This window comes from Anopheles stephensi, chromosome X (assembly GCF_013141755.1).
Source record: "Anopheles stephensi strain Indian chromosome X, UCI_ANSTEP_V1.0, whole genome shotgun sequence".
NCBI lineage: Eukaryota > Metazoa > Arthropoda > Insecta > Diptera > Culicidae > Anopheles > Anopheles stephensi.
This window is the reverse complement of record NC_050201.1, coordinates 17,959,413-18,103,591: the sequence shown is the minus strand read 5'-3', so window position 1 is coordinate 18,103,591 and position 144,179 is coordinate 17,959,413. Positions and strand designations below refer to the sequence as shown.

The 144,179-nt window shown below is 40.6% G+C and overlaps 1 protein-coding gene across 5 annotated transcripts; it reads left to right on the top strand.

The window, feature by feature from the left end:
• Positions 1-38,553: 38,553 nt before the first annotated feature.
• On the top strand, positions 38,554-114,998 carry LOC118512623 (homeobox protein B-H1-like). 5 transcript variants are annotated; one of them, XM_036057327.1, is made up of 4 exons: positions 38,554-38,654; positions 39,693-40,677; positions 82,282-82,513; positions 111,127-114,998. In XM_036057327.1, the coding sequence occupies exons 2-4, from the start codon at positions 40,056-40,058 to the stop codon at positions 111,716-111,718; spliced, it is 1,446 nt and encodes a 481-aa protein (XP_035913220.1). In that variant the 5' UTR covers positions 38,554-38,654; positions 39,693-40,055; the 3' UTR covers positions 111,719-114,998. The 5 variants fall into 5 exon arrangements, with proteins under 5 accessions (XP_035913220.1, XP_035913212.1, XP_035913248.1 ...); XM_036057319.1 differs by having other exon boundaries at positions 38,559-38,654; positions 39,809-40,677; XM_036057355.1 differs by lacking the exon at positions 111,127-114,998 and adding an exon at positions 96,534-97,410 and having other exon boundaries at positions 38,559-38,654; positions 39,809-40,677.
• Positions 114,999-144,179: the final 29,181 nt, after the last annotated feature.

Below are 144,179 nucleotides of genomic sequence, written 5' to 3'. Positions count from 1 at the left end.
CTCGAGTCGCCGAGCTCCAGAAACACACCCGCACCCACCGCGTAGTCAGCCTCAGCGTTTCCAGCCCCACCGATTCCCACCAGCGCAACCCGAACGACGACAGTCGATCGGCACCGGTCGAGTCCATCCTGCTTATTGCAACGCGACGGTTCTGCAAGAGGAGTTTTCTGGTGAACCAGCTTCGTCGATCGCAGCGTCCTTCCTTCTGTGCGGCGCGAACTGTCCTTCGCTTGCCCAGTGTGAGCGGTTCCGAGGAACAACGGTTGCTGCCAGGAGAGCCTTTGTGAACGAACGCAGGATATGTCGAAAGTGCCTCGGGTACCATGGGGGCAGATGCGGCGTAAAGGCGCCGTGTGGGGTAAATGGATGCGGCGTGCAACATCATGAGCTGCTTCACGTAGATAACCGGACACACGCCGACCTTGACCAGCGCGATCTGCTCGGCGTCTCAGGTAAAACAGTTGACGCTGATGTAGCTAACGTTCTTACTCATTCAGGACTGAAGGAGAACACGCTCCTTAAAAACGTACCCGTTACGCTGCATGGACCTGGTGGGCGCGATGACACGTTTGCCTTCCTAGACGACGGCTCTACGTCCACGTTTGTGGAGCACGGACTGATACAGGAGCTCGGACTTACTGGAACCCCGCACCCGCTGTGCCTACAATGGACGGGAGATGTGACCAGAAAAGAGAAGGAATCAGTGAGGTTGTCTGTACGCATATCGGGTCGAAGCAAGCCGGAAACGATCTACGAGCTATCAGAGGTGCACACCGTCAAGGAGCATGCTCTTCCAGCACAGTCCGTCAACGTGGCTCAACTATCGAAAAATTACACTTATCTGAGAGGTCTTCCCGTCACATCCTACGCCCGAGCCGTACCTCGCGTCCTCATAGGCATCGATAACTGTAATGTGACTCGCGAAACGTTCGTTCCACATATGTTCGTGCAGCACCGACTCGGATGATCTTCTTAATACCGCTGTGAAGCAGTATTTCAGTTTGGAGTCCATCGGCATCGATAAATCCGTTAGACCACTACAGTCGAAGGACAACGAAAGGGCGCTTGCCATACTGGAGCGGGAGACTAAGTTCGATGGGCAGCGATACGAAACCGGACTTCTGTGGCGGTACGACGACATCAAATTGCCTTGCAACAGAAGCTCAGCGTTGAAGCGGTATGTATGTCTGAAACAAAAGATGACAAAAGATTCCGTTTTAGCTGACGCCGTGAATGCGAAAATGGAAGAATACAAGGCGAAAGGGTACATAAGGCGCTTAAGCAATGCAGAAGCTAACGAGAAGCACACGAACGACTGGTATCTCCCCATCTTCCCGGTGACCAACCCGAATAAACCCGGAAAGATTCGAATGGTGTTTGATGCGGCGGCCAAAGTTAAGGGAGTCTCCCTAAATTCGTTCCTTCTCGCCGCACCGGATATGCTAGCAGGATTACTTGCAGTTCTATTGAAGTTTAGAGAGTTCCGTTTCGGCGTAGTCGGTGATATTCGCGAGTTGTTCCATCGTGTAGGCATAAAGAAGGACGACCAACGCAGCCAAATGATATTCTGGGATGGCGACGACCTTCGAGGCGAACCTGCTGTTTACGTGGTTACCGTTATGATGTTTGGTGCAGCATGCTCGCCCACCAGCGCACAGTTCGTTAAAAACCGAAATGCATCACGTTTCCGGCAGGATTTCCCGCGAGCGGTGGAATGCATCGAAGAGGAACATTATGTCGATGACATGCTTGTCAGCGTGGAAACGGAAGAGGAAGCTGCTGAGCTAGCTTAAACGGTTCGCTATATTCACGCGAAAGGGGGCTTCGAGATACGGAATTGGGCGTCCAATTCACGCAAGGTGGTTGATTCAATGCAGGAATCACCATCCACAGAGAAGGACATGAAGATGGGCAACGATCCTCCAACAGAAAAGGTGTTGGGAATGTGGTGGAATACCGCATCGGACACGTTCACGTTTCGCCTGTCACCAAAATACGACGAAGACCTGCTAGCTGGACGGAAGCCTGCCACGAAACGCGAGATTTTGAGGACTCAGATGAGTTTATACGACCCGTTAGGGCTCTTAGGCCACTTTATAATGTACCTTAAAGTCTTACTACAAGAGGTCTGGCGTGGCGGATTCGGTTGGGATGCAGAATTGGATGGGGAAATCGCGAACAAATGGGTCACATGGCTACGAGTGCTTCCCGCAGTTCAGAACGTGACGGTACCCCGATGCTACAGACACCTTTGCTCGACGACGGCAAAAAGGGAACTCCACATTTTTTGCGACGCTTGCGAGAACGGAATGGCTGCAGTAGCGTATCTTCGCTTCGAAGAGAATAAGAATATAGAATGCGCCCTGGTAGGATCAAAAACACGCGTGGCCCCTCTAAAGTTCTTATCTATTCCCAGGCTGGAATTACAAGCCGCAGTCATAGGGGCTCGTTTGGCGGATACAGTTCGAAGCAGTCACCGACTGGGAGTTACTCGCACCGTCTTCTGGACCGACTCGCGAAACGTACTCAGCTGGCTACATTCGGACCACAGACGATATAATCAGTTCGTGGCGTTTCGCGTAGGTGAGCTGCTCGAAAGCACTGATCCTAGTCAATGGCGCTGGATACCTACGAAGACGAACGTGGCTGACGATGGGACGAAATGGGCTAAGATACCGGACCTATCGGCACAAGGGCGATGGTTTAGGGGACCGCCGTTTCTCTGGGAACCGGAAAATGCGTGGCCTGCTCGCGTCGACCCCGAGAAAGATACGTCGGAAGAACTTCGAAAGAACGTCCATCACCACCAAATTACAGAACCGCTCATCGTTCTCGACCGGTTCTCGAAGTGGAAACGGGTGCTTCGTACCGTAGCGTTTGTGATTCGCTTCGCGCAGAATATCCGTCGACGCGTCACGCAGAAGGCCACAGTGATTGGGCCACTGACCCAAGATGAGCTAGCGGAAGCCAAACGGGTGATAATCCGGGGCATACAACGAAAGGCCTACAACAGCGAAATCGTCAGCTTGCGCAAACAGACCCCGCAAAAGCATCCGTGGAAAAGGGGGGTCGAGAAGAAAAGCAGCATCTATAAGCTCTCGCCTATTCTGGACGACCACGGGATCCTGAGAGTGGGGGGACGTTTGACGGAATGCGTAGGCATTAACGATTCCTCACGGAACCCGATCATCCTTCCTCGGCGAGATTACGGAACCGATCTCATTATTCGGGAGCAACACGAAAGGTACAAACACGGCAACCACAACACGGTTTTGAGCGAATTAAGGATGCGGTACCACATCCCTAAACTGCTGGGGGAATATCGACGCGTCTGGAGAGTTTGTCAGTGGTGCAAAGTGAACAACGCGCGACCGGAGTCACCGCTAATGGGTAATTTACCACAACAAAGAACCGCATTTGATCAACGTGCCTTTTCCTTCACAGGGATCGACTACTTCGGCCCGTTTGTAGTAGCTGTCGGTCGCAGAGTAGAGAAGCGGTGGGGGGTTATATTTACCTGCCTCACGTCGAGAGCTGTACATCTCGAGATAGCGGCGTCCCTCACCACAGCGTCATGCATACTGGCGTTTCGCAGATTCATCGCTAGACGTGGAACGCCCCTAGAAGTGATCAGCGACAGAGGTACCAACTTCGTCGGTGCCTCTCGTGAGTTGAAGGAAGCTTTGGAAGAGGTTGATCACGACGTTCTGATGACCGAGTTTGGCGGACCGCGGATGAAGTGGACATTTAACCCGCCTGGGGCGCCTCACTTTGATGGCTGCTGGGAGCGTTTGGTACGTTCCGTGAAGAAGGTACTGAATCAGTTCGTGTTCCCCAAGCGCCCTACGGATGAAGTAATGCTGTCAACGTTAACGGAGATCGAACTCATCCTTAATTCGAGGCCACTTACCTACGTGACCCTGGACGAAGAACTGGCTGACCCTATAACACCTAATCACCTGCTCCTTGGGAGCTCTGATGGAAGCAAACCGCCGGCAGTATTCTGTGATAGCCCTGCTACAATCTGGTCGTCGTGGCGAATGGCGCAGCATTCAGCAGATTTATTCTGGAAGAAATGGTTAGCAGAATAATTACCCACACTTACCCGACGAACCAAGTGGTTCGAACCAGTGCGACCGATCGAAGTAGGTGATCTAGTTGTGATAGCGGATAACAATCTTCCAAGAAATTGTTGGCCGAAAGGACGAATTGTCTCAATAATACCTGGAAAGGACGGTCAAGTTAGGCAAGCCACGGTACAAACGAGTAGTGGAACTTACGTTAGACCCGCGCACAAATTAGCAGTCTTAGATGTATCAGCTTAGCAGAAAACCGCATGGCAAGAGTCGAATACAGGATGTAGCGAAAGTGACAAACAGCAAACAAACAAACACACACACACACACACGAGACAACTGACAGAAGATGGGAAGTGAAGCCACGGTTTGTAAAGTCGCTAAAGAGAGGTTGCGTCATCACGAAGAGCGATTTAGCATTGCGGTGTTTATTATCGCATAAAAAACATATTTAACCGTGGCGCACTTGGGGGACAATGTTGGAAACTTTATAGGGCTCCCAACGGTCTGTCAGTTGGAAAGGAACAGAAGAAAGAAGAAGAAAGAGCGGAAAAAGGGAGCTCGCGGCTACCCGAGGGGAATGAGCAAGATCAGTCTGGAAACGAAGTTGAAATGAACAAGTACTAATTTTTTTATTTCTCTCAACATTAAAGATTTCTAAAAAATTCAACCGCGTTTCAACATGACCATTGTTGAAACTCATAGCTTTCTCCGACAAAAGGTTGAACAGAAAGTTATTCAACTTTGGACCCTGCCCCACATTTTCTAATTTTTGACTCAGCTTGTATGGTGATACTGAGTCAAATGCCCCCTGTATATCCAGGAAAATAGATCCCATGTTCTGCTTGCGTGCACGAGCAAGCTCTATTTCTGTTACCAGAAGGGCTAAGCAGTCATTAGTACCCCTGGCTTTACGAAAACCAAACTGGGTATTCGAGAGAAGGTTGTTCGATTCCAACCATTCTTCTAACCGGAAACGAATCATCCTTTCAAGGAGTTTCCTCAGACACGACAGTAACGATATTGGCCGATACGAATCGTGTCTTGATGGCGGTATGCCAGGCTTCAAGATAGTGACAACTTTCACTTCTCTCCACTCTTGCGGGACGCTGTTGACCTCCAACATATTGTTGAAGATGCTTAACAGACGTTTCCTCCCTATGTCGGGCAGATTTTGAAGCAATTTGCTACCAATCTGATCCAGACCTGGAGAGGAATGATACCATTGCTTGATAGCTCTACCATTGTGAACGGTGAATCCATCCTAGGGTCACTACCAGGCGCATGTTGTGTAAAGCTTTGCGCAGGAACGAAATCGGGACAAAGCTTGTGGGCAAATTCATACAGCCACTCGCCAGAAAAGCTTTCGCTCTCATTGATGTTGTTGCTGTTTCGCATCCTTCTAGCCATTCTCCAAAGCGAATGAAGTGAAGTGGCGGGGTCTAGATTATTGACGTATCTACGCCAATAACCCTTTTTCTTCGCCTTCAACAGGGTTTTGCACGTTCTCTCCAGTCCTTTATATTTTTCATATAAGGACCTCGAGCCCGTGTCCCGGAAGGCTTTAAATGCCTCACGCTTCTTGGTAAACGCCGCTTGGCAATCCTTGTCCCTCCAAAGAGTGGGAGGTTTTTAAATGTTCTTGTTTGGTGGGAGCGCCTTGTTTGGGCCTCAAGGGCGCACTTGTTTATCACTGAAACAAGTTTTTCGTACTCGTTGACAGGAGACAAATCTTCCAATTCAAATGAAAGCGAAGCGGCTATTAATTCGCCGTATCTCGTCCAGTCGATGTTCCTCGTTAAGTCACATTTAACGGGTGTTCCATCTACTGGGCATCCTCCCTTGATGTAGGAAATTTCTATCGGCAAGTGGTCACTGCCGATAGGGTCCTGGATCACCTTCCAACTAATATCCAGGGCCATTGCTGATGGACATAGAGACAGGTCCAGTGCACTCGCCTTACTTAGAGGTGTCTGCATCCTAGTTGCCTCTCCTGAGTTTAAGATTGAAAAACCAAATCTGTCGCAGATATCTCGGATGATAGGAGTGCGAATGTCATCCTTATCGCACCCCCAGTCGATTTCATGGGAGTTAAAGTCTCCCAGGATCAAAAGCGGTCCAGACAAGACCACTGCTAAATTTCCAAGATCCTCTTTGAACTTTTCAATTTTTTCTTTTTCATTGTTGGTCATCGGGGGGATATAAATGGATGCAATTGTCATGTGAAGAACGCCCAGTTTTGCCTTAACTGCGACAGTTTCTATCATTTCTTTGTCTAGGGGTGGGTATTCTGATGAAAGTGTGACTCTTTCGAACACCAATCAGTACCCCCCCACCCCTAGTAACGCGATCTTCACGGATTATATTATATCCCGGGGAGGTTAGTTTAATTTCATCCGATAGCCAAGTTTCACAGAGGGCAAACACATCGCAGTTGTGTTCGCCCACTAATGCTTTAAAGGAGTTTAGCTTGCCAAGCAAACTCCTACAATTCCCCTGTATGATAGTAGCCGTTGGTGCCATTAATCATCCAAACGGACCATCATACTTAAGCATGAGCCATTGAGCCAGCCAAGCCCTTGGACTCAGTCGGAAAAGCTAGGTTTTCTAAAGGAACTTCGGCCCAAGGGCTTCCTGGAAATTTATAGAGCGGGAATGGGAATATCAGCGTCACGCGTGGGGACTGGAGGAGAAACTTTTACTTTATTGTGATGCAGTGGTGCCAAAGATTTAGTTTGTTTCTTCAGAAACTTCCGTTGTATCTTTTTGTAAGATACTCTCGTGGCCTTAATAGTCCTCTGTTGGATTCCGGGTAATTCCGGAATCGACGGAAACGAGAAATCCGACCGTCTTGCCAACGAAGGTCGTCTCCATCCGGCAGAACCGCACAGCTTTCCTTCACGCCGTGACGCCATCCGCTTCACTAACGCAATAGTCGCTCAACACTGGAACACCACCTGGCACAACCTAGACCTCTCCACAAAACTCCGCTCCATCAAGCACAACACCGCACCCTGGAACGATCCCGATCCAGCCACATCCAACGAGTCCTTTCCCGGCTTCGCATTGGTCACACCCGCCAGACCCACTCCTACCTGCTCAAAAGATCCAGTCCTCCTCTTTTCAGCTTCTGTGGCGTCGACATTACCGTCCGCCATATCCTTACCAATTGCCATGGATACACTACACACCACACCACCTGCCAACTAGATACCGACCTAGCCATCATACTATCTCCCGACAAGCAACAGCAGAACCGCCTCATCCGATTTTTACACATCAGCAACCTGTACCGCGAACTATAAATTTATAGCATAATAGTTTCCATATTACAAAAAGAAAAATAATTAAGCAATAGTTAAGCCATAGTTTTTACCACACATATGTAACAATAGACAGGAAAGAGGCGAATGAAGTCTCAAAGACCCAAAGCCTCTATAAATAAACGAAAAAAAAAAAACTCTCGTGGCCTTTGCTCGACTCAAAGTCACCTGCTCAATCGCAGCCGGGTTGGGCTCGCCACTTGCAGCTATGTTTCCCAACACTGCAAAGGGGTTCGATGCGTTAGCTCACTTGAGAGCATCGCTGTACGAGCCGCGTGCCCGCTCGGATACCGTTTTGGTCTGCTCCTTCTGGAGTTTCCGATACACAGGGCACAATGCAACCTCATACCACTCCTCCCGACAATGCGAGCATTTTTGGGACGGGGCTTTGCACTCCTCAGTAGTATACGCCCCTCTGCATTTACCGCACCAAATCTAGCAAGTGCAAAACGGATCGGCATGTCCAATCCGGCTGCACTTAGAAGAGGTGGCCACCCTTGACACGTATGGCCGGTCGATGGGTATCCGGAGGCCTTCTAAAATGAGGGCCTGCGGAAGTACCGTTCCCTCAAACGTGATCCGGAGGGAGGTGGTCGGGATATATTTTTTTTCATCTTTCGATGAGGCATCAAGCTTAAAAAGCTTTTTGGCCTCAAGGACTTTTACTTTCGGCGTGTCTGGTGCATGAAATGCACCTACACCGAATTTAACCACCTCCTCCTCCGGATAATCGAAGTCTTCGATCACGCCGGTAACTTCCACCAGACTACCGGGAATATAAACCCGGTAGTGCTCCGTAAAATCTGGATCAGCCGCAATGACATTGGCTTGAGCCCGGTCCTTTGCGGTGACCCTGATCTTGTTCGGGCGCATCCGAAACACATCAGCAACGCCCGGGTATTTTTTAAACAAAACAGCCGCGATCGTCCTTACATCGAGCTGCTTGGTACGTGGCATAAAATAAACTAACGGCTTACCCTCCCACGACACCGGGTAAGCACGAGCTCGATGTTCAGATGGCTGATCATTACTTTTTGTCAGCGGGGCACAAAAACTATTTGCCGGTTGGGCACTCGACGCCTTCGAGGAAGACGGTCTCTCTTCCAATGCCACCTTTTAAGTGGCAGGAGCGGGCTTAGGGCGACCAGGCTTACGCTTCACATTCGGCTCTATCTCTCTCTGTGTAGAGATTTTACTGGTTGTGATATCGTGATTGTAGAGCGATAGATGTAATACGTCTGGTTTCTTTGCGAGTGTGAATTCAATTGTCCTTTATTCTTATGCATTAATTAGAGTTCATTACAAATTCATCATGATTCATTTCTACCCTATAAACATTTTCGTAATTCGAACATTCCGGCCACCAAGAATGAAATTCTTTAGAGTAATTAATAAACAAACGTGTTCGAATTATTATTCAGGTGAGGTAGTAGGTAACAATGCTAGTCGTGCTGTCGGTCGCACGATGTACTTGTCAGGTGCCGTTCGTAAAGTGACGACACGGATGACGTCGTCCTTGCCGGGATGGAGTTTAACAATGCGCCCCTTTGGCCACTCGGTGGGATGAGCATTATCTTCTCGTATAAGGACTAACTGATTTTCTTTAAGCTCAACTACTGACCTGCTACCGAACGACGATCGTGCTTGTAATTGTTGTGTATATTCCCTTTGCCATCGTTGCCAAATAGATCGTACATAGCGTTGCACTAACTGATACTCGTTTAAACGATTAGACGCAATGTTAGTGTAATCAATATCGGGAACAGATTGCATGTTACCTCCGATGAGGAAATGGCCTGGTGTGAGCACTTCAAGATCACACGGATCTTCTGACATTGGAACTAAGGGTCGCGAGTTTAAACAGGATTCGATCTGTGTTAACAATGTAAGCATATTTTCGTAGGTTATACTTGTTGTCCCTATGGTTCGCAGTAAATGATGTTTCGCTGACTTGACCGCTGCTTCCCAGAGCCCGCCGAAGTGGGGAGCTCGCGGTGGTATGAAACGCCATATCATGCCGTTCTCCGCACACCAATTGAAGATGGATTTACGATCTTCCTCATTCTGCTTCAGCATTTTGTAGATACGATGTAGTTCATTTGCTGCTCCTTTAAACGTTGTAGCGTTATCTGAGTGCAGCTCCTTCACCATTCCTCTGCGTGCTACGAAGCGACGAAGTGCTGATAGAAATGCGGTTGTTGTCAAATCGCTCACCAATTCAATATGTACAGCTCTGGTTGAGAAACAGACGAAAATTGCAATATACGCCTTGCTTGGACCGCGATTCCGAACATTTGATTTGATGAATAATGGCCCACAGTAGTCAACGCCGCAAACGGAGAATGCTCTGGTTGGGGTCACTCTTGACTCCGGTAGATCTGCAACACTTTGTTGGATTAATGTTGGTTTGGCCTTGAAGCATTGAAGACAGCGATGGTAGATTGATTTCACTAGACTTCTTCTTCCTATCACCCAAAATCGTTGTCGGAGCGTTGCTAGCAAAAGTTGCGGTCCGGCATGTAATAACCGGAGGTGATATGCTGTTGCTAAGAGAACTGCCATAGGATGGGCGGCAGTTAGCACGATGGGATGTTTAACCGAATGCGATGCTGTCATGTTGCCTAGCCGGCCACCAACCCGAAGCACTCCTGTTTCGTCCAAATATGGTCTCAGCCACTTCAGTCTTGATGCTCGGGATACCTGTCTTCCTGTTGTTAAGGCGTGGATTTCGTCGTCGAACGTATCTTGTTGGGCGAGTTTACATAGGGCGATTTCGGCTTGATGAAGATCTTCAGTTGTGATGGTTGCTTGGACGATATCTGTATCAGCTACATCTCGTTTGTTTTCGGCACGACACCCCTTTGGATGTTGTGAAGAATATGCCTTGGTTCTCAGGCACCGCACGTATTTGAATATGTATGCTACCACACGGCGAAGTTTGTGGTAACTTGAATACCTAGCGAAGAGTGTGTTGGAGAAGGCTCGTGCGATAGTGGTGCAAGTGATGGGTTGAGCAGCCTTCCGCTCTTCATCTGCTAATTCACCTTCATCGTTAGACGGAATAAACGTTGGCCAATTGCTTTCATTTTGTGCCAACCAATGTGGCCCGTTCCACCACCGGTGTCGATTGATCAGATCCTCAGCTTTTACACCACGTGAGATATCGTCTGCAGGATTGTCCCTTCCAGGGACGTGCTTCCAGCTCATACCGTCGGTGTCCCGTTGAATCTGTGCAACACGATTAGCCACGAACGGTTTCCAGCGACTCGGCAGTGATTGCAACCAGTATAGTACCGTGGTGGAATCAGTCCAGAAATACACCTTGATGTTGAATCTCGTTGCGTTGATGATCTTCTTGTAGAGTTGTGTGGCTAACCTTGCGGCACAAAGTTCCAATCTTGCTATTGAATGCGTATTTGTCAACGATACGACTTTAGATTTTGCCGTTATTAGTTGTACTGAAACATACTCCTTCGTTTCTGCACGAATGTACCCGCATGTTCCATAAGCTGACTGTGATGCGTCTGCAAACATGTGTAGTTGAACGCTACGTGCTTGCACCAGTGAGACGAATCGAGGTACTCGGACCTCTCGCAATCGGAATATTCCTTGATGGTATTGATTCCACTCCTCCTGAAGCTGTGGTGGCAGCTTGCTATCCCAATCTAACGCCGTTCCGTTCCTCTTCAGAGTCCATAGACGTTGCATAAACATTTTTGAAATGATTATGGTGGGCCCCAGTAGCCCGAGTGGATCGAAGATCTTCGCGATGAATGATAATGCTTGGCGCTTGGTTAACGACATTGGTGGAGGTGGTAAATCTACTTGAAACCGAAATGCGTCGTTTCTTGGTTCCCAAACCAAGCCTAATGTTGAGACGGAGTGATCTTCTAGCTCGTGAACGGATTGTATTGCTATATTTTCTGCAGGAATGCCTTCTAATGCTTCTGGACAGTTTGATACCCATTTTCTAAGCACCATTCCTGCTGAATTCAGCATTGCAGTTATCTGAGTTACTTTTTTTACCACATCTGCGATATTGCTTGCTCCAGATAGAAGATCATCGACATAGAAATCGTGCAGAACAGGATCGACCGCATCAGGAAAGCTCTGCTGATGATCACGTGCAATTTGTTGAAGTGTTCTGGTGGCTAAAAAGGGTGCTGATGCTGTACCATACGTTACTGTAGCCAGTTCATAAGTAGAGATTGGGTCTGTGGTGGATTTTCTGTATCGTATGCGTAGCAAACTTCGATCTTCGGGGTGATGTAGTATTTGGCGATACATTTTTTCGATATCAGCGGCTATAGCTATGGCATGTGTACGGAATCTCAGGATGATGGAAAACAGATCTTCTTGGACAATCGGGCCTACTAGTAATGTGTCATTGAGGGAGTAGCCGGACGAGGTCTTGCATGATGCATCAAACACTACCCTAACCTTGGTAGTGGTACTGGAATCTTTGACGACAGCGTGGTGCGGTATGTAACAATGTTCGATTGTATCATCTACAGGCTCGGGAAGCTTCTTCATGTGACCGAGGTTTTCGTATGCTTCCATGAATGCACTGTAAGCTTTCGCCATTTCAGGATTGGATCTCAATCGACGTTCTACGCTCAGCAAGCGCCGATCCGCAATTTCTCGTGAAGCACCCAGGGTTGCACCGTTAGTAACATTTCGGGGGAGTCTGACCACGTACCTGCCCGAAGGTTCTCGATTTACTGTTGATGTGTAGTATTCCTCACAGTAATTTTCCTGTACTGAGAATGCTGGTCCGTCATCAACAGTTTCTAGCTCCCAAAAACGTTGTATCATGGCTTCGAGTGGTTCTGATACGATGGCGGCACTCAATAACGCAGTCTTATTGGATGGTGTTTTCTTGTGCGTTGCATTTCCGGCAACCACCCAGCCAAACGGTGTTTCCATAAGCCATGGTTTGCCTGGACCAAGTGCTCGTTTGCGGCCTGTATGCAGTTCCCAGAAGGCCTCCCCACCAATTACCACATCGATCTGGCTTGGAGTGTGGTAATTTGGATCAGCCAGTGTAACGTCAGGAACCTGCCATGAAGAAACATCAATTGGAGCCGAAGGAATGTCTGATGTGGGTGCCCTTAAAATAAAGAATTCCATTTTAGTGCTGAATTCTTGATTTTGAGATTCAATAGTAGCCACGATAGAGTTTTTAACTTGCTGTACTGCTTGCCCAATGCCAGTGATGACGATGTTGACCCTTTTCTGCGGCGTTTGCAGACGTTTAGCCAATGACTCCGTGATGAAGTTTGAAGTAGATCCGGAGTCTAGCAGCGCTCGTGCTTTGATTTGCTGGCCATGGTCGTCTACAATGGTGATTATGGCGGTTTCTAGTAATACCATGTCGCCTTCCTGGACCTCATCTGATTGTGCTGACATGCTGATTTTTGCCGGAAAATTCGGTTGACCGAAAGGTGTGGTTGTTGGTGCTGGTGATGTAATATGCAGCAGTGTATGGTGACGCGCGTTGCAAAACCGACACGAATATTTTGAATTGCACTCAGGAACCTGATGATCCATTGACAGGCAGTTGAAACACAACTGCAGCTTTGCCACGATGTCCCGACGATCCTTCACCGACTTTCTATCGAATGCTGGGCACGTGCGCAGTGGGTGTCGGTCCGAGCAACCCAATGAACACGATGTTGGTTTCACTGCGACTGTCTTCTCACGCCCTGTGGTCACAGCATAGGATTGCGAACGACGATGTGATGGGGATGATGTAGTTCCTTTGACCACGGCACTCGACTTGTGTTTCACCCCGGCCACCGTGATCGCAACCAGCTCCTTGCTCCTTTCCAGGTTGAGTGTTGATCGTAGAATGCGAACTCTGTCCTGTAAAAAACTGATTAGTTCCGAATACTTATCTTGAGGCGACGTTGACGAGTGTCGTTCCCAAGCCCATAGTGATTCGGAGTCCAGTTTTAAGAACAAGATGTTTATCAGCGGCACGTCCCAAGAATCCACGGGTTGATCCAGTTTCCGAAGTCCATTCACGTTTCTCGTGAATTCGTCCACGAGTGAGGCCAGGTCATCCACGTTGGTTCCGTCCACCGATGGAAGGAAATGTAGTCTCCGGTAGTACTCGCGACACAACATGCGTTTGTTGTCGTATCGTTTCAGAAGCATCTTCCACGTTACGGCATAGTTGTCAGCCGTCAACGATGTGTGCTCGAACGGCCGAGCAGCATCACCTTTCAAGGTACCGAGCAAGTACTGCAGCTTCATGATCGGTGGGATTTCGGGCGAAGAATCGATCATAGCAACAAATCGATCTCTGAAAGTCAACCACTTTGTATCATCACCGTCGAAAGTCGGTAGCTCGACTTTGGGAAGACGAATGTTCACTGTGCTTGAGCTGTTTAGAGCTGCGGTGCTCGAAAGCAGCAATGAATTGTTCACTGTATGGTTCTCCATTGGTTTATGTTTGAGGAAGAAACCACGCAACTTTCTATAACGTTCGTCCATATCACACCTATCGTTGATGCACGCTTCAATAGTATCTTCTTTGTCATCTAGTTCCTCTAGTTTCCCGATCGCGTTTATGAAACTATTATGATGTGAGTCCAACTGTTCTAGGCATGTGGACAACTCATCGACTTGATTTTCATCGTACCTCGACATAAAATCCTCTAATCGCGCAATATATGCTTCGGATTGCCTTTTCTTCAACAGCACATTTTTAATTTTTTTATCCATAGTGAAATATGAAATATTTCGCACTCGATACGCACTGAAAGCTTTGTTGTATGCAAAATTGTACGCAAGTCCAAGTACGCGATTCACTTAGCACGGTTGCAGTAGTAACAACACCTTTACTTTACAAGATGGTGGTGAGATGACGCTATGAAATAGGCGCGCGATGGTGATGAGGTTGTCGACCGAAGCTTGGATAAAGCGACGCTTCCACTAACACAATTATCGAAATATAAAGCGGATGAGAAGGACGATTGTTCACGGAAGTCTGGGTTGACGGAACGCGGTTCACTTTCACACGCGAGCACGGATGACACAAAAACACACTAGTAATCGGCTGGCAGGAAGGTCCGTGATAATGATTGTTCACAATATTGTTCTATCACTGAGCACAGCACTAACGATGTACGAAAGTTACACTCACACGCATATACATACATGCACACTCCGTGGGAATGTTTCGATCTCTTGATGCAGAGTGACCACACACGGATGTTGAAACGAACAGACGCGATGATTCGAAAGGAATTCACGATGGATGGGTATCGTGAATTTTACAGTAGAGTAGGATACTCAATGTTCGTGCCCTTGATAGCGGGGCGATGATTGTACTACACCGTAAGCCTAGTACAACCGGAACTGGCTTGCACAAAACTGGATGAGAATTGGTAACACGTAGTGCCCTAATTCACTATTGTACAAGGATACAAGTCACGACACACGATCCGGTTCGAAGGACCAAAATGTATAGATTTTACTGGTTGTGATATCGTGATTGTAGAGCGATAGATGTAATACGTCTGGTTTCTTTGCGAGTGTGAATTCAATTGTCCTTTATTCTTATGCATTAATTAGAGTTCATTACAAATTCATCATGATTCATTTCTACCCTATAAACATTTTCGTAATTCGAACACTCTGCGAATCCGATAAGTCGGTCCCCATGACAGGAATGGAGACAACGGGGGAAGTAGGGGAAGACAAACTTACCGATATACACGATAAGCAAACACGCGCGCACGAGCACACACACTCACACACACACAAGACAGTTCACGATCGATGCGACGATGCAGCGTCGATACGCTTGCTTATCGCAACGATCGGCAGATACACACACTCACAACACTAAAAACACACGTTGATCGGGGCTAGGCGCTACTCGATCGATAAACACTAACTCCGAGCGAATGCCGGAGAAAGGCGGAGACACCGATTAGTGCGATACGAATAATCACGTTGATTCCGCAATCGCACACGAGAACAATGCCAACTATTTGCCGTATGCAATGATCTTCAGGACGCTTCGGAACGAAACACGTCTAATCGCTACGGAAGCTGGAGGTAGACTCCAAATCAAATTTTAATTAAGAGAAAATCTACGTTAAGTTCATTCAATTTAAACTTTTCTCTATTGTACCTAACATTCACTGCTCACTGTTTTCGCACCACGTATTCACAATTATAAAATTTAAATTATATTATAGTAAATTAAATTGACTCGTAATGACTCACAGTAACAATATGCAGACTTTGAAGCAATTGCAGCTCATCGTTGTCCACGTAGCGAAATCCACGAAGCGATGTCCACGTTGTGTCTCGAGTTGGAAGGTTGATGTAACGTTCCGGAATTGTGATGAAAGCTTGCGGGATGTTCTGGATGGTCCTTATGGATGATTAATCTACTACGGGTCCTCGGCGTCAATCGAGAGAGATGTCACGATGTGCAGGAACTTTCACTCTTATTTTAATATTACTTCACCTCACTTTTGTATCCCGAATGTCTTCCGGTTGGTTTTATAGCTAGTTTCACACGACAATTTTAAACTTTGTGTAGAGTTTTTGTACTGCTTCTCACTTATGTTTCGGTCGATGTAGAAACGAATTAGCTAGTGCCCCTATTCGTCGTTGTACAAGTTTCTTTTCAAAACACTTATCACCTTAATTTAGACGTAGAGGTCCCTATTCGGGCGCCAATTAAAACTATAGGATTTGGACACAGACGAAGGAAATCGAGACTTCCTTGTTCTGCGGTCAAAATCGGAATGAGTTTATTAAGTTTGATTTACATACAAGTTGATTATTAGGAATTGGATGAGGAAGGGAAAGGTATTGACGATTCTTGATGACTATTGCTGATTCGGCGATTGCATGTTTTTCAATCGGTAACTGGATCAGACGATCAACACGGTTTGCTGATCGACTCTGTTTGCTGATCGTGTGCAATGGGGCCGGTGGCGGTTGACAACACCAGGAAATGCTATGTTGACAACGCAGGTAGTTAACTCGTGCACGAGCAAGCTCTATTTCTGTAACCAGAAGGGCTAAGCAGTCATTAGTACCCCTGGCTTTACGCTAACCAAACTGGGTATTCGAGAGAAGGTTGTTCGATTCCAATCACTCTTCTAACCGGAAAAGAATCATCCTTTCAAGGAGTTTCCTCAGACACGACAGTAACGATATTGGCCGATACGAATCGTGTCTTGATGGCGGTTTGCCAGGCTTCAAGATAGTGACAACTTTCACTTCTCTCCACTCTTGCGGGACGCCGTTGACCTCCAACATATTGTTGAAAATACTTAACAGACGCTTCCTCCCTATGTCAGGAAGATTTTGAAGCAATTTGCTACCAATCTGATCCAGACCTGGGGAGGAATGTTTGCTTGATAGGAGAGCAAGTGACAGCTCTACCATTGTGAACGGTGAATCCATCCTAGGGTCACTACCAGGCGCATGTTGTGTAAAGCTTTGCGCAAGAACGAAATCGAGACAAAGCTTGTGGGCAAATTCTTACAGCCACTCGCCAGAAAAGCTTTCGCTCTCATTGATGTTGTTGCTGTTTCGCATCCTTCTAGCCATTCTCCAAAGCGAATGAAGTGAAGTGGAGGTGTCTAGATTATTGACGTATCTACGCCAATAACCTTTTTTCTTCGTCTTCAACAGGTTTTTGCACGTTCTTACCAGTCCTTTATATTTTTCATATAAGGACCTCGAGCTCGTGTCCCGGAAGGCTTTAAATGCCTCACGCTTTTTGGTAAAAGCCGCTTGGCAATCCTTGTCCCACCAAGGAGTGGGAGGTTTTTTAAATGTCCTTGCTTGGTGGAAGCGCCTTGTTTTGGCCTCAAGGGAGCTCTTGTAAAATATTAACATGCTGTTTCTTCCTCTTCTTCTTAGCTTAACAAATTCTTAGGTTATGTTAGCCATTATTTACTCACTTGACTTATTGATGCCCTTATTGATTGTGATTGATTGATTATTGATTGGTAGTTGGATTTCATGCCTCTATATTGGCTGGAATCCGAACTCTTTTCCAGCTGTTTAACAATCGGCACCGCTGTCACCTATACCACAAGGCTGCCCCCTTTACATGCAAACTTGTAAAAGCAATGTCTTGTTGTTCAAGAAATTTTGAATTTGTCTGAATCATTCAATGAAATTTTGGGATGTCTCGAAAAAAAAAATTCTGCTCAATCAAGTTTAATGTCGCGAAGGAAAATCATAAACCGTTTGGAAGCAGTCTCCGTAAAACGGGTACTAAGTCTGCGGAACGTTCCTCCGTAACATGACCTGACTATCCCGCTACGTTGTGTGTGTGTGTTTTTTTTTATTCATGAGGGACGGCCTGCCTGTATTGCTGAGCTAAGTGGTGTTAATAATGAAGCTATAATATGGCCAACATGTCCTTGGAGGACTTTAAGCCAAGAATTTGATAGTGTTTAATTAATTTAAACCAAAATGCATACAGCACTTATCAAAACGGTTAAAAGATTTGTTTATTTTTGAATAATTTTTTTGAATTCATCAGCATGTAACCACATTCCAGATTCAAGCTGGGCTGGAATAAATCAAGGAAGAGATTGAGGTGAAAAAAGTGTACAATTGACTGTACCACTGTAAACTGTATTCTACTGCTGTACCATTATGTAGCGATGGTAAACCAGATTCATTTTTATATGCGGAAGGATAATTATTGATCTGCTGATTAGTGACCGATGAATCTTAAACATTATGCATACGTACCTTTTTTAGCACCGGCAAACAGCTCATTTTCTTCATTTATAAGTTGCTCATAACAATGTTGAAACTCAACTCTTTAAATTCGGAATTGCATTTTGTTCAACACCTGTAGTTGATTGTTCTTTAATTCTGATATATAAAAAAATGCAAGCATTGAAATATAAGAACACAGTAACCAATTTCTGATAACAAGAAGCATCACCTGATATGTGATAAAACATGAATCTTTCGGATGTCTCAGTGAAAGACCACACGTGTTGACGGGTAAGCTTCTTCATACGTAGTGGGTGTATTATTCCGTTACCAGCATGGTATATGAATATAGGAGGTAGAGTTGTTTAAAGCAAATTGACATTTCTCTACCTGACATAACAGTTCCTTGGTCATCGAGGGGAAGGTTATGATGAATCGGATTGAGAAGAGTGATTAGGGATGGGCGCTCCGGTCCGGAATCACGATTCTGATCCGATCCAGCATATAAATGAGTCCGATCCGATTCGAAAGAATAATCCCGACCAGTTCCGGAATCGTTTTTGATTCCGGACTCGTTTTGAGTCCAGACACGTTTTGAGTCCGGACACGTTTTGATTCCGGACACTTTTTGATTCTGAACTCATTTTGATTCAGGAATCGTTTTGATTCCGGAATCGTTTTGATTCCGAACTCGTTTTGGTTCCGGACTCGTTTTGGTTCCGGACTCGTTTTTGATTCCGCGCTTCGGATTCCCGTTCTGCTGCAAATGTATGTCGTGCACACTGTTCTGCGTTATCTCCTCTCTTCTTTGTCCTTGCCATCCGGTTGCTTGGTGGTATAATTTTGGAGGCAACGGAGGATTCCTCTTCTTTTTTTATTTTCGTTTACTGTGTTTCTTTTTCCTTTAACAGCGGCTGCTGACTTAAATTTGGTAAATTTGTTTGGGTGTATAAACTCACACCTTCAAATGATTTTAAGTCCATGCCATTTTATTGCTCATGCATATGCTTTTTATTCCCTTGTTTAATATGTTTCCGACTCCTATTGATGACGCTCGATTCTCGATTCCGGAAAATTTTTTTTTGGGTTTAATAGACTTTATTCACTTTGACTCAAATTCCATATCATCATTCAAAGGATGATATAAATTTAATATCAACATGAATATGAATTTTACATTCATATCAGAAAACATTGCAAACGAGAAATAAAAGCTAAATTCTAACAGTTCGGTGCTAACGACGCTTGTTTTTTATTCATAAGGATCGGCCTGACTAACGACGATTTACAAAAAGAACAATTACAAAGCGGCACTTAAAAAAAGTGCAAAAGACTGGGAGAAAACTTCTCAAATCTCATTAACACGTTGACTGCCAAGCCGTTTTGAGTACGAACCGTTTCCGAGTAGAGGTCACTTCCTTCTATGTGTTAGTACAATGCGCCTCGCTCACTTCGTGTATCATACTCGATCGTGTTTTTGGTATGCATGCATGTAGGTAAACAATGTTAGGTTACTGATTAGTAGTGATTAGAGATTGTTCGAGCATACTCGCTTCTTGCTTCGTTTGCAATTCAATATCTTTGTAAAATTTTCACTGATTTTGACTGAACATGGATAAATCACCTGATAGTGAATCGATTAGCAGCTATGGCGAGATTGGTGGAAATGATATTCATAACTTCGATTCAGATAATAGTGATGAGGAAGAAGTCATACAGCCAAGCAAGAGAAAGCGTTATGTACTTGATTCATCAGATTCTGATTGTGAAGATGAACGTTGCAATCTTAGTGAAAGTGAAGGCGCTATTGAGGAAATTTTTGGTGAAAAAAGAAAAAAAAATAAATATCAACAGTATTCAAAGCACAGAAGTTGAACAAATTCAATGGCATGAATTCAGCGGTCGACAAAAATCATTTACCTTTTTAACATACAAATCCTTGCGATGTAAATCAGTAAAGTGCATTTTCGTTATTCGTCGACAACAGTATTATAAACGTGCTCGTCCAAGAAACAAACCGTTATGCGCAGCAAAAATTTAACAGATTGAAGCTATCACCAAGTGCTCGTATGCACCAATGGAAGCCAACTAATCTGCCAGAAATAAAACAATTTCTTGGATTGTTATTATGGATGGGGCTCGTAAATTTTAGCCCTATTGCCAATTATTGGTCAAAAAAGAATGTATATAACTTTAGCCTACCGAGCAGCATAATGTCTCGTAATAGGTTTGAATTATTATTGAGCAATATACATTTCGTCGATAATAATACGATTACTCCACAAGATAGAGTAGGAAAAATATTGCCATTTTTTAACCAACTTCAAGATAATTTCCAAAAAGATTATACTGCTGGTGAGGATATAGTGATAGACGAATCCTTGATGCCATGGCGTGGAAGATTAATCTTCAGACAATACATACCGAACAAGGCACAAAAATACGGTATCAAATTGTTCAAACTTTGTGCGAACGATGGTTATACCTGGGCAATGAAAATTTATTCAGGTAAATCAGCTGACGGAATCCGCGAAACTGGATTGGCGCAAAATGTTTGTGCACATCTTGCAGAAAAATTGTTCGACCAAGGGCGAACATTATATATAGACAACTTTTATACATGTTACGAATTGGCTAAATTATGTCTAGCTCGGAAGACTCATGTAGTAGGAACTCTTCGTCATAATAAAAAAAACTTCCCAACATATTTTTTAGATTACAAACTTAAAAAAGGAGAGATGGTAGCCAAGAAGGATGAAAATGGGATAGTTGTGTTGAAATGGAGAGATACCCGAGATGTGAGACTACTATGAACAAAACACGAACCTATTATGGTACAGACCAATAAAACCTTTGGTGGTCCTTCCTCAAGTACCTCGGTCACTAAACTAAAACGATTGGCTGTTCTGGAGTACAATAAGGGAAAGTGTGGAATGAACGTCTCCGATCAAATGGTGTCATATGCTACGACCATGAGAAGAGGTATAAAATAGTATCGCAAACTAGGCATACAGCTTTTGCTCGGAATTTCAGATGTAAACGCGTGTGTGGTTTACAAAAAAATAACAAATAAAAATATAAATATCCGTAACTTTCGGGAAATTATAGCGGAACAATTATTAGGATTGCCTGCCAATAATTTTACACGAAGTTTGGAGAAAAAAAAACCATTTCATTGACATACGCAAAAATAATGCAGGAAAACCCGTTAGGCGTGCATGTCAACGATGTTATGCCATGAAAAGAGACGAGATGGTACGGACAAAAGCACGTTCAAATGTAAAAAAAACTACAAAATATTGTCCAAGTTGTTCGAATCAGCCACAAATGTGTGAAGAATGCTATCGAATTACACATAATGGTGATAAAAATTAAAGGTCTTTGAAAATTAAATCTCGTTTTTTCAATTCAATAGCTTCGTACAAGGTGTTTTCGTTAATAATTCGTAATCACAACAGTGAGTGCAAATACACGCACAAAACCAGAATACGTTCATAGTATTCGTGCCCTCTGTAAACGGCACGTTGTGCCGATTTGCTGTCACCCAAAAAGCGGGTGACGCGGCCTGGTGAGAAGTATCGCCGTCACCCACTTTTTGGGTGACACGGCAGTCAAAGTGTTAAAGCAGATCGGCACAGGTTAAGAATTTTAAATCGAAAGTTTCATTATCAAAATAATTTAAAGGTTTAAGCACCCAAACAAATTTATCACGGCCAGACTATCCTGTAAAACAATCTGTCACGAATGTACTGCAAAGCGGTGTGCGCATGTCTGTGTTGGTGCGCTATTGCAAAACAGAAGAAAAATTTGTTTACCGAGCAAGAATAGAAAAAGAAGATGTGCAAAACCAACGACGAGTATGCAGCCGCTGCGAAATGCAAAAGAAACACATTAAACGAAAGTAAAAAAAGAAGAGGAAACCTCCGTCGCCTCCAAAATTCTACACGTAAATTATACCACCAAGCAACAGGATGGCAAGGACAAAGAAGAGAGGAGATAACGCAGAACAGTGTGCACGACATACATTTGCAACAGAACGGGAATCCGGAGCGCGGAATCAAAAACGAGTCCGGAACTAAAATGAGTCCGGAACCAAAACGAGTTCAGAACCAAAACGAGTCCAGAATCAAAACGATTCCGGAATCAAAAAGTGTCCGGAATCAAAACGATTCCGGAATCAAAAACGAATCCGGAGTTTGTTTTGAAACTGATTTTTTTCTTGATACTCAAATTGATATTTTATACATAAGTTTTTACAGATTTATTATAAAGAGGCGAAAACTAGGCTGATAATGATTTTTCGGCTTTGGTAATGCAAGTGTTACCTTGGGTAATGGTGCATTTTCGCCTACCTCACAGGTCATACGGCTCATACGGGTCATACGGGATCAGTATTTTTCCTGTCACAGGGTGCGGTGCCGGTCTTCATATGGCAAAATCTTCATATGGCTTTGCACATACAGCCTCAGCCAGCCATGCACCTACCCCCCCATATAAAAACCGGAGCGCGGAATCATGATCCGGACTCGACTCCGGCGGTGGAGCGCTCCGGGCAGATTCGATTCGGCAAATGGTCCATCCCTACTCCCTAGTTAAACCACTCGTACGGCTCTACCATGGAGGTAGAACCGAGCGATTGATCGGACACAGGCTTCACTACAGTGAAGCGCAAAAGTTCCGATCCAGGCGAATCAGCCAAAAAAAGACCGATTGTAGTTCCGGGGGTTTCATCTTCGCCTCCTACAGGGGATATGAACAAAAGGAGCAGGGCATATCATGCATCCTACAAAGGAAAGCATGATGTTTATTTCATGCCCAGGAATACACCCCTGATCGTTCACCTGTTAGAGCGTCGATCTATAAAAATTATCCAGGGGTCCTGAATGTTCTTCGACTGCGTCCGAATAAACTCCTCAGTTTATCCGCAAAAGACCGGCTACAAGCCAATGCTTTTGCGGCCGATCCGGCCTATACGGAGGATTACCGGGTATACATACCCGGTGGACTAGTGGAAGTCATCGGTGTTGTCGATGACTTCGAATACCCACTGGAGGAAATCCTAAAATACGGAGAGGGGGCCTGCACCAGTCAACTCCTCGTGCCAAGTTCCTTGAGGTGAAAAAGCTGTTCGCTTCAAGCATGGTCGACGGAAAGAAGGTGTTTCGCGAGACATCCTCGCTCCGAATCACCTTCGAAGGCACTGTTCTGCCGAATTCGCTCCTTTTCGAGGGACTTCGTGTGCCAATCTGTCGACCATTCGTGACGAAAGTCGCGAATTGTAAAAATTGTAGCAGAGTGCAACCGCTCCCATAACATGCATCCATTGCAAGAAGAAATGGCATGAGGTAACTTCCTGACCTGTCTACCGTAGGAGACAGGCGGAACACAAGCGGACCATCAACCAAAGTGCCAGGGGTTCGTACACCGATGTTTTGAAGACGACTCCAAACGTGAATCCGTTCGACTCGCTTTCTATATTTGCGGAAAACGAACCGTTGCCCAATCTGGCTCCACTCACGAGAGTAAAACGATCGACATTCCCTAGGCTGCCAATCAAAAAGACACCTAGAAAGAAATCATCTCTTCCCAAAAAGGAAACACGGTGTCACGTGGAAACAACACCAGTCCCTCCTCGGGACAATCCCACACGTGATGCTGGCTCCTCCACCAAGTCCCGTAAAAATCCGAGTCCCAAAAACCTGGCGTTCCCAAGTGAACCCAGATCCTTCTTCCAGATCCCCACTCTGTCAGAGATCGTTCAATTTCTGATCGAGTCTCTTAACCTCCCGCAACTATTTGCGGGAATGATCCCTTTGGTGTTTCTGTTCCTAAGAGGAATGGTCAAACAATGGCTGGAACAATGACCTTGCCTTAGTATGATGAATCATCGGTTTGGACGAATAATCAGTCCAATGGCCGCCATACTACAATGGTACTGCAGAAGTTTTATAGGAAAAATAGACTCCCTCAAAGTTTTATTAAGGGAACACAATTGCAATGTGTTTGCCCTAAGTAACACTTGGCTCTCACCCGAAAAACAAATAAACTTCCGGGGATAAAATATTATAAGTCAAGATCGATTTGACCAAGCTAGTGGTAGGCGTGGTGGGGGAGTTTTGATTGGTATTCGAAGTAGTCACAGCTTCAACAGAATACTCCTCCCTACACCCGAGGGCATTGAATACGTCGCCATCCAGGCAAAACTAGGAAATCTTGACCTTTCGATTGCGTCTATTTATATCCCACCGGGAGCCAATCTTGACTCTGAGAAGATCAAAAAGGATCTTGAAACGTTAGCTACGGTTCTTCCAAAGCCGTTTTTTTACCTAGGCGATTTTAACGCTCATGGACAAGATTGGGGTTGCTTGCACGATGATAGTCGAGCACCAATCATTAGGGATTTCTGGGACACCTTTATATTGACCATCTTAAACTCTAGTGAAGCAACTAGGGTGTCATCTCCTATGGCACGTAATAGCGCAATAGACCAATCTCTATGTACGTCATCCTTAGGGCTGGATTCAAAGTGGAAGGTGATTCAAGACCCCCTTGGCAGTGACCACTTGCCAATAGAGATCTCTATTATCAATGGGAATCGTACAGCCGATCCAGTCTTCGTCGAATGTGATTTGACGAAGAACATCGACTGGACGAAATACGGCGATCTAATGTTTGCTTGGCTGCGCCGTGTAGAACCCAGTTTCTTCCCTGACGAGAAATATAAAAATCTCGCTCAAGCAATAAACGAGTGCGCTTTTAGTGCCCAAACAAGACCGCCCCCCAAGTAAGGACTTTTTTGAGACCCCAAACTCCTTGGTGGGACGCGGACTGTCAAGCGGCATTCTCACACGCCTTTGCCCAGTATAGAGCTACTACCTCCACAGATCAATAAAAACAATATAGAGGACTGGAGCGCAAGTGCAAAAACTTACTTAAAGCAAAGAAAAGAAGCTACTGGAGGAGGTATGTAACCAACCTCTGTCCTTCCACTTCGCTCAGTTCGCTTCAGAGCATGGCGAGAAGGATGCGAAATAGCAGAGCGTCCAACGAAAGCGAAAGAGTTTCCGGGGCATGGCTAGAGCCATTTGCTCAGAAAGTCTGCCCAGATTTCGCTCAAGCACCTCCTTTTAAACAAAGTGCACCTGGTTGTGATTCCTCAATGGATTCACCCTTCACAATGGTCGAGCTTTCGCTTGCACTGTCTCTCTCTTCTTCTTCTGTGGCACTACAACCTCGAGAGGTCTCGGCCTGCCATTTCTGGCTTTCTGTGACTTAATTTTACCCGTAGAAAAGTAGTCAGCCTTTCGTACGGGGAGGCGGTCTGGATGGGATTTGAACCCCGGCCCTGCCGTGTGAGGACCACTGCTTGCACTGTACTCCAGTAATAATTCCTCGCCAGGAATGGATCGTATCAGGAACAAGTTGCTCCATAACCTCCCGGACCTGGCGAAGAAGCGGCTGTTGAGGCTTTTCAACATCATGTTGGAGCTTAACACCGTCCCGTTGGAATGGAGGGAGGTGAAGGTTATCGCCCTGTTGAATCCTGGCAAACCAGCATCAGAGTACGACTCGTATCGACCGATTTCGATGTTATCGAGTCTGCGAAAACTATTTGAGAAAATGATTCTTTTTTGATTGGACAATTGGCTCGAATCCAATGGCCTTTTGTCAAGTACCCAATTTGGATTTCGCAAAGGTAAGGGTACCATCGATTGCTTGGCGCTGCTTCTATCCGAAATAGAGCTGGCTCATTCTCTAAAGGAAATGATGGCCTCTCTATTTCTTGACATCAAGGGGGTTTTTGACTCAGTATCAGTACATGTGCTGTGTCAAAAGTTAGAAACCGCGGGCTTAAGCCCAAGATTAAATAACATCGTTTTTAACCTCCGTTCTGAAAAGACGATGAATTTCGACAACGGCCATCTGAAAATTCGGAGAGTCAGTTTCTACGGACTACCACAAGGGTCGTGCTTGAGCCCCTTGATGTACAATTTCTATGTTAACGACATTGATACCTGCCTGGCACCAGGATGCAGCTCACGTCAATTGGCGGGCGACGGTGTTGTATCAGTCGCCAGCAACAACATCGCCGATCTTCAATCTTAGGTTCTTTGTGGGCCAGAAACCTAAGAATTGAGTTTTCACCCGAGAAAACGGAAATGTTCATTTTCTCGTTTTTCTATGACACCGAGAGCAATAGACGCAAAAATTTGGTGAACCCTAATTTTGATATACACCTGTATAACAAAAAGATATCCATTGCCAGAACTTTCCGATACCTAGGCGTTTGGTTCGATAGCAAGAATGTGTGGAGGTCACATATTGACTACCTTGTCAAAAAATGCTCCAGAAGAATCAATTTTCTCAGAACGATTACCGGATTCTGGTGGGGTGCGCACCCATCAGACATCCTTAAGCTGTAGAAGACAACGATACTGTCCGTCTTGGAATATGGATGCATATGCTTCCATTGGGCAGCCAAGACGCATCTGATCCGTCTAGAACGCATCCAGTATCGTTGTCTGAGAATCGCATTGGGCTGTATGAAATCAACCCACACGATGTCGCTCGAAGTCATGTGTGGAGTGATGCCGCTAGCGCTCCGTTTTGAGCTACTCTCGCTTCGCCTTCTCATACGCTCTACTGTCTCAAACCCATCGATAATCGAGAACTTCAACACACTGCATGAGATAGGATCTAAATGCAAAATCATCAACACATATCATGATTTTGCATCTTTACAGGTACACCCTAGCAGTCCAGAAAATGTAAATCGTGCCAGCTTGCTAGGGTCGTGAAGTTTTCGTTTTATAGTAGATACCTCATTAAAAGAGGATACAAAGTCAATCTCCGATAGTCTTCGCAGGACGATAATTCCCAGCATTTTTATGGATAAGTATGGCCATTTGAACCGAAACCAATTTTATACAGATGGATCCTCCTCAGAGCAGGGTATCGGTTTTGGCTTATAAAACATCGATTCCGAGTATTGCTTATGAAAGAAATTTTAAATGTCTTAAATTCCTTGTTTGAAAAATCTTTTCGAGTATCTCTTGTTTGGTTGCCCGCGCAATTGGCCAAAAAGGGCGCTTTGGAAGGGTCTCTTTTTGATAGGCTAATTCTATCTCACGAGCACATGCGTGCCAGATGAGTTTGGGATGTTTTTATATTCGATCACTCCCCAAGTTAGCTAGATGCCTGGTTCCAAGGCATTTCAGGAGATCGTGCGTTCATTCGAATGATGTCTAGGCTTAGGTATAACTATTTCGCATTGGGTGCGTATCTCCAGCGTATAGGAGGGGCCGACTCCAAAACATGTGGCTGCGGCCTCGGATACCATGACATAGATCATATTCTATGGTCTTGTCTGGAGTACGAGGCAGCATAACCCTCCTTATTGGACGCAGTTCGGGACAACGGCAGAACGCCCAACGTTCCAATTCGAGATCCGCTGGGGGGCGGGGATGATGCCTACCTGAGGACTATTTTTGAGTTCTGCCGAGCAAATGGTTTTGTAGTTTAGTATCTTACCTTCTTTCCTTCCACTCCTACTGTTTGTCTGTTATATGTATTGTATCTCGCTTGTGTGTATGATGATGAGTGACTGATTGAATGAATGAATGTATGAACGAGTGCGATGATAGAGGGGCTTGGTATGGCATAGGCGGAATATCCTGTGATCCAGGACCAAAAGCTACACCGTTGCAATGGCGTGTTGCAACGGTCAAGGAAAGCAGACAAGCCAGAGGGATGGAAGAACGCTGGATCTCGACACGCTGAAAACTGACGATGACATTTCCCAAAACAAACGGGATGAGATGATCACTTACGATACCGACCCTCGCAACCAACACTACCACGACTACTGGATGACGGATATATTAATAACGGATCAACCGAGCTCACCCGGGTTGAGGTGCCCTTACACGGTTTGGAGAAGGAAATGTCTCCAAACCATCGTGAATTGTACTGATATTTGAAATTTAGCTTTAAGCAGTACGGCCAGGCCGTTCCTTATGTATAAAAAAAAGAAGACTTAAGTGTCCTGATTACAGCAGAATCATTGATATTCTTCAAGTACATGTACGTCAGACTTTTTTTGTATTGTCTCTTATACTTGAGAAATGCATTCAACCATGTCCATAAGCAATTATTTCTAAGCGTATATACAAATGTTTGTTATAATTACTTGGACGCAGAAAGGCATGGAATGGCTAAAACTACCATGCAATTACCTAAAACCCTCGAGTTCATTATTATTTCAGCATTCGGCCAGGATATTGTATCCATCTATAAATATATAAATCAGTCTGCCTCCAGCTTCCGTAGCGAGAGGATGCTTATCGCTTGGAAGCGTCGTTACGTCTGATGAAAGGCAGATAGTGGTTATTGCTCCCGAGTGCGATTCCGTAATCAACGTGATTACCCGTATCGCACTAATGGGTGTCTCCGTCTTTCTCCGGCATTCGCTCGAAATTTGTGCTATCGATCGAGCGGCGCTTAGCCCTGATCAACGTTCGTGTATAGTGTTGTGATTGTGTGTACCTGTGGATCGTTGCGATAAGCAAGCGTATCGACACTGCATCGTCGCGTCGATCGTGAACAGTACAGTTTTTTTTTCGTTTATTTATAGAGGCTTTGGGGCTTTGAGACTTCATTCGCCTCTGTGAACAGTACAGTGTGTGTATTTGTGTGTGTACCTGTGCGCGCGAGCTGTTTATCGTGTGTGACTGTAAGTCTTGTCGTACCCCACCTCCTCCGATGTCTTTGACCATATCATAGGGTCAGATTTGCTGACTCGGAAAAGGAGATTGAGCCGCATGTGAAGCGCAAACCTGGTCGCCCTAAGGCCGCTCCTGCCACTAAAAAGTGGCATTATAAGAGAGACCTTCTACCTCGAAGGCATCGAGTAGTGCCGCTCCAGCAAATAGTTTTTGTTCCCCGCTGGCAAAAAATAATGAACTGCCATCAGAGCATCGAGCTTGTGCTTACCCGGTGTCGTGGGAGGGTAAGCCGTTAGTGTTTTTTATGCCACGCATCAAACAGCTCGACGAGAGGACGATCGCGGCTGTTTTGTTTAAAAAAATACCCGTGTGTTGCCGATGTGTTTCGGATGCGCCCGAACAAGATCAGGGTAACCGCAAAGGACCGGGCTCAAGCCAACGTCATTGCGGCTGATCCAGATTTTACGGAGCACTACCGCGTTTATATTCCCGGTAGTCTGGTGAAAGTTACCGACGTGATCGAAGACTTCGATTATCCGGAGGAGGAGGTGGTTAAATTCGGTAAAGGTGCATTTCATGCACCAGACACGCCGAAGGTAAAAGTCCTTGAGGCGAAAAAGCTTTTGCCTCATCGAAAGATGAAAAAAATATATCCCGACCACCTCCCTCCGGATCACGTTTGACGGAAGGGTACTTCCGCAGGCCCTCATCCTAGAAGGCCTCCGGATACCCATCAACCGGCCATACGTGCCAAGGGTGGCCACCTGTTCTAAGTGCAGCCGGATTGGACATGCCGATCCGTTTTGCACTTGCTAGATTTGGTGCGGTAAATGCAGAGGGGCGTATACTACTGAGGAGTGCAAAGCCCCATCCCAAAAATGCTCGCATTGTCGGGAGGAGTGGTATGAGGTTGCATTGTGCCCTGTGTATCGGAAACTCCAGAAGGAGCAGACCAAAACGGTATCCGAGCGGGCACGCGGCTCGTACAGCGATGCTCTCAAGTGAGCTAACGCATCGAACCCCTTTGCAGTGTTGGGAAACATAGCTGCAAGTGGCGAGCCCAACCCGGCTGCGATTGAGCAGGTGACTTTGAGTCGAGCAAAGGCCACGAGAGTTTTTTTTTCGTTTATTTATAGAGGCTTTGGGTCTTTGAGACTTCATTCGCCTCTTTCCTGTCTATTGTTACATATGTGTGGTAAAAACTATGGCTTAACTATTGCTTAATTATTTTTCTTTTTGTAATATGGAAACTATTATGCTATAAATTTATAGTTCGCGGTACAGGTTGCTGATGTGTAAAAATCGGATGAGGCGGTTCTGCTGTTGCTTGTCGGGAGACAGTATGATGGCTAGGTCGGTATCTAGTTGGCAGGTGGTGTGGTGTGTAGTGTATCCATGGCAATTGGTAAGGATGTGGCGGACGGTAATGTCGACGCCACAGAAGCTGAAAAGAGGAGGACTGGATCTTTTGAGCAGGTAGGAGTGGGTCTGGCGGGTGTGACCAATGCGAAGCCGGGAAAGGACTCGTTGGATGTGGCTGGATCGGGATCGTTCCAGGGTGTGGTGTTGTGCTTGATGGAGCGGAGTTTTGTGGAGAGGTCTAGGTTGTGCCAGGTGGTGTTCCAGTGTTGAGCGACTATTGCGTTAGTGAAGCGGATGGCGTCACGGCGTGAAGGAAAGCTGTGCGGTTCTGCCGGATGGAGACGACCTTCGTTGGCAAGACGGTCGGATTTCTCGTTTCCGTCGATTCCGGAATTACCCGGAATCCAACAGAGGACTATTAAGGCCACGAGAGTATCTTACAAAAAGATACAACGGAAGTTTCTGAAGAAACAAACTAAATCTTTGGCACCACTGCATCACAATAAAGTAAAAGTTTCTCCTCCAGTCCCCACGCGTGACGCTGATATTCCCATTCCCGCTCTATAAATTTCCAGGAAGCCCTTGGGCCGAAGTTCCTTTAGAAAACCTAGCTTTTCCGACTGAGTCCAAGGGCTTGGCTGGCTCAATGGCTCATGCTTAAGTATGATGGTCCGTTTGGATGATTAATGGCACCAACGGCTACTATCATACAGGGGAATTGTAGGAGTTTGCTTGGCAAGCTAAACTCCTTTAAAGCATTAGTGGGCGAACACAACTGCGATGTGTTTGCCCTCTGTGAAACTTGGCTATCGGATGAAATTAAACTAACCTCCCCGGGATATAATATAATCCGTGAAGATCGCGTTACTAGGGGTGGGGGGGTACTGATTGGTGTTCGAAAGAGTCACACTTTCACAAGAATACCCACCCCTAGACAAAGAAATGATAGAAACTGTCGCAGTTAAGGCAAAACTGGGCGTTCTTCACATGACAATTGCATCCATTTATATCCCCCCGATGACCAACAATGAAAAAGAAAAAATTGAAAAGTTCAAAGAGGATCTTGGAAATTCAGCAGCGGACCGCTTTTGATCCTGGGAGACTTTAACTCCCATGGTACAGACTGGGAGTGCGATAAGGATGACATTCGCACTCCTATCATCCGAGATATCTGCGACAGATTTGGTTTTTCAATCCTTAACTCAAGAGAGGCAACTAGGATGCAGACACCTCAAAGTAGGGCGAGTGCATTGGACCTGTCTCTATGTCCATCAGCAATGGCCCTGGATATTAGTTGGAAGGTGATCCAGGGGAGGGGGGGTGGTAGGATATCCAGTAGATGGAACACCAGTTAAATGTGACTTAACAAGGAACATCGACTGGACGAGATACGGCGAATTAATAGCCGCTTCGCCTTCTCTTGACTTGGAAGATTTGTCTCCTGTCAAGGATCGAGAAATTAACGAAGATTTTGTTGCCCTACAAGTGCATCCTAGCGCTCCACAGGCATTAAACCGTGCTGCCCTTCCTGAGATCTACAGTTCCCTTTTAACAACACATTCCTTGTTCCGCGAGGAAATTAAGGTCATACTGAATAATCCTTAACTGAATGATCCTGAATGATCCTGAATGATGGTAGTTCTGCATTTTCAGGGATAAGTATGGCCGTTTAGACCTCTAAACGGATCATCCTCTAAGGAGGGCACCGGCTTCGGCGTTTCTAGTGAGTCCGCCGAAGCATTTTTCAAATTGCGGGAGCCGTGTAGTGTCTACACCGCAGAACTAGCCGCAATCTTGTACGCACTATTGATGATAGCAGCGAGACCTTCAGATCAATCTGGCAATTGCTTGCCATGAAAATCATAGAATTGCTTGGCTCAATGTTTGACAAGGCGTTCAGGATTTCGCTAATTTGGGTACCTTCTCATTGTGGTACCCGGCAACGAGAAGGCAGACTCACTGGTCAAAACAAGCGTCCAACAAGGCGCATTTTACGACCGTCCAATATCGGCCCGAGAGTTTCTTCGCCTGCCACAGCAACTTTTCCTGTCTCGCTGGCAGAGCATGTGGGAGGCGGATGATCTCGGGCGATTCCTTTTCTCGATCTCTCCGCAAGTGTCCCTGCGGCCTTGGTTCGGTGGGCTCTCTGTTGACCGGGCATTCATACGCATGATGTCTCGACTTATGTCGAATCATTTCGCGTTGAATGCTCATCTGCAGCGTATAACTCTGGCTCAGACGAAGGTGTGTGGCTGCGGTGACGGATTTCACGATGTGGATCACCTTCTGTGGTCCTGCGTGGAGTTTGAAACCGCAAGAACCTCCTTGTTGAGCGCAGAAATAAGGGAAGTGTTGGCGACTTGGTATCTCGCATACATGCAGCTCATCTTCCAATTTGCCAGAGACAACGGTCTTATCCTTTGATTCCGCATCCTCATTTTCCTTCCAACCCATATCTGTTCAATATCGTAATTAGCAGAGATCCTGCTGTCACGGGATGGAGCTTTCCGATAGCTTCTTAGTTCGGTGCTGGCCTGGTCCAGCTTTGGCTATCACTGCTTGGGCTACTGGGGTGCTTGAGGAACACTTTTCGCAGGCAAATGTTTATTATGTCTAGTTTACTGGTTGATTATTGTTTTAGCCCATATACGATAAACGGAAGGACGATGTCTTATTCCGATCTGCCCACACCAGAACCCCAAATCTAGCCGTCACATCAATAGAAACAGCAATAGAACCGGATCCAGATAACTTACATCTCCATCATCTACACCAACAACATGGATACACACCCCGTAACCACCTCCTCTCATAACTGAGCATGCCTGGGATAAGGCTAATAACAGGAAGGAAATGCCTTGTTAATTTTTATGGATTTATAATCGTCACCAATAATTTCTAATGGTGTTGACAATACGGCATAAAACCTTAATAATAAAAATATAAATAAATAGTCCTTTCGCTCTGGTTTTTACCGTGTGTTTACCGTTACCGTTACAAGAAGGTTTACAAGCAATTATTACAAATTATTTTGATAACCTGTGTCTATGTGACCAACATAACTTTTTTCTGGTTTTTACTACTCGATCATTTCTCAGTATCCACTAGTACTATGTAGTGTTTCGAGTAATGATTAAAGCTCCGTAGAATGTTTTTACCATGGAAATTTAATGTGTAAAATTCATGCTTCAGTTAATTTAAAGCTATGAATAGCGTCATTTACAAATTGCTAAACGAATTCTGGACCCTTGAATGATTCGTCATGGTTATGCAAGACTATTTCTAACATTATGATACCCTCCGATCCTATTCTCGATCAAATTCATAACAATGAAAACTTTTCTTGTTTTTTTTTTCGATAACAGAACCGGGGTTCAAATCCCATCCAGACCGCCTCTCCGTACGCAGGGCTGACTACCTTGCTACAGGTAAAATGTTTCAAGCGATTTCTGTTGAAAAAATATGCTTTATTAATGGTTTGTTAGAACCTTCTCCTTTCAACAGAACTTATGATATTAAGCTTCACATTTTTCTATAAAATATGATAGAAAAAAATTTCCTATGACTTTTGGTTTAAACTACACTTGCTTTAGGAACTGAGCACTGCCAAGAGAATAAAGAAACAAAAAAAAAGTAAAAAATAAAAAATTCATTGTTTGCTAGATTATGGTGTTTTAACGTCGCACCTGTTTTATGATTTTTTTTATTTTGAATACATTTATGAAATGTAAGCGAAGATTGTTAAAAACTATATACTATATGTTGGGCAGCCGGGGGTTGATGCAACAGCGGCGAAGGTCATCGTTCTTCCATAGTAAAGAGTGACTCTCCAATATATAGTTACGTGTATCAAGAGACACGAGTGTGCCCATTTAAACACACGTATCGGACGACATCCTGACCACGTAGAAACAGCGCACCGTCGACTGCGTCAAAGCTGACGCAGCAACCGATATCCGGCGACCGTATCGACGACGACCCAACTTGCTTGCTTACGCAGTGGTCAACATCCGGCTGTATCCAAATGGCAACCAGACCAACCAGACCAACGGTTAAGAGGATCGAACGGGTCAATCAATAGTTCAGTTCAAGTCTTTACAAATTCATCACTTCTAATCTTAAAAACATCCAAAACAGATATATATATATATATATATATATATATATATATATATATATATATATATATATATATATATATATATATATATATATATATATATATATATATATATATATATGTACAGAATCGGCTTATATATATTTTTTCCAAAGGACTGCTTTCGATATTTCTACAAGGTTAATCAAATCATACTCCAAATGACTTGGGCTGACTACCTTGCTACGGGTAAAATCTAGTCACAGAAAGCCAGCAATGGTAGGCCGAGACCTTTCGAGGTTGTCGTGGCACCGAATAAAATAAACCGATTAATAAAATAAATAAAATAAAACGTTGGCAAAAGCATCCTCAACAGCTTTAGTTTTGTTGTTATTTTTTTTTGCAGAACAGTTCACAAATCATTGAAAAAAAATACTAAAGTTTAGTTAAAAAAAATTAACCTAAGAAAATCTAACTTTTTTTGAGGGATAGAGCGAAAGAGTTCGATTTTTAAGTTTGATGAATAGGCTTATTTTTTGTATTATATGTTTTGGTCATACTTTCATTAGAGTAACAAAAAGATACTTAAAATAGATATCTCATTTGATCCAATGATATAAACGTTTTTTCAACATCTGAAACTAAATTTTGCAGAAAAAATTAAGTCGATGCGTTAAAAATTGACACCATTACCTAAGTTCTACGATTTTTAAACATCAAGTGGTCTTATTCTATTTTCCGATTCAACACACACACACACACATATATATATATAAATAAAAAAAATATATATATGCATATATATATATATATATATATATATATATATATATATATATATATATACATACATATATATATATATATATATATATATATATATATATATATATATATATATATATATATATACATACATATATATATATATATATATATATATATATATATATATATATATATATATATATATATATATATATATATATATATATATATATATATATATATATATATATATATATATATATATATATATATATATATATGTCTATATATTTATTTACTACTTTATTTTAAAAAATACCAAGGCATTTCCTCCCTGATACTTCGCCTTATACCGGGCGTGCTCACATATCCAATTAAGTCGGAATTTCGTGGGATAAACATTCCTGAGTACTCGTGAGTTAAAGGATTGAGAGCTGTCCAATTATTTGCTGGTTACATAAAAACGAAGGACTTTTAGTTTATAAGTTTAATGATGGATTACAAACCGTAGAACGACATTCAACCAATCAAAATCCATTTAATATGCCATTCATGCTTTAGTAAGTTTAGAACTGCGATGTCAATAGCTATAGCATGGCCGGGAGACTAATGGAAGCTTTCCTTCAAATGAATAAGCTCCACAAATTATCAGTTTTCTAATATCAATGTTCTAACACCTATCACAATCGCGTTATTAGCGCAGAGCCGACCAAAACTTTTGTCAATTATCTAAACCATTAAAGTATAACATCTCTTCAACCATTACGACCAAATATGTTCATTCGTCCGCCGAGTAAATATATTTTTTGGTGATATTAAACTAATTTGAGCTATGACGCTCAGTTTAGTTGGACTGACCGACTCTGAAGCTGCTAAAAGTATTCGTTGCTTGACAGAATATGCTGAATATGTGGTCATTTGACAACACAAATATACACGAATTAAGGATGCTGTTTTCTTCCGATATTGGAATTTACTACGTATACCCTCTTATGCCACTCCATAGTTAAGCTTTTCTTCCCGCCGATCAGTGTGTCTCCGTTATTGTTGATTTTTTTTTTCAATAAATGTACGTCTTTGGTTTATGATTAACCGACCGATTTCTTTTAAAGAAATAGTTACATCATGGTATTTGTTGCGAATACAACCTTTACGAATAATTTAAAAAATGGATTATAAACTAGAACACGGTTTTTTAAGTATCTCCTTAAACTCCACATATTATTTTCAAGTAGTTCTTAATCTCCAGTTCAGTGACAAGAGCATGAAAGCATGTCTCTTGCCTCTACTTATAATAGTACGACCAATGAAACCCGTACGGTTCTACCCATGCAGCATTAGCACTTACGAGCGTTATACAAGTTTGTAACAGTATTCTTTAACATTTGCTGTGCATCAGAATTTAAAGTACCTACTATCTTAGTACGTGGTACCAATAAGTCTAGCAAACCAGCCTGTATGTATAAAGCCTAAGTATGTATCAAATAGAACCCAACAAAATCTACCTTTTGTGAAATTAAAGCTAGATTATGTTAAGGTTAAAACAGGAAAAACGGTTGCCCAAAAGTATATAATATTTTGTTCGAACATGAATTTTATTGTCAACCGAGCATGCCCGGTATATGGCAAATAACTAGAAGGAAATGCCTAGATCATCTGTTTAATTTTTTTTTTTGTGAATTTAATTCACATTCACTACATGCGGTGATGACAATACGGCATCGGTCCGTTATCATTACACCGATATCTCGTTTCATTCAATGATTGAATATATATATATATATATATATATATATATATATATATATATATATATATATATATATATATATATACATATACATATATATATATCCAATAAGACCACTAAGACAATAAGACCACTTCTATATCCGATTTTCAAACGATTGCTTTCGATATTTCTACTAGGTAAAATCAAACAAAACTTTGGCAAAAGCATCCTCAGCGTCTTAAGTTTTTATTTCCACAATAGTTGTTTTTTACAATTATTCACAAATCTTTGAGAAAAAAACATAAATAAAGTAAAAACAATATTGACTCAAAGAAAATTATCTTCTAATCTATCTTAATTTTTTATAACATGCCTAGACTATGTGAAGGTTAAAAAATAGAAATAGTGAATGCTCAAAACTATAAATACATTATTGTTCGGTTTTTAAGTTTGATGAATAAGCTTATTTTATAGCTTATTTTATTTAATATGTTTTGGTCATACTATATGAGAGTGACAAAAAAAAATCAACCAATATCGATATCTTATTAATTCAATGATAGAAACGTATTGCCAATATCTGAAACTAAATTTCACAAAAAAAAATGTCGGTCCGTTAAAAATTTACACTATTACCTCAGTTTTTCGATTTTAAAATATTAAGTGGTCTATTGTGAGACACTGGAACACAATTAGGAAGCCAAAAAGAAGGCAACTTTTTTGAGAAGCCAAAGAAAAACAGATTAATGCCTCTCGAGATTTTAGTTTCAAAATAAGAAAAAAATAATAGCTACAATGATGTGATATGTGTTAATTCGTAACGTTTTTCCTTATCTCGAGCGCAGTGTTTAATATAAATACGCTTGTTACATAATCGGGTATACCCTGAATCAAATACGGGATAAGGGATACGGGATAGGATACAATTAAGTCAATGATGTCAGGAATGGCAGATCGAGACCTTTCTGGGTTGTAGTGCCAAGGGAGAAGAAGAATTCTTGAATATCATTCTGATTGTGTCTGTAATAATCGATTTTGCATCACTGCTGATTAAGGATGGACTAGGTTCTGCAGAGAATTAATGTTTGCTTCATTTATATTCATGTATATAATCACCCTGTTGACAAAATAGTAATGCTTTCTCTTTCTATCTAAATAACAAGTACACCTACCAAATCGAGAAAGAATGATGATTTTGTCAACGGGGCAGCTAATGGAGATGTTGTACTGGTAGTAGTACAAACTCAAGCAAAACAATAACTGAAAAAAATAAACAAATAAGTTCGTCTGTGTTACTCAGAGAAGCAAACATTCTTTTACCTTTTCATTTGTCCTCAATATAAAAACTTGCCATTATCCGAGACTCCGCCTATTTCGTAGTCTATCGTAAATCCCTCTTCAGCATTTCATAGAAGCGCAGAGTCGATTTAAAGTTCATGAAAGTCGCTAAATGACAAATAGAAGGCGTGGTTATCTCTTGAAACTTGTTTGCATGCGAGTTTATACAGAATAAAAGCAACCTGCGCAATTTTGAGCATTCATAGAGTTGAATGAGTCACTTATTCTCTTGTTTACTCCACAGCTAGGAGCAAGCGGCATATCAGTACTTTATGCGCTCTCTCATTTTTACAGTGCTCTCCGAAAGTATCTTTTTCCGCATTTTTATTTGGCTTTGTTATCCTCTCGTTCACACTTATGAAAGTTCAACGTTGTTCTTCAAATAGGCATCGGCGTTAGCTGAACAGCTTCATTGGCTTCAGTGTATATCTAACGTTTCATGCTAAAGCATGTGTAGATGAGTGAAAAAGGCGCGATCTTTTTCATTGACGTGTTTTGTCCGCAAAAAAGCGAAAGGTGCTGCTGATACAATCCATTACTTGCAAATTCGAATAGTTCATTGCTCTGTGCCAACTTAATACACGAATAGATAATTCTATAATAGTGTGTGTGCGTGCGCACCTGTTTAAGTGTGCATGCGTGTGTGTTATGAAAATTATTTGTGCGTATGTCTGAAGTAGTAGTAATGTGGCTAATAGTATGATGTTGGTTTATTTATGTGCACCTTTCTGAGTGTGCGCGAGTGAGAGTGCATAACTGCGTGTACTTCAGTATGTGTGTCAACGCAGTCAAATAAAAAAAGTGTCCTTAGAGTTTAAAGAAAAATAATTTTACGGCGATCAGAATTTACATATTTTAAGACAGTGGGTGATGAAGTGATTCAAACTGAGGAATACACGAATGTAAAATTAGATATCTAAGAGGTTGTCATTTTTATCAATAGTGCTGAGTGCAAATACCTATAAAATTAGTTAAAAAAACAATAATTATCAAAGTTTTATTGATGGTGCAATGATAAACGAATCAACTATCGATTTGCGTGACACATCGGATGAACAGATAATAAAGTACAATACAATCAATCAACATATCAATTCTTCTACCAAAAGATAATTCAAAATCAATCAATTGTTAAATGAACAACAATTAAAACCACTTTGGTGAAAGAATAAAGTGTGAACAAACCATGTTCTATAGCACATTAAAAAGTGTTGTACGTTAATAAGACCGCTATTATTATTATTTTTCGGAAAATAGTTATTTTGGAAAACTGAAAGCTTTCAAAGTTCAGTATGCAAAAATATTTGTGCAAATATTTGATATAATGTATTAGGAACACTGTGGATATGGATGAGGCCTTATAAAATATAAAGCTGAGTTCAATACATTTTTACTAGAATCAATTATAAAACTAGTTTACTACTCACTATTAATATTTACGCATTAGTTAAACTGAGTGAGTTATTAATTTGAATTCTATGATTCCAACAATAGAGCACTGATGTTTTGAAACCTAGATGATATTTAGTTATGTGATGAATAATTTATCTGTAGCTAAACAGCTTCATCCAAAGTGTATATCATAAAAAGGAGGCTTACAAAAAGACCAAAACACGAGCGAATCACTGTGAGAACCGTTTATCACAGATTATTATTTATTTGGTTTCTAGTGAAGTGATATTTTTTGCAGTTGTATAAAGTTAAAGAAAAAGTGGAAATTTGTTCTCGTGGTTTGCCTTGTTTGCGAAAGATATATTCTTTTCTCTACAAACGTTTTTGCAAACAGCCGTCAAAATCGTGCTCCAGTGGCATATTCCGGGCGAAAGCCCCTTTGAGCATACCAATATTACTGGTCTTGCGGACATCGGAGGACCAGGAAGAGGAGGAGACGAAACAGGTGGGGGAACAGGACCCGGAATGACAGTGCCAGTTCAACGCAACTCATTGGCGGTTTTACAGCCGCCTAGATCGAGATTCATGATTACTGACATCCTGGCCGGAAGTGGTCCTTCCCCTCCATCTAACACTGGTCCTTCTGAAGTTGGAGGTAGTATTGATACACTTACAAATGGCTTGAGTAGCCATTCTTCTATCAACCAGGGGAGTGTGGAGACCTTAACGAGCAGCATCAGTATTGGTGCGGCAGGTATCTCTCCCATTGCCGGAATCATTAACGGAAGTACAAACGGCAGCGAAGAACGCACGCCAAGTCCGCCAAATAGACCACGAGATCTTAGTCTCCCGCTTCCTGGCCATGGACCGACCGCAATTCTGCACACTGGAGCAGCCCCCCTTGCATTGCACGCAGCAGCAGCTGCTGCTGCCGCTGCCGCTGCTGCTGCTGCGGTAAACGTTGGTCATAGTGGCGAAGCGCAACACAATCAACTCAAAAATCCTCACCATCATCATCATCTCCATCACCACCATCACGGACTTGCCACTCAACGTCTTACCAGGCATGGGCTTATGGATGATCATGACCAAGAAAGTGACAGCGATGATAGTTGTCCGATGGATAACTCCAGTGTTTGCAGTAATGGTAAGAAAATAAAACATTTAGAAATTACTTTTTTATATGTGTATATATAAATGTATATATATATATATATATATATATATATATATATATATATATATATATATATATATATATATATATATATATGTGTATATTTATATACATATATATACAGTGTCTCACAACAGAATAAGACTTCTTGATGTTTGAAAATCGTAAAACTGAGGTTATGGTTTAAATTTCAGTTTCAGAAGTTGGCAAAACATTTATATCATTGGATCAAATGAAATATCGATTTGAAGTATCTTTTTGTTACTCTAATGAAAGTATGACCAAAACGTATTATACAAAATATAAGCCTATTCATCAAACTTAAAAATCCGAAAAAAAAAATTTATAGTTTGGGCATCCATTTATTATATTTTTTAAACTTCACATTGTCTGGATTGGTAGACTTTCTAAGGTAACAATTTTTTAACTTAATTAAAGTTTTTTTCAATGATTGTTGTAAAAAAAACTAAGATTGTAAAAAAAACTTAAGATGTTGAGCAAGCTTTTGCCAAAGTTTTGTTTGATTTTACTTAGTAGAAATATCGAAAGCAGTCGTTTGAAAATCGGGTTATTCTATTGTCCGTCTCTGTATATATTTATATATATGTATATATATATATATATATATATATATATATATATATATATATATATATATATATATTGTTTTCTTTTTTTACATATATTTATAAATAGACCATTGGGATTACAATTGTACTTTCACTTTATATAGCGTATACCCCATTTAATCCATTATCAGTCTCTACAACTGTTTCGCTGTTTTGACCTGCTCCAAAAATGCTCGATAATGCTCACGGCCCAGCGCCTCCGTCTGTCAATCGATTATCCCTGCCGTTCTGGTGGTCTCTTCCATGCCATAACTCCATTTCAGTTTGAACCTACCATCCCTTCTCTGTTCATGTGGACGGCCTAAAAGGACTTAACGGCTAGAGTTTTCCGGTGTCATTCCCATGACAACTAAGCTAGTCTAATTCGCTGCGCGATGATAAGATCATCGTGTAGCTCGTAGAGCTCGACTTAGTAGCGGCTCCTCCATTGCTCTTCCTCGCATACGAGGCTAAAAAAAAAAATTCTGAGCATCTTCCTTTTGAACGCCTAAAAAATGTTGATTTGTGTTTCATAATTCTCCAACCCGAGGTTGGCTGCTCGATCCTGAGGTAATTTTCTTCTACATAAGAGAGCCTCAAACCAATAATGTCCAATAGAGCCTCAAACCAAAAGTGTATATCAGGATCCGGATTGACTTGTAGAATATTATTCCCGAAATGTATATCTCCGAATCACGGATGGCCCTCACTAGTGCCAGATTTAACAAAAGACAGACAATTGTATCTCTGTGTCGCAGGCGCTTAGCATAGGCCTTGAGAGTTTTCCATCCGAAGGTGGAAGTTACTTCACTTGAATTGGTGGTGATGTTAGTCATTGTAAAGCCATTTACAAGCCTGGTAAATATGGTTGAGATTAAAATCAACACATTGTGTTGAATAGATTTACCCTGTCTATGCTCCGTCCTGTGACTGGATGGTCCTGACTTGAAGGGAGTAATTTGGGTGGGATTTGATTGCTGGTTCTGACTTGTTATAAGCGGGTAGGTAACAGTGACATTATCAGTGGCGGATTTAGCTCCACGATTGTGATGAGATAGGTCCTTCTTGTAACACGAGCCTCTTGCGAGTTTGGGTCAGCCGTTTGAATTTGATTCTGGTAAGACTCACTCCATGCTCAAAACCACCTCATCCGATTTTTACGCATCACCACCCTATGTCGAGAGATTTATATTCATATCACAAAAGTTTTACCATTAAATGATCCATTCATGTTACTGTTAGGCCATAGTCGCAAAAGTTGTGACATACATTTAACAGTAGACAGGAAAAAGGCGAATAAGGTCTCAGAGACCCGAAGCCTCTATAAATAAGCGATACTGAAACTGTCTCCATGCTTTTTTCTTTTTTTCGTTCTTATATAACGGCCTAACCGTGTTGCCTTTTTTCTTTTTGAGTGTTTCAGAGTTATCAAAACAAAAAGAAATCAAGGAAATTTTACTAATGATGATACAAAGGCTACGTGGCATGTTTAATGTTCTGTATATTCTTATTGTGCATCTGTTCTTAATTTGATGCTTTAAGGCGATAATTGGATAATCATAGCTTCCCCTCTGAGATTCTGTACATTTTTATTGTCCTTCATGCTTGATTTATTGTTCGTCTTTTGTATCGGCTACAGTTAATCTTCAGTTAAATCTTTTTCATTTTCTAAATTAATGATTAATAGATTTTCGTTTTAAGAATCGATCATGAGAAGGATCCTTTTATGCCGTAACACTGTCCTTTTGTTTATTCCAGAAGAATGTTTTAATATAAGAGTCTTGTAACTGGAACGCTGTATCGATGTATTATTTTGAAATAAAGTTTTTAAACTCTTTAATTTGTGATGATCTTTGATCCAAAATGCATACATCAAATATTGACATTGTTGATTGAATAAAATTAAACTCTCCTGGCTTGAAAAATCATTCTTTAGATTGATCTTAACTTTTGTTTGTCTTTCGGTTGAAATCTCTTAAAAGAAATAATTTGGTAATTTCTTTCCAATACTTTTGAGATGTTGCATTCGTCATGCTATATGAAGATAAGCGTGGAGTGGCACATTCCATTGCAGAACAATTCGCTTCACGAGTATCGGCAGGAATACAACATGAGCATGTTACATACATATCTTGTACATCCTACGTTGTCTTGACGTATTGTGTAATTGCTTGAATTGTGTAATTGCTTTCATGTTAGCTCTAGGTAGAATCAATAAAATAATTCTATTTTATTAATTACGTTAGATAACAATCAAATTTATAATATAAATGTATGTATTTGAACGACAAGACCGGGGTTAAAAACCCATCCAAAAAACCTCCGCCTCCGTGTACGCAATGTACGGATGAATGGATGGAATATATATATATATATATATATATATATATATATATATATATATATATATATATATATATATATATATATATATATATATATATATATATATATATATATATACTATTTCACACATAGTAAGTTGTTGACATGTAAAGTTGTTGTCTTTCTTCTCGTATATACAAAACTGGAAATTAAATGCCTTCTGGTGTCGTTTGATTAATGTTTTTTTGTTAGAATTTTCCTTTATTTTGGGGAAAGAATGTCCCGATTTCATTAACAAAACATATAATTTTCCTCAACATACTAACTTTACCAATCATACATGAAAGATTGTTCCATGTGCTATCTATTTTAATACAACTCAAACAAGACATGAGCACCAATATTATGAAATCCAGAAGTCACGAACACTGCAGTGAAAATTATTTATGGAAAAATTGTTGTTCCTTGACCACATCAGAATGACAGCTTTCCGTTTCTCAACCCAGATCGTAGGAGCGTGTTAGTGTGTTTTGTTTTATTGACATTAATGCTACCACCTTCTGTTGGCGCTTTATATTTATCATTTTACCCGAGTTCTCCGGCTGCTTTACGGAAATTGTGGTTGTGTTTCTGCCTCGGACATGTATTATTAAAATACTTTTTCATGGTTCGTTAAATGATTATTCTTTCGTCGAATTTTCATTACACTCATCCACCCCTTTGCTCGTTCAGCATTTTCTCTATTAATTGTGTAACCTGTACAGCAATAGCGAGGGGCATTAAAATATAAATAAGCGGTCAGTTGTAATAGGTGTAAACTTTCCTTTTCGTACCACAAAGATCCCTTGAAATTATGAGGTTTGCTGATTCTGGTCACTTCATGGTCAGTCATCTGCTCTTTACAAGTTGTGAACGGATATGTTAATGCATACCAATTCTTAAGTCATACGTTCAGGAAAGAAGATATAACTCTGAACATGTTATGCATGTGTGAATACGTACGAATATATGAAGAGCATGCCAGATAGACAGATGAAAAAACTGTGTGAAATATAAATTGTTATGCCTTGGTACACAGACAGAGGGGTATTGACGGAGAAAGATAACAGATCAAGAAAATGAACTATATAGAGAGGAACTGAGGAAAAATTATTTACATCAAGAAGGGGTACTTGCACTCGCAATAGTCGCTTGTAGCAGCTTTGAGAAAAGATCGTTGCTGACTGTTACAATACATTTTCGAGTCACCTTTTTATTTCTTTCATTCTTTAGCACACCCCAGGGGCAACCTATGTTATTCGTTGCTTCCATTAGCCTTACTTCAAAGCATGAAACATTTACATTTTTTAATCATTTTTTTCTCAGGTTATATTGTGGAATATAAAAATAGCTGCCCAAACTTTATCTGCACACGCGACCGCACAATGCTGTTCTCTATCAAGTTATCCCTTATTCGTTTCATTAACGGTTAAAAATTTATGTTTTCATTTTGAGTATTTTGGTTCGTTAGAGAAAACACAATAAATGTGACTTTGCCAAATTGGCAATAAATGTGATTTTCAATTTTATCAATGCATTGGTTATTTCGTATACTTAAGCTGATTCACTAGCTTTTCTGGACGAGGAGCTTACGCTATAAAATTGATAATTTTACTAGTGACTGTATTTCTGATAACAACAATATGAAAAATCAGTCATTGTCTCTGAATTATGAAAAAAACAATTATGTTTTATTGTTCATACCGTAACATGTTTCATTTTTAACCTTTGTTTTTTAAACTTTATGGAAATTCAGTAGGCCAATAAATAAAATCCAAGATGAACTGCGAAAAATGTGTTCAACCATCTCCCAAAAACCTTACATAAAAGTTGTCGGAAAAAAAATGAAGCAAAATCAAATTCATGAAGGAATAGTTTATATTATTAACTCCACTTACTGAAACCTACTGATGATGTGACGATCGTTCACAAATAAGCTTCAAGCGATATTTGTGATTTCAAATTTAAATGAAAAATTTGGACCACACTTTTTAAAGACTGACTCTTACATTCAAATATACTCATTGTATAAGCATGGTAATGCTTTGTGTACGATTTCAATGCATGATTTCCTGAAAGGGCTTATTTTCCATCAGAAAATCACCGAACCGTAACTAAATACTTCAACTTATTTGAAGCACATTTTGCTGGTACGTAAACGTTCTGCTTGACCGTCTAACAGTCACCAATGGTGATGATGAGGATGCCTAGGGTGTGCAATGAAAACTGATCGCTTTAGAGTGAAAAATAAAACCATAAATAAAAAAACTGTTTTTCAAAGAACAGAAGACAGACAAAAGGTTGAAAAACAATTTAAAAAGCACAAAAAGAATCGGTCTGAATATCTTTCACAAGTAAACGAACAGCAAAGGCAGGTCAATTTACTGCTCATAATGATGGTAAATGGTTAACCGCAAACCTAGCAACCCTCGAGTCCACGGGTTTCACAACCCCCTCTATGATGGTTTTTATATTAGCAGATCGTACCGGAAGAGACCGGAAACGACGATTCTGCCGAGACGCCAACGTCTTCACTATCCAACAAGCGAATGGATTAATGAGCCATCCAGTGGCATTATCGGCCTTTCAGCACCTTCCACTTCGCTAGCGAAGGCGATTGGCAGCATTGCACTTCTCGGCTGTCCCTTGTTGCCTGTCGGATCAAAGCACGTAGCTCTTCTCTCGTCTGTATCAACTGAACGCTGCCGGTGTTTTGTGAGAGCAAATTATCCAACGCGTTGCTTCCGTTAGCGCTTCCACGAGTGAGTGAGCTTTTAATTGTATTTTAATGATCTTTTTAAACCCCTCACTTGATGATTAAGTTTCATGCTACATCAGTACCTTCTATTATAAGCATTGTTAATCAATAAGCAACGAACATCTCTAGGAACAGTAGAAGTTTGGACTGTACTTTTTTGTGTAGCCTTATTCATGAAATATTTAATAATTATCTGAAACATTTTCCAGCACATTTTAGCTTATTTTTTTGGCTCTTAGTATTTATTTCAATGTTTATACAATTTGACGTCCTATCAAATGTTATTAGATTTGACGGGGTCCGTTGGTCGAGGCTATTACGGCGCCGGTCTTCACACGGCAAGACCGGGGTTCAAATCCCATCCATACCGCCTTCCCGTACGTAGGGTTGACTATTCAGCTACGAGTAATACCAAATTATAGAAAGTCAGAAATGGCAGGCCGAGATCTCTCGAGGTTGTAGAGCCAACGAAGAATATGAAGATCACACGTAATTTTATGGTCGCTATTTTAAACTATAATGAATTTTTTGCGCTGGTACCACTTTTGAAAGCCGCATTTATTTGGTTAGTGTTATACGTAATTTACGTAAGTGTTGTCCTTTATTTTTCACAATTTTATAATGAAGAATAAAAACATCATTAAGAAAAAAAACATGCAATATTTTTCTATTTTAATGTAATTTAAATACCAAAATATAATTAAAATAACAAACTGTAATACCAAAAATATGCCCAAACATAACGCAAAGTTCTTATACTTATAAAAATATGATCTATATAATACAACATTTTCATATTGCTCGAGCCTATTAGTAACTAATTGATTTTTTTCTGTAAAATCTTAATCGCTTTAAGATTTCTTTCATTTGATCTGTTGTTTATTACTTTATTTATTATTTTTTATTTTATCCAACCAATTGCACAATTTTTCTGAATTGCTTTCCGAAAGCAATTGATGCAGATTTCGCTTGACGATATAAAATCCAACAATAGTTTTTCAAAGAAATTTTTAAAATGAATTTGGTGAAGGAAATGCAATCATTCATGTTTTTTTTTTAGATACCACATCCAATTTGTTTGAGAACAAAAACATTTGTACCCCAAAAACCAAAATATTAATGCAATATTCCTGAATTGTTGAACAGTGTGCGTTAAAACAATGACGATCTCGTCATCAAATTATCTGGTTTAAGGTGGATACTCGAAAGAAGTATCACAGGTGTTAGATTAGTCTATTTATGACCATCGCTGGTAGCTAGATCAGTAAAGTTAAACCACAAGTGGTAATTAATCTAATATTTCTACTTTTTGATTATGCTCTTCTCTCAACTCCATCGTTTAAGTCCTTTGTTCGTGTGAAATGGAAGAAACAATTATTTGCATCTGGATATTTATGACTTGCTTCGGTTCATGTTGATTGTATTTCAACCGGAGTTCCTCATTTTGGATAAAATGGTCGATGGAATGAGTATCTTTTCTTATTCTAGAGATGAACGTAATTTCCCATGCATATGATACCATTATATTCCTAATAATCGAAAACTTTTATGTGTAAAACATGCTTCGTATTAAGTAATGAAATTTATCATGTGCATAATCAATGTGCTCAATGAATTAATGTTTCAAATTAGAATTATTGAATTTGGTAAGGTCGCTCTACACGATACGATTCTAACGCGAATCCTCACAGACAACAAATCTTTGTTTCAGTGTATTGGTGCATTCCAACTGATTCGGCGAATCTTTTCGAGCAAAAAAGATTATCCGATTTTGGCCGACAACATGAATCCTTTGTGTTAATCTTTTGACAACTATTAAACTAATTAAAGGTTCACGTTAAAGGCTTTGTGAGAAGAGTACTCTTTTTCTTTGAGCGGAAAGTATCGATGTCTTTTCTTGGGTACAAGAAAAAATCATGAAAAGATTCGTACCGTGTAAACACAATAATGCACGCGATTCTTTTTCAAAGCTTGAGCGATTCTTTTTTGTGGTGGTATTGGTAAGATTCACCATTAAAGAATCGTACCGTATACAGCGTCCTATACACTCCGTCTCATTTCTACCGTTTGCATGAAACTCAAAGGCAGATGTGATAGCGGCACTGATCTTCACACGGAAGAACGAGAGCCAAATCTCTGCCTGGCCAATCTCTCGTTGGGAGAACTGTTGATCGTAATAGATGTTTTAACTTCTTCTCCGTTTTTGGCACTACAGCCTCGAAAGACCCCAGCCTGTCTTTTCTGGTTTTCTGTAACTTGATTTTACCCTTAGCTAGATAGTCGAGGAGGCAAACTGGATAAAATATTTATAACAAAACTTGATGTCTTGATTTCAAATCATGAACACCTTTTCATCATGTACGTTATAATACTTTAAGTTTTGTAAGATGCACAAGTAACAGTTTGAAAGCATAACCATATTAATTTTGAAATAAATTGGCAGAAGCTTTGAAACATGTTCAGTTTTTTTGTTATACGCCGTTTTTAATAGTTATTTTACTTATTTATTAAAAATGGCGGTCCGATGCCGTATTGTCACTTTTGTAATAGTTATTATCCTTAAATTTACGTTTACGTAACTTTTGAAAGTCAAAATTGGTGATGAAATAAAGCGACAATCTGAGAACCTTTTGTAATATAAGAGACACGTTAACTGGCTTAAGATAAGCAAATGTATAAAAGAATCATTTGTATTTTGTTTTTGAATAACGAAGAATCCTTTGCTCCGAGTGATGCATACCAGGGTTTTGAGAGACGAAAACAAGTATGATAAAAATAAGAAAAAAAATCCTACGATAACCCTGTCGTAGGACTAGAAAGAATAAATTTAGATGAAAAGCATGATAAGTCATATTAATTGTAACACAAATCACTTAATCAGCTTTAAACTCGCTTAAAATAAAACCTGCTTAATATATTTTATAGCCGACGCGAGACCTGTATTAAATGACCTCTTAAGGTCTCACTGTGTTACGAAGACCGGCGCCGCTGCCATCTCGCATCTACCACCGGGCCACCCCTGTATATGTATATGATATATATATATGTATATATATATGTATATATATATATATATATATATATATATATATATATATATATATATATATATATATATATATATATATATATATATATATATATATATATATATATATATATATATATATATATATGCATATATATGTGCCTCTCATGCTTTGCGTTGTTTTGTCTGTCAACATACATAATATGACTTTAATTGTTATGATCGCTTATCTGATTTATTTACCCTTTATATGAATTACATGTCTCAACCGAGCTCACCCGGGATAAGGTGCCCGTCCACGGTTTGGAGAAGGAAATGTCTCCAAACCATCGTGAATTGTACTAATATTTGAAATTTAGCTTTAAGCAATACGGCCAGGCCGTTCTTTATGAATAAAAAAAATGAATTACATGTCTCGCTACTATGTCTATCGTCTATCAATTATCAACAAGTCGGTTACATTTGGAGTTTCCTCTATTTCATACATCCGGTAGCATTTTTTCCTCAGAGCTGTATGGTTATCAGTTATTAAACTGTACTTGATTTCTTTCTTGGCCTAACGGCATCTTAAGGTCATGCTTGTAATTTTTTAGCATAGTTGGATAGTCAGTCCTCACTATGGGTGAACGGCCCAGATGAGATTTGAATCCCGTCGTGTGAAGACTACCTCACTCCGCTGTCGCATCTACCACTAGGCTAACCCCAAATTTATTACCCCTGTATTTTATCGTTTATTATTTATTTGTTGTATTAAGAAACTCCTAAACACGAAGTTGCGTATTAAAAAAGGTAGTACCATAGTTTTTTTTTCCAATTTGCATCAGTAGCTTAACGTCCCATGTTTTTTTTTATAAAGAAATAAAACAAATTTGCAATCGAAATTTGAAGAAAGTATCATTTTTGTACATTCCGGTTAAAAAAAATGCTAGCATTATTTGCATTTGCTGGTATTGCAAGTACGGCTATTGTACTGTACTCTTTTGAATCTATACTATTATTTTTCTGCTTTTTTTCAACATTGTACAAGCAATCCAAAAAATAATTCGTTGATGAAGGAAGTCTATTTGCGATCACATGAAATTGACTTCGAACACGCAACACTTCGAAATAAAAAAAGTGTTACCAAAGTCGCCTTTTGGGGTGAATATCGCTCCCGTTATAGCCAGGTGGTAGTTTTGATGACGTTGGCTCGGTGCCTCCAACTAAAGAAGGGGGTATCTACCGTTGTGTTATTTGATATCGTTGATGTATCTAGTTTGGAGAAACATGTGAAAGCAAAAAGATATGATTGAAGTAGTTGAAGGTAACAGGAAAACCGGAACAAAAAATACTCACCTTAACTCCCGACATTTGGTATAGCGCTTCCGACCAGAGGTTTCCGGTACAATATAATTTACGTATTGTTAACAGTTGGAAAAAATATGTCATAAAACATTTGGTGTTATATTATATATAACAGTAATGGTATATCTCTGGGGCGGTCGGGTGGCCGAGGCGATGACGGCACCGGTCTTCACAAGGCAAGACCGGGGTTCAAATCCCATCCAGACCGTATCCTGACTGGTTTACTATGGGTAAAATTAAGTCACAGAAAGTCAGAAATGGCAGGCCGAGACCGCTCGAGGTTGTAGTGCCAAGGAAGAAGAAGAATGGTATATACATATACAGTGTAGATAAATTGAAAGGACCGTTTATTTAGTTTTTATTTGAACTTTAAGTATGGAGGCATCATCATCGCATGTATTGAGAAGTTATAAATTTACAAATACTAACAGGACTTAACTTAATAACTTATAGCAATACGGCCAGGCCGTCCTACATGAATAAAAAAACTTAATAACTTTTCCCGTTCTGTTCAGATGTTGTTGAACCCATATGCGTTTATTGTTTGTCAAAGTGCCCACATTGTTTAATACATTTTTGTGAAGCAGTGTTATATATATATATATATATATATATATATATATATATATATATATATATATATATATATATATATATATATATATATATATATATATATATATATATATATATATATATATATATATATTTGTATATAAACTGTAAATGACTATCTTATACGTTCTCTAAATTGTTTAAATTTACCAATGAAATGTACCAGAAATTAAAAAGTGTAGATTTATTTCTTCGATTAGTTTCCTATAACAAGGCTTATAACAGTGATTGTAACTTCGTAAAGTAGGTGCTACCCAAATTTTACCCTAACTCAATACTGTCGAGCACCCCAAACGTATATGATCTAGACGATGGCATTAGAAAAAGTGAGATAGATCTTATAATCTTGACGCTATCGCAAAAATGCAAATAGGAATACTGTTTTAACATCAGTGTATAATGTGTAACCTTCTCTGTCGTTCGTAAACGCTAATGTTTTCCGTGATTGGATGATGTGTTTTCTTGCGTAAAGAATCTCTCATGCATGATTGGGTGCATTTACTTCTTTGCTGTTGGTGGATTTTTTCTGGATTCGCTCTTAGCGCGATTCCTTCACTTCGTCTCACTGAAAGGATGGTATTGCACATTTACACAGACATATACACTGGTATATATACATATATGTATATATACATATATATGTATACATATAAACATATGTACAAATATATATATATATATATATATATATATATATATATATATATATATATATATATATATATATATATATATATATATATATATATATATATATATATATATATATATATATATATATATATATATATATATATATATATATATATAATTTGATTAATTAATGATGACGGACCGATGCCGTATTGTCACCACCGCATGTGGTTAATGTGAGTTAAATTCACGAAAAAAATGGAACAAAATTAACAAAATTAACTAGGCATTCCCTCCTAGTAATTTGCCATATCCCGGGCATGCTCGGTTGTGCAGGGAAGAATGTGGTTGTTGTCCATTTCTATTGCTTGAGTTTGTGTGTGTGATGTATGTTTTTTATTCCGGTTCTTTTGCTGTGGCTATGGCTTCGATGGGGGTTGGATCGTTCCGGTTGTCTATTGTAGAGTTGTGGTGTGGATCTGGACTGAAACAAACAAGGCCACTTATTTGGACAGTACAACTATACATTTTTCTGCGTGCAATGATCTCCAAGTAGCCCAGCCATGACACAGCCTATGATCGACCAAGTCAACATCGGGATCAAAAGCAATCGGCGAATTGCATCTCGCAACAGCAGGATTGACTCCACTGCTTATGAGGCTGTACCCGTCGACCACTCCCGAACCCAACGTCCCCAGCCAACCCCGCTGTACCAAAGCTAGACTGATTTGTAGCATACTCTTATATATATATATATATATATATATATATATATATATATATATATATATATATATATATATATATATATATATATATATATATATATATATATATATATATATATATATTAGTTTTACTTTTTGATTCCCTCAAACTTCGTTTAGTTTTGAGCTGTTTCAAATTACATTTCAAGAAAAAATAACTTCATAAATTGGTAAGACTTATATGTCGTGTTAGGTCGTATTGCTAACAAACCGAAAATTATAATAACAATCACTAATGATTTAATTGTGTTTAAAATTGTAATGAGATTGTGTATTTTTATTGTTAAATTGGTTTGCATTTTGTTCAAGCATTAAACATTTTCAATCGATAAGATTTCTAAACTCAAAGAGAAGTCGTTGCGTGAATTTATTTATGTATATATATATATATATTTTTTTTTTTCAATCTCAAATTCTCTGTGGTCTATAGATATAATAGCTCCAAAGCAAACCACCAAAAGCCATCACAAACAAGTTACGCTTCTAATGATGAATAGCATAGCTGTTGAACAGCCGTGGCTAATTGTGTCTTTACGCAAGAATTATGAACAACAGTAATAAAATACTTCCGCATCACGCATGCACCCTTTATTTTCACATTCTATCGTTTTTTAACTGTTATGTGGGGAGGAAATGAGATACTGTTGGTGTAGAGAAACGAAAGAAATAAAAGGAGAAAGAGAAATAGCGAGAAAGCGAAAGCGGGAGAGAAAAGCAGGTCAGAGAAAGCGAGAGAGATATATGCGAGAAACACTGAGAGGGAGAGACAATGTGTAAAGCAGTGTTATTCGTTTGTTTGCACTTTTGCGTAGAGGTGCCGACGAACGATGCCGCATTTAACTCTTATTCAAGCGGGAGCAGAAGTGCTGAAGTGTGTATGCTTTTTTATTTTCCCCTTTTCGCTTGTTACAACTTATCTTTATCTCTCTATTTGCTAAGAACAGTTTTTTGTGTTTCATAGGAACGGATAAAGCATTGGCGTAATAAAGTCAAGTATCGGGTTTAATCACCCTTAGCCGTGAGTTCTATTCGCAAACAGATATTTATATGCATATATATATATATATATATTTATATATATATATATATATATATATATATATATATAGAGAGAGAGAGAGAGAGAGAGAAGAGAGGGAGAGAGAGAGAGTACTACCTTTATTTTTGGTTTAACAAATTTCCATAGTTCATTTTTAACTTTTTTTTCTATTGATATCTTCAAGAACTTCAGCATTCATAGTCTAAATGATCACTTAAAATACCTGAATGAAATTTTATTTGTAACCGAAGTCTATAACATTCGTCCCTATAATCTGATTTATAAGTATTTATAAGTCTATGAGCCCTTGACCTCAATTAAATGAGAAATCATACAATCAATTTCATTAGTATTGCATTACTACATAAACGCTACTTGAATAACAAAAATCTAAATCATTATTGACCTGCGGTGTAAATAAACTACAACCGGTAGCACGTTAATTGTTTACTTAACTTAGAAGCCTGAAAAAACTTAAAAATTTACATTTTTAAATGTCCAGGAAGATGGTCGTCAGTTTTTGTAATAAGAGCTGATATTTTATGCAGATTATTTGAAAGTAAAATGTCAAGTGTCGAACAAAATCGACATGACTCGGAAAATAGAATATAGGTGTATAAGGATGATGTACAGTAAAGATTTCTTTTTGTACATGATCATATAGTGTTTTTCTAGCAGAGTTTGTACTTGCATAGTTCGTACATGCTCTATTCTGCGTACATGCGTTGAAATTCCCGCTAATTATCTTGCCAGATTTATAATTTGTCAAAGCGATCAAATCAGATAAGCAATGCCTTATATTTTTGTTTCGACCCGGATGATACGCAGTGATTACTCTTACACTTTGTTCACTATCGAGTGTGCATAGCTATCCGTATTTGTTTATTTTGTTTATTTAATTAAAATCGCCTTCTCTCCTCCCCTGTTTAATTAAAATCGCCTTAATCCTTCTCGACATTTTCGGCGAACATAATTTTACGTTTAACATACTTTATTTTTAACGCACAACATTTGTCTCAAAATGTTTACTCGTATCAGTGTCTCTGCCGCAGACACTCTCGATTCAAACGTCTCTCTGACCATGTTGAGGAGACGACACATAGAGACGAATGGGTACACGAGCCAAACAAGGTCCAGGGCTCCGCGATTGAAAGCATTACACGAGACCGAAGCGACCTGGCTGGCACGTATATATCCACCGACGAGAGGAGCGCTGGACAATCTATGGTACAGTTTTTTTGATTATTCATAAGGGACGGCCTGGTTTTATTGCTTATGGTACAGTTTAGGATTCCAACAATGAAGACAAGTCTGGCACGTTGAATGCGTTCGTCGAGCTCTAGAACCCCGAGCATTAGACATCTGGTCTTATAGTACGATCGCAGTAGCGTAGAGCGAAGCGCGTAGCGCGTGATTGGAATGAATCAAACGCCAAGGAACGGGAACGTTGTTTAAATTGTTTAAGTAACGAGATTTTTTCGTATGATCTGTATCCGATTTTACTAAAATAGTAACTTGAAGATCGCTTTAATTTGATATTGTTACGCAATTTGTTGAAAACTTCTCCTACGGTTGGAATCATTTCGTCATGATTAAGAAGCTTCTGATTTCCTGATTCCCACTTGAATACGGAACATGTTTCCCTATCCATGATGATGTTGCTGGTTCCTGCTTCACTCGTGCATATGTGCAAGAAGGATGAAGCTAGTGAAGGGAAAGTACCGTTGTACCTGCTGGTTCGGAGCAAATACAATAATGTAACGCACCTGACCCGGTCCAAATATGAAAAATACCTGTATACAACAGGTACAAATTTATCCCTATTCTTGGAAAGAGTTTAGAAATTTGTTAGAATTTTTAGACAAATCATATTTTTTTACATTTTTTATTTTACTTTTAATAAAATCAACTTGATGTTATGAAAACAAAATTTCACTGGTGACGACCAGTTACTTGTCTCGGTAACGAAAACGTTGATCGTTACTTGTTCCTGGCAAAACGCGTGAGAGCAACAGAGAAGTCATATTACACACATATGGCTCGCACAAGGGTAACTGAGAGAGCAACGAATACATGTCCTGGTAACTAAATGCGCGGATCGTTACTTGTTCCTGGCAAAACGCGTGAGAGCAACAGAGAGGTCTTATTACACACATATCGCTCGCACAAGGGTAACAGAGAGAGCGACAAATAGATGTCCCGCTAATGAAATGCGGATCGTTAATTGTTCCTGGCAAAACGCGTGAGAGCAACAGAGAAGACGTATTTGACACATAGGTCTCGCACAAGGGTAACAGAGAGAGCAACGAATACATGTCCCGGTAACGAAACGCGGATCGTTACTTGTTCCTGGCAAAATGCATGTAATAAAGAAGTAAAATACTTGTTTTTTATTTACTTATTTTTAATTTTAGTATGACGGCTAGCACTGTATTATCAACATCGCAAGTGTTGAAAAATTACATATACATGAAAATGACAAAAAACATTAATTAACATGGCATTTCTTCCCTGTTTTTTGTCTTATCCCTGGCATACTCGGCTGTGGATGAGTGGAGATTGCAGTGTGGTTGTCCAGATCTATTGCGGTGGTTCTATTGAAGTACTATTGGAGGATGTTCGATGTTTTCGTACGTGTCTATTGCTGTCTGTTGATACGATGGTGGTAGAGGTGTGCTTGTAAAGTACACTAATTGTATTTTTTTTGGAAAGTTTTGGCAGGATATTTAAATGATTTAACAACATCTAAACAATTATTTCAGTGATCAGGTATTAACGAGCAATATGCAGAAAGAGTAATGAACCTTTTATTCGAAGTGATATGGCGGCGAAGAGGAGTAATTAAATTTTATTTTTTGTGTCAAACATTTCTGCGCGCCCCACCGTACCCTCATAAGCCCCCAGTCAAGGACAATAATTTCCCTTTCCCTTTTACTTATTCACCTTTTGCCATAATCAATCCATGGTAATAAAAAAGTTTAATGATATTTCTTGACCAAATGATAAAAAAAAGTAAAAACAATGAATTGGTTTTCGTTCCCGAGCGTAAAAACCTTGCGGATTTTTCGCATTCACCTTTTAAAATTGCACAAAAAATGCATGTCATGTTATTCAACATGCAGGTCCAAAGTAACCAGGTTTTCGTTACCGGTACTTTTTCTAGCAAACCAAGTACCAGTCTGTTACTTATTTTTCGGTACTTTTCCCATCACTAGATGGAGCACTAGATGGAGATATTTTCCACTTTCTTATCGGCTTAAACCCGTCATAATAAATAAATAAATAAATAAATAAATCCACTTTCTTATACACGAACAGGTTTTTGGAAGATTTTTGTCAGTCGTTGTAAACCTTGCATACCCGAATGAGTATCATATATATATATATATATATATATATATATATATATATATATATATATATATATATATATATATATATATATATATATATATATATATATATATATATATATATATATATATATATATATATATATATATATACAGTATATATATACAGTGATCGACAATAGCATAAGACCACTTCTACACCCGATTATCAAACGACTGCTTTCGATATTTCTTCTAGGTATAATCAAACAAAACTATGGCAGCAGCATCCTCAACATCTTAAGCTTTTCTTCCATTTAAGTTTTTTTTACAAAATTTCACAAATCATTGAAAAAAAAACTTAAATTAAGTTAATAAAATGTGACTTAAAAAAATCTAACGTTTATGATAACAAAGCTAGACAATGTGAAGGGTAAAAACTAGAAAGAGCGGATGTGCAAAACTATTAAAAAAAAATTTGTTCGATTTTTAAGTTTGATGAATCGACTTATGTTTTGTATAACATGTTTTGGTCATACTTTCATTTGAGTAACAAAAAGATACTTAAAATTGATATTTCCATTGGGACAATGATAGAAACCGTTCTGCCAACATCTGAAACTAAATTTTGCAGAAAAAACTAAGTCAATCCGTTGAAAATTGACACCATAACCTCAGTTTTACGATTTTAAAACATCAAGAGGTCTTATTCTATTGTTGGACACTGTGTATATATATACATATATATATATATATATATATATATATATATATATATATATATATATATATATATATATATATATATATGCATATATGTATATATATATATATATATATATATATATATATATATATATATATATATATATATATATATATATATATATATATATATATATATACACACATATACATACATATATATACATATATGTATACTAAGCCAGAAATGGCAAGCATAACATAAAGTGTAAGAGTGAGAGAGAAAGAGAGAGATAGATAAAACTTTCGAATACATGAATGAGGGACAAGCGTCATGATGAACACTTGCAATTAATTTCTTGATCTTGGTTTTCTTTGATACTACAACCGAGAGGTCTTTACCTCTTGGCATTTTTGGCTTCCTTGACTTGAGCTTATTCGTTGTGGATATTCAGTCCAGCGTACGGAGATCAATTAATATCATAATTTGTGTTAGCAATTTTTAGCAATTATAATATTAGTTATTATCCACAACATGGATAATAACTCGAGAATAAAACCAATTATAGCATATTTTGCGGACATGAACCGCACTTTCCATTGTTTTTGTGCATAAAAATGACAGTTGAACTGAGAAAATCCTTAAACAGCTCAATTTTTGGAAATGGTTAGTCCTGTGTACGGGGATGCGGTGCGGACGGGATTCGACACCCGGTACTGGCCTGTTGTTCTGGTCTAGTACCATTTATCGTCTCGGCGGACATTTATCGTAACCAACATTAACATTAATGTTATTTAAAACCAAATGATGTACATAGTAAAATCGTTAAGCGCTTTGTTTATTTTGCACTGCTGTCCTTACTACCGGCAATTTATCGTAAATCGTTGGCGAGCGAACTGCGCATTCACGTTCAAAGTGGTCACAGCAGAACAGAATAGTAAAAAACGGAGACTCGAAAGCAGAGCCTTTCATTAAGAAATAGAAGAATAAGCTCTTCAAATTGATGTCTAGAGGCATGACCCAAGAGGTCGTTAGGCCAAAGAAGAAGGAGATAGTTTCTCAAATTATTAGAAATACACCAATAATGTTCACCTGAAATTGTACTTAATATGTAAAATTTTCGTTGAAAAATATGTTGCATACAATGCATATGGTTTGTATGTGGATAATTCCTTAGGATCAAGGTATCAAAGAAGCAGTCTTGACAATGATTTAATACCAAACGTAGTGCACTGTCCGTTACGAACATACCACGGACCACTGTCGGTGTACAAGACGGGTAGACAGGACCGTTGGTAGACGAGAATTGAATAATTTTAATATGCAGGATTTAGAAAAGAAAAAAGATGTATCAAAATAAATGAAAAATAATAATAAAAGAATAAAAGATATTAAAACATTTTGAAATAGAAAATAATTACCGATATAAAAGAATGGTAAAGCGTAAAGTAAAAACGTATTTGTAATATGCGCAGATTATAAAACGAAACATGAAGAACAGAAACGAAATGTATGAAAAGATCATAAGGCGAATGACATAAAAAAGAACAGAGTATTGTTTAGACACGACTTGTCCAAATACAGACTAAGCTGGAAGAAAAAAAGAGGATGGAGCAGACTGTAATGTACGTAAAGTGTCAGAAACTGGGAAAATATTAATCTTTTTGTACTAAAAGTATAGGAAAGAGAGTTAACGACAGTAATGTGCCACACCAATCACCAAAAGTATATACAGCCACATTCCTACTTACGCGGAAAATGGGGATCAGAAAAATCAGAATATCTTGTATTTCTGCGTAACTTGTATACTGCTTGACATATCGTTTCTTCTTCTTTCTTGGCCTAACGGCCTCTTACGTCATGCCTGCCATTTCTGGCTTACTAGACTTAATGATACCACATAGTGTGAAGACCGGCGACGCTGTCGCATCTACCATCGGGCCGCCACACATCGTTTACACATGGCATTAAGAGATCGAATTCTAATTTACACATTTTTTCTACTATGACAAAAAAAAAATAATAAAAAATAATCAAACTTAATCGAATATATTATTCGGTGGTGACAATACGGCATCGGACCATCATAATGAATAAATAAATACTTAAATAAATAAATCGAATATATTTAATACATATTCTATAAAGCAATTCCAATTTTCGTGGGGCATTCACGCCTTATTTGAAGATCTGATTTAATCTATCAATGCATAAAGCAGATTTTTCTGGTTTTTACTCAAGATTGAAATCTACATAATAAATTCTGTCAAATTTGAAAATCCGCGTTGCTCCAAAACCCCGTAGCTCGAGCTCGAAAGTGTGGAAATTACTCTATTGTATACAAACAAAGGAAAGAGCAGAAAAATTACTTCAGCGTTGCTGTACTTCAGATCCCCAGAAAATAAGCAAAAGAAGTTTTATATTTACCTAGTAGACGGCTAGTCAATTTATACTATGCGGAATATGATTATGGGGCGGTTCGGTGGCCGAGGCGACAACGGCGCCGGTCTCCACACGGCAAGACCGGGGTTCAAATCCCATTCGGACCGCCTCCCCGTACGCAGGGCTGACTACCTTGCTACGGGTTAAATTAATTCACAGAAAGCCAAAAATGGCAGGCCGAGACCTCGCGAGGTTGTTAGTGCCAAGGAAGAAAAAGAAGAAGAAACTATGACGACAAGCCAAATTGTCAACACTGCATGTCCTGACGATTATAAATTCACAAAGTTTACAAGGCATTTCCTGCTTGTTATTAGATTATTAGAATTAGTAGATGAGCCTCATGTAAGCCAGGTCTCTGGTCGCCAATACCTCGTGAAATCCGTCACGTTAAATCGTATAACGTATAAATCAAGAGTTATACGCTGTAGATGAGCATTCAACGCGAAATGATTCGACATAAGTCGAGACATCATGCGTATGAATGCCCGGTCTACAGAGAGCCCATCGAACCAAGGCCGCAGGGACACTTGCGGAGAGATCGAGAAAAGGAATCGCCCGAGTTCGTCCGCTTCCCACATGTTCTACCAGTGAGACAGGAAAAGTTGTTGTGCCTTCTCGTAGTCTGGAATTCTTTAATGAGAAGGTACCCAAATTAGCGGTATCCTGAACGTCTTGCTGAACATTGAGCCAAGCATTTAAATGATTTTTATGGTAAGGCAATCCTGACTCTTAACAGTCTTCGGGGATCTTAGTGCTTCAATAGCGCTAAGGCTATCTGTAAAGATGAAGTACTGATCCGAATGTCTCACTGCTATCATCAAAAGTGCGTACAAGATTGCGGCTAGTTCTGCAATGTAAACACTCAACACATACTGCAATTTGAAATGTGCATCGCTAAAAACACCGACGCCGGTGCCTTCATTAGAGGATGATCCATCCGTGTAATTCTGGCTTATTTGGTCTAAATGGCCATACTTATCCCTGAAAATGCCCGGATCTACCATCGGGCGAAGATCATTCGGTATGGTCTTAATTTCCTCGTGCAACGAGGAGTTCGTTGTTAGAAGGGAGCTGTAGGTCTCAGGAAGGGCAGCACGGTTTAATGTCTGTGGAGCGCTAGGATGCACTTGTAGGGCAACAAAATCTTCGTAGATTTTCAAGATTTTGCTCTTAGAACCTGTCTCTAGAAGCGCTTTAAAATTTTCTTCGATCAAGGGATTTGATACTGAAGAACGGACTAGAAGGCGAAGCGACAGCATTTCAAAACGAAGTTTTAGCGGCATCACTCCGGTTATCACTTCTAGGGTGTGATGAAATGTTGTGTGTTGATTTCATGCTCCCTATCGCGAGTCTAAGACAACGATACTGCAGCCTCTCTAGTTTGAGGATATGCGTGATGGATGCCCAATGGAAGCATATGCTTCCATATTCCAACACGGATAGTACCGTTGTCTTATACAGTCGCAGGACGTCTGATAGATGTGCGCCCCACCAGAATCCTGTGACTGTCCTAAGAAAGTTGATTTTTTTGCTGCATTTTTACACCAGATGGGTGATTTTTGTACTCCAGTCTAGCCTTGAGTTGAACCAAACACCAAGGTATCGAAAATTGTCGGTAGTTGATATCTTTGCACGGCACAAGAGGATGTCTTCAGGCCACTGAGCAAAAGATGTCATTGGATTGGCAAGAGGACATTGATGTTTTTGTTATCTGTTTTAGCCTTTGTCTATGTAATTATTTCATAGTATGGAATGCATTTTTTTCTAACTTTTTAGTACTCCTGAAAGTACTGATAGATGATATCAAATCCCGAGATAGATGATATCAAAGGGTAAAAAAGTTTTATTATAAATTGCAACGGAAAAATACTTGACCATCTTCAAACTGTGTCACTGTATTTCATACTATGCCTATGTTCAGTTGTTAGGGCATTTGTGAGTAAATTCTCTACAATTTGCTTTTAAAAATAGAGTTAGCCATTTTTTATAATTCGTGTTTCTAATATTCACATTATTTTGCTTTGATTATTTAATTCCGTCTTTTTTAAACACAGCGCATTTGAACAATCATTTTACCGTCAATCATGAGCAAACCGTAATCGTCCTCAACAAGGACTTCGTTCGCCTAGATTTGATTCGTTGCTCATTTCAGAATGTGGTCATTTCTCCTTAAAAAATACGTCATCCCGATTCACATCACCGGTGAAATCAATCCATCATCATTCTGTCTTACGTTGTAAGTCAATGTTGGCATAGTTTTTTTTATTATTTCACGTAGTGACGGTCAGGCCGTATATCTTATCGACGATATTTAATACTAACATAAAAATTCATGGATCTTATATGCTATTTAGAAAGGAGACATTTCCTTCTCCAGTCATTGAAATAAACCTTATCCCGGGTGGACTCGGTAGGGGGTAAAAGGTTCTGTTGGTCGTGCGGGATTCGGGAACATCGTCGGGTTGGCGTGACGTGGTTCCGGGATAGAAAGCAGGCTTTATAATGTTGAGCTTCGGAATTTCAGAGTGTTGGCAAAGTTTTTCAAGGCAAAAGAATTTATTTTGACGTGAGCTTCGAATCGAATATCTAGCTTACAGAGGACAATCTGAATGGTATCGTGTATAGATACATACAGTTTATTGATAGTTCAATTATGCATCACATATTGCAAAAATGTGGCAGGTAAAGTGCGGCTGCAACTGTGATATTATCCAATCCTAATCCTACGGTTTGTAAAACTATATAACAAATTTACTACAACCGCTTTGCGGTCTTGGCCTGCTGCAACAATCCTCGATACCGTTCACGGTTTAGCGCCGTACTTATCAGACGCTAGAACCGCTTTGCGGTCTTGGCCTGCTGCAACAATCCTCAATACCGTTCACGGTTTAGCGCCGTCGTCTGCCAATCCGTTATCCCACCCGTTCTGGCGGACGCATCAACGCCATCATTCCATCTCAATTTGGGCCTACCACGCCCCTCTGTCCGTGTGGGCAACCTGAAATGACTGTACGGGCTGAGTCGTCCAGTGTCATTCACATGACGTGACCAGCCCACCGGAGCCTGGCGAGTCTAATTCGCTCCACGATGGTGAGATCATCGTACAGCTCGTAAGGCTCGTTCTTGTATCGGCTCTCCCATTGTCTTTCCACCCATACAGGGCCAATAATCCTTCTGAGCATCTTCCTCTCGAACGCGGCTTAGAGGGTTTTACCAGTTTTGGACATAGTCCATGTCTCGGAGGCGTATGTGAGTACTGGGACTATAAAAGTTCTGTACAGTCCCAGCTTCGTCCGTCGCGACAGGTATTTAGAGTGGAGAAGTTTCCTCAGGCTGTAGTATGACCGGTTGGCAGCCAGCACCCGTGTGCGTAACTCAATATCAATGTTGTTGTCGGTGCTGACTTTTGACCCCAGGTAGGTGAAGTTTTGAACGACTTTGAAGGTGCGGTCCCCTATCTGTACATCACCCCTGCGTAAATCAGTGTTTGTTAGCAGGGCCGCTGGTGGTGCCACCATCATTTTGGTTTTCGCCTCGTTAATCTCCAACCCGATGTTCTGTGCAGCTTGCTCGAACCTTTTATAAGCTTCTACTACGTAGGAGAGCCTCAAACCAATGATGTCTATGTCATCAGCAAGCTTCCACCTCCGAGTCGCGGATGGCTCTAGTGCCAGATTGAAAAGGAGAAAGGAAAGCCCATCTCCCTGGCGCAGGCCCTTGGTGGTAGCAAAGGGCCCTGAGAGTAGATACCAAATTTATAAAATTATTTAAGATCCAAAGCGATTATTTTGTAAACAATCAAAGCAATTCCTTCTACACGCACCTTCAAATTGACGTGGAGTTTTAATCCTAGCCAAATTAACTAAAACCTTCAATTTCATAGAATCGTGATACATGCACCATAGCAGTATCCTCTCAATCTCTGTTTAACGCAACCTCGTTTTATAATGCCAGGATCGCGGCGACAATTAACCCGCATTACATCCTTGCATATTTTAATAGGCTGTTAAGCCTGATGTGAATTTTGTCTACAAGAAGGGAACAAAAGTTCGTGTTAGTTGAAGCTGTAATTTTGCTGATGTAATGCAGTCTGATAGATTTTTAGATGCCCTATTTCATCTTAAACAATAGTTTTTTTCTCGAAAGTTCTTGTGATTGAGAACAATAGCTACAAACGTTAAAAATAGCAGTAGCAATCAACAACAACGGCTGCAACAGCTTGAGCGTTACATCATGCCTCCTGGCGCATTGTGATGGTTGATTGTTATTATTGTTATAAATATTTAAGAGCACAATTAAGCGTACCCTTACAAAGGTAATGCAGTTATGGTTTCGATTTTGAATTACGTACGGCAATGAATCAGATGAAGGAATCACATGCCATGAAATGGATAATTTACCTACGTAGAAGTAAAAGAGAGGGTACAAATTGCAAAGTCATTACAATTTCCTAAATAATTAATATGCTATTGCATTTGAAGGATAGCTGTTGTTTGGCACTGTTGGGGCACAATTCATCTATAGTTGTGCTGACAATTGTTTCTTTCCCATTAACGTACTTGTTATAATCAATCTTGAAAAAAAAATTCAACAGAGCTATTGATATGATAGAACAACGCAAGCGACTGTTATTATAACGGCAGAGGATGACAGTAGAAAACAACATGGCAAGAGCATTGCGCTTAGAACAACAGCGGCACATGATACAACAACGGCAGCAAATGATTGTACGTAACCTATCTGAAGAACAGTCTGGCGCATATAAGCTCTCAAAGATGTATATGAAAGCCTAGATGAGATGAAAGCAAGATGTGCTTAAGTTTTTGCTTCTTCTTTCTTGGCTTAACGACCTCTTAGGTTACGCCTGCAATTTCTAGCTCACTAGACCCATTGATACCGCATAGTTGGATAGTCAGTCCTCACTATGGCCCAGATGGGAATTGAACCCCAGTCCTACCGTGTGAAGACCGGCGTCGCTGTCGCACGTATCATCGTCCATGTGCTGATTAAGTTCTATATATTCAAGCATAATATTTAAAAAATACGTAATACGCACTCGAGTTGTAGTTGTAATAAGAGAAGTTTGGATTGCTCTTCTTCTTCTTCCTTGGCACTATATTCATGAAAGGTCTCAGGGTGCCATTTCATTTTACCCGTAGCAAAGTATCTGGATGCGATTTAAACTCCGGTCCTGTCGTATGAAGACCGGCGTTGCTGTCGCTTCGGCCACCGGACCGTCCCATTGTTCTATCATAAGAAAAAAAATTGTATTTATATACAGTCAATGTAAATTAATTTGGGGCTGTCCGCTAACCAAGGAAGTAGCGGCTTCGGTCTTCGAATATTAATTATTAACTTTTGCTTCATTCTTCTGTTTTCCTTTTTCACTTCTAATACAACGTCACTCATGATGTAGGTTACAATCTAATCAAAAGAAAATTGTTGATGGTTGATTGTTTCCCTTCTATAACAACTAACATCGGATTGCTGTTGTGCGAATGATATTTATTACTGTTTTTACTTTTCGTGAAAGAGAATTCGAAGCAAATGAGCCAGGAAATCAACATTTTTATCTATATATAACTTTATAACTTTATATATTATCTATTTTTTAAATAGAAACGTTAACTTTGAGGAAACTCTTGCCCAAATTTACATTTGTCTAGAGCAAACTCTCTTTCCCATCAATCCATGAATATAAAAATACGAGGTTTTGAATCAACTGTTTTTAATCCTTTTGTGCAAACCATCGTGAATTATATTCGTTTTATTATCTAGTTTTAAGCAATACGGTCATGTCGTCCTTCATTAATAAAAATCCTATTGCGCAAATGAAGTCGAAAATTAGTAAACTGTCACAGTTAGGAGAGCCTTAGACGAAAGGAAGTATTTCATTGGTCTTAAAACGCTTAAATCTTCTTTGTAATAGTATCAGGGCTGTCCAATGCATAATACCAGTAGGACAATGCAACAGAATTTTTTTATTCGGTTAGACTAGCCTGGCCGTGATCATTACGAACTTAATAAAATGATGATTAGATAAAAAAAATTGTTCATTTAAATACAAAATCAAGTCCCTGAAAGCTATAAATGGCAGGTTGAGACCTTTTAAAGTTATAGTGTAAGAAGAAAGAAAAATGTAGAGATTATGATTTAAGTATCAAAATGGGTTAAAGACAATCCATTCTGAAGATAATTATATGCCCATGGAGCAAAAGCTCTAACGGGGATGACACACGTTTTGTTTTTATTACAATTATTGATAAAATTTTTAGCTATGATCTAACCGAAACTGCTAAAAATGTTACAGTAAGTGACACTTGAGGTTCAATCAATTTATCACCATCACCAACATACATAGCGTGTTCTTAAGGTTCTTGATTCGTTCGTTGCTATATATCCTCGAACTTACGTCCACATTTGCGAATAAAAAAAATGTTCCTGACGTCATTTTCTGATCATAAGTGGTTATTGGCTAATAACACCTGATAGAAACATAGAACAACATTATAACACCAACAACAATGGTCAACAACATGGGGAAAAAATGCATGAAATAAAAAACAAAATTTGCCGCACAAAAATCTGAGTCTTTTTTTATGGAAAGCGAACAAAAGTATGCAGGATTTCGCCAACTTTCGCATGTTTACGTAATCAAATGTCCATGATGCGTTCAGCTAGAAAATCTGAAAATTTTAGACAGCTTCTGTCAAAAGTTCTAAGAATAACAACATAAAGCTTTAGAAATGCACATCCATATCGAGGAGATACAATGCGTAACAGAACAGTAAGGCCACTTTTTTTAAGAATAACTAGAAAAGAAATGGGTAATGACATGATTTTCTACAAAGTTGTAGAAAGTAAAATGTACGTATTTTTACATATTTTAACGCTTACTAGTACATATTTTTCCATTGAGTTGGATGGACAATGATTCATGTATCATAACTATGAAGAAAATTATGAAAACTCACCGTGTTAAAATTCGGAAAAAATTACAGGTAAACGACCTCTTAGGTCATGGTCATGCCTGCTATTTTTGGCTTCTCTCTCCCTTAGTATTACAACCTCGAAAGGTCTCGTTCTGCCATTTCTGCCAGCTCTGTGTGAGGCATGTGGGAGGCATTTTGAATGGGATTTGAACCCCGGTCTTGTCATGTGAAGACCGGCACCATTATCGCCTATACTACCGGGCAGCCCCAGTTTTGGCTTACTAGACATTTTATAACCGAATAGTTGGATAATCATCATTCTTCGTTATTGGGGAACGGCTCAGATGAGACTTGAACCCAATTTAGAAACTGAGCAGATGAGGGGGGCGGCCGTGCTCGAAAGGGTCCTCGAATTGGCTATGAACTCCCTCTCGCTCAGCCTAATAATTGTGATGCACCTCCCAACTTCTATCTCGGTTAGAACCTCCAAGGTGCTACATCCGCTTCTGGTTATTGATTCTATACCATATTTATACATACTTTTAAAGGTACAACAGCTTTTTGTTAAAAAAATGGATCGAAAGAACCGTATTGAAAACATATTGGGAATAGAAGAAAAAAAGTACTTAATCGAAAATTGAAATGGAAATTGGGGGGTGGGAACCCCACAATGAAAATGCTGACCTGAGGGGAATTTATTGCCAGTTTTGGGTTCCATTAGAGCACGGGGTCCCCCCGCAACTGCTCAGTTTGTGTATCATATAGCTCGCCACTGCTTATGGTACACGAAGTGTTTACCCTCAAGTTCACGCTTCGTTGTCCTTCTGGATTAATGTACTTGGCACTAGGGTAATTGTTCGCTAGTGTACTTGTTTTCATCAGGTACATTAAAACAGCATTATTTTGAAAAAAATCGTACAAGAAATGTTTTTTCAACTTCTTTTTATCAAAAAAATAATATTTATTCTTCCAGTACGAAGTTTTCACTCACTTAAATTGATTTTACCAAAATATTGCGCAGAGCTTAAAACTTTTCGTCCGATTTGCTTTGTGTTTATGATTCGGTAGTTTTCGTGATTATATAGATGCGTTCTGAAAAATAAAATAGATTTAAAATTTATTCAAAGCTCAATGAGATTTTATAAATACGATATTTGATAAATTTTACACTTAAAAACCTGCCCAAGAAAAGGTACAAGGTTAATATTGATTTCTGAGCAATACGGCCAGGCTGTCCTTTATGAATAAAAATAAAATATTTTAGTGAAAAAATGTTATCAAAATTAGTCGCAAGTCGGGTGTTTTGGCCGTCGGCGGATTTTTTTTGCTTGTAATAAATCCAGCACGTGTGGACTATCTTTCTTGGCTTCATCATCATCATATTTTTTCCCACGCAAGTATTTTCCTCGGTTTTGGCTGGTTTCGATAGCTGGCTGGAACTGGTAAAAAGGCACTGAATTAACTACAGCCCTGTATTAACTATGTAGCAATGGATGCCAATCTTACCTATGTTATAATCAACAGAGATGGAAATAAATTGAAGTTGGATCATCCCACGAATATCATCAATCCGCAAGAAGAATCCTTCATGTAAATCGATCATACATAATCATATGATGTGTGCAAAATCCGAATGTGTTAAAAGTATAGGTGTTTTGAACAAAAGTTTTATAGTAGCAATGAAGAAGTGCAATACTGAAAGTGGAAAACAATGTTCCTTAAGTTTATTGTTTGGTATTGGAAAAGGTTTCATTTTCGACAAACAGCGCGCATGACACCCGCAGTCATGAACGGAGAGGAACTGGTTTACGTAAAATTCGACTTCTGGTGCTTTCTTCCAACCAAGGCTGCCACGTTAAGGATAATGGACTGGGTTCACCTCCCCTTTTCAGTACTATCCCACTCAGCTTGCCACTTGCGAACACTGATTGTATTCGAAAGAGTCACACTTTCACCAGAATACCTAAACCTAGAAAAGAAATAATAGGAACTGTCGCGAATAAGGCCAAATTGGGCAATCTTCACGCGACAATTGCATCCGTTTCTATTCCCCGAAAACCAATAATTTAAAGGAAAAAAATGAAAAGCTCAAAGAGGATCTTGGAAATTAAGCAGCAGTGGCCACGGTGGAACTGGACCGCTTTTGATCCTTGGAGACTTTAACTCCCATGGTACAGACATCATCCGAGATATCTGCTACAGATTTGGTTTTTCGATTCTCAACTCAGGAGAGGCAACTAGGATGCAGACACCTCAAAATAGGGCGAGTGCACTGGACCTGTCTCTATGTCCATCAGCAATGGCCCTGGATTTTAGTTGGAAGGTGATCCTGGACCCTATCGGCAGTGACCACATGCCGATAGAAATTTCCTACATCAAGGGAGGATGTCCAGTAGATGTAACACCCGTTAAATGTGACTTAACGAGGAACATCGACTGGACGAGATACGGCGAATTAATAGCCGCTTCGCTTTCTCTTGACTTGGAAGATTTATCTCCTATCAAGGAGTACGAAAAACTTGTTTCAGTGATAAACAAGTGCGCCCTTGAGGCCCAAACTAGGCGCTCCCACCAAGCAAGGACATTTAAAAAACCTCCCACTCCTTGGTGGGACAAGGATTGCCAAGCGGCTTTTACCAAGAAGCGTGAGGCATTTAAAGCCTTCCGGGACACGGGCTCGAGGTCCTTATATGAAAAATATAAAAGACTGGAGAGAACGTGCAAAAACCTGTTGAAGGCGAAGAAAAAGGGTTATTGGCGTAGATACGTCAATAATCTAGACCCCGCCACTTCACTTAATTCGCTTTGGAGAATGGCTAGAAGGATGCGAAACAGCAACAACATCAATGAGAGCGAAAGCTTTTCTGGCGAGTGGCTGTATGAATTTGCCCACAAGCTTTGTCCCGATTTCGTTCCTGCGCAAAGCTTTACACAACATGCGCCTGGTAGTGACCCTAGGATGGACTCACCGTTCACAATGGTAGAGCTATCAAGCAAAAATTCCTCTCCAGGTCTGGATCAGATTGGTAGCAAATTGCTTCAAAATCTTCGCGACGTAGGGAGGAAACGTCTGTTAAGTATTTTCAACAATATGTTAGAGGTCAACAGCGTCCCGCAAGAGTGGAGAGAAGTGAAAGTTGTCACTATCTTGAAGCCTGGCAAACCGCCATCAAGACACGACTCGTATTGGCCAATATCGTTACTGTCGTGTCTGAGGAAACTCCTTGAAAGGATGATTCTTTTCTGGTTAGAAGAGTGTTTGGAATCGAACAACCTTCTCTCAAATACCCAGTTTGGTTTTCGTAAAGCCAGGGGTACTAATGACTGCTTAGCCCTTCTGGTTACAGAAATAGAGCTTGCTCGTGCACGCAAGCAGAACATGGGATCTTTTTTCCTGGATATACAGGAGGCATTTGACTCAGTATCACCATACAAGCTGAGCCAAAAATTAGAAAATGTGAGGCTGAGTCCTTAGTCGAATAACTTTCTGTTCAACCTTTTGTCGGAAAAAGCTATGTATTTCAACAATGGTCATGTTCAGCTAAAGCGGACCAGTTTCCATGGACTAGCACAAGGGTCCTGCTTGAGTCTCCTGCTATATAACTTATATGTCAGTGAAATAGATTCTTGTCTAGCTCCGAACGGCAGCATTAGACAATTGGCAGACGACGGCGTCATATATTTTGCAAGCAGGGACGCCGCCGAAATACAACTGGCTTTACATGCCACTTTGGACAACCTTGCCGAGTGGTCTGAAAACCTTGGTATCAAGTTTGCTGCAACGAAAACTGAGATGGTAGTCTTTTCTCCTTTCAGCGACACGACAAAAAACAGAGAGAATAGACTATTTGACCCGAAAATTGATGTCTTTTTGTACGGTGAAAAGATATCAACTACCGACAATTTTCGATACCTTGGTGTTTGGTTCAACTCAAGGCTAAACTGGAATACACATACCACCCATCTGGTGCAAAAATGCAGCAAAAGTCAATCAACTTTCTAAGGACAGTCACAGGATTCTGGTGGGGCGCACATCCATCAGACGTCCTACGACTGTTTAAGATAACTGTACTATCCGTGTTGGAATATGGAAGCATATGCTTCCATTGGGCATCCAACACGCATATCCTCAAACTAGAGAGGCTACAGTATCGTTGTCTTAGACTCGCACTAGGGAGCATGAAATTTACACACAACATGTCCCTAGAAGTGATGACCGGAGTGATGCCGCTAAAACTTCGTTTTGAAATGCTGTCGCTTCGCCTTCTAGTCCGTTCTTCAGTATCAAATCCCTTGATCGAAAAAAAATTAAAGCATTTCTAGAGACAGGTTCTAAGAGCAAAATCTTGAAAATCTTTGAAGATTTTGTTGCCCTACAAGTGCATCCTAGCGCTCCACAGACATTAAACCGTGCTGCCCTTCCTGAGACCTACAGTTCCCTTCTAACAACAGATTCCTCGTTGCACGAGGAAATTAAGACCATACCGAATGATCTTCGCCCGATGGTAGATCCGGGCATTTTCAGGGATAAGTATGGCCATTTAGACCAATTGAGCCAGTAATACACCGACGGATCATCCTCTAGGGAAGGCACCGGCTTCGGCGTTTTTAGTGAGTCCGCCGAAGCATTTTTTAAATTGCGGGAGCCGTGTAGTGTCTACACCGCAGAACTAGCCGCAATCTTGTACGCACTATTGATGATAGCAGCGAGACCTGCGGATCAGTACTTCATCTTTACAGATAGCCTTAGCGCTATCGAAGCACTAAGATCCCCGAAGGCTGTTTAGAGTCAGGATCTCCTTATCATGAAAATCATAGAATTGCTTGGCTCCATGTTCGACAAGGCGTTCAGGATTTCGCTAATTTGGATACCTTCTCATTGTGGAATTCCCGGCAACGAGAAGGCTTACTCACTGGCCAAACAAGCGTCCAACAAGGCGCATTTTGCATCCGTTCAATCTCGGCCCGAGGGTCTCTTCGCCTACGACAGCAACTTTTCTCTTACAGAGCATGTGGGAGGCGGATGATCTCGGGCGATTCCTTTTCTCGATCTGTCCATGCGGCCTTGGTTCGGTGAGCTCTCTGTAGACATTCCACATTCGACCTGGACAATTTTACTGTAATCTCCACGTATTTTCAACCGAACTTGCCTGGGACGAGGCAAAATAACAGGGAGGGAATACAGGGAGGGAATTTTCATTTTCATTCATCATTTTTGTTTATTGTTTTCACATTTGTAATTAGTTACCACGTGCTGTGTTTACAAATCGGCGTCAAGTAGTCGTTAGTAAAATTTAATTCAATAAACAAAATAAATGAATACTATTAACACCGCTTCCAGGCTATTTTCTGGCCGCAATATTAGCCCCATAGGTGCAGAATATTTTTGAACCTTTTATAATGTCAACAGCAAGCAGTACGGCCAGGTCGTCATAAATAAAAAAAAGTCAACAGAATCGATACGTCTGTTTAAATTCATGCTACTGCGCGAGCAAACAAATATATTTTTACACTCTTCTTCTTCTTCATCTTCTTCTTCTTCCTCTTTGGCACTACAAGTTCGTGAGGTCTCAGCCTACCATTTCTGGGTTTCTGAGACTTTGTTTTATCCGTACCAAAGTACTAGGTCCTGCGTAAGGGGAGGGGAGGAGGTCTTGATGGGATTTGAACTCTGGTCCTGCCGTGTGAAGACCGGCGCCTCTGTCGCCTCGGCCACCGGACTGCCACATTTTTCTTATCTCTTCTTTTTCCCCCATCTTAAAAAACTGATTTGCAAAATTTAATATATACTTTGTGGTACATGTTTGAAAACTCTTTAAAGTAAATAATGGTAAAGCTTCGATCTACCATCGAATAGAAAGCGACTATGTTTGATTGGGCTGTGTTTTGTTGTAGAAGCATTTGTTCCGCACGTACGACCAGGACAGTATTAAAACCTATTTTGCTTGCGGGAACTGCGCTCTCCATTGTTTGTTTTTTGCGGAACTCCTATCGCGATTATCTTTCGCATAAAATATACGTAGCGGAAAAGCATCGAGAGTGATTCTATTTTTATTTATTTCTGATTTGACTGCGGAAAATCGAAACTATAGTGCTGAAGCATAACTTCAGATTTTGCATAATAAATGTTGATCTAATGCCTTTTTTAGATCTAAAGTGATCTATCTGGTTCACTTTTTGGCTAAGGTCTGAAGAAAGACCCACAATACTTGTATAGTACAACAGATTGAAAACTGTATTTTGCTGGGCTACGGTCGCGGCGGGTAAATCTTCAAAAGTGTGCAGGGGCTTTTATGTTGTTTTTTTTAGTACTCGTAGGTCGATTCAGTTGATGAGTGATGGCAAGGTTTACTTGAAGTCCAAAGCTCTTTTTTTTATTTATTTCTTCGCCGGATCTTTAGTGCCCCTCAAACCCAGTACATCGCTAAGTTAATAAGTTAATCACCAGGCTAGTTACAGAAATTACGAAGACGACTGATAAACTATATGCGGGGAATGCCAGACTTAAACTCGATGGAAAACTAATCGAATTTTGCGGGATGATATAGTGATCCTTGGAATGCGTGTTAGGACGTTAGGCTCTGTTTTTCTCAAAGAGCTGTTTCCCAAGCAGTTTTAAATGCGAATCGGTCTACAGTTACAAAAATTCTTGGGGCGTTTCTTGGGTTTTGGGATAGTTTCAGGAGTCAGGGAAGTTGGTCAAAATTTAGGCAACAGTCTTCTTCTTCTTCTTCCTTGGCCTTGGCACTACAACCTCGAGAGGTCTCGGCCTGCCATTTCTGGCTTTTCTGTGAATTAATTTTACCCGTAGTTAAGTAGTCAGCCCTACGTACGGGGAGGCGATATGAAGGGGATTTGAACCCCCGCCCCGCGGTGTGAAGACCGGTGCCGCTGTCGCCTCGGCCACCGGACCAACAACCAACCGGAGGCAACAGTTAATGACCAAAATGAAACGACACCTTTCTTATATAGATGTTCAAGCTGTAATATATAAGAAAAATGAACACGGACTAACCACTGTGCATAGTGGGTCAACTCTAAACATGACCACTGTCATGATCAATGTGCGAATTGAAAGACCAATGAAACGTCAGGCGACGTTGTGAATCGTCGAACTGAAAACACCTTAAAGCCAGGCTACATGATGCAAGATGCCAAAATGATTTCGCTAAAAAGGGGGGGATTTTACGTCCGTCCGATCCGATTTTTTGCGTAAAAATCATCTCAGTTCATCTACCCCTGTTGTTTAGAGCACTTCATGCTATCCCTCTCTTCAACCGAAAACTACCATGGCAACGCAGGGCAATTGACAGAGAGGGCTAAAGAGAAGCGAAATCTTTCCGAGATTTCAGCTCGAGGAGGCGAAATCTTTTTAACGGATAGATTTCGCATAATCCCCCTTTTGAGCGAAATCTTTTTGGCATCTCGCATCATGTAGCCTGGCTTTTGGGCTGTGGTGGCACTGCTCCATCGTACGGTTTTTCACGCAAGGTTTATATGGGAATTGAAAGATGAATTTATCGTACGATATTTCCGTACGATGGAATAAAAAAAATTGTTTCTATCGTACGGTTTTATCTGTCAAAATGAACTCGCTCATATAAACCCAGAAATTGAACGAAGATGATTGATTGTTAGATGGATTGCTGATGAAAAATCACGTTGATTGTCCGAGATTGCATCATAATCTCGAAATCAATGCACCCAGAAATAATCACAACGTCTCAAAATGTAAAATACAAATATGTTTTGTTTGAAACCATGTATACCCACCCACCTCAACACCTTTTATCTACGACCGCATCATAAAATGTCACGTTTTTTAAGTAAGTCACCATTGGATCTGTATGTGTTGTTTTAGTGATTCAATCTATCATTATGGGAAGAGGTTTTAATACGGTTGTTAATGGTCTCTTTAAATAGTGTCCAGTTAGCTCGTGCGTAATTTGGTATAAGATAAGGACTTTTACTAATAAACCGAAAAATTATTCGATGAAAAGATTTTGTACGTGAATGATAGTATTATAGCCATTTGTCCTTTTGCAAGAATTAAATATAACGTAGATAGTGACGCCTTTGCTAGGGATATATGAGGGTTCATCAGTGCAATGAAGAGAAATGGATCCTCTTTCAATAATGCCAAAATGTATTTTAGTTACACTGTTACCTTCGATGTGTAATACAGAGGGTGTTATGCATTAACTTTCCGGTTTACCTTTGAATTTAACGAGTTCCGGGTTGATGTTTGAAGGATGTTTGGTCATTATTGTGTTCCGGGTTGTACATGAATATTATAGATATTAAATTGACTGAAATTCCTATAGCTTTTATAACTTTGGGGTGTGAGAAACGGATTGAAGGTTTTGAAAAGGTTTCACAAATTCTCGCCGAGTTGATTTTTCTTTCCATCAAGGGGTATAAAATTTTTTGAATGAACAGTGGGGCGGTCCGGAAGAAAAAAAAATGGCGCCGGCTTTATGAGCTCCGGGGTTCAAATCCCATTCAATTCGCCAATTCGCGATAAGCTAATGCGCAAAAACACATATTCGATGATATCACTAATCTCGTGCACTTGCAACGTATCACCTTTGTAGGTGGTTGAAATCTCTTGCGTTATGTTAACTTAACTGAAGTAAATCGGTATTCTACGCTGTTCTTTTAGAGATAACGAAATGTGATGCTTTTAGAATGTGCGAAATGTGAAATATGGTACGTATACAGATAGCAGAGATTTGCATTCGTGGTGGTTAGCGTGTGGCATTAGTTACAGTTGATACAACAAAGCTTGCTGGTGTCGACTTTTGGATTGAGTGTAGCTTAGAACAGCATTCATTCTTTGGATGTGTGACTGCCAGCATATTTAATACATTCAGGTGAGAGTAAACAATTGCAGTACCATGGCCAATATTCTTTGGCAGTTAGAGCGCTGCATACTTCTGCTGTTAAAGTATATTCTTCCATTCAAACCAATATCAAACCAATTTTCTAGTGGAGTAAGATCATGGATTGGTGGTTGTGCACTTTTGTTTTTGATTATCAAACTCTTGATGCTATAGGTTAAGAATATTAGGACTGTGGTTAAAGTGAATAAATGCCCATGTTTGTGTGGTTCCTTGAAAAGTTAGGTTAAAGTTCAAAGATTGTACGCAGGCCTGTCTACTTTTCACAGAAATCCAAAAATGGCAGGCCGAGACCTTCTAAGGCTGTGGTGCCAAAGAAGAAGAAGGTGAATAATGTTTTAAATTTAGTTACATACGCGTCTAGCCACGTAGCTAACAGTGGTGCCAGTCACATTTAATGGTGATATACGAGGGTTCTTGGGCTCCTAAGTTGGCAGTGAGTTTCAGCGAACAAGTTTTTCAGATTGCTATATCGGTACTGTTACGACCAGTGTTGCGAACGATCACTATCATTGACAAAAAAATAGCTGACATTCATTCTGTTTGAAGCATGACGATCACGTTTTTGCCAGTCTTTTGTTTGTTTGACAATACATATAGACTTTTCGCACGCGCAGCAAACTCGATGCGAACATTTCTTTAAACTTTATATAGTTCGTTTGTTCGCTTGTAAAACTCATGCCAAATGAATTAAAATACTGCTTTCACAAAATATATACAATATATAAGGCTAAAAACTGGCTATAAGGCTAAAAATATAACTAACATTTATGTATTTTTGGACAATACGGCGTCGGACCGTAATACTCAATAAATAAAAATAAAATTTATGTATTTTTGAAATTCTGGTGACATTCCGTTTAAACATGAAAATTAATAACGTAACTACAATTTTTTATTTTGTTTCATTGTTCATCTATGCCAAAATGTCAAACGATTCAAATTAAAAATCAATTGATCGCAATCGGTAACAAAAACAAAGGTTTAAGGTAACTGTATCAGTTTTCGGTAGAGCAACTATTTTCCGTCCCTTCATACTCAAAAACAGCATAATTATGAAAAATTGTAAAACAAATGTTCTTTCTACTTATGTTGTAAAACCATCAACGTGCCGAGGTAAATGTTCATTTTTTGACAGCTTAATCCTGTATTATTCCAGAGCGATTTCTCAAGTCATACTCTGGCAGTTTGAAGTCCAAAATCCGTGGCTTAAAATTCATTTTTCTTCTCCGTTCTTACAACAATTTTAGCAAAGTATGAAAAGAAAAGTATTTTAAATATTTTTTTTTTCGGTAACACCTTTTAAAATGATTTACATCGCATGTTCGTTCTCCGGAAAATATAAACGCAAAAACTATGCTTACAGTTTTACGCAAATTTATTAAAATCTAACTAAAACCCTTAAACCATCTATGTCAAAACATGTATCGATAGTCCATCAAAATAAGTCTACTTTCAACGAAAATTATTGACATAAATAAATTTAATATCATTTTTTCCTCATCAGCTATACTAGCATGCCGAAAATTGATGCAGTTACCCTACTGTGTTTTGACAATCTTTTTTTATCCATTCATTTTATTGCTACGACATTGACAATCATTTTAAAGAGGTAACTAAAATATGGTCGTGTTCGATATGAACGACTTTTTAATGAATTGTCAGTCGTAGAGGGGTTTTGCAGTCAATGTCTCATTCACTATCAGCAATGAGCAATGTTCAATTGATAGTCTTTGATGGGGAACCATAAGGTTCCCATAGCCATCCCTATGGCTGTTACTTACTAACTTACTTATCAGGCGCTACAACCGCTTTGCGGTCTTGGCCTGCTGCAACAATCCTCGATACCGCTCACGGTTCAGCGCCGTCGTCTGCCAATCCGTTATCCCGGCCGTTCTGGCGGACGCATCAACGCCATCACTCCATCTCAATTTGGGGCTACCACGACTCCTCTGTCCTTTTGGACGGCCTAAAAGGACTTTACGGGCTGGGTCGTCCGGTGTCATTCTCATGACGTGACCAGCCCACAGGAGCCTGGCGAGTCTAATGCGCTGTACGATAGTGAGATCATCGTACAGCTCGTAGTGCTCGTCGTTGTAGCGGCTCCTCCATTGTCCTTCCACACATACGGGGCCAAAAATCCTTCTGAGCATCTTTCTCTCGAATGAAGCCTCTAAGAGGGCTTCGTCAGTTTTGGACAGAGTCCATGTCTCAGAGGCGTATGTGAGTACTGGGACTATAAAAGTTCTGTACAGTCTCAGCTTCGTCCGTCGCGACAGGTATTTAGAGTGGAGAAGTTTCCTCAGGCTGTAGTATGACCGGTTGGCAGCCAGCACCCGTGCGCGTAACTCAACATCAATGTTGTTGTCGGTGCTGACTTTTGACCCCAGGTAGGTGAAGTTTTGAACGACTTTGAAGGTGCGGTCACCTATCTGTACATCACCCCTGCGTAAATCAGTGTTTGTTAGCAGGGCCGCTGTTGGTGCCACCATCATTTTGGTTTTCGCCTCGTTATTTCTCCTCGATGGCTGTAACAGTTTATCTAAAAAAAACCCTGAAATTAAAATATAGTAAATTTTCCGAGAGTTTTTCATCATTTTATTTATTTAGAGAATGACGGCTCGACGCAGTATAGTCAACACCGCGTATGTTGACGAATAACAATTTCACAAAAAAAAAAAACAAAAACAAGAGTTAACAAGGCATTTCTTCCCTGTTATTTGCCTCACCCCGGGCATACTCGGCTTTGGATGTGAGGCGAGGTTGTCCAGGTCTATTGTGGGGGTAGTATTGAAGTGCTATTGGATGTACGATATTTTTGGTCCGGTTCTATTGTTGTCTGTGGGTATGATGGTGATGGTCGTGTGTATGAAACATACAACATCCTTCCGAATTTGGTCTGACAAAAAAAAACTAAAAGAGCATAGCATTCTGGACAGTACAGACATTTGCCAGCGATCCTAAAACTGCCCAGCAGTGATAGCCCGTGCTCAACCAGGCCAGAAACGAATTCAGAAGCTATTGGCGAGCTCCATCGCGTGACAGCAGGGTCTCTGCTAATCACGAAGATGCACACGCCGACCACCTCCAATCCCAACGCCAGCAAGGCCGCACTCGTCACATGAAGGCTAGACAGAGATGAATAACATTATTGCAGAAAATTCTGCCTCTCTTCTTACGACAGTGTCGACTTTGACCCCGGATGCTCTTGCTTCATCAACGGATCATCCGTGGCACTAAAAAAAAAAAAACATTCATCACAAGGACAACACAATGAATAACAAGAAAATAATGAAGGAGAGGGTATATGGATTGGAAGGATAATGAGGATGCGGAATCAAAGCATGAGACCGTCGTCTCTGGCGAATCGGAAGATGAGCCTCATGTATGCGAGGTCTCTAGTCGCCAACACTTCTCTTATTTCTGTACCCGTTCGTCTGCCGATGCTCTCGACTGCGCCCAACAAGGAGGGTCTTGCAGTTTCAAACTCCACGCAGGACCACAGAAGGTGATCCACATCGTGAAATCCGTCACCGCAGCCACACACCTTCGTCTGAGCCAGAGTTATACGCTGCAGATGAGCGTTCAACGCGAAATGATTCGACATAAGTCGAGACATCATGCGTATGAACGCCCGGTCTACAGAGAGCCCACCGAATCAAGGCCGCAGGGACACTTGCGGAGAGATCGAGAAAAGGAATCGCCCGAGATCATCCGCCTCCCACATGCTCTGCAAGAGAAAAGTTGCTGTGGTAGACGAAGAGACCCTCGGGCCGAGATCGGACGGTCGTAAAATGCGCTTTGTTGGACGCCTGTTTTGGCCAGTGAGTCTTCCTCCTCGTTGCCGGGAATTCCACAATGAGAAGGTACCCAAATTAGCGAAATCCTGAACGCCTTGTCGAACATGGAGCCAAGCAATTCTATGATTTTCATGGTAAGGTAATCCTGACTCATAACAGCCTTCGGGGATCGTAGTGCTTCAATAGCGCGAAGGCTATCTGTAAAGATGAAGTACTGATCCGAAGGTCTCGCTGCTATAATCAATAGTGCGTACAAGATTGCGGCTAGTTCTGCGTTTCTAATTCTGCTAGTAATAACACATCGCAGTTTTGGTCGTTCACTAATGCTTTAAAGGAGTTTAGCTTTCCAAGTAAACTCCTACAGTTCCACCGTAGTCCTGATAGTAGCCGTAGGAGCCATTAATCATCCAGGCTGACCATCATACTTAAGCACGGCCATTGAGCCAGTCACTGTTTGATCATCCCCTTCAGGAAAGGAAGAACCCAAGTAGCGATCATATGCAGATGCTGCGGGAGGTTAAGGGCCAAGAGGAGGGACTCAAGGATCTCGGAAAGGGACGGAGTAGGGATCATCGGGAAGCTCATGGGCTCAGTTGGAAAAGCTAGGTTTTACAAAGGAGTTTCGGCTGGAGGTGATCGCTTCTTCATGGGCTGTTTGCTGGCAATTTTTGGGCCGGGAGTTGAGGGATCAGCGTAACGTATCAGAACGGGTGGAGAAACTTAAGCGTGACGCTGTGGTGCCAAGGGTTTGTTTATTGACTTAAGTACCTTCCTTTGTTCCTTTATGTAGGGCAGTCTCGGTACCTCTATCGATCTCAATGGCACCTGTTCAAGTGCAGTCGGATTGGCCTCGCCATTTGCAGCTGTGTTTTCTAGTACTGCAAAAGGGTTCGACACGATCGCTCCTTTTAGAGCGTCGCTGTATGAGCCGCGTACCCGCTCGGCTACAGTTTTAGTCTGCTCCCTTTGCAGTTTCCGGTACACAGGGCACAATCCCACCTTTGCAAGAGCATTACTGGGAAGGGGCTTAAGACTCCCCAGTAGTATGCGTCCCTCTGCATTCATCGCAACTTGTTTCTTGGGTACAACACGGTTCGGCGTGTCCAATCCGGCTGCACTTTGAACAGGTGGCCACCCTTGGCACTTTTGGTCGGTCGATGGGTATCCGGAGACCTTCAAGAAAGAGGGCCTGCGGAAGTACCGTTACCTCAAACGCAATCCGGAGAGAGGAGGTCGGGATATATTTTTTCTCATTTTTGCATGAGGCGTCTAGCTTAAAAAACTTTTTCACCTCAAGCCCTTTGCCCTTGGGGTGTCTGGTGCTTGAAATGCACCAACCCCATATTTCAAATTATCCTCCTCCGGATAATTGAAATCCTCGATTACGCCGGTCACTTCCACCAGACTACCGGGGATATAAACCCGGTAGTACTCCGTAAAATCTGGATCATTCGCAATGACGTTGGCTTGAGCCCGGTCCTTTGCGGTGACCCTGATCTTGTTCGGGCGCATCCGAAACACATCAGCAACGCCCGGGTATTTCTTAAACAACTGTGTCGCGATCGTCCTTACATCGAGCTGTTTTGATCGCGACATGAAAAAAAACAAACGGCTTTCCTTCCCATGACGGCGGGTAAGCACGTGCTCGGTGCTCTGATAGCGGCTCGCTGTTAAAGATCAGCGAGGCATTGCTTGCCGGCGGGGCACTACTCGAGGCCTTCGATGTGGAGGGGGGGGGGGGCCTTCCAGGGCCACTTGTTTTCGTGGCTGGGGCGGCCTTAGAGCGCCCTGGCTTACGCTTGACCTCCCTTCTAGGCTCAACTTCCCGATCCGACTCGGGCTCTTCCTGCTCTACCCCCATGGTAGAGCCGGACACAACGGTAGCTTTAGGAAGAGGGGAAAAACTCACCGTGGAAAACGATGCACAAATAAACACACACACCTACACACACTCACTGGCTATCACCATCGATTGATGCGACCACGCAGCGTTGATACGCTTGCTTATCGCAACGATCAACAGGTACACACAGTCACAACACTAGACACAAACTGGGCTTCGATCGAACTGGGCTTAGCACCAGTCGATCGATAGTACAAACCTTTACTGAGTAAATACCTTTACTGTATAATAGCATTAGTAAATTATTTTTAATGTCGCATAAATGATTGTTTATTAATATAATTAAATTCAGGATCATCACTAGAAATGTCTGTCTCTTGATGATCATTAAGCAATCCCAGGCATTGATTTATAGTTATTATAAGAAAACCTTTTTCTTCTTTTCACTTTTTATTGTTTTAAGGTGGAAAAGACGAGGATGGCAATAGTATTAAAAACGATCTTGGGCTTAACACTTCCTCTGGTCTGAGTAAAAAGCAACGAAAAGCACGCACTGCGTTTACTGATCATCAGCTACAAACTCTTGAAAAGAGTTTTGAAAGGCAAAAATATCTCAGCGTGCAAGATCGAATGGAGTTGGCTAATAAGCTCGGGCTGAGCGACACGCAAGTAAAAACGTGGTATCAAAACCGAAGGTAAGTTTTTAAAATAAGATTGAAAAAGGTGTTTTTTTTTATTTTTTTTAAATAATTCCTCTTTATTATGATTTCTACAATAATCTAAAAAATGATTTTTTCTGTCAAGCCCATAATAACACAAAACGTACGTTGTACCATCGTTTGGCAAAGATAAAAATAAAATGTACCAGCTTTTCGCTATCCCCGATATTTTTTTTCTTAATTTAACAACTTGATACCACAACGTTGGTCATCTGGATTAATCCAGTAATCATTAATTTACACCATGCCGAGTGGTACTCGGCCCATGTTACATGAGAGCGGTCTGGATGGAATATGCTACCAGTTTTGTTATTTGAAAGAATCTGCACAGAATAGGCGACTAATACACTAATGACAATTTTATGAAAAAAGGTTGGGCTTATCTGTCGTATCAGCCCACGGCCTTACCAATAGCTTTTTACCAATTGTACACTGCTGCACTATAATGAGTCCACCATACAGCTCGATGAGCTCGTCATTGAAACAACTCATTAATACATCCACACATAAAGAGCTAACAAACCTTCTAAGTATCTTTCTCTGCTGTTTTAGGCATAGCCCATTTCAGAAAAGTATGAATACTAGGACTATGAATGTTAGATACAATCCCAGCTTCGTCCATGACGATTGGAATTTTAGAAAAGAAGCTTCCTCAGTCTTTTGTATGATCGGGTGGCAAACTGCACGCTGGCGAGTACATAAACCTCTATAATTATCTCGGTGCTGACTTTTGACCCCATATAGGTGAAGTATTGAACGACTTCATAGGTACATTACCAGTGTTAGTTTGCAGAGCCACTGGTGTACGTCTCCTCAACCGCTGGTAAGGCGCTGGATTTGCACCTCGTTAATCTCCAACCCGAGGTTTTGTGCCACTTGCTTAATCCTTTAGAAAGCTTCAACTGCTCAGGTTAGCTTCAAACCAATGATGTATATTTCATCAGTGTATTACCTGATCCAGATTAAGTTGAAGGAAATGGTCTTTGATGTTTCCACCTCCGAGTCTCCCATGGCACCAGATTGAATAGAAGACAGGCAACTTTACCTCTGTGTCACAACTCTTTAGTGATATTAAAGAGCTCTGAATTATTCAGGCAACGACAGCTCAATAACAACGCAAAAGCAAGACTCAAGATTAATTATCGTTCAATTCTTTGCCGTAACACAGTATGTCACGTTGGCACGACTGTACCATCAATTATTTGTAAATCAAATCCAAACGCGTTTGTATGCTGTTATCATCATAGAAACATAAAGTAGTGTAGAGAGTATAAACAGTATAAAGAAATAGTAAAAAAAAACAAAATGTGTGATGTGCAGGACTCAAGCACACCTTTTTTTTTCTTTCTTAATAGCGAGGCCCATAATTTAATGATCTTCTTCTTCCTTGACACTAACCACAACCTCGAAAGGTCTCGGCCTATCATTTCTCGCTTTCTGAGACTTGATTTTACACGTACTACAGCTCTTGCGTATGGGAAGGTAGTATGGATGGGATTTGAACCCCGGGGTCCTGCCGTGTTAAGATGGGCGCTGCTGTCGCCTCGGCCATCGAAGCGCACCAATGATTGAAAGCCGATGTTAAATGAAAAAGAAACACAGTAAGCAAAAGTAAAAAAGAGGAGACCCCCGTTGCCTCCAAAATTCTACCCAGAAATTATACCACTAAGCAACCGCCTGGCAAGGACAAAGAAGAGAGGAGATGACGCAGAACAGTGTGCACGACATACATTTGCAGCAGAACGGGAATCCGGAGCGCGGAATCAAAAACGAGTCCGGAACCAAAATGAGTCCGGAACCAAAACGAGTCCAGAATCAAAACGAGTCCGGAATCAAAACGAGTCCAGAATCAAAAAGAGTCCGGAATCAAAACAAGTCCGGAATCAAAACGAATCCGGAATCAAAAACGAGTCCGGAGTTTGTTTTGATGCTGATTTTTTTTCCTTGATTCTCTAATTGATACTTGATTTAGATACATAAATTTTTACTGATTTGTTGTGAAGAGGTGAAAACATGGGCTGATAATGATTTTTTGGCTTCGGTAATGCAAGCAATACCTTGCTTTGGTAATACAAGTGTTACCTTCGGTAATGGTGCATATTCGCCTACCTCACAGATTATACGGCTCATACGAGTCATACGGGATCAGTATGTTTCCTGCCACAGGGTGCGGTGCCGGTCTTGATATGGCAAAATCTTCGTATGGCTTATGGAGTTAGGTTCCCCCGTACGTGCATTCCAGAAGCTCTCCAGATGTGCCTCTCCAATGTGATGCAGATAGGCACCATGCCGGCGATAACACACGCTGCTGCATAGGAGATCGTCCTATATGCGCTGGTGACGCGTTTAGCCAACATCCTATGCACTGTTTTGACAGCAGCTTGGTGCTGTTTCTGCACCAGGATGTGTGCCCACGCTGGGGCTCCGTATCTCAGCACAGAGGTAGCTACGCAGGCGTCTAGTCGTTTGGCACTACTACTAGGTCCACCGATGTTGGGCATAAATGAAGCGAGTGTGTTTGCCGTCATTGATGCCTTTACTCAGACCTGCTTCAGGTGCTCGTCGAACTTCAAGCGATCGTCAATGGTGACCCCTAAGTACTTGAGATGTCTGACTGGCTCAATGTACTCTGTTTCAACCATGATCGATGCCTTCTGGATCCGTTTATGACTGCTAATGACGATAAACTCAGTCTTCGCATGTGCTATCTGCAGTTTCAGTAACACGAGGGTCAAGACATCGTCATACATTGCGTTCCACAGGGTGGGACCAAGTACTGATCCCTGCGGTACGCCAGCCGTGAGCTAGCGGTCTTGATTCCCTCCGATGTGTCGTACTGCAGCATGCATCCATCGAGATAGCTCCTCAGCAGCCTGCACAGGTACGGGGGAAACTTCATTCGCTCCATTGCCGTCGCAATTGCCTCCACTGGCATTGCTGGCATTGTTGAAGGCATTTTTCACGTATCACTATCAGGTAACACCTTCGTCTGAGCCAGAGTTATACGCTGGAGATGAGCATTCAACGCGAAATGATTCGACATAAGTCGAGACATCATGCGTATGAATGCCCGGTCTACAGAGAGCCCACCGAACCAAGGCCGCAGGGACACTTGCGGAGAGATCGAGAAAAGGAATCTCCCGAGTTCGTCCGCCTCCCACATGCTCTGCCAGCGAGACAGGAAAAGTTGCTGTGGTAGACGAACAAACTCTCGGGCCGAGATTGAACGGATGTAAAAAGCACCTTGTTGCACGCCTGTTTAGGCCAGTTGGTCTTCCTCCTCGTTGCCGGGAATTCCACAATGAGAAGGTACCCAAATTAGCGAAATCCTGAACGCCTTGTCAAACATGGAGCCAAGCAGTTCTATGATTTTCATGGTAAGGAAATCCTGACTCTTAACAGCCTTCGGGGATCTAGTGCTTCAATAGCACTGAGGCTTTCTGTAAAAATGAAGTACTGATCCGCAGGTCTCGCTGCTATCATCAATAGTGTGTACAAGATTGCGGCTAGTTCTGCGGTGTAGACACTACACGGCTCCCGCAATTTAAAAAATGCTTCGGCGGACTTACTAAAAACACCGAAGCCAGTGCCTTCCTTAGAGGATGATCCGTCGGTGTATTGGTCTTGGAATTGGGGCTCAGTTGGTCTAAATGGCCATACTTATTCCTGAAAATGCCCGGATCTACCATTGGGCGAAGATCATTCGGTATGGTCTTAATTTCCTCGTGCAACGAGGAATCTGTTGTTAAAAGGGAGCTGTAGGTCTCAGGAAGGGCAGCACGGTTTAATGCCTGTGGAGCGCTAGGATGCACTTGTAGGGCAACAAAATCTTCGTAGATTTTCAAGATCTTGCTCTTAGAACCTGTCTCTAGAAGCGCTTTAAAATTTTCTTCGATCAAGGGATTTGATACTGAAGAACGGACTAGAAGGCGAAGCGACAGCATTTCAAAACGAAGTTTTAGCGGCATCACTCCGGTCATCACTTCTAGGGACATGTTGTGTGTTGATTTCATGCTTCCTAGTGCGAGTCTAAGACAACGATACGGTAGCCTCTCTAGTTCGAGGATATGCGTGTTGGATGCCCAATGGAAGCATATGCTTCCATATTCCAACACGGATAGTACAGTTATCTTAAACAGTCGTAGGACGTCTGATGGATGTGCGCCCCACCAGAATCCTGTGACTGTCCTTAGAAAGTTGATTGACTTTTGCTGCATTTTTGCACCAGATGGGTGGTTTGTGTACTCCAGTTTAGCCTTGAGTTGAACCAAACACCAAGGTATCGAAAATTGTCGGTAGTTGATATCTTTTCACCGTACAAAAAGACATCAATTTTCGGGTCAAATAGTCTTTTCTCCCTGTTTTTCGTCGTGTTGCTAAAAGGAGAAAAGACTACCATCTCAGTTTTCTTTGCAGAGAACTTGATACCAAGGTTTTCAGACCACTCGGCAAGGTTATCCAAAGTGGTTTGTAAAGCCAGTTGTATTTCGGCGGCGTCTCTGCTTGCAAAAGATACGACGCCGTCGTCTGCCAATTGCCTAATGCTGCAGTTTGGTGCTAGACAAGAATATACTTCACTGACATAGAAGTTATATAGCAGGGAGCTCAAGCAGGACCCTTGTGCTAGTCCATGGAAACCCCATGTTTTGCTTGCGTGCACAAACAAGCTCTATTTCTGTAACCAGAAGGGCTAAGCAGTCATTAGTACCCCTGGCTTTACGAAAACCAAACTGGGTACTTGAGAGAAGGTTGTTTGATTCCAACCATTTTTTTAAACGAAATACAATCATCCTTTCAAGGAGTTTCCTCAGACACGACAGCAGTGATATTACAAACTTTAACATTTTTCTTAGGTTTTTTTATAGCTCTGTTGTTTTTTAGTTGTCTTAACCAATAGATATTTTAGATTTGAGATTTTTTATAATTTTAAATAGTTCTTTTGGCTTAATTAGTTGTCTGGGAACCATTGTCAGAGATGGTTTACTTTCTTTTTTTTTGTGTGAGTTGTTAATTGTTGTGCGATGTGCTTGTTGCAAATATGATTTCATAAACTCACATTCTTCAGTAGAAGTAAGTAATGTGTTCCCATTTGGTTTCAAAACCGGTCCGGTTTTTCGATCGATTTTTTATAATTTTTACAAATCTTTGTTTGAATTATTTTGGTTATTTATTGAAGTGAGAATTTTGGAACATTCCGAATTTCGAACCAGGTTTAATTGTATTTTAATGATAATTGTGAGTTGTATTTATACATATATCTGTATATATATATATATATATATATAGATAATTATATATATACATATATATATATATATATATATATATATATATATATATATATATATATATATATATATATATATATATATATATATATATATATATATATATATATATATATATATATATATATAGATCAAGATCATGAGCTCTACTGAATTCTTTTTCGATTTTCGACAGATTTTCGATATTAAAGTTAACTGGCAAATGATCAGAGGTAAAGTTAACCGAAATTAAAGGGTCTGATATATTGAGTTTGTTATTGGTTAGTATTATGTCAACCGTGGAAGGATTGGAATTTGTATTCACTGGAAATTACATCGGAGAATCAGGACGAAATATACAAAATTATCCTTTTTGCAGTTCATCAAAAATTCCGGCTTTGATTTTCGTTTGGTTAGGAGATACACAATTCCACAATCTATGACGCGCCGTATGGTTCCCTCCGCAGTTGGCACATTTTAATTTGTGCGTCGATATAATTCTATCAGTAGAGGTCTTTGCCACAGGACAGTAGGTAGAATTGTGATGCTCCACGCACTTTATACACACGGGCGGTCTGTAGCAATTTGCCGCTCCGTGGCCGAAACGTTGGCAGTTCTTACACTGCATGATCTTACTTTTCTTCGAGAAATAGCGCCATTTCACTACTTGATGTTCGAGCGCCGTAATAGTCTGCAACAATTTCTTGTCCACCATTCCTTTTTGAAATGCAGTAGGTACACTGCTTGGTCGTCATAACGCTTTGTATTGATACCTAGCTTCTTGATAGACACAGGTGCGATATTCTCGTCTTTTAGTATGCGTGTGACCTCTTCCGGAGGGTTATCAGTCAGGCCTAGGAACACGACCTTTGTCGTTTTCTCCTTGTCTAGTTGATGCGTGTGGAAATTTGAGTTCGTAATTTTGAGATAGTGCACTATCGCTCCAAAATCTGAACTTGTTGAAGTGCGTACCAAAGTACCGTTATTTGTAACGGAGGTAGTGTATTTAACTGCACGGACAGGAATTTCTTTTTTGTGAACATCGCCTACGTTCGAACTGGTTACAACAATTGGTGGTGGTATCTTGGATGTCCTTGTGGGTATAGTTGTTGGATTGGTGTTGATCTCTTGGTCGTCAATGGTTTGGAGAATATCAAATGAATTCTGGTCCGATTGCCTTCCAGTTTTCGGGAGATTTTCAATATCCTCCACTGAATTATGGAACGAACTTAGAGGCACAGCAGTATATATATATATATATAGTATAGTATATATAGTATATATATATATATATATATATATATATATATATATATATATATATATATATATATATATATATATATATATATATATATATATATATATATAGATCAAGATCATGAGCTCTACTGAATTCTTTTTCGATTTTCGACAGATTTTCGATATTAAAGTTAACTGGCAAATGATCAGAGGTAAAGTTAACCGAAATTAAAGGGTCTGATATATTGAGTTTGTTATTGGTTAGTATTATGTCAACCGTGGAAGGATTGGAATTTGTATTCACTGGAAATTACATCGGAGAATCAGGACGAAATATACAAAATTATCCTTTTTGCAGTTCATCAAAAATTCCGGCTTTGATTTTCGTTTGGTTAGGAGATACACAATTCCACAATCTATGACGCGCCGTATGGTTCCCTCCGCAGTTGGCACATTTTAATTTGTGCGTCGATATAATTCTATCAGTAGAGGTCTTTGCCACAGGACAGTAGGTAGAATTGTGATGCTCCACGCACTTTATACACACGGGCGGTCTGTAGCAATTTGCCGCTCCGTGGCCGAAACGTTGGCAGTTCTTACACTGCATGATCTTACTTTTCTTCGAGAAATAGCGCCATTTCACTACTTGATGTTCGAGCGCCGTAATAGTCTGCAACAATTTCTTGTCCACCATTCCTTTTTGAAATGCAGTAGGTACACTGCTTGGTCGTCATAACGCTTTGTATTGATACCTAGCTTCTTGATAGACACAGGTGCGATATTCTCGTCTTTTAGTATGCGTGTGACCTCTTCCGGAGGGTTATCAGTCAGGCCTAGGAACACAACCTTTGTCGTTTTCTCCTTGTCTAGTTGATGCGTGTGGAAATTTGAGTTCGTAATTTTGAGATAGTGCACTATCGCTCCAAAATCTGAACTTGTTGAAGTGCGTACCAAAGTACCGTTATTTGTAACGGAGGTAGTGTATTTAACTGCACGGACAGGAATTTCTTTTTTGTGAACATCGCCTACGTTCGAACTGGTTACAACAATTGGTGGTGGTATCTTGGAAGTCCTTGTGGGTATAGTTGTTGGATTGGTGTTGATCTCTTGGTCGTCAATGGTTTGGAGAATATCAAATGAATTCTGGTCCGATTGCCTTCCAGTTTTCGGGAGATTTTCAATATCCTCCACTGAATTATGGAACGAACTTAGAGGCACAGCAGCACGCCTCTTGGATATAATGTGTTTCCTACGACTTATCACTGGGCTAGGACCCGAACTATGTCTGGTTGAGTCGATACTCCTTGTTTATAAATGTGTGTTTGTGTCGCAATCTGTAGCGTCCGTTCGCTTTCGAGTCTAGATCGGTACTGAGTGTTTGAAAATGGAAAGGATGTTTTTATGTTTATGTGTGTTTTGGGTCATTGAGATGAGCTGAATTAGATAGGAAAACTATTGTTCCTTATGGATAGATGTATGAGTCTCAAGCAAACCACGTTTCTCAAAGCTAGCAGGTCTCTTATTCCAGTGTTTGGTGTTCCTCGTAGAATAGTCACTGCGAAAAGGAGTTGAGGGCGTGTAGCATCAAATGCCCGACATAACCACATCAGATGATCGATGTCATGATATCCGACACCGCACGGACACTCTTTCGTGTTCACCAGGCCTATGCGATGCAAGTGTGCTTTTAATGAGTTATGATTTGCAGTTATTCGAGACAATACTCGAATAAACAGCGAGGCCCTTGAATCAGGGGCGTAGACTCACTTTGGGCAATATGGTGTAGCACAGGCAAGGTCCACTATTGCTGCCATTTATTTAAGCAGTATTAACGAGGCACGATCATCATCTTCTAGGGATATATTGAGCGAGAGAGGATTTGTCCCCCAAAAGCACCTTCTTTCGCCAGCCGATTTGCATCCTCGTTTCCAATTATTTGGCATCTGCAACCCAAATTAAGGATTTACTTGTTCATAAAATTAGTATGAAGCTCCAATCATCCGAGACTTAGTGGCTTCAATCGCATTGACGATGTCTCTGCAAAATGGCATATGTGCCTGGCTGTCTAGAAGCAATATTTTGCACAATAGATTGCTACATTTTACAATACGGCGCCTGACCGTAATCATTAATTAATAATAATAAGATTGCTACATGTTCAACGACAAACACAGTGCATGGTTTTTTCCAGCTGTTGGGAAATATTTAAATCCAGAGCAAATACTCCACAGCCTGTTTTCCGTCTATTTTGGAGCTATCTGTAAAATAGGCATGTCCATAACAATGCTGCCAAAATGTTCTTCGAACAATTTTGTGCACTATTCCTGGTAATAGCTTTCTGGGAATCTGTATCATAGCTTCCTTCGTGGCAATTGCAAGTATTGCCGATCAACAATACTTTTTCCGTAGAATCAGAAAAGCGCATCGACCGGCCGATCCCAAGATGTTTGCAGACATTGGCCCTACATCCAAGGAGATGAAGTCACGCCATATGTGAGAGATTGTTGAACAACAGCCCGAGGCTATAAAATATTTAAAAGTTTGTATCAAATGCTCATTTGAGGTCCTATTTAATAAGGAGTTAAAGTGCAAGCTGATCGTATCTTACTGAAAGAGGCATTATTCCTTAAAACTTGACTTCGAGACACATGGTGTGTGTTGAGCCCATACATCCCAAACATATACGCAAGAATCGATACTGAATTCTCTTGAGTCTGCGGTTATGTTTGCTAGATGCCCAGTGAAAACATATACTGCCAAACTCAAGAATAGGCCGAATTGTTGTTTTGTAGAACTGTTAAAAATCTGCCTGTAATTGAATTGATCCTGTTAAACCATGTGCCTGTAATTAATCTTAGAACATTAATTATTTTACCATTTTGTTGTCAAATATTCAACTTGACCTCTCCACAGACATTATGGTTGAACCAGGGCCCGAGGTATTTAAATGAGTAAATATGATCAGAGGTGCCGGTCTTCACACGGGACTGACATAATGACATAATGAGGGACTGACTATCATTCTATGCGGTATCAATAAGTGTAGTAAGCCAGAAATGACAAGAATGACCTAAAATAGGTCGTTAGGCCAAGAAAGAAGAAGATGCTCGATCCTTGAGTTGTTTAGAAGTATCTTAGGCGTGGGGGTTGAGGAGAATATCATAAATTTTGTTTTTTTTTTTTTATAGAGAATTCTATACCTATTAGTAATTTCTTTGTGATTTTTTTGTTTTTGGCATTTGTATTTCGCCAGCACATGCGGTGCTGACAATACGGCTTCAAGCCGTCATAATTAATAATAAATAAAAAATTCTATACCTAGCTGTTATCACCACGTGGGAAGATTATTTACACTTTGTTGTAGAAAAAGTTGCATTTTTGCTACGTCAGCATTAGCAAAGGATACTACTGCATCATCCGCCATTTGTCACTACATGCATCCATTCACTGGACAGGAATCTATAATTACAAGTCGTGGTTTTTATTTCCCTGGCAGTGGTCGGAATAAGAACAAGTTTTTGAGGAGCCTGCATTTAACATTATACTGATGTTTACATTATTTTAGCTGGACAGTGTTTTGAAAGATAGGTGTGATTGAATATAACAATTATTAATATTATCGAACACACAATATGTTACTCTACATCTTTGACATAGAAGTTGTAGTCTTATCATGTTGTTGAAATCCATCTTTTTAGAAAGTAGGCTGTAATTGCTGTAATAGTAATCTAACTAGTATTTGATAATGACAAAAACAAAAATCCTCGATACTTTTTAATCCAGAGAGGAAAAGAGTTTATCAATTATTTTGGACAAATTTTTGTAGTACAATTAAAAAATGATGACGGAAAGAACTGTCCAGTTAGGCTTGGTTTTTTGCGTGAAACATGTTATGTACTCCCATTGTTTTTCCCATTCTTTTAAATTTAAAAATCAGATCAAGTTTTTTTTTCGAAAAGAACAAGTTTCAAAATTGACCAATTTTTTAAAGTAAAATAATGTTTTAAATAATTTGAATGGCAGGCAGACTTTAACAAATTAACATTGGTTTAAAATTGAATCAATCTACGCTTACCTAGCTAACAAGTGTGGAAGCTTATGTAAGAAACACACTACAGGAGGAAAGAAAAGAAGAAGTGCTCAAAAGGTAAACGAAATGAATCAGCTATTTTTAATGAAAGCTAGCCGTTCAATGTGTCAGTTGGTAAGATGAAACAAGCTATGATAGCCAGCTTGAAGAAAATACGCCGACTAATCATGTTTCCGGGTCTGGTTAAATGCTTCAAAGACCTGTTTTATGTGATGTTTACTCTGATCTGAAAGCTTTGAGGTTTATTTTACTGTGTTGAATATATTTTGTCACTGCCAGTAAACAGATAAAAAATGTTAATGAGATGAAGAAAAGTCGTGAAAAGGAGCAAATATAGAAAAAAAAACACAATATAGAAAATATACACAGTTGTTCCACAATCTTAAGCTTTTTTTATCTGATGATAAAAAATCAGTAACATTTTTTGTGACAAATAAGTAGTATCAAGGAGGGCCATAAAGATATAAGTTACACTTGTTTTAAAATAAAAAATATTTCACTACACCAACACAAAACAATTGTACAATACTGATTTTGGAAATATGATGAAATTGATTTAAATATGTAAAAAACAACAAAAATATCAAAGGTAGCTTTAATGGACATCAATGCCTAGTCTCTGCCGCCGGAGAAGCCTAATAGTTCGAAATGTACGGAACGTATAATTAGAGAATGATTCAGTAAAAAGCAATCAGCAGTTCCGTTGTATGACGCAGACAGAACTGGAGTGGCGATGTTTACCAATTGAGAATAATGCCGACTAGCGGCACGGGATTATGCTGAGTCAGTTTCCGGCGCCGTCGGAGCCACAAAAAAGGAAGTACACCCCCTAGAGGAAAAGAATCAACAGAAGCTGAAAGGTCTTGTCTGTGCTAAGTGGCGCCATAACCTGACTGACCAAATCAGCTATCTAGACTTACAAAACGATGTCGGAAGGCAAAGTAAGGCCTTGAATTTTTGTGATTGGTGCCAAATGGTTGTTAATTACAGCTTAGAAGCGGCTGCTTTACGGAATACGACAACGAGTAAATTATCCCGACCCGACGGCTGATGGATGGTTTTTATTTTTTTCGCATATCGATAATCATGTTTCATCCTTTATACGACCTCTTCCGGCTAAACCTAGGGCCGTAAAGCGCAAGAAGGAGTTTAAAAGCAATTTTCGCTTTCTTGTCAATGATTTTTTCACTTGATTAAGATGAACGCGAAATATATATATATATATATATATATATATATATATATATATATACATATATATATATATGTATATATATATATACATATACAAATATATATATATATATATATATATATATATATACAAATATATATATATATATATATATATATATATATATATATATATATATATATATATATATATATATGCATAACATGCTTCTATCATTTATAAATGTATGGCTTGAAGCCGTCATAATTTAATAATAAATAAATACATTTATAAATAAATAAAGTTCCCAACGTCCTGTCAGTAGGGTGGATAGGAAGGAAGATTAGGGTTAAACCAATTTAGAAGAACAAAAGGGCAGGATGCGCCTGTTCTGATCGCCTGTTGTGATCAGATTTTTTTTTCGCAAAAAACAGTAAGAACCGGGCAAACCCAAGCAAGGCAAAAAAACAATAAAACTTATGTATTGCGAGCAATTCCGTTCTATGTTTTCTAACTGACAGGGATCGCTCCATTCGTTAGTAAATTAATCCCTCCGATCTTAATGATCATGGAATAGTAGAATGTGAAACAGTTAATAAAAAAACATATTAAAAAATCATTTTGCATAATCCGAGCATGTCAAAACGTTTTTTTTTCTATTCTCTTCAATTTCATTCCTTTGCTTCTATTCAAATTTTCAGTCACTTAATTTATGCTTCTCGTTGTGCTACTAAGCACTTCTTCTATTATTACTCTCAATTACAGTATTATGTTGATGATTATTGGTTTGCGAATACTAACATGAACAATCTCCTTTTTCATTCAGCATGAATTATTATGCATTACTGTCATGCCTATTAAATTATCTTTGCACATATTTATTGTTGTATCTGTTGTTGCTTGCATTCCTACTCTACAAACACATCGAAAATGAGCTGTTTGTTCACATTTTGACCTGTCGAAAATTTCTGAAGTATTTTTCATCCTTTTTTCGTACACCATCTACATTTCCTGAAAAACGTTTTTCGGTACTCCAACGTAAAAAAGGGAGAGCTGAAAAACTTTCTCCGATATTGTGGCAGTACTTCATTTTTACAGATAGCCTTAGCGCTATTGAAGCACTACGATCACCGAAGTCTGTTAAGAGTCAGGATTTCCTTACCATGAAAATTATTGAAATACTGGGCTCAATGTTCGACAAGGCGTTCAGGATTTCGCTAATTTGGGTACCTTCTCATTGTGGCACCCGGCAACGAGAAGTCAGAATTCCCGGCAACGAGAAAGCATACTCACTGGCCAAAACAGGCGTCCAACAAGGCGCCTTTTACGACCGTCCGATCTCGGCCCGAGAGTTTCTTCGCCTACCACAGCAACTTTTCCTGTCTCGCTGGCAGAGCATGTGGGAGGCGGATGATCTCGGGCGATTCCATTTCTCGATCTCTCCGCAAGTGTCCCTGCGGCCTTGGTTCGATGGGCTCTCTGTGGACCGGGCGTTCATACGCATGATGTCTCGACTTATGTCGAATCATTTCGCGTTGAATGCTCATCTGCAGCGTATAACTCTGGCTCAGACGAAGGTGTGTGGCTGCAGTGACGGATTTCACGATGTGGATCACCTTCTGTGGTCCTGCGTGCAGTTTGAAACTGCAAGACCATCCTTGTTGGGCGCAGTCGGGAGCATCGGCAGACGACCGCGTATAGAAATTAGATAAGTATTGGCGACCAGCGACCTCGCATACATGAGGCTCATCTTCCGATTTGTCAGAGACAACGGTCTTATCCTTTGATTCTGCATCCTCACTATCCATTCAAACCATATCCGCCATTCCTTTTTTATTATTCGTTGTGTTGTCTTTGTCTTAAGTGTTTGTTTTTTTTTTAGTGCTACGGGTGATCCGTTGACGAAGCTACAGCATCCGGGGTCGAAGTCGACTCTGTCAAAAGAAGAGAGACAGAATTTTATGTGTTTTCCATCTCTGTCATCTCGCAGCCTTGATGTGGCGAGTGCGGCCTTGCTGGCGTTAGGTTCGGAAGTTGCCGGCGGGTTCAACCCCGTGATTAGCAGATACCCTGCTGTTACGGGATAGAACTCACCGATAGCTTCTGAGTTCGGTGCTGGTCTGGTCCAGCTTGGGCTATCACTGATGGGCAGTTTGAGGAACGCTGTGTGCAGGCAAATGTTTTTACTGTACATATTACTGTTTTCTTTTTGTATTGTTACAGTCCAGATCTGCTACACGGAAGCAAGTTCCGCTTCACACACTATACTACCACCAACAAATCAATAGAAAGCAATAGACCCGGACCAAACCATCAACACAACCTCCACAATGGATGTGGACAATTACACTGCAATCACCACATACCCACATCCGAGCATGCCCGGGATGAGGCAAAATAACAGGGAGGAAATGCCTTGTTAATTTATATGTACTTGTAATCGTCAACACACGCAGTGTTGTCAATACGGTGTCAAGCCGTTTAACTAGAAATATATATAAAATCGTGGCCGGGAGGCATAACGTTTTAAAAGTTATTTTATTATTTATTTATTTCTTCATTTATCATGACGGACCGATGCCGTATTGTCACCACCGCATGTGAGGAATGTGAATTTTTTTGAAGAAAAAAAGACATTTTAAGAAAATTAACTAGGCATATCCTCCTTTTTAAGGTTTCAACAGTGTTGTAACAAAAATTTTAGCAGATGATGTTTTTAGAGAAATTCGCGATAGAGGTTGTTGAGGTTGAGGTGATAATACATTTCATTATATTTGGAAAAACAATTTAGCTAGTGAATGAAAAACAGTGATTATAAATTATATTCAAATTCGTGATGAGGCTACGTACTACTCGCTATTTCTACCTATCAGCCTACTTTCGTTGAGAACTTCCCCGTTATCTTTCATTCTTTTTGTCTATTGCGTTTAGATTATGCTCTTCCAAGTGGCGTCGAACACAGGTAATAAAATCCTTATTCCGTCAAATCATTACATTAACACCTGGTTTTCTCAAAGTCATGCAACTACTTTATTTATGCTGCAGAAATGGCCTGGCCATATTTCTGAATTCAGCTTGTTTTCCTTGCTTAGAAAACAGACTTCACAAAGTTTCTACTTCTATTAAAATCCGTTAATTTTGTTTAATTGTTTTTTTTTGTGAATGTAATTCACAGTCACCACATTCAGTGGTGACAATATGGCATCAGTCCGTAATACTTAATAAATAAATTAAATATTTAAATCCGTGCGTTCATTTACAAATGAATTTGACTTCATTTTTGTTTATTCCATAAGACTTCTTCTACTACAACTTATTTCATAAAAACTGCCTGGCCGTATTGGTTATTTACTGACGTCGCTTTCCGATGGTTTTTTACGCATTGCTTTTTTACGCTTTTTTCGCATCCTAGGATTGTCAAACACTTTCTCATAAATTGTTGTTCTTGTCCCAAGATGTGTTTACGTCTTCCCATACTTTTTTTGCTTTGTCCCGCAATAGGACAATCCCTGCAATAAAGAATTGCTTACAAGTTTTTAACCATGTTTTTGAAAGGTAAACGATAAATCGTCTTGTTTAGAAAAGTATGATCCAATCAGTGCTAAAAACTAACCCAAAAAAACAATTCGTTTTATCGAATTAACACTAGTTAAATGTTATATGTGTGTGCTATAAATCCTTCAGTGAAGTCATGGAGAAATACTTTATTTATATTTCGTTGTATCGTTGTTGGATCGAATGATTATGGCATGCCTTTACTGGCTTATTTTGACTTTAATTTACTTGCAGTTTGATAGTTAGTCTTGTGTACAGGAAAGCAGTTCGAACAGGATTATATACTCGGTCATGCAATATGACGACTGGTGTGTACCTGTCGCTGCCACCGGACTGCGCCATTTATTTGTATACCCTGATTTATTTGTATGTCAAGAACGCGGGAACGCGTCAAGAAACTTCAGGATACTCTGCAAGGCAAATAAAATAAAAATCGCTTTGTCACGGGCATGCTTAGTTAAAAAACTTGTTACGATTTAGCTTTGTTTCGCTCAATACTTATTACAATGCCACTATTTTTGTCATGATCGACACCAAAAATCACTCTGCGTTACTGCAATACTGTTATTAAATGTGCTTATTATGTAGTTATTTGTTTTATTCGTAAAGGACGGAGAGGCCATATCATATTATATGGTGATGTTTACAGATAAATTCAAGATACTAGTCATCTATTTTTTCATATTTCTACAAGAAATAGAAATTTAGGTAAGAAATTTCATAAAAGCAAAGATTGCACATGTATACATGTATGTGTACATAAAGGAACATGCAAGGTATCATCTGACACATGCTGAATCAGGGTTTTATATTTCACGTTGCATTGGTGCTAGCATTTGTGCTGTATCTACTAGTCAATACTGCTCTTCAGGACTTCAAATATAAGGCAGTGAGTTTGGGTCATGTATAATGTATTCTCAGGCAGTTCATGATTTGAGTACCTCCGGGATACAGGTCCGGGATGATAATTATTGTGAACTGTAACCGTGTTGGAGTTGAATTGTCGAAAAATGCCATGCTACATGAGCTCGGTTACTGTGGTTTACATATGGGGCGGCCCGATGGTAGGTGTTACAGCGGTGCCGTTCTTCACACGGTAGGACCGGCGTTCAATTCCCATCTTATTATGATGTGTATTCAAGAACTTATAACGAAAACATGAAACAAAAACTATTAGATGGAGTATTCGAGGAATACTGGATATTCCTCATACTGGTATTCAAGTATCTGACGAGATTTTTGTGATGCATATTTTGTATAAAAACATACACCTGTTTACAGTTACAGTCGAATCGCTCACCGTTTGCTTCGACTCACGAGCTGCTCGCTTCGATTTGCATGCCCTTATCATCGAATGCGCGACAGAACGACTGAATCACATGCCGTTACCATGGAATCGCGTGCCGATATACATTTTTGATTGCTCCTGCGTGAAGCATTTGATGTAATGAATAGCTCCTGCATGAAGCATTGATGTAATGTTAGGCTGTTACCATTTGAACACATTTTACTCGTATTTTTATACGAATAAACGGCTAATAAACCAAAAATGACAAGAAAATATCTCGTACAATACCAACATCTAACAGAAGCGATAAAGAATACTAGGTTTTCAGAGTTCATTTGTGATCTATACGTTAAACTAGCGGAAATGAAAATGTTTCAACAAAGAAGAAAACTTGGAAAAATCTTGAAGCAATTTGTTTACATTTTTCTTTATCAATATGTGAATTTTTCATTGAGTTCCATGGAATAATTTGTATGTATCGTTAATTTTTGCTATGAAACAATATGTAAAACACGTGTAAAATAGTTTAAACTATTGCATTCTTTTGCTTTTAGTATTAAAAACTATCTTTGAATTTTAGCTAAAGGACATAATCATTTGTTCGAAAGAAACGGCAGCTTTAAAATCTGCTAACATTTCCAAAACCATAGCTACCGGCATGTGATTACATAGTAACGGCATGCGATTCGACCATAGTTTCGCGCATTTGATGCTAATTGCATGTGAATCACAGCAAGCAGCTCGTGAGTCGGAGCAAACGGTGAGCGATTCGACTGTAACCGTAAACAGGTGTAACATAAATGAGCACAAAAGTTATTTAGACTTTAGGTGATTAATACGTTATGAAATCCTGATTGAGAATATCTCATTTGTGTAATTTTTTGCAAAAATTTTAGCTTGTGGATGTTTGCTTCATGCACCAAAATCTGTGTCATTCTGCAAACAATTCTGCTCGTAAGATATTTTTCTTAAAGCTGATCCAAAATGGACATTGTTAAAGCAGTCGTAATTGATAGTAAACTTTATAGAATGTGCTTACTTACTTATCAGGCGCTAAACCACTTTACGGTCTTTACCTTCTCCACGAACGCTATCACTCCATCCCTTTTTGGTCAAGATTGCGTACAAGATTGCGGCTAGTTCTGCGGTGTAGACACTACACGGCTGCCGAAATTTGAAAAATGCTTCGGCGGACTCACCTAGAGGCTCACCGAAGCCGGTGCTCTCCTTAGAGGATGATCAGTTTTTATTTGTACAATATATTCTATTTTTATTTTTTATATGCGCTACAACCTTGACAGGTCTCGGCCTGCCATTTCTGGCTTTCTGTGACTTGCATTTACCCGTAGCAAAGTATTCAGCCCAGCGTACGGGGAGCCGGTCTGAATGAGATTTGAACCCTGGTTCTGCGGTGTACAGACGGGCGCCGCAGTTGCCTCGTCCATCGGACTATCATCGGAAACTCGTCGAACTATCTTGGTTACAAAAGCTATAATCACGAAAAGAGGAGGAGTTACCCATACATGTTCATTTTTGTGTATACGTATTATTGCATCCCTTTCTGGTTCATGGTCCTCCGTACTCTTCAGAATGTCATTATTGGTTTGAAGCTTCGGTGGTTCGGCAGACTGATGACACTGTTAAGAGTACGGAGCATTATGAACTTAAAAGGGATGCAATGATGCTGTTTGCACAAAAATGAACATGTGTGCGAAATGCGACCGTGTTCGGGTTCTGGATCGGGAATCATTGTTACTCCAAGTTTTTATGACCGAGTATTGTAATCATAGTAATCAAATCAATTACAAAGCAAAACGGCCAGGCCTGTTGTTTTATATTGAGTATTTGGGGATCTGTATTTTATTACTTATTTAATAATCTCTTAACATTTGACAATACGACGTCAAGCCGTCATCCTAAAAATATAAATAAATATAATCTCTTAACATTAATTGTCCTACTAACTGTGTTAAAAAATTCTCAAAATGTTTAACCCTTAAAATAACCCTTAAGATATCTTCAACACTTTGCGAAATTCGTCTATCATAGGTAAATAAAATCTTTGGTGTTACCACCCCGAAAAAAGCGATGTACATAGCACTCCTATGGGTAAAAATGTCCACAGACTTGCATCCCTCGTGTTCAGGTCATTTTCACCCTGAGCTCGTTTTGATTTTTTGGCTTTTCAAATAAGAGTAAAAAAAATTAAAAATTAGGTTGTTTTATTCAACAATGCCACAACCCACAACAATAAATAGCACATGTTTGCATATTATACCAGATAAATGGATTTTTGGATCAATGGATGAATGGATATTTTTTTAAAAGGAAGAAAGGCTTTCCTGAGATAGTGAAACTATTTATTACAACTTTACCAGTGTTCATGCCAGTACTAATTGGTGTATGTTGCTTCATGTATGGATGTTCATGCAGCATATTGATACATTTTTAAGGATCGGTGGATTTAATTTCGATTGAACAATAGATTGGCATAGCAGCCATTCAAATTTCCGGCGTTGTACCAAAAAATCAGTTAATTTAAACGATAGGAATGATCAATCAATCATGATCAAGGATGAGCAATATGATACCAGCTAGGGGGTTTTGTTTACGTTTGGGAGTTTGGATTGTTATTCGGTTTTTCTTAACTAAACTCCCGAAAATGGCCAATCTCGATTTCGATTTTGTTTTGTGCTTGATATTTGCTTACAAGTCAAAGGGAGAACGGCGACAGGTTGTCGCATTCAAACGTATGGTGCTTAAAGCAAAGGTTTATGGTAGTATGCGTAGACTTCGGCTCATTTTCGGGTTTTCGACTAACCCGGTGTAGACAGACCCAATAAGATACTTCCTTTCAAAGATGGAAAGTAAAATTATGCTTTTTTATCTCATTTTAAAACATTTTTATATTTGAAAATTAGTAGAGAGGAATTTTTTAGATGTAGAAAATTAAGATTTTATATTTTTTTAGTTTGAACTTATAGATTTAAAAAAAAACTCCTAGCTTGATGAAAACTTATTGTTGACTTTTCGACTTTTCTCCCGACAAATGCCAACTGTGGAATTGGGACCTAGGCACTCGCTTGTTACCCAATTGCACCTTCTCCTATCAGATTATCTCCGTCCGGATTATCAGATCTGTAATTTAGAATCATTATCCTTAACCATATACTAGTAATAAAGGTTTACGGCACTTTCTCCCAGATTAGTAGATATAGATGCTTGTAGACATGGATGTTTATAATGCACATTTGGCTGAATTTGTTTTGAAGAGTAATGAATAAATGAGCAGAACAATCAACAATGAAAACAAACTATTTCGACTGAATTAAATCTTAATTCTGCATTTAAACGATGTTTTTTTTAGGCATAATTTTGATAATTTAATGACTTAATTTTCTCATAATTCCAATGCAATAGAAAACCGATCTGTATAATGACTCTTACAACGAGCTTAACAATATTCCCAGGAAGATCGAATATCTTTACGCTGTGAGAATAACAAGCATCTTCAAATTAAAATAAAGAAACCCTACGTGTATGAAAGCAGACTAAAAATAATGGAATACACGATGCGCATGATGTAGCATTGAATTTATACTTTTTTAACTATAACAATCAATTTGTAGCAATACGGCCAAGTCGTCCTTTCTCAATATAAAAAATTAATTTGCGTGTTCTGATCAAGAGAAGCCTCAAAAATGCCTCATACACGGTTTTAAACAGCAATTAAAAGAGTGTCTGTAACAAAATACCATGCTTAAAGAACGAGAAATGTGATACAGTATACAGTAATTGAAAGCTGATCTGGTAGATGAACTTCCTGATGTGTGAGATCTATTTTCTTTATTTTGTTAACCTGATATCAGTTATGCCAATCTGATAGAAAGATAGATCAAAATGTTATTGAACTTTTAATCTAATTTGTGATTAGGAAATAAGTTAATTTTTTTAATGTATTTATTTATCTTTTCAGCTTTTTATGCATTCATTTATTGATATTTTTATAATGTTTTTTATTTGTTTCTAAATATGTCGTGTCTTTATTTAACTCATAATTTACATTTTTCTTTGCTTTAGATTTATTTGTTATAGATTCATTATTGATTTCTTGGTATTTTAATTAAATCATTTATTGGTTGATTTATTTGTTTATTTACTTATTTATTCATTTATTTATGGTTTTATTTTTGAATAGGTTGTTTGAGCTCATTTATTTGTTGTTAAGTTCATTATTTTTTAAACTTGTTATAGAATTTGTGGAATTTAAAAAATTATCTATTTAATCAAGGAATCAGTCTGTCTCCAGCTTCCGTAGCGATAGGACGAGTTTCGCTCGAAGCAGTATACAGAGCATTTGCGTACGACCGATAGTGGTCATTATCCTCGAATGCGTTAGCGAAATCAACACGATTACCCGTATCGCACTAATCGGTGTCTCCGCCTTTTTCCGGAATTCGCTCGAAGTTAGAGTTATCGGTCGAGTGGCGCCAACGACCGATCAACGTGTGTTTTTAGTATTGTGCGGGCGTCGTGAGTGCGACATCGTAGGTCGTTGCAATAAGCTAGCGCATCGCCGCTGTACCGCGCGCGCGCGTGTGTGTGTGTGTGTGCAGTTTCAGTAACGCGAGGGTCAAGACATCGTCATACAATGCGTTCCACAGGATAGGACCAAGTACTGATCCCTGCGGTACGCCAGCCGTGATGCTAGCGGTCTTGATTCCCTCCGCTGTGTCGTACTGCAGCATGCATCCATCGAGATAGCTCATCAGCAGCCTGCATAGGTACGGGAGAACCTTCATTCGCCCCATTGCTGTCGCAATTGCCTCCCAGCTGGCACTGTTGAAGGCATTTTTCACGTCTATCGAGATGATTGCGCAAAAGCGTGCTCCACTCCTTTTCGGCTGGAACGCGGCATGGCCGTTTTCAAGCACTGCCAGTATCGCGGCGACTGTTGATCGCTTCCTCCGAAACCCGAACTGTCGTTCTGAGAGGCCGTATTGCCCTTCAGTCAGGCCGTATTGGCATGGGCAGTCAGGCGGTCCAAGATTGGTATTTCCTGTACTTTGGCCAGGCCGTCTATGAGACCCAAGGGTCTTAGGGCCGACGGGTCACCTGGTGTGTGTGTGTGTGTGTGTTTTTTTTGACAATGAGTTTAAAATCTTCTTAGACACCCTGCGGGCGACATGGGATTTTTACCCATGTAAAAAAATCTCCTTGGCCACGCAGTGTCGCTGCCACCACTCACGGAATCACCTCGCGGTATTACTTCATGAGTGGGGCTCTGCAATGGACTTAGTCAATACACACACGGAAAAACTACACATTACAAAGTTAGTAACAATACATTACACGAACACAACACTATTCACGGAGCACAGATACACTTATGAGGGACCAACACGTTGGTCTTCCTTCCACCGTCGTTGGAGTCTCGTCCCGATTTGCCGCATCATGGTTGCCACAGCTTCCCACAGGTCAGAGCTTTGCAGCATCGACTCCACCAGATTTGCACTGGAAACTTCTCTGCCACACTTGCTGTTTAGCTGCTTTCGCTCTTCCGTAAACCTCGGACACTCAAACAGCACATGCCCTGCTGTCTCATCCTCGTCAACGCACGTCGGGCAACGAGGCGATGAAGCGTGCCGAAACCGGTGTAGATAGGCTCGGCAGCAGCCGTAGCCGGAGAGAAACTGCGTAACATAGAAGTCGACCTCTCCGTGCTTCCTCCCAACCCAGTCTGCCACGCTAGGGATCAGGCGATGCGTCCGCCGTCCCTTCTCGGAACTGTCCCACTCAGCTTGCCACTTCCTCGTTGAGTTCCTTTTCTCGGTGTTCCTTGCGTTACCGGCGTTAGGTTCCCCCGTACGTGCATTCCAGAAGCTCTCCAGATGTGCCTCTCCAATGTGATGCAGATAGGCACCATGCCGGCGATAACACACGCTGCTGCATAGGAGATCGTCCTATATGCGCTGGTGACGCGCTTAGCCAACATCCTATGCACTGTTTTGACAGCAGCTTGGTGCTGTTTCTGCACCAGGATGTGTGCCCACGCTGGGGCTCCGTATCTCAGCACAGAGGTAGCTACGCAGGCGTCTAGTCGTTTGGCACTACTACTAGGTCCACCGATGTTGGGCATAAATGAAGCGAGTGTGTTTGCCGTCATTGATGCCTTTACGCAGACCTGCTTCAGGTGCTCGTCGAACTTCAAGCGATCGTCAATGGTGACCCCTAAGTACTTGAGATGTCTGACTGGCTCAATGTACTCTGTTCCAACCATGATCGATGCCTTCTGGATCCGTTTATGACTGCTAATGACGATAAACTCAGTCTTCGCATGTGCTATCTGCAGTTTCAGTAACACGAGGGTCAAGACATCGTCATACATTGCGTTCCACAGGGTGGGACCAAGTACTGATCCCTGCGGTACGCCAGCCATGAGCTAGCGGTCTTGATTCCCTCCGATGTGTCGTACTGCAGCATGCATCCATCGAGATAGCTCCTCAGCAGCCTGCACAGGTACGGGGGAAACTTCATTCGCTCCATTGCCGTCGCAATTGCCTCCACCGGCATTGCTGGCATTGTTGAAGGCATTTTTCACGTATCACTATCAGGTAACACCTTCGTCTGAGCCAGAGTTATGCGCTGCGAAATGATTCGACATAAGTCGTGACATCATGCGTATGTATGCCCGGTCAACAGAGAGCCCACCGAACCAAGGCCGCAGGGACACTTGCGGAGAGATCGAGAAAAGGAATCGCCCGAGTTCGTCCGCCTCCCACATGCTCTGCCAGCGAAACAGGAAAAGTTGCTGTGGTAGACGAACAAACTCTCGGGCCGAGATTGAACGGATGTAAAAAGCACCTTGTTGCACGCCTGTTTAGGCCAGTTGGTCTTCCTCCTCGTTGCCGGGAATTCCACAATGAGAAGGTACCCAAATTAGCGAAATCCTGAACGCCTTGTCGAACATGGAGCCAAGCAATTCTATGATTTTCATGGTAAGGTAATCATGACTCATAACAGCCTCCGGGGATCGTAGTGCTTCGATAGCGCTAAGGCTATCTGTGAAGATGAAGTACTGATCCGCAGGTCTCGCTGCTACCATCAATAGTGCGTACAAGATTGCGGCTAGTTCTGCGGTGTAGACACTACACGGCTGCCGAAATTTGAAAAATGCTTCGGCGGACTCACCTAGAGGCTCACCGAAGCCGGTGCTCTCCTTAGAGGATGATCAGTTTTTATTTGTACAATATATTCTATTTTTATTTTTTATATGCGCTACAACCTTGACAGGTCTCGGCCTGCCATTTCTGGCTTTCTGTGACTTGCATTTACCCGTAGCAAAGTATTCAGCCCAGCGTACGGGGAGCCGGTCTGAATGAGATTTGAACCCTGGTTCTGCGGTGTACAGACGGGCGCCGCAGTTGCCTCGTCCATCGGACTATCATCGGAAACTCGTCGAACTATCTTGGTTACAAAAGCTATAATCACGAAAAGAGGAGGAGTTACCCATACATGTTCATTTTTGTGTATACGTATTATTGCATCCCTTTCTGGTTCATGGTCCTCCGTACTCTTCAGAATGTCATTATTGGTTTGAAGCTTCGGTGGTTCGGCAGACTGATGACACTGTTAAGAGTACGGAGCATTATGAACTTAAAAGGGATGCAATGATGCTGTTTGCACAAAAATGAACATGTGTGCGAAATGCGACCGTGTTCGGGTTCTGGATCGGGAATCATTGTTACTCCAAGTTTTTATGACCGAGTATTGTAATCATAGTAATCAAATCAATTACAAAGCAAAACGGCCAGGCCTGTTGTTTTATATTGAGTATTTGGGGATCTGTATTTTATTACTTATTTAATAATCTCTTAACATTTGACAATACGACGTCAAGCCGTCATCCTAAAAATATAAATAAATATAATCTCTTAACATTAATTGTCCTACTAACTGTGTTAAAAAATTCTCAAAATGTTTAACCCTTAAGATAACCCTTAAGATATCTTCAACACTTTGCGAAATTCGTCTATCATAGGTAAATAAAATCTTTGGTGTTACCACCCCGAAAAAAGCGATGTACATAGCATTCCTTTGGGTAAAAATGTCCACAGACTTGCATCCCTCGTGTTCATGTGTATTCGGTTACAAGTCATTTTCACCCTGATCTCGTTTTGATTTTTTTGCTTTTCAAATAAGTATTTAAGTGGCCGGGTATAGAGTAAAAATATATTTTAAAAAGTGGAATAGACAATACAGCTTCAAGCCGTCATAATTAAAAAGTGGGTTGGGTAAAAGACTCGAGAAGGCCCCCCCTAGAATCTTTTGTGTGCAGCACTGTGGCCTGTCATGTTTGTTGTACAGTGGGATTTCTGTATGGTCAAAACCCATTTGATGTAAACAATGTGCATGGTTCCTCAATGCTGTTAATAGACAGCGAATAGATCTTGAAAAAATACATTGTAACAAGTGGTTTGAGATTATGATATTCTTATGTTTCCTCCTTTGCTGAATATCAATGCAAGGTAACAAGTATTCTTCGAATTACTGTTCTGTTACCGTCCGAGAACGCCGTGCATGTTTTAGGCCCGATTGTTCACCCTTAGTGCGACTGAAAATTAGTACGAAGCCCCTGTAAGCTAAAATGAATGGTAGGGTTAGCGGAGAGGGGGTTTTAATCAAATAATAACAATATTTTTTTCGACTTTCTTCAACCAATTTTGACCACACTGAAAGCACACTGAAAGCTCACTGTGAAGCTCTCGCAACGTGTACTGCGGATTGCATATCTTTAGGCGTAAAACCTACAGCGCCTAGCAAATTTTGTCAGGTGGGGGCCTTCTCGAGTCTTTTACCAAACTATTTATTACAACTTAACAGTGTTCATGCCAGTACTAGTTACTGTATGTTGCTTCTTCCATGCATGTTCATGCAGCTTTATTGATTCATTTTGAAGAAATAAGTAAAATCGATTGACTTGAAATTTCAAGCTGGTGCTGCAGTTGGTACCAAAAATCAGAACATCTCCAGCTGCTAGTGTGTGGAAGTTTGATGATCCTTACAGTCTTTTTAACACTTTGTTAGCAAAAATTTATCGTTTTACGCCTTGAAACCACCAACGTTAATTAAGCGATGCAGCTACTGCTGTTGTTTGTAAACAATTTGCAATTTAAATGTTGAAAATCGGGTGCAACATGCCGGACATGACATCTGCCAAGATTTGACCTCTTTCCTATATCCTATAAAGTTCCATCGATCATAAGCTGCACAGCGTCAGCTTCCCCTCGTACTGACCAACGATCAGCTTCCATTGTCACATCTTTATGGCGTCAACGTAAATCAGTGTTTACTGGAACGTCAAAGCAAGCGGTTTAGCTTCCAGCTTGTGTTATCTCCCCGTTCGCACGTTCTTAGCAAAAACCGGTTTTCTTATCTTCCCAAAGCGTTAGTGCGTTTTTACTATGGGGCAGCGTAAAAAGAGAGCGCTTGACTGCTTGCGTGCGTGCTTCCTAGCGCTTGGAAGAGTGCTAAGGTGGTTCCCATTCTCAAGCCCGGTAAGAATCTTACTCGTCCAGAGAGTTACCGACCAATAAGTTTACTCTGTGCTTTGGGTAAACTAATTGAAAGAATAATCCTCGATCGTCTGCAAAACCGGGTTTCTGAGCTGAAACTTATCCCTGCAGTGCAGTTTGGCTTTAGATCAGGTCATTCAACTACAAATCAATTGCTTAGGCTGAAAAGTATCATTCAGGCAAATAAAGTAGCAGGATCTAGATACTGATCCACTACTGTTGCCTTTTTGGATGTTGAAAAGGCTTTCGACAACGTTTGGCATGGTGGACTTATTCATAAGCTTTTAGTGTACAGTCTTCCAAAGTTCTTGGTAAAGATCGTCATCAGCTACTTGGAGGATAGGACATTTCGGGTGGCCTTGAGCTCTGCGATATCTGATGTCGTATAAATTCCCGCCGGTGTACCACAAGGTAGTTTACTTGGACCTTTATTGTACATCTTATACACATCGGATGTACCTGATCTACCCTGTACTGGCAAGTTATTCCTGTTTGCAGACGGCACTGCCATTGCCAAGGGCAGAAACGAGGTAGAGTTGAGGAGCAGGGCTCAGCGCTGCTTTGATATATTCCTCAAATATGCTGCAAATTGGAAAATCAAAATAAATTCAACAAAAACCCAAGCGGTGTTGATTTCCCATCGGTAAAAGGCCAAACTTTTAACTCCTCCGAATTGTAGTCGAATTTGAGTAGCAGGTGACTTTGTAGAGTGGTCCAAGGTCATTAAATACTTAGGACTTATGATTGATCGCAAGATGCTCTTTCGAGAGTATGTTCAGGGCATTTTGAACAAGGGTTACATGTAGTGTTGGATAAAGAAGCAAAATTCAGTGTGCTGTGCGCACACGCACTCACACTCAGTGCTTGAGGCGAGCACAGTGCGCACACTTCGAGCGCTGTGCTTTACTGTGCGCACAGTAAGGTGTGCTGTGCGCACTGTGCGCACACTAGCACTTTACCCAACACTAGTCACATGCTCATTAGAAGCCTGTATCCCTTGATTAATCATAGATCCAAGCTAGCACTACAGATTAAGCTCCTGTACAATTTATTAAATACCTGTACAAACAAGTATTTTTACCAATGGTTGCTTGCGCAATTTCGGTGTGGGGGTCCTGTTCACAAAGTAACTTAAACAAAGTGCAAATTATGTTAACTAAGGTATTGCACAACATTTTAAATGCCTCAAGATACACAAGACGAGACGAGTGAAAGTGCAGGAGTAAATTTACTTCATGAACTGGCTATCTCTCCAAGAGTTTCATGTACTCAGAATTTGAAATAATTCGCAAAATACCAAAGCAAACGCATACGCAACTAGGTAAGATAGGCTAAAGTAGGAATAAGCTAGGGTAAGTTTTTTATTATTATTATATTTTAAGGTTTTTAAGTTATTGTCTATTAGTTTAAATTAGGTTATCGTAGGCTACTAAAAAAAAAATTAAAAAATCTTCAAATTCAAGCAATTTAGTGCATGCCATCGCAAAAGAACATAACCACATATTTTCAGAAAACATATAGAATTTAGGTTAGAAAAGCGTATTTGAACACTGCATATAGTCGAATATCATCCTCAACAATGTAATTGTACCAAAACATCAAAAATAAATACATGCATGTATATATGCGTCAACGTAACCGATTGCAGTTTAGGTGTAGATCTGTGTCATTTTGTTGACCCTTCCAGTTTTATGCGATTTAACAATAAAGTCGATGATTTCTGCTCGGTAGATCCAACTGTTAATTATAAAAACTTATGAAAAGTACTCATTAATTAAGTCACCATTTGTTTTATAAGCTTAGCACAATATGATTGTTGACAACAGTGTTTGTAAGATACGAGGGCTGACTTTAAGTAAGGTCTCCAACGCTGCAACTTCTCCGGATCACGCGCTAGGCGAAATCTGGCAACACCGCCGTGTTTTTTTATTCCCCCACTACCACTTTGCTGCTGGGTGAGGCTTCCCCGATCGCTCAGTCTTGGCTTTTATTAAAAAAGCACGATATTAGAAATGATTGACCTATCATTGCTTGAAGCAGTTGATACTTTTGTTACAAGAGAAGTAACGCAAATATAAGGTGCAAATATAAGTAACTCAAAAAAGATTGCATAAAATCACGAATGTTATTTACATACAGCATGATGATGCGCCGTTGCCTAACGTTTGAATAACGACACTCAAAAAATCGTCATTCTAACTTCAGTTTATAAGTTTTCAATATCCCCTTTTTTGTATTTCTTGTTAATTATCGCCCGTTATATTTTTACTATCTCGTAAAATAATAGTGCGACATTATTAAAATATAACACAAAAATCAAATAATAGTAAAGCTTGCTTGATACACTTTAAACTCGGGATTAAATAAACACCTAATTATGATGTTTTCTCTATTTCAGGACCAAGTGGAAGAGACAAACTGCAGTGGGGTTAGAACTACTAGCAGAAGCAGGCAATTACGCAGCCTTTCAGCGATTATATGGTGGACCTCCTTATATCGGTGGATGGCCTTATCCCACGCCTACTGGACCTGCCGGAACTCCACAAAATGCGGTTGATGCATACTACAGACATGCAGCAGCAGCTGCAGCTTTGCAAAAACCACTTCCGTATCGAATGTATCCTGGTGTTCCTGCTCTTGGAACGCTTAATTCGATTCCAGGTCCTAGTGGTCCATTTCCTCATTTATCTGCCTCTAGTTCATTATCAACTCTAAGCAGTTACTATCAAGCCGGTAGTGGGCAACAGGCCGGGACATCAGTGCTTCAACAACATCACCAAGCACCCAGCGTTGGGTCAAACCAAGGTCGAGAAGGAAATAGTCATCTCGATATAAGTAACGTCAATTCTCTTACTAGTAGTAGCAACCACAGTCTGAGTAGCCAAACTAGACAAAGTCCTAGCCCAATGCTTAATCCAGGAAGTCCCCCAGGACAATCCGAAAGTAACCCACCCGATAGTGAAGATGAGGACGAAAACATTCAAGTATGAAGTACACATGATCCAAACACGATTAAAGTCACTTTTGCCTTCCTAACTCGAACCATTATCAACAATGTAGTCACCGTTTGGCACTACAGACATTGGATTAAAGAAATCTCTGAGAAACCTCATACTATTAAAGAGTATTTTCGATAAATGCAATATGCAGATTTGGTTTGAATTCGAATATGTTCAAAAACATTCAGTATTTTATAAAATACAAATTTATATTTTATTGTAACAGGAATACTCAGTTAATAACGGTTTTTTTAATTGAATGTTAAACATTTACCTACAATTTATTGGCTTTCCAATATCGATATAATTTATTTGGGAAGCAATCAATACCTTAGCCCAAAATTTTTCCTAGAATTTTTTCTGTAAACTTAACCTTTAAAAATGTATCTAAAACATAAAGAATCACATTAAATTTCCATTCACAATGAGACAGTCCTAGTGATGACAATAGTATCCCTTTCCTAGTTTGTTACAACCGGTATCAATCTTGGATATTTTCGTTTATATAAAGGAACTACTTACTTTGCTTACATTTTATCAAATCTCTAATTTACTTTTGGATTTTATCCGTGTCGTCTTCTTCGTCTTCTAGTTCTACTTGTTTTTCTTCTTATCCCCCTCCTTCTCTTCTTTGTTTTCTTTTTCTTCTCCTCTCTTCTTATTTCACTCTACAACTTCAAGAGTCCCTGCCTTTACTGGCTCCATTTTACTTCATTTTACCTGTAACTGGATATCCAGTTCAACGCACTATGAAGTTCGAGTTATATAGAAGACAAATGATAGTCTGTCATGCATACGAGGAGGTTTTCCAGATGGAATTCGATACTCGGTTCTTTACGTGTGAAAACCTGTTCATCTACCATCGAGGCACACAAACCGCCACCAAATCTTTTGAATTTGACTTGACATTTTTTTATTCTGGCTACTTCTATTTTAATTTTTACCACGTGCCGAAACTGATTTGTGTACCTATTTGTCATCATCTAAAATTTTGCCTTTAACAGAATTTTGGCAGTTATTTTTTTTTCAATTCAATGTCCTTACTTTTATTCAAAATATATTATGTGATTTTAGAAAAACGTTAAAGTTATGTGTGATGTGCGATACGTTTTGTGTAATTTTTCCTATTCACCTGATCCAACGATATATTCCTAACATTAGTTAAAGCACAGTTTTCCTTTATTTTAATATTGCTCATTGTTTTGGATTTTTATTGGTTTTAGTCTCTTTTTCAGTTAACGATATTCTTTATAAAACCGACTATAACAAATATTCCGGCTGGTATTGTAACAACAAAATCAATAATGTAACAATAATATCGATATGTCACGTGTTTTACTATTTTCTGTACAGTTTGCATTTTCTTTATATAATTATGTAGGAAATATTTCTTTTTGTTTTGTGTTTGAACTTTAAAAACAAAAATCGTTAATGTCCTTAAACATTTCGTTTCCAAAAACTAAATTAGTTAATCGTTTGCTCAATAAATTTTATCATTTAATCGTTGGAACCACTAAAATGAGCAAACACATACTGTGCTTAAAATTGTTTGAATGATTATCATGTTGGAATACTCAAACAGCACTACAATTTAAGCTTACTGCCTAATTTTTGATTTTAAACGATAACAAGTAAAATGATTCAATTGTTTTCATCAGATTTGACATATGATCATATAAATTCGGATACGGGAATACTGAATATAGTATAAATGTTTCCCTATTTTCTATTCACATTTATTATTCTGCTAGAATGCTTTAGTGTAATATTTATATCAGACTCAAGTTATTGTTTTCCAATAATTGAGTTTGTTTTTTTACGAATTGCTATAAAATGAAAGAGTTAAATTACACAACAAGAAAGAAGCAGGGAACTTAACTTTTTATGTAATTGAGTAGAATCAAGCACGGTTGCAATGTTTATTTAAGTTAAAATCAACTGAAGTAATATCTGGAACTGTATGAAAATAAGATAAAAAACAGATTCATGTTTGATTTACCTTGACTATGAAATATGAATGTTTTTCTTTTATTTGATCGGTCCGGCTTGGCCGAATTGCTTGAATACAAATTTTTAATTCAAAATATTTTTTTTGTTACTCAACTTAATTACGAAGAAAGCAGTCTAATAACCAATTTTATTACTTGTATATTAAGGGAGATCTTGTACAAAACTAATATAGTATAGTATATTAAGGTCATAGATAATCTAATATTATTCAAAGCAATGTGAAAATCATTTCATTGCTCATCTAAAATAGCAACTGCATAAGTTGTTGCATTCTACAATGATTACTAGGCAAGAGATGTAAATAAAACGATGTTCATGCTCAAGACAAAACAAATTTCATTTAAAACATCGTATTGAGATGAGTAGTTACGAAAAATAGCTATTATTAAAATGTGATCAATTATGTAATTGGATAGTATGAATGTTGTACGTTCTCTGGGAAATTGCATCAGTATTATGACAAAGCTATAGTTTTAAGAGTGACAAAAAACAATTTTTATAACAACACTTTCTCTTTCCTTATTATTATTCCCTGAATATGGACTGAAACTTACAATAGAGATCATTTATGGAATATGTGAACGAAAATTTTCAACTACTGACAGAATTAGGTTTTACGCTAGAAATTAATTTATATTGAAAGCAAAAGTGAGTTATGTTAGAGTTAAATAAAATTTATGACTAGAATTTTTAGCCAACATTCATAGGAGACATGCCAAGACATACACCCTTAGCACACACTTTATTCGCTGAGAATCGATTATTTCGAGCACTCAATAGTAACTCACTTCGAGTCAGTTACGTCTGCTTCGAATCAAAACTATCGGTCAAATAAATGCCAATACTCCAAGAGTGTTTTTTTTTTTCATTGAAGCTGGCGTGATTCTCACCGGGGAAGTAAGTTAATGTTGAGTGCTCACATCGATCGAATTTCGGCGAATGAAGTTTGTAATGAGGATGATAAAATACCCTCACTTAGCTGGTAATAATGAAAATATGTAAACAAGGGCACAAGAAGGATTTCGTTTTGGTACATCTATAAACAAAAATGATAATTCTTGATTAATATGTTTTCCCTACGCAGTTCAAAAAGTAAAATGAAACTTAACAACAAACATATTGGATAGAAATTTTAAATCCGAAGTACTTAAAGTAAAAAAGTTTCAATCAGTTATAAAAATAGCACTAACATGAGTAAAACATCGTTTATAAAGCATAGTGCGATTGAGGAAAGACAAATAAAACGAGTATGCTTCTGTAATTGATTGGTTTATAGGAAAAAAATGTTAACATTGATATAGTTGTGATTCAAAGAAAACAGAGTGTAATGTTAACATTATTCAGCTGAAAAACTAATTTCGAAGGTAAGAGAGTGTAATACATTTTTTTAATACCGGTATAAAATTTATAATGCAGTACGTCACCCAACATACAGCATTGTGGGTTTTTATGTTACGGTATCGATAATCAATTCCACTAATGCATCATGAGGACTACGGCCACAATAACTGAACATCATACACAGCACAATCCGTTGTGCGTCAAGATTAGCCATACAACCAGGCCGTTTTGTTGGAAAAAGTGTCAAGAACATTTTTCAAGCAATTGAGGAGGGTTGCAATTCTCAAGTGTTAGTTTAATTCTGCAGTACGTACTGCAGTGAGTTCTTGCAGATTATCTTGAGTATATTACTTCGATTGTAGATAATCGTAGGTTTATAGATTCGATTGTAGATTAACTGAACGAACTATACAGGTTTTACGGTCTGCTCTGGGGAGGGAGAGACGGAAGGAGGAGGTTAAAATATCAATAGCCTCCCAGCCACGAAAGCCTAGAAAAATTTTCAGAACTCACTTTTTCACGGTTTGTGTACCCGAAAACGTTTTTCAGGAAATGTAGACGGTGTACGAAAAAAAGGGTGAAAAATAGTTGAGATTTTTTTTGACAGATCAAAATGTAAACAAACAGCTCTTTTCGATGTATTTTGTAGAGTAGGAAAGCAATATAGATAACCGCATGGTGAGTGCAGTGACCATAACATAAAACAAGTGAGAAAGAGATAACTTTTCACAAATTCATGTTTTGCGCATGAACACGTTGACTGCCACGTTATTCTGAGTTGAATTCCCCGTGAGGCCACGCAAACCGCTTAAAGCGCGCACACTTTATACGTATGTGTTAGTGCTTAAAGCAGTGATATGGTTTTTTCTCGTGAGGAACGACCGTATGGCTAGTGATATGGGTTTGAGGCAGATAAATTTATTGTGTTCAGGAGAGTAAAAGATAGTCGTTTTGCAAAGTTCGGTTGTGTTGGACGTTGAAAAATAAGTTATTTCTTATTGATGTATTGCATATTATTTAATTTTTTCATTCAGAAAACAGTTCATTGGAATATTATTTGCGGTGTAAAATTCTGAAGCACTTTTCGCACATCTGTGGTTCCGGACAACCCGCACAATATATTGTCTTTTTTCAGATTAGAGTGAGCTATCATGAGCCATTTCATTTCTTCGCAATGAATAACATCGTTTACAAGAACGACGCAATGTTTTTCCCATATCATTTTTCTGGATAGAAATGAGATATTTGTTATGCGTTTCCAATGGTTTTGAAATACTAGTGGTAGGCAATCATTAGATTGTGCTGCTATGACTTCTTTGATTTTTCTTATTTTCATATGTTTGTCATTATCTGTATCTATCTGTAAATCACTAAGGCATTAACGACAGAAATTCCTAGCAAAAGTTGCTTTCCCAGTTTTTGATACCATTTAATTCATTGTCTCAGAGCAGTGGCATATGAAACCATTTGGTCTGAATAGTCTAATCCACACTTACCCTTGTTATATTACAAAACTGCCAATGGTTTTATTTTAGTAACTGCCGAAACAATTGAGGAAACACCTATGTTTTTGTGGATTGGTACCATGATAAGCGCCTGTTTCGTGAAAAGTAATCTTTCATCTCGTGTATTACTACATTTCAAGACATAAATTTTATTACTATCTTCTTCGGAAACCATTTCCTCCCTTTTTAGTTTGCTATCATTAACATTTTTTCCGAATTTTTCATTATATCTTAGCGTACCAACCATATAGGTCTGCCGGTTAAGGCATCAGTTTGCCAGTTCATAACTTGTGTAAAAGTTACAATTTACAGAGTTTGTCCCTGGTCAAAGAGTTTTTCTGCAGGTTGTAAACATATGTATAGTTTGCGCTAATCTGGTTTCTCGTACGCCTTCGGCTGTTTTTCCTGAGTAAATTTTCATTCCCCATGTTTAGCCTTCGTATGACCAAAGTTTGAACATTTTTCCTGTATTTGTGAGCTTTGCTGGGAATATATTTTTTGAAGACAAGTCTTCCACGCTAAGGGATCAACGAATCATGTACTACGATATCCTCTCCAGGTATATAATGTTTTTGATATTTTTCTTGTAGTTTGTTGATTTGTTGATAGTTTGTTGAAAGATGTATTTTCCCTAGCCGATATTCATGAGTAATACTTTTATTATCAACAAAATGCAAATTACACAGCAATAACTCATCTCTGTTGCGTAACATAACGTTGCTAGGTAGCTGGAAGTTATATAAATGACATTTAGACTAATAATAAGTCATTACATTTTCTAAACCTTTCCTCAACAGTAAACCAAGAAATTGTTTAATTTCTTGGGAAATCCATATATGCATTTGTGGTGTAAGCTGCAATAAATTCATAATATAGTCGTCTATGCACAATGAGAAAACATCACAAAAAACAGAAAAAACAGAGAAAAACATAAAAGAAAAGGCACTTTCACCATCCACTTGGCACAACGGTATAGTGTTCCGTGAATTCACCGACCACCGTTTTCACAAACAGCACAGATTTTTTGGCACTCAAGGCCCCTGGAACCACTTCCGACCACCAGTATACCAGTCATCTTGCCGCCCAACCACCTGATTCCGCCGCTCTCCGATCCGCACCACACCACTATGCCAGAACCACCACTACCTTAACTACACGTGTCCTCCGTGATACTCTGCGGACGCATGCACAGGCTACAAACTTAGAGCTTCAACTATGCGACCAGAACGTCCGAGGACTGTGCACCAAGCTGAACAACACCCGACTCGCATTATCTGAGTCTGATCTCGATGTGTTGGTACTTACCGAAACCTTCGAAACCCACCGCACTACTCGCTGACACGCAATTCAACGCATACCGTTGCGACCGAAGTACTGATAACAGCATACACTCTCGTGGAGGAGGTGTGCTCATTGCTTGCGCTGCTTCCTTAAACTGTTCCATGTTACGTCACGCTTTCTCATCGCTTGAGCTCCTGTGGGTGTCAAGAAGAATTCATCGTCCGCAAGCTCTCTCATCGATGGCATGACCTTCAATGGATTGCAGCAATTGTCAAGGGTGAAAAATCATCGCGATTGCCAGCTTGATTTACTTTTTGATAATCCTGCCACCGCTGAAAGCCGTTTTTGTGTTCAATCCGCACCATGCCCCCTTGTGCCCATCGACTTGCATCACCCCGCACTGGAGACCACTATTTCGGTTTTGTCACCCCCAGCCGCTCATCTACCTCGCAAAGACCGTGGTTTCCGTGGACTCAACTTGGAAAATCCGGAAAATGAACCACCCGAGACTTACTGCCGTCCTGTCGGATGTCGACTGGTCTTTCATCGAGGAATCCTGTAATCGATTACGTAGCCTCCATGTTCAACGAGATGATCACCGCGCGTCGTCATCCTAACCGTAGTCATCTTAACGGTATCCCTACTATCCTATCCCTGAACAATGAAACCGCCTTCAATCCTCTCGAACAATGCCGCCTTTTTGCCAAACACTTCTCCAGCGTTTTCGTGGACCCATGCAGCAGTGCGGTGCCTTTAGTTGATGGTCTATCGCACACCCCTTTTGACGTCTTCTCCCTAAATGATGTTCATGTAGATGTTTCCTCTATACTGTTTGCCATGTCTAAGATCAAATTGTTCTACTCGCCAGGTCCTGATGGTATCCCTTCTTCTGTCCTAATGAAGTGTGCTTCCTTTTTCGCTCCCCTCTTGACTCGCATCTTTGTCAGATCCATCACAGATCGCAGTGCTGCCTTTGACAGTGTTCCTCTCGGTCTGCTGATTTCCAAATTCGAAATACTTGGTACTCGGCAGTCGATTACTGGCCTGGCTAAAGACTTACATGCTTTCGAGATCGGATAGAGTTACGATTACCTGTTATTTGTTAATGACTGTATTTCCATCCTCCCCACTGAAGGTTTTCTGTTTTACGCAGATGATCTAAAGATCTTCTTTCCTGTGTCCTCGTCTGCTGACCGTTGTCTTCTCTAATCTGTACTTAATTCCTTCTTTGTTTGGTGTCGTAAAAATGGCCTACTCTTGTCCCCCGATAAGTGTTGTGTGTTCTCCATCCCTTGCGATTCCGTTTAGTTACACCCTCTGTGATACATTTATACGACATGTATCCTCTGTAAAGGATCTAGGTGTCCGTGTAAAGGACTGTAAAGGATCTAGGTGTCTCTGTAAAGGATCTAGGTGTAAAGGATCGACGAGACGTCCGTTCATCAAAACGACGGACGAGACGTCCGTCCAAAGCCGGGAACGTCCGTCCAAAGTCGGGAACGTCCATCAGTTCCCACGTTGATTATGTTATCAGTTTCGCGTGCGCGAAGCTAACCTCGCGGCGCGTTTCTTTAGACAGGCGCAGGTCACGCCGACTAAAGACCAATAATACTCAGACTCGTTCTGATGGTGAAATGACAAACTTTATTGAAACTTATTCGCGTTTTATATCTAATTATTACTGACCGATCGCGGTCAGCAGTTGTTCGAATGTCCGTTGGCGATCGATCGCGGTCAGCAATACTTCGGTTATCCGTTGGCGACAGATCGCGGACAGTATTTCTTATTCTTATTGTACCGTTGTACCGTCCGTTGGCGACCTCCCCGCCACCATAATTCCTCATAGAGGTGTTACTTCTGCTGGCTGTCTGAATGGCGGAGGTCCCTTTCTTTGAGCTACAAATCTAAGTATAATATATACAATGGGTATCATTGGACTGTAAGCGGCAGTTTTCGAGACGATAATAAGAGGTATCATAAGAGGCTGGTCTGTACCTTTGTCCTGCTTGCTCTCACGTTCTGGGATAATCTTGCTGAATGGTTTGAAAAAGTTCGGATACTGGTCATCTTTAACTACTAAAGTCGGTTGTATCTCTATTTTGGGTGTCTGTCCTCTGTCAGTCCTGTGTAAGTAATATGGGCTAATAATGGGCTTGCCTGTCTCCTCTTGAATCTGGCGCTAGAGAGAGCCATCCGTGACTCAGAGGTGGAAACTTCGGGGACCATCTTCTATAAGTCAATCCAGATCCTGGCATAAGCTGATGACATAGACATCATTGGTTTGAGGCTCTCCTATGTAGCAGAAGCTTATCAAAGGATCGAGCGTGCGGCACAGAACCTCGGGTTGGAGATTAACGAGGCGAAAACCAAAATGATGGTGGCACCACCAGCGGCCCTGCTAACAAACACTGATTTACGCAGGGGTGATGTACAGATAGGGGACCGCACCTTCAAAGTCGTTCAAAACTTCACCTACCTGGGGTCAAAAGTCAGCACCGACAACAACATTGATGTTGAGTTACGCGCAAGAGTGCTGGCTCCCAACCGGTCATACCGGTCAACCGTCGGTCATGTCGCGACGGACGAAGCTGGGACTGTACAGAACTTTTATAGTCCCAGTACTCACATACGCCTCTGAGACATGGATTTTGTCCAAAACTGACGAAGCCCTCTTAGCCGCGTTCGAGAGGAAGATGCTCAGAAGGATTTTTGGCCCCGTATGTGTGGAAGGACAATGGAGGAGCCGCTACAACGACGAGCTCTACGAGCTGTACGATGATCTCACTATCGTGGAGCGAATTAGACTCGCCAGGCTCCGGTGGGCTGGTCACGTCATGTGAATGACACCGGACGACCCAGCCCGTAAAGTCCTTTTAGGCCGTCCACACGGACAAAGGAGGCGTGGTAGGCCCAAATTGAGATGGAGTGGTGGCGTTGATGCGCCCGCCAGAACGGCCGGGATAACGGATTGGCAGACGACGGCGCTGAACTGTGAGCGGTATCGAGGATTGTTGCAGCAGGCCAAGACCGCAAAGCGGTTGTAGCGCCTGATAAGTAAGTAAGTAAGTAAGTAATATTATTCCAATATTGTGAGTTGGATGAGTTAGCGTCTCGTTACATTTTAGGAATATGTCGTTGGTATTCGTCGCAAAGAACAGGAATTTATTTGATTGTTTGAATTTTATGAATTCAGTAATTTCTTTTCTGGTTTCCCTAACAGAGCAGCTGCGATCGTTTTGTTCGTGAAGGAAAATTGACGCCACACAATCGAGTTCCCTTTGGATTATGGTTTCTGTTGTTAGATAATGAGTCCCGTTTAGTTTGTTAAATCCTATAGGATAAAGAAAGTTATTTTCATTTATAGAGATAATCTTCTGCTAAGTGTCTATAGTGGTGCGTTCTTATAAGTCTGGGATCGGAATAATATTGAACATCTCGAAATGTTTTTTCAACACAATTGTGTTTTGGATTTCTAATATTATTTCTCCGTTTTCAAGTCTCTTGCCTGTTATCTGTGGGCTGTCTAGGATGGTGTTATCCTTTGATATTCTTTTTTTTATCTTCTGTACTTTCCGATCCTCATATGTCATATCTAGGGGGTTTGTTTCTATTGCATTATACTTATTCATTTTTCTTGAATTATGGTCTCTTGAGTGGTTAGCATTATGGTCTCGAGAGTAAAATTTGCAAGAGCGTTCTTTTTACGCTGAACTGTCACCTGAGTTTGGCTAATCCACTGTTTAGTCCATTTAGTCTAGTGTGGTGATGGTTTGTTATTTCGACATGTCGTTTATTTGTTTTGGACAATTTTTCCGAGATGTGAGCGATTTTCTCGTCCTCGCTAGCTCTAAGTACAGCTAGTTGTTCGTCCTTCTTCTTCTTCTTCTTCTTTGGCACTACAACATCGAGAGGTCTCGGCCTGCCATTTCTGGTTTTCTGTGACTTAATTTTACCCGTAGTAAAGTAGTCAGCCTTACGTACGGGGAGGCGGTCTGGATGGGATTTGAAGCCCGGTCCTGCCGTGTGAAGACCGGCGCCACTGTCGCCTCGGCCACCGGACCGTCCCAAGTTGTTCGTCCACGCTATCGAAATAGTCGTCGAAGTAGTGGTTTTTTATAGCCTCTGCTGCCACTTAGTATTGATCCTTGAAAGAAGATGCATTATAGTTTTTTACATATTGTGCACATGCAGGTGAGTATGTTGCTCCAATAGTCATTACGTTCATCACATAAATATCTTGGATGTCGTTGGGAGTTGCTCTAAAAATGAACCTTTGCGCGAGTTAACGAATGATCATATCCGTACCCTGTTGCAAATTAATCATACCTGGCAGTCATCGGAATAACCCAAGACAATTCCTGAGACGACCGTTTTTTCCCCGGCATAAGCATTAACATCATCACTAAAACGCCCACAGTTTATGAAGTATCATAAACCATAGTCGCCTACTAGACCCGAAACCTGTGAAAACATATAATCGATACCTGCATATTACACATCTCATCAATATCTGCATACGCATCTCATCGCATCATACCTGCATCGGCCACACCCGCTCATCTTTACATTCTGCCATCCTGTTCCAGCACATTCGCGAAATAGAATTATATTTTATATTTAAGAACGAACTCTGGCAACGGCCAGGCACTCCACTGTTATCCGCTACACAATAAACATCGTACTTTCTTCAGAACGACAAACGTTCGTGTCTGTTAACTGGCGCCCGAATAGGGACCTCTCCATGTCAAAAGTGAGGCGACAAAAAATACCAAACCTGCACAACAATAACGAGGAACTGGCGAAGTCGATTTCCAACACGTACTAAATAAAAAAAACGAAAGTGAGAAGACAAATTATTAAAACCCTGCACAAAGTTTTTAAAGTGTCGTGCGAAACAAGTTAGTAAAATCAACTTGAAGTCATCGAAGATTGCATCACCAGTGACCATTACTTCATTGGAGACGCCTAGGACCCGAAGTAAGCCAGACAGTCTAAAACGGACAACCCCGAAGCATCATAGGCATTCCTGCGGAAAACGTACTTCAGCTGGACAACCCGAGCCATACGATCATGTTATTTGTGCTTGCGATACTGGCGTGAGTCAATTTAATTTTTAATATTAATATAATTATTAACAGTGCATAAATAGGATATCCACTAACATTACGAAATCAGTGATTTTATGAACGAACGATTAGCGATTTAAAAACAACAAGTTTAAAGAAAAAAGAAAAAGATAATTAGTGAGTGAAGTGATTTATGCAGAATCGTTGGAAGGAAGAAAAGAAGGAAGAAAGAAGAACAGTGTTTGATCAACTAAGAATGAATCCCCCAACTACAATTATGATTAGCCATGAGGAGTTTTCGCAAATCGAAAAGGTTCCCAATTACGTTCGCGATATTCCAAATTTTGAAGAACGCAAGCCATTTAATGAGGTGGATTTGTGAAGTAGAGAACGTACTCAGAATGTACGCTCGTCTTCCGAGAGATTCCATGGAATATCATGTGATTGAGGGAACGATACGTAGGAAAATTAAAGGAGAAGCTGCAGATGTGTTAAATACCAACTCCATAACGGGAGATTGGTCTAGTATTAAATCAACCCTGCTTCTATATTATAAGGACAAAAGAGAGCTTAAAACTCTCGATTACGAGCTCACAGGGATCAGTAAGAAAGCGACAGAATCCCTTAGCAGCTATTTTAGTCGAGTGAATGATTTATTAACTGCGATTGTAACGTAGATTCAAACTGATCCTAAATATGCTATAAATTCAGAGACACATGTAGCATATTTTAGAGAGAAAGCAATTGATTGTTTTATTAAAGGCCGTGAGAATCCTCTTAACTTTTTATTGAAAAATCACAACCCAAGCATATTAAATGCTGCATATAATTATTGTTAGGAGTATTGTAATATGAACATAAGGTCCGCTCCTTTTAAATCCGATACAAGGATTAATAGCATACCGAAACCACGAGAGCTGTACGTTCCTCCGCCACAGCGACCGATTTATAATACAATTCAGCAAAGACCACCTCTTCCTCCAAGAAATTTTCCTCAACAAGGATATTTTTCGCATAATAGGAACAATGTTCGATAATCGCACTTTCTTTCGTGAAACGTGTAGTATTGTCCCGCTGAAGGTTCAGATTCAACTGTGTATTCTTGGTCAATTATAATTCAATTCTTATTCCCTACTATGGTTCGTTTATAATAACTACTAGTTCACCTAACTTACTAATCCTTCATGCAACTAGCTTTCATGCAATTTGATATTTCATGCAAATCCTAACATTCCGGCCACCAAAGAAGGGACTTCTTTTTAAATTGCTTGAATTCCGAATGAATACCTTCATGAAACTATTTCCTGAACATTAATAGTGTCTACATTAAGATGTGTTTTCCTCGTTTGGAATCGGAAGGATTGCTAAACGAACGCTTGGTCTAACAATTTGTTTCCCTGACCCTGTAGTGTCACTACACGCACTATGCCATCCTTGCCCGGGTGTAACGCTACAATTCTACCCATTGGCCACATCGTAGGATGTACGTTATCCTCCTTAATAATCACTAACATATTTTCCTTTAATATCACCGAGGCACCCTTGCAGTGCTTGGCGCAGGCTTGCAGTTGCTGAAGGTACTCAGGCATCCACTGGGACCAGATGTTAAGAACGTTCTTTTACACCAACTGGTATTCCTTCAGACGATTATCAGGTATCTCACTGTAGTCTACCTCTGGCACAGCTTGCAGACTTCTACCAATGAGAAAATGAGCAGGAGTTAGTGGTTCTAAATTCGATGGTTTATTAGATAAAGGAGTTAAAGGGCGTGAGTTCAAACATTGTTCGACTTTGGTTAGGAGTGTTAACATGCTTTCTTGAGTGATACTTATGGTTCCGATAATTCTGATGATGTGTTTCTTGGCCGCCTTCACTGCTGTTTCCCATGGACCGCCGAAATGCGGTGCACGTGGTGGGATAAATTTCCAAGACATCTCGTTGTTTGCACACCAGTTGACGATTTGTGCACGATCGTCCTCGTTACACTTCAGCATTTTGTAGATCCGATTGAGTTCGTGTGATGCACCTTTAAACGTAGTCGCGTTGTCCGAGTGTAGTTCCTTAATCCTTCCACGACGTGCGACTACACGACGTAGTGCTCCGAGGAACGCAGTTGTGGTGAGATCTCCCACCAACTCGATGTGTACAGCCTTCGTTGCAAAACATACAAATATAGCTATGTACGCCTTTGTCGGACTCCTGTTCCGCATTGTTGCCTTTAACAGAACTGCTCCACAGTAGTCCACGCCGCAAACAGCAAATGGGATAGTTGGCGAAACCCTTGATAACGGTAAATCGGCTATGCACTGTTTCACAAGCGTTGGTTTGGCCTTAAAACATACATGGCATCGATGATATGTGATCTTCGACAAACTTCTTCCACCGATTATCCAAAATTTCTGGCGAAGGGACGTCAATAACAGTTGCGGTCCAGCGTGAAGTAATTTCAAATGGTACGCAGTAGCCAGAAGTGATTCCAAGGGATGCTTTGCATCCAGTAAGATAGGATGTTTGGTAACATCGGGCATGTTTGCGTTCCTAAGCCGGCCACCAACACGCAGGATACCCAGTGAGTAAATAAATGGAAAAGTCCATTTCAGCTTCGAAGTTCGAGAAATATTCTTGCCAAGTTTGAGGTTGTGTTGATCATCGTGAAATGTGTCTAATTGCGATAAACGACACAATCGCAATTCCGCCCTCTGAAGTTCCTCTGCGGTGAGTAGTGGCACCGCTGCGATCAGTTCCTTAGTCGATCGATTAGTGCTGATGATAACGGTTCCTTGGTTGTTTACGCTCTTGTGTTCACGTAACCGTTGAATGTATCGCAAGCAATATGCGATGACCCGTCGAAGTTTGTGGTAGACCGAAAACCGTGAGAATAGTGTGTTCCGGAAATCAGAGACTATTGAACTTGCTGCAATTCGTGATGTCGCCAATCGTTCTTCCTCACAAACCACTGTTTCCCCAAGTAGAAGTGGATCGTAAGGCCAATTTTCCGGAGTCTCTGATAACCATTGAGGCCCATGCCACCAGCGATGACAAACTAACAACTTATCTGGATTCAAGCCGCGGAAGACGTCGTCTGCTGGTTTATCAACACCTGTTACGTGCTTCCAGCACTGAATTCCGGTTTCGGCTTGTATCTTGGCGATTCGGTTAGCTACAAAAGGCTTCCAGCGGTTTGGAGAAGAATTAAGCCAATGAAGGACAGTCATCGAATCCGTCCAGCAGATAGTAACCGAATAAGTTTTGTTGCGAACGCGACAAAATAAAATTGAGCTAAACTAACGACCAGCAAGAGTTAGATTAAAAAATTATAAATGACTAAATATCTTTCGTTTAGGATAAATTCTCACCGGGAAATATTATCTTAGGAAAACAACCTTAAGTCACAGAGAGGCCTCATACCGTGAGGAAAACGAAAGTATGGTGCGTTATTGGAAATATCAGAAAGGGGACAATATCCAGACATATGAAAATTATAAATTAACTCAAGCCATGTAATAAAAACGAAAGTGAAGAACATGGGCCAAAAAAGGGTTAACACTAGAACACAACGCATACATTGTCATTGCACGATTAGTTTCACGAAAATATGACCAACTCGAAGATCAAGGCACGGTCGTAGGGCAGTGAAGGAAAGACCAATTTGACGAATAGAATACACGACGCGCAGGCAATAGGCAATAGGAAAATAGGCATACACATTTGAACCACAGATGCAGGATGCATTACCCGTGGTCATAAAACGATAGGGTAACAATCGCCAGACATTGTTACATTACAGACCTCCTACACTAGCCGACGCTAAGCAGGGGTCAAACGCATCGGCATACCGAGTTAGGATAAAGGAGATCGATGTAATGCTATTTCGTGTTCTTTTTCCCACAGAATGTTAGTATATAAGGCAGGATTTTTTGAGAATAAAATGGACTTGTATTCCAAACCTCAACGAAGAAGCTTGTGTTTCATTGTTTGGGTATCCATACAGAATCGGGAAAGTTTCACCTTTGCCTTCCCTCCGGAAATTGGTTACGCACTTTGGTGCCTCCCCACTCCGTCGGAAGAATTAGGCGAAATTAAGCCAAGCAAGAACCACGGTTAGATACTTCTCCTGGTTATCCAGGAAAAAAGGTTAATCGTCTGATCGAGCTACGGCATTCCCGTTGTCCACGCCGAGTTAGTGAAGTGCGAGTCCGCCGCTAAAAACTTCTCTTGGTTATCCAGGAAAAAAGGTTAGCCGCCTGATTCAAGTAACTCTGACAAGGCCAGGAATCTGCGCGGAGATTTCCCGAAACGATCACTCCTTCGCGTGGTCGGTTCAACAACGGATCGTTATCGAACTAACAAGTGTTGAATTATCGTCTAACCTTGTGGTATAGTTGAATCGCCAAGCGTGCAGCACAAAGTTCAGCCGAGCAATAGAGTGGGTATTCGACAGCGAAACCACCTTTGATTTGGCTGCTAGTAGTTGAACAGTCACACGTTGATCCGTCTCAGCCCGAATGTAGCAGCATGTACCGTATGCTCTCTGGGAAGCGTCAGCAAAGATGTGCAATTGTACATTGGTCGCCTTGTACTGCGAGATAAACCGAGGCACCTGTAACTTTCCAAGAAGGTTTAACGCCGAGTGAAACTTCTGCCAGTGATCTTGAAGCAATGATGGGAGTTCTCGGTCCCAATCCCATGATTTACCGTCGTGCTTCAACCCTCATAATTGTTGCATGTACAATTTCGCGATGAGAATGACCGGTCCGATCAAGCCAAGAGGGTCGAAGAGTTTGGCGATGTAGGAGCATGTAATCCTTTTTGTCAGAGCTGCTGGTATTGGTGGTAGTTCAACTCTGCACCGAAATGTATCACTTAATGGTTCCCAAGCGATACCCAACGTTGAAATTTTTTGTGCGTCTTGCCATTCATGTGTAGGAAACAATGCCAAATCTTCCTTTGAAATCCCTGAGAGGGCCTTTGCTAGATGCCCATTTCTTCAAACAAAACCCAGCCGAATGTAGCATTGAAGAAATTTGCGTGCGCATCTCGATGGCATCTGATAGTTCTTCTGTCCCAGACAAAAGATCGTCCATGTAAAAGTCGTGAAGTACCGAGTTCACTGCCAGTGGGTGCGAATCTTGCTGATCGTATGCAATCTGTTTCAATGTTCTGGTTGCCAGGAACGGAGCTGATGCAGTGCCATATGTAACCGTCTGTAGGTAACCGTCGAAGGTGTCTATAGGTTCACATGGCTTCTTCCGGTACAAGATGCGTAGAAAATTTTTATCTGGGTTGTCGTGGAGGATTTGTCGGTACATCTTTTCAACGTCTGCGGTGATAGCGATGGCGTGTGATCGAAATCGTAGCATAATCGTGAACAGGTCTTGTTGAATGATAGGACCAACAAGCAACTTGTTATTCAAAGAGAAGCCGGAAGTGGTTTTGCACGACGCGTCGAAGACAACCCGAACCTTCGTGCTAGTACTCCTCTCCTTTATAACTAAATGGTGAGGTAGATAATAATGCGGGCACAAATCATCCACTGGAGCCGATAACTTTCTAATATGACCCAACTTCTCATAATCGTCTATAAACGCCGAATATGCTTCTTTCAACTGCGGATTGGCATTTAAACGTCGTTCTAGTGCCAAGAATCTGCGTTCCGCGATTTCGCTGGAGGCTCCTAAAACGATACCCGGATAAGGATTAATTGGCAAACAAACAACATACCTCCCCGACGCGTTACGAGTTGTCGTAGAAGCGTAATGCTTCTCGCAGCTTTCCTCTTCCGTAGATAAAGCAGGATCATCAAGTATGCTCTCGGTTTCCCAAAAGCGTGTCATGATTGCTTCCAAAGAGTTGTCGGTCGTCGCCACATGACAGATCCGAGGGGTGTGTGATGATTGTGACGTATTTCCTGCCACAGCCCATCCGAATTGCGTCTCCAGGACGTAATGAACGCTTATGACCCGTATGCAGCTCCCAGAACGCGTCACCTCCAATGACGATATCAACCATGCCGGGAATGTGATAGGTTGGAACCGCTAGAGTCACATTAGGCATGTCCCAGGAAGACACGTTGATTGGTGAGGTTGGTATATCCGCCGACGGGGTGTCCAATATGAGAAATTCCAATTGGGTGCTGAAGTGATGTGCCTTGGATCGAACGATTGCCGTGATCGATCCCCTTACATGCTGCACTGTTTTCCCGATGCCAGAAACTGAAACATTCACCTTGGTGCGGGTGGTTATAAGTTTCCGAGCCAGTCTCTCCGACATAAAGTTGGACATCGAGCCCGAATCGAGAAGCGCTCTCGCCTCGTGATGATTCCCATAATCGTCAGCAATAAGCACTACAGCTGTTTCGAGGAATACCGCTTCATCCTCTGCATGAGCGGCCAGAGTAACCTTCGGTTGTGCTGTTTGATGTAGCAGCGTATGGTGGCGTTCGTGGCACGAACGGCAAGAATAATCCGATCTGCAAACCTTTGCCAAATGGGATCCACTAAGGCAGTTCCAGCATAGCCCCTTTGATTTGACTAGGTTCCGTCGTTGCTGTGTATCGTAGCTGAGAAATACTGGACAGTTGCGTCCGAAAGGAATGAAAGGATGAAAAACTGGTCGGCTTATGTTCCATGGAAGCGTTGTTGGTTATCGATCTCCGATGTGTTGCAGAGTGACGTTGGTTGCCGGCCACCTTGATCACAGCTGGGCGTGCTTCACCAGAAAACCTTTGGGAAGACTTCAAGATGCGTATCCGCTCGTGTAAAAATTCGATAACTTCCTTGTACTTATCCTTATCGTGGTTCACCGAATGCTTCTCCCAGGCCAGTATTGTTGACGGATCCAGCTTCATGAGTAGCATATTCGATAGCGGCATGTCCCAATGTTCGATAGGCTCGTGCAGTTTCACTAAACCATTAGCGTGTCGCCCAAATTCATCGACTAGATGTGCCAATTCATCGACGCGTTCCGTTTGCACAGCCGGGAAGTGGTGCAAAGTGCGGTAATACTCTCGTATCAGCAAGCGGGATTTATCGTATCGATTCAAAAGTGATGCCCATGTAATTGAATAATTGTCTGCCGTCAACGTTGTGTGTTCGTATGGTATAGCAGCTTCACCACGTAAAGAGGATAAAAGATATTGAAGCTTCGAAATGGAAGGAAGCTCGGTAGATGCGTCGATCATGGCTATGAATCGGTCGCGAAAGGACAGCCATTTAGAATAATCGCCATCGAAGATAGGTAGATCGATTTTCGGGAGACGAAGGTTCGACGCATTTGGTTTGCTAAACGAGAAGGTCGATGAACTTGGTAATAACGTCGATTCCCCGAGAAGATTCGACTCTTTTGGCTGCCGGTCTCGTAAAAACGCACGCACATGACGACATCGATCGTCCATCGCGATCTTCTCCTGTATGCATACTTCGATAACCTCGTTGCTATCGTCCAACTCCATTAACTGCGTTATCGCGGCGAAATATTCCTCCTTATACCGTTCCAAGCATTCTAATGCATCCAGCACCTCATTTGCCACATTTTTGGAGAAAGAACATTGAATTTCTCCAGCGCCTTAATATACTCATCCGCAACGCGCTTTTTCAACAAAGCTGCCTTCTTCTTTTTATCCATTGCACGCCGATACCGAACACGAACACTGTATAGGGTTCTTGTTTCACAAGTAACACGCTGTAGCATACTTGCTAAACATCTTAACAATATCATATTAACAGAGACACTTCTTAACCTCACAGAAACAAACAATGCTCCAAACCATAATTTCAGACAGACAATTCATTAAACCAATAACCTACATTTTATCAAGACTGCAATAAATGCAGATTTAGCTTTTCTTGACCTAACGCACAATAAAACATGAACATTCAAACACCGACCAGCACACCCGGCAAGCGAGTGACGCATGCAGCATGATACGAACAAAACAGAAGCAAACACCCGGCGCACAGGTATCAGGCGCAGCAACGGTAAATCGGCAATTAAACTGGAGCAAGCCACCTAACCCATATCGAACCAATATTGCGCAACGTAAGATGAAAACAAGAACGTTGATGTAAACAAATTTTTAGACCATGCTGTTCAACCAACAAACAAAACAAGACTTATTCGAACTAACAAACAATAACTCAAGTCCATCCATCCAAACGAAATTCGACACTTTTGTTGATGACAAAAGCTTTATGCTCTTGTCGCCAACCAGGAAAAAACTATTAGACAATGTAACCATACAAATAGGAAAAAGTTATTTTAAATTTAACATAAACTCAACCTAAATTAAGTAAATTAAGCTTTACTAAACTGTATGAAATAAATGGTATAAATAAAGCTGTCTTCCCCAGCCAACGAGAGAGTTGGTTCTTGGGCTTGCAACTAAGAACCTGGTGTCCTAATCTGTTCAAGAGCTTTGAGAGTCCCCCTACCCAAGGTAAGGCCTCGAAGTCTCCAACGAGCTAGTAAGGGATGTTCCCTCTGAACATCTGAAGTCGCCTAGCCGACTTAACCGGTAAATAGGTTCGTGCACTACGCGATGCATTTACATGGCGACCGTCGCGTTAAAACCCCGATTGATCCCGCATATTACAACGCGATGTAGCTGTACGGTCGATGCTCTTGATGCCGAGCGTACTCCGTCCGTTTCTCTTGATGCAGAGTCTTCTTACACGAGCTCTTGATACTTAACGCACACACCGTCTTACCGAATTACAACACTATCACTATCACGATCCGATTCACGATCCGGTTCGAAGGACCAAAATGTTCGATAATCGCACTTTCTTTCGTGAAACGTGTAGTATTGTCCCGCTGAAGGTTCAGATTCAACTGTGTATTCTTGGTCAATTTTAATTCAATTCTTATTCCCTACTATGGTTCGTTTATAATAACTACTAGTTCACCTAACTTACTAATCCTTCATGCAATTAGCTTTCATGCAATTTGATATTTCATGCAAATCCTAACAAACATGTATCAGCAGCAAGATATAGTCAGCCACAAAATTCCCGCAGATCTCATCAGATTTCTTCAATAAGACAGCAGAATCATTTTCCTGTGCCTATGGCAGTCGATCCTTCAATATGATCGAATTCATTAAATAATGCCAATAGGCCAAACTATAGCAAAAATCCCCTAGACAAAGGACAAATATATGCCATGGATACTCCTCTAGAGTATGTTACAGGGACACCTCATCTAGATGAGATAAATCTTGCGGGAGAAATAAACACACTCCCTGAGTACGCAAATAGGTATGATATTCCCGAATCATACACATCACAAACAAACGAAGGGGAAAGTAGTTTTTTAGGATGGGGCGCAGGATGGTGAAACCGTTCCTACCATAAATTTTTTTTACGAGCCAAATGTTAAATTATCATGTGCAACAAAAATAGAATGTCGCATAAATACAACTGATGATATACCAGTGCATCAACTAGTCTATCCCTACCCAGCAGCGTACACAGAAGAAGTGAATTCCCAATTTAAAACTCTCCTCGAAAATGGAATCCTTAGACCATCACGATCTGCATGGACATCACCTGTTTGGATAGTTCCAATGAAATCAGATGCATCTGGAGGAAAAAGGATTAGAATGGTAATAGACTACCGAAAACTAAATGAGAAAACTATAAGCGATAGATACCCGATGCCTAAAATGTATTTGACCCGATGTCAAAAATATTTTTCAAATGTTGATCTTGCATCAGGATTCCACCAAATGAAAATGAATGTTCAAGATATAGAAAAAACTGCATTCTCCATAAACAATGGTAAATACGAATTTAAAAGAAAGCCATTTGGTCTAAAAAATGCCCCGGCTATTTTCCAAAGAGCTATCGACGACATACTTCGCGAACATATAGGCAAAATATGTTACATCTATATGGATGATGTAATTGTATTCGGTAGAACGATTGAAGAGCATCTAGATAATCTACCAACCCAAAACGATTAAAGAACAGAGATCATTTTTGGGATTAATGAGTTATTCTACAAGATTCATTAAAGATGACGCGAAAATAGCGAAACCTACTAATTAACTAATGGCCTACGAGGTGAGAAAAATGAGGCATCCAATAGGAAAATAACCTTTACCGCAGAACAACTAAAATGTTTCGAAAAATTGAAAAACATTATATCTTCATCAGACATTTAAATTTACCCTGATTACAAAATGCCATTTATACTTACCACAGATGCCTCAGATTATGCTATAGGCGCGGTCCTTTCACAAGGAGAGCTTGGAAAAGATAAACCTATTCATTTTAGCTCTCTAGCACTTTCTAAAACGGAAGAATCATACTCCGTTCCAGAAAAAGAAGTGCTGGCAATCATATGGGCCCTAAAGACATTTAGAAATTATCTATACGGTGCAAAATTTAAAATACTGACAGATCACCAAGCTCTCACATTTACCCTCTCGCAAAGAAACACCAACGCAAAATTAAAGCGATGGAAGGCGTACCTAGAAACACACGATTACCAGATCATTTATAAGACAGGTAAAACCAATGTGGTAGCGGACGCATTAAGCCGAATGGTATGCTCTATGACAGCTACACAACATTCAGCAAACGATAGTGATAATTACTATATACCTTCTACTGAAGCACCATTAAACGCTTTCCGACATCAAGTTATCATCATGTTCGCGATCATGTTAGCACCACCGAACCATTTACCAATTTTAAAAGATTTGACGTCACTATTTCGAACACAAGTGCGTCCAATCTATAGAACATTTGAAATACACATTTTGATCCATCAAAACTTAATGGACTATTCACTAGTGAACACTTAATGGGAAAATTTTGGTAGGCAAAATTTATTAAAAATCCGATTAACGCAAAAAATGTTAAAAGATGTAGAAAGCCACAACGACCAACTAGACATCATTTACAAGGAACATAATAGAGCTCACAGAGGATATGAAGAGAATAAAATAAAAATTCTACAAAAAAAATATTTTGCAAAAACGGCTCAACAAATCAAAAGTTTTATTCGAAACTGCAGAATATGCAACGAATGCAAGTACGACAGAAACCCGATTAAAGCTCCCGTAGCAAAAACACCTTTACCTACTGTACCATTTGAAATCATGCATGTAGACATTTTATTTATGAATAATCTTTATTTTTTGACCTGCATCGATAAGTTTTCAAAGTATGCCGAAGTGGTCAAAATTGATTCCAGAGCAGTGGTTGATGTGCTTCCGGCTCTAAAGGAGATTGTTTTAAAACATAAACCTCCTGAAATCATTGTAATAGACGGAGAAAAATAGTTCAACTCGGCAAACGTTAAAGAGTTCTTTGACACATTTAACATTCATCCGTATCTAACAGCAACCGGCAGAAGTGAGATGAATGGTGTTGTAGAGAGATTTCATTCCACCTTAATAGAAATTTATCGTATAACACTATCAGATAATCTTCTATTGAATCCTATTGAATTGCTGAACACTGCGCTGCACAAATAGACTAACTCCATTTATCCAAGTACTAAATACACGCCGCTCGATATAATAACACCTTCCGAACTTACTCCTACGATTTTGCAAAATGTCACGAAGAGCATAAATAAAAAACAAGAAAAGGCTATAAATTTTCACAATAAGAACAAAAAGGAACGAATTATAACAACTGGCTCAAAGGTTTATATGAAAACGAAGCGTAGAGTGAAATTGTCTAAACCTTACAAAAAAGTTGACATTGAACGAGTAAACAGAACAACATTAACTACAAAGAAAGGCAAAAGAGTTCATTAAAATGATTTAAAGGTTATATATGAATAATTATATTCCACACATTCTTACGCCATAATGAAGCGCAAAATATATCGATGAGCAACCTGAATAAGATCCCCATATTAGCATTCAACAGAGTTTAATTCACAAAGAAATATCCTTAACCTAAGCCTCGAGCAACTACACAAACTACATAAGGAGCTATGAACCGAGATGAACCAGATGCATTTAGAGTCTCACAGCATCACGTGGAAAACATGGTCGTTGCTCAGCCTGATAAGCTCCCCGCTTATTGTACTGATCGTTGTTGGAGGATACATCGGGATAAAACCTTTTTTAATAAAAAAGACCGTGATCAACCGCATCGGTAATCTACAACACGCATCGGTAATCTACAAATCGGTGTATTCGTACGGAGCCTCAAATTTAAGAATGGGCGAGTTAACGAATGATCATATCCGTACCCTGTTGCAACTTACTCATACCTGGCAGTCATCGGAATAACCCAAGACAATTCCCGAGACATAAGCATCAACATCATCACTAAAACGCCCACAGTTTATGAAGTATCATAAACCATAGTCGCCTACTAGACCCGAAACCTCTGGGCGAATCCATACTTGATGAAACATTTCCTGTATATCTCCCGAGCACGCTATCGGATGTTCTCTAAAGCGAATAAGAACTCTTAAGAAGAAAGCTTTTGCGTCTGGCCCAGCCAGCAATTTAGAATTCAATTAGATGCCTTGTTTTTTTGCTGCGGCATCGAATACCAGCCTAGGCTTAGGTATAGGTTTGTTGTGATTTATTACAACGAAATATAGTTATTTATATTTTACCACTAGTGTCGAGAAGCTCGTTTGCCGTAGCTTTACGGGCATAACACTTTTTAATGTAGTCTGCTATTTGCTTGCAGTACCACTCCTTTAATTCCCTATTTTCGGCCATTTTTCTTTTTTTGGCCCTTTAGCCTTCTCAGAGCCTGATCGTAACTCTCCGGAAGTATTGTGTTCGGATTTTTCCATATTTTAAGGAATCTGCTATCAGTTTTGTGGCTAATTCGGCATCTTTTGAGCCTGATGGGTGATTTTTCGCCCTTACTCCAAACTCTTCCGTAGAGAAGAACCCTTTCATGAGTTCTCTCAGTGATTTTTCATCTTCATCCTTCTTTTCTATGACAGTGAAAGGCTGGTGTTTTTCAGATGCATAATTATCACCGTTCTTGTCAAATACCACCCACCCTAGTTGTGTTCGACATGCTACGGGGTCATCTGGCCTACCGGTGAGACTCTCTGATGCCTGGCCTGCCTCTTCATGCCTAATGCCTCCGTTCGTGCCCCTAATTTTAAGGGCAATTGAAACGCTTTGGTCTTAGGCTTGATAGTTCCCATATGTTCAGGCGAGTGTCAGGGGTCTTATCGGTCCCTGAGCCTTTAGACAAAGTCGAGCTTCTTCAAATATTAGGCTGGTAGAGGGCCCCGGGTCTATAAATGCATAGGTCTTCATGAAATTATTTCCGCTGTACAAGGTCACAGGGATGATTTGAAAAAGTTAGTTTGATGAGTGCTGGTGACAGTTCAGACGATTCGGGGCGATGGTAGTAGGTCTGTCGTGATACAGAACCGTGTTATGTTTTCGTCCACTGAATCGTGCACTGTGGAGCTAGACGACAATTGTCTGCTCTGTGATTGGAGTGCTTGCTGCAGTTTGTACAAATCCCTTTTTTGGAGAGAATTTTCCATCTCTCATTTATCGGATTATTAATTAACTGTCTGCATGTTGTTGTTTCATGCGATCTGTTGCAGATCAGGCACGAAATAACGGATGATCGATACATGTTAATGCTACTTTGTCTATTGTAGTTGGTTTCGGTGGTCATTGTGCTGCTGCTTGGTCTTCAGACTCCTTTAGGAATTCGGAAAGATCCTTTAGAGTTTTCGATTGGCCTGGGGTTTTAAAGGTGTCCAAAATCCACTTGTTCTTTATGTTTGACGGGAGTTTGGACGCTAAATCTTTTAGAAGCCTCTGGTCATTTAAGTATCCTTCGTGCTTCAAAACGGTCATATTGGCGACCATATATTGAATTGGTAAATTCAATGAATGACGCTGTGCGCTCCATCGATACGTACCCTATTTTCAGCAGGTCGTTCAGTAGAGTTGAATATACTTGGTTCGGGTTGCCAAATTATTTTTCTAATTGATTAGCTCAACGTTGTCAGGGTTTACTAATAAACCTTTGACTGCCCTAAGAGCGTCGCCCGTCTTAAAAATGTCCATAGCCTGTTTATGTTCTCCAGATTCGTGAACTGACCGGCCCTTGTTGTTTCTTCAAACGTTACTTTGAATGTCGGCCAAATCTTATGGCTCCCGTCGAACACGGGTAGTTCTATTAGGCTCTTTTTTGTCGTTTTCGTCTAGGCCTGAACCATCGAACTGATACTTTCTGTAAGTTGCTTAATCGACATCCTGTGAGTTACTATTGTCGTGTAACTGTAAGTCTTCGTAAGTCTGATCTTGCTCTAAAGTCCGTCTGAGTTTTGTTATTTCCTTGTCGCCTTCAGCTTCCCTCTTAAGTGCCTTGTCTCTCTCATCCCTGATGAAATTCTTTTAGGTGTCTTTCGGCGTCTTTCAGTGCCTGTCTTGTTCGTTCTTTCTCTTGCTCGGCCTCCTTACATTTCGGGCATACGAAATTTTTAGGCACGTTTTTAAGCACTAAACAGATGATGTGTAACCATCGGTCACACACCACACAGCCTACCATTTCCCTTTGTCATCTTGGCCACTGAAAAGTTTACAGTGACCGTTAGGGTTATTCTTATAATCCATTTACTCACCTTTTTGTCGTTCTTGGTTCTCATCGTTTCTTCAGCCGCCGCAGAGCCATTTGCTGCCGCTTACTGGTGCTGCCCTCGTCCGTGGCTGCTCCTTCCGAGCGGGCCTTTAACTCCTACTCCTCGCTGTGGTTGTCGTTCGCTCTGATCACTCCGATCACCGTCTCCCCTGGACTTTTGGTGCCGGTACTGCTGGTTTGTCGCCTTTGTTGCGGTCTTTTACTGTTCACTCCCCTCACTGGTCACTGCCGTTCACTCTTCTTACTGTTGCTAGCCTGGGCTTCTGATGCCGGGCTGCTGCATATGTCGCCGTCGTTGCGGTCTTCTGTATTCTGGCTCTCTCGCCACTAGTCACTGCTGCTCATTCTTCTCACTGTTGCTAGCTTGGGCTTCAGATGTTGCAGTTGCACATTTTACGGTTGTGCGTTAGACTTATTGAACCGATTATGTTACACCGGGCGACGTACGATTTTGGCCGCGAAACTAAATGCCACTTTCGCACTTTTCAATGTCGCGCGTCGAACTTATCGAACCGTCGATGATGGTTCAGTTGACCGGTAAAACTTGATGCTGAGATTGCACTTTACGTGCCAAACTTTTCGGCCCGTCCGTGGGTCACTTCACCTAAACGCGTTATATTTGGCGATTTAGAACGAGTCAGAGTGAGAGTTTGAAGTTCCTCTCTGGAGCCACCATGTCGCGTGCACGAAGCTAACCTCGCGGCGCGTTTCTTTAGACAGGCGCAGGTCACGCCGACTAAAGACCAATAATACTCAGACCCGTTCTGATGGTGAAATGACAAACTTTATTGAAACTTATTCGCGTTTTATATCTAATTATTACTGACCGATCGCGGTCAGCAGTTTTTCGGTTGTCCGTTGGCGACTGATCGCGGTCAGCATTTCTTATTCTTATTGTACCGTTGTACCGTCCGTTGGCGACACCATCGGAAATTAGTCAGCTACTCAATATGAATAGGAGCACAATCTACGGCATCATCAAGCGATACAAAGAAACGTTGCAGATTGATAGCATCCAAAAAGCGCGGTGGCAACCATGCCAAATTACTGTCGAGGGAAGCAGCAGACAGTATTCGTGGCTGGATCGACGAAGATTGTACTGTGACCCTGAAGACTCTGGGAGAAAAAATCTTCCAGCAATATGGCATACGCGCGTGCCGTTCAACGATTGCTGTTAGGATTTGCATGAAATATCGATTTGCATGAAATATCAAATTGCGTGAAAGCTAATTGCATGAAGGATTAGTAAGTTAGGTGAACTAGTTATTATAAACGAACCATAGTAGGGAATAAGAATTGAATTATAATTGACCAAGAATAAACAGTTGAAACTGAACCTTCGGCAGGACAACACTACACGTTTCACGAAAGAAAGTGCGATTATCGAAAAATTGCCAAAGAAATAAAAGATTCTAATTACTCGTTTAAAATCATCCAAAGGCTCCCAGAACGTTGAAACACGGTGGCAACTATTCAGGAGAGATTCGCATACGCCACCTCGTTTTACGATATTGCTCGCGAAATGCCGCTGGATAGATTGGTGTACCTTGATGTAGTTGGCTTCATTATAATTATCCTCATTAACGAAAGGCCGATCGCGGAAAGGAACACCAGCTACGGTTGTCGTCCCGCAGCTAAGGACGAAAAATATTTCCGTTATTTGAGCAATGAACGCTGCTGGGGTTTTGCTGTACAGATCACAAAATTGTGCGGTCAACAAAGAATCATTTATTGAATTCATCGGTGAATTGTAAACTGTGTTACGTTCTAAGATATATCGATCGAATCGATAGGAGCATTTTAATAATGGACAACGTGGCGTTCCATAAAAATAGAGAGGTACTGGAATGGAATCCGAGAGCGACAGGGCGCTGTTGTTACCGCCCTATTCTCCGTTCCTTAATCCCATTGAAAATTTATTTAGTAAGTGGAAAAAAGTGTTAAAAGGTCTAACGATAGTGATGACGCAAGATACTGCTTTCGGATTCTCTGGTGTTTCTAATTTGCTACTAATGCTAATAAACTGGTGCTTTGGTGTGTCGTACTCGTGTATTGTAATATAGAACCTTTCCATGTGCTTTTCGCTTTGATTTTTTTTACAATGTTGTTTTTTTATCTAACTGTCAATCTACAAGAAAAACAAGAAGAAGTCTCTCAGACGTTAGCTTAGGCCGTAGTCGAAGTAAATTGCTGCATACAACTTGCATGCAACACAATTCCACTATTTACATTTAAGAGGGGCGCTAACAGATAGCGTGGCTAGCTTTGAAAATGTAATGTAGAAATAAAATATTTTCATTACATGTTTCAATGTTGCTGTAGTGCAACGGGTATTGCGTTAACCGGGCTGTATAATTCGAGGGCGATGTCCATACTGCCGTAAAAGGAGGCAGGCTTTTTCGTCTGTAGCAGTGTGCTGCAAGTTAGCCCAGCTTTGATACGGCGGGTCCACCTGTGTTGGCACTGGGCTCGGGAGTGGTCGGCAGGTACAGCCTCGTAAACAGTGGAGTCACTCCAGCTGTTGCGAGATGGAATCCGCCGATCTCTTTTGAGTCCGATGTTGACTTGGTCGATCATGGGCTGTGTCATGGCTGGGCTACTTGGAGAACACTGCACGCAGAAAAATTCATGTTTGTACTGTCCAAATAACTGTGCTTGTTTGTTTCAGTTCAGACCCACATCACACACTTCAATAGTCAACCGGAGCGAACCAACCCCCATCGAAGCCATAGCCACAGCAATAGAACCGGACCAAAAAAACTTACAACACACACACATACCCTCACAATAGAAATGGACAGCAACCACCCATCTTCCCTGCACAACCGAGCATGCCCGGGATATGGCAAATAACTAGGAGGAAATGCCTAGTTAATTTTGTTAATTGTTTTATTTGCGTGAATATAATTCACAGTCACCACATGCGGTGGTGACAATACGGCATCGGACCGTAATACTCAATAAATAAATAAATAAAAATGTTTCAATGTTGCCTTTTGACAGAAGAGGACAGTTTAAGTTAATTTATATAGCCAATGGCTCGAATTTTCATGCTACAGAACAAAAATAAAAAACAAAGGTAAAAAAAATCGGAATTCCAAAATGAGTTCTCATTTGACATATGGTATAAACAAACTTCTTCAAACAAACAAAACTTCACCTACATGGGGTCAAAAGTCAGCACCGACAACAACATTGATATTGAGTTACGCGCACGGGTGCTGGCTGCCAACCGGTCATACTACAGCCTGAGGAAACTTCTCCACTCTAAATACCTGTCGCGACGGACGAAGCTGAGACTGTACAGAACTTTTATAGTCCCAGTACTCACATACGCCTCTGAGACATGGACTCTGTCCAAAACTGACGAAGCCCTCTTAGAGGCTTCATTCGAGAGAAAGATGCTCAGAAGGATTTTTGGCCCCGTATGTGTGGAAGGACAATGGAGGAGCCGCTACAACGACGAGCACTACGAGCTGTACGATGATCTCACTATCGTACAGCGCATTAGACTCGCCGGGCTCCTGTGGGCTGGTCACGTCATGAGAATGACACCGGACGACCCAGCCCGTAAAGTCCTTTTAGGCCGTCCACACGGACAAAGGAGGCGTGGTAGGCCCAAATTGAGATGGAGTGATGGCGTTGATGCGTCCGCCAGAACGGCCGGGATAACGGATTGGCAGACGACGGCGCTGAACCGTGAGCGGTATCGAGGATTGTTGCAGCAGGCCAAGACCGCAAAGCGGTTGTAGCGCCTGATAAGTAAGTAGTAATAAACAAACCACCCTCTCAGCAAAAGAAATTAAAATAGCAAACAAAATTATTTCAGTACACGATTTGTCTAAATATTACCTGCACAAAATGAAAATAGTAGAAGAAGAAAATTACGAATTTTGCAATTCACCTAACACAGGATGGCATCAAATATTCGTATGTCCAAAATTCATCAGACAAACCGACATCACCAAAGAAAATCTATTAGAGAACTGGCAATTGACATTGGGAAAAACTATAAAATCCATAATAGAAGACATTAAAAGAAACAAAATAGAAATATAAAAAACAAATGTAAAACAAATGTGTTTTAAGCTTCCTATCAAACAAAACAAACGATAACACAGACACAAGAAAAAAAAAAGATTACTCAGCCCTTAAAGGTTCTTTAAACTAGTTACTCAAGCATTCATTATAGTAATTATTTTGTCATCTATTTGTCCATTAATTTTTTGATTTATTTATTGTTTCCTTTACTTATTTATTTATTTAATTATTTATTTATTTATTTATCTATTTTATTATATATTTTTTACGTATCAAAATATTTATTCATTTGTTTGTTGTCTAAGTCACTTATTTATTCAGTTTCCTTTTTTTGCAAGTAAAATTCAAACTTAACTTATTATTATTTTTATATTTATATTTTAAGGATGACGGCATTACGCCGTATTGTCATAACTTATTATTATTAATGGGAAAAAAATGACCCCCACAACTTAAAAAGTCTCATTGTGATCCTAGCGCTTCCAGGAGAAGAGAATAGAAATAGCAAAAAAAACATTAAAGTACCAATAACCAAAGTGTAATTCTGAACATAAGTATCCTCTTTGAGAGGAAAAATAAACAAAGCACGGATACCAAAAAATAGCAAAATAAGGTACCAACTCAAAGGAGAAAACTCTAGTAGACCTTAGCAACGCAAACATCGTACTAAGGGTAAACCAATGAGTAACAAACAATACAAATCTCATAGAGCTCAAAAAAAATAAACAAAAATATCTAAAAACAAAAAAACAACAAAAAATACAAAATAAATTATTTAAAAAAATAGCATAGCACTTTAGAAAAACACAGTCTGCCTCCAGCTTCCGTAGTGAGAGCATGTGTTTCGCTCGGAAGCGTCCTTACGAATTATTTCTAAAGGCAGATAAGTGGTCATCGCTCTCGTGTGCTATTGCGTACCCAGCGCAAATACTCGTAGCGCACTAATCGGTGTTTCGTGTTCCCTCCGATATTCGCTCGGAGTTGTGCCGTTGACTGTATCGATCAAGTGGTGATCGACGTTGTTCTTAATGTCGTGAGTGTGTGTACCTGTCTATCGTTGCGACAAACAAGCGTATCCACGCAGCGTGGTCGCATCGATCGACACTTGTACTCAGTGAGCGTGTGTGAGTGTGTGTGTTTATTTGTGCGTCGTGTGTCACGGTGAGTTATCCTTTTCACTCCTACCGTTGTATCCGGCTCTACCATGGGGGTAGAGCAGGATAATTCTGAGTCGGATCGGGAGGCTGAGCCCTGTACAGAGGTAAAGAGAAAGCCAGGACGCCCTAAGGCTGCGCCTGCGACCAAAAAAGTGGCCTTAGAAGAAAGGCCATCTACTTCGAAGGCCTCGTGTAGTGCCCCGCTGGCATCTAGTGCCCCGCTGGCAAACAGTGCCCCGCTGACCCTGAATAATGAGCCACTATCCGAACACCGCGCGCGTGCTTACCCGCCGTCATGGGAGGGTAAGCCGTTTGTTTTCTTCATGCCGAGAATTAAACAGCTCGATGTAAGGACGATCGCGGCATCATTGTTCCGAAAATACCCAGGTGTTGCCGATGTGTTTCGGGTGCGCCCGAACAAGATTAGGGTCACCGCAAAGGACCGGGCTCAAGCCAACGTCATTGCGGCTGACCCAGATTTTACGGAGCACTACCGGGTTTATATTCCCGGTAGTCTGGTGGAAGTGACCGGCGTAATCGAGGATTTCGATTACCCGGAGGAGGATATTTTAAAATTCGGGGTTGGTGCATTTCTAGCACCAGATACCCCAAGGGTTAAAGTGCTTGAGGCAAAAAAGCTTTTTAATCTAGACGCTTCATGCAAAAATGAGAAAAAATACATCCCGACCTCCTCCCTCCGGATTACGTTTGAGGGAACGGTACTTCCGCAGGCCCTCATCCTTGAAGGCCTCCGGATACCCATTGACCGGCCATACGTGCCAAGCGTGGCTACCTGCTCGAAGTGCAGACGGATTGGGCATGCCAATCCGTTCTGCACTCGCAAGAAATGCAGAGGTGTGCATTCTACTGAGGACTGCAAAGCTCCGTCCCAAAAATGCTCGCATTGTCGGGAGGAGTGGCATGAGGTAGTATTGTGCCCAGTGTATCAAAAACTCCAGAAGGAGCAGACCAAAACTGTAGCCGAGCGGGCACGAGGCTCGTACAGCGACGCCCTAAAAGGAGTGATCGCGTCGAACCCTTTCGCAGTGCTAGAAAACACAGCTGCAAATGGCGAGGCCAACCCGACTGCACTCGAGCAGAAGCCATTGAGATCGGCACAAGTACTAAGAGTGCCTTACAAAAAGGTACAAGGAAGGTACTTAAGTTAAAAAAAAAAACAAACCTTTGGCACCACAGCGCCAGGCTAAAGTTTCCCCAAACGTCCCGAAACGCGATGCTGATCCCGAAACTCCCTCCCCACAAATTGCCAGGAAGCAGCCCAAGAAGAAGCGATCTTTTCGGACCGAAGCTCCGGTGGAAAGCCTGGCTTTTCCGACGGAGCCCATGAGCTTCCTGAGAACTCCCACCCCGTCCCTGTCCGAGATCCTTGAGTCCCTCCTTTTGACCCTTAACCTCCCGTAGCATCTGCACATGATCGCTACTTGGGCCCT

Coding starts and splice junctions, on each gene's coding strand:
- LOC118512623 (XM_036057327.1), top strand. CDS start 40,056: ATGACAGTGCCAGTTCAACGCAACTCATTGGCGGTTTTACAGCCGCCT. Junction 40,678..82,281: donor CTCCAGTGTTTGCAGTAATG/GTAAGAAAATAA, acceptor TATTGTTTTAAG/GTGGAAAAGACGAGGATGGC. Junction 82,514..111,126: donor ACGTGGTATCAAAACCGAAG/GTAAGTTTTTAA, acceptor TCTCTATTTCAG/GACCAAGTGGAAGAGACAAA.